This window comes from Mesoplodon bidens (assembly GCF_964165515.1).
Source record: "Mesoplodon bidens genome assembly, chromosome: 15".
Lineage (NCBI taxonomy): Eukaryota > Metazoa > Chordata > Mammalia > Artiodactyla > Ziphiidae > Mesoplodon > Mesoplodon bidens.
Window position 1 is genome coordinate 33,366,718 of NC_138171.1, and position 118,960 is coordinate 33,485,677.

At 49.0% G+C, this 118,960-nt stretch overlaps 3 protein-coding genes across 8 annotated transcripts; 2 read left to right on the forward strand and 1 right to left on the reverse strand.

Moving 5' to 3' along the window:
- Positions 1 to 2,874: 2,874 nt before the first annotated feature.
- On the forward strand, positions 2,875 to 82,484 carry LMTK2 (lemur tyrosine kinase 2). Of its 2 annotated transcripts, none has more exons than XM_081255498.1 (14): positions 2,875 to 3,250; positions 28,836 to 28,960; positions 31,974 to 32,118; positions 35,880 to 35,953; positions 39,674 to 39,792; positions 44,633 to 44,720; positions 54,429 to 54,565; positions 61,646 to 61,730; positions 62,662 to 62,783; positions 67,059 to 67,208; positions 68,489 to 71,450; positions 77,326 to 77,458; positions 77,702 to 77,944; positions 78,831 to 82,484. In XM_081255498.1, exons 1-14 carry the CDS (start codon positions 3,169 to 3,171, stop codon positions 78,857 to 78,859), a joined length of 4,494 nt encoding a protein of 1,497 aa, XP_081111624.1. In that variant the 5' UTR covers positions 2,875 to 3,168; the 3' UTR covers positions 78,860 to 82,484. The 2 variants fall into 2 exon arrangements, with proteins under 2 accessions (XP_081111624.1, XP_081111625.1); XM_081255499.1 differs by having other exon boundaries at positions 2,875 to 3,244.
- Positions 82,485 to 84,061: 1,577 nt separating this feature from the next.
- Positions 84,062 to 87,817, forward strand: BHLHA15 (basic helix-loop-helix family member a15). The gene is made up of 2 exons (XM_081257405.1): positions 84,062 to 84,124; positions 84,776 to 87,817. The coding sequence occupies exon 2, from the start codon at positions 84,831 to 84,833 to the stop codon at positions 85,386 to 85,388; it is 558 nt and encodes a 185-aa protein (XP_081113531.1). The 5' UTR covers positions 84,062 to 84,124; positions 84,776 to 84,830; the 3' UTR covers positions 85,389 to 87,817.
- A 117-nt stretch (positions 87,818 to 87,934) lies between these two features.
- Positions 87,935 to 115,357, reverse strand: TECPR1 (tectonin beta-propeller repeat containing 1). Of its 5 annotated transcripts, none has more exons than XM_081257400.1 (25): positions 114,119 to 114,205; positions 111,365 to 111,599; positions 110,763 to 110,945; positions 110,370 to 110,492; positions 109,347 to 109,472; positions 106,956 to 107,130; positions 106,748 to 106,848; positions 106,093 to 106,194; positions 104,433 to 104,578; positions 101,391 to 101,746; positions 100,899 to 101,044; positions 100,142 to 100,297; positions 99,346 to 99,495; positions 99,097 to 99,254; positions 98,347 to 98,474; positions 97,291 to 97,393; positions 93,539 to 93,635; positions 93,385 to 93,464; positions 92,774 to 92,830; positions 92,165 to 92,345; positions 91,724 to 91,859; positions 90,850 to 90,942; positions 89,966 to 90,072; positions 89,698 to 89,817; positions 87,935 to 89,544 (listed from the first exon to the last, which is right to left on the reverse strand). In XM_081257400.1, the coding sequence occupies exons 1-25, from the start codon at positions 114,127 to 114,129 to the stop codon at positions 89,383 to 89,385; spliced, it is 3,432 nt and encodes a 1,143-aa protein (XP_081113526.1). In that variant the 5' UTR covers positions 114,130 to 114,205; the 3' UTR covers positions 87,935 to 89,382. The 5 variants fall into 5 exon arrangements, with proteins under 5 accessions (XP_081113526.1, XP_081113527.1, XP_081113528.1 ...); XM_081257401.1 differs by having other exon boundaries at positions 106,748 to 106,785; positions 114,119 to 114,193; XM_081257402.1 differs by lacking the exon at positions 109,347 to 109,472 and having other exon boundaries at positions 114,119 to 114,193.
- Between the last annotated feature and the right edge of the window lie 3,603 nt (positions 115,358 to 118,960).

Below are 118,960 nucleotides of genomic sequence, written 5' to 3' on the forward strand. Positions count from 1 at the left end.
TCCATTTATCAGTTGATGGACATTGCATAGTTTCCACCTTTTGGCTATTATAAATAATGCTGCTATGAATGTCGGTGGACAATGTTTGATGTGGACATATGTCTTCAATTATATTAGGTGTATATCTAGGAGTAGAATTGTTGGGTCATATGGTGACTCTACGCTTAACATTTTGAGGAACTGTCAGACTATTTTCCAAATCAGCTGCCCATTGTCACCTCATTTCCTCAATTTTTCTTTTACATTTTCTATCAGCCATCTGGTGTCACTGGCTCAGGCAGCTGCGATGTTAAACAGTTGCCACTGATTGTTTTCAACAAACTGTGGGTAGTGCTGTTTGCACTAAGGGAGTTCTGAATCCTGTCAAATAAAGACAAATCCTGAGAATGATGCCTTTCTAGGGAGCTGCCTGACAGGTCAAATAGTGATAGTTTTCTGGGGATGCAGCTTTCGGGAGAGCTCCAAACCTGTTCTGCCCCCTCCAGTAGCTTAGCTAGGCTGTTTATTTTCACAGCTACCATGGTTGTGAGGCTGATGTTTTTCAAGACTACCACAGAGATGGGAGAGAAGAATGTGGCTACAGCAAGTGAAAACACCACAAAGCTCACAGTTCTTACTGAGGTCAGACATTTTTCTTTAATAAATGCTCCTTGTGTTGTTGCAAACCTTTGGCTAATTTCTAGAGTTCTGAAGAAGTTGATTTTGACAATTTTTGCTAGTCTTCTCATTGCTTTCCATTCTGAAAATGCTTCTCCTTATTACTTTTGTTTTTAATATAATTTATTTAATTGCAAGTTTATATAAATTAATTTTCAACAGTGGCTGTGTCTAACAACTGGCATGCAAAATTCCTGAAGATTTAACAATTGGCTTTCACAAGCTGGTACGAGCTGGCTCCAGTATACCACTGACAGGACCCTCACAGATGCACCCATTTGATCCAGCTCAGCCCTGCAAACATTTAGGGTACTCGCTGAGTGCCAGATCCTCAGAGATGCATGCTCATCCAGTACTAAACTGAATCCATATCCCTTGAATCCAGCCCTCAGCCAGAGCTTGCTGGCAGGACAGACAATGCCTGTAGAATCATCCAAGTGATGGCTTGGCATGCAAGAAAAATTGGAAAAGGCCGAGCACAGGTGAGAACAGCTATAGAAACACTGAAAGATATTGCTTCTCGTCTTAGGGATCTAATCCCAAATTGTGCCAAAGGTTGTTTTCTGATTCCTAGAGGAAACTAAACAAAGCAAACAGGTTCTTATTTGCTTTATAAATTCTCTAACTGGAAGTCTTCAAGAGAAGTACTGGGCAAAGATGTGAGCAGTGAGGTAGGTGGTAGGTTAAAGGTTTCCATTAGACACCGTCTGAGGAATGTGCACCTTAACCCTTGCTCTGTGAAGTGGAAAGGAAAGAAGTTTTTTAAAAAACTTTTCAGCTGGTCGAATAATAACAAAACCTGCTTTGGGATTGTGGTCTGACATGTGGTCGTTGGAGCTCACTTTAATTATGATTAACAGCCACAAGGATTATGAGTCAGGGCTTTGGTTGGGCCGGCACTGCTGCACACAAATCCAGTGACTCCCCACGGGAAACTGTGAGCATTCCCTGGCATTCTCAAACTCAAAGTCCGGAGCTTCCTGATCCAAGGAGAAGCACAACAGGGTGATTGTGGCTCTTTTCCAGACCTTTGCCTTCCTTTCCTTTCCCACACAGAGATCAGTAGACAGCCATATACACTTTAACCCAGCACTTCCACATTCCAGCTATTTGTTTACTTAGGTGTTTATTGGCTTGCCTTAATCATTCAACAAATATCCCCTGGGCATGGTCCATGTGTCCACACGGGGTTAGCCCCCCACAGAGAGCTGGCATTTGGGATGGACATTTGAGGAGTCAGGAGAATTGGGGAGGCTCCCCCGTGCTGCCCCACCTGATAAGATTCAAAACAGTCCCTCTCATGCACAAACTGGACTATGAGTGCATTCTCCGGAAGAGCCCAGCATTTTCCCAGCCTCCAGGCTTCTGATCATTGTCACTTCTACCTGGAAAGTATTTTTTTCTCTACCCTTTCTGCAGAAGGATGCTCTCCTCATGTGTTGGCTGAGTCTTGTCACTTGGTGGGAAGAGGCGGGCACCCAGGACCAGGCACCATTGCTTTGGAGAATTCCTACTGGAGCCACCCCCAGAGGACACATGCACAGTTCCTGTCCTTAGGGAGCTTATAGTCACAGGAACAATAAAAGATGGCAGCTGGGATAGCAGTCTGCCCAGGGCCAGGGAGGGGCACTAGGAGTTGCTAGTCATTTCTCCTGAGGTTGGGAGAGGCCATCTTAGATGACATCATTCTTCAGGTGAGTCTCAACGGTGGAAAGGGAGTGTGCCAGGTGGCCAAGAAAGGACAGGAAGGGCATTCTTGCCAAGAGGAACAGCTTGAGGTCAGGAACTGAATTAGTGGGTGCGAGGGCAGAGGTATTCTATTCTTGTTGAATTGAAATAAAAAAGCCCAAAGCTCCTTGGTGGCTGATAGGTCAACCTAAGAAGAGTCTTAAACGTCTGTTGCAAGTAAAAAAGGCAGAAGACAAAACAGGCCTATTGTTACACGTTTTGAAATACTGAGAAAAAAATTCAGAATGGATTCTGGATGCTTTTCATTGTCTTCTTTATACTTCCCTTTTTAAAAAATTGTAAAATAATTGCTGGCATCACCTGCTGCTCACGCACTTCTTGGTCTGCAGGGGGCGCACCGGCGGCCACCCTCCCTCAGCCAGGGTGATGGGCGGGGCCTCCCAGGCGGGTGTGGAGCTGGCGATTGGCGGGATGGGCTGTCTATCACGGCGTCCCGCCCCCCCCTCTACGTCACATGACGCAGCCCATCATGGCGGTGGGAGCGCGGCTGCACTGGCTCGCGGCTCCGCAGAGCTGCTGCCGTTGCTTCTGTTGAGAGGCGGCGGCGGCGGCGCAGGCGGGCGGGCAGGAAGGATGGTGTTTCTGTGGTTGGAGCGGTGGGTGCGGACCAGGATCTGGGCTGAGGTTTGGCCGAAACGACGTGTGCTCAGGAGCAGCCGGCGCGGGTGCCGCTGAGGCAGCGGAGGGAGGCAGAACCGACTGACGGACGGACGGACGGAAGGCAACCCGAGAGGCAGTCTCCGGGGCCGCGCCGTGGGCGAGATGCCGGGGCCCCCGCCGTTGCTGCTGCTGCTCCTGGCCGCCGGCAGTGCCGGGGCCGCGCCACTTCCGCAAACAGGTGCAGGTGAGCGGGCCCGAGGCAGGGACGGGGCTGAGGGGACCGGGCTGCGGGGCCGCTGCGACGGGGGGTGACTGGGAAGGAGGCTGCAGGCCCGGACCGGCCTCGGCGCCGAGGAATCGGAGGGCCTGCCGGGGCGGGAGGCCCGGGGAAGCGAGTGATTAGGGAGATTTTGCAGCAGGGACGTGTTGGGGGGCGGGGAGCGGGCTGCCTTTCGAGGGCCGAAGCGGGGGCGAGGCGATGCGGATGAGTCTGGGGAGGACTGCGAGCGGGGCGGCAGCGACCGACCCCTCCCGGGGTAGACTGCAGCACCGGCTCTGAACCTGTTGCCTGAAGGTCCTTAGCCTACATCCCTTGCTGGCAGTTCTGCTCCCTTTTCCAGATGTCACCTGCCTCCTGTGCTTTTCTCACATCTTATAATAAGAACCGTTTCTTAGCCCTAATCATACTTAAATGCAAATGACTTGGAGAGCTGTGCAGTTTCCTTCGCTCCCTGTAACTTGTTCTGAAGTTGTAAATTGATTTTAGACGCTGTGCGTTTTATTCAGATTGAATCTCTGGGGATGAGAAGGAAACCACTCTATAAATATCTCTACTTTAGGAAGCCAGTAATTAGAGTAGCAGCCTTTGAATAACTATTGACAAAATGGCCCAAGGGTGATTGAAGTTTCTATTTTAGCTACGTCAGTGTGTGATTTTCTTTTTTTCTCCCCATCGTTTTCGTTTGTGGTTTACTTTCTCAGATAAAACTTCAGTCCAGGAAAGCATCTCAAGTTGGATAATTTTTTTTTAAGGAAAAAAATAATCTAGGCTAATTTGCCATTATCATCTGTTGCTTATCTTTGAAATGAGGGGAGACTGAAGTTTCATAAAATCATAGAATTTTAGAGATGGGAAAGACCTTAAAGAAAATTTAGTCCAATTTCTTTCATTTTGCAGTTGAAGATAGTGAGGCCCTGGGGGTCAAATGACCTACCCAAGGTGACACAGCTAAATTTTAGGAGGAGCCACAACTTAAACCCAGGTCTTAGATTCCCCTAGCTGTGTGATTTTTCTGCTTTACCACTTCAGGTCTCTTATTAGCTGTTTAGAATACTCTTGAGGTCAAGAGTTATTTTAGAATGATGTTAGTTGGGTACAGAATGTGGAAGGTACTGTCCCTAGTAAAGACATATTTTTCAAACACATCTACAGTGGAAGCTAAATATAATTGTTTCCAGAGACACACCCGGTTATGTCATTGAGTGCCCTTTAGTTGGGTATAAACTGTTATCATTGTACCATGTAGTGTATCGCTAAATTTCTGCCACTGCCTTAGATCAAATATGTGTAAGGTGAATTCTGTTTTCTGACCTGATAGATAAGAAGAGTGAATATTATGAGGAATGTATAGGCAGCCCAGGTAAGAGTCACAGAAAGTACCTGGGAAATTATAAAAGACTGTAGGGAGAAGTGTCGATGTTGATATTGAAACATATTCATAGTGAAATTGAAAATTAACATTAGAATAGGATAGTGGATAAAGATTACATATGTGAAAGGGATTCAAGAAGTTTCCAGAATGACTTTGCTCTTAATCGAAGTTTTACATATTTTGTAAAACAGATTCTATTTAGGAAACTTTGGAAATGTGGCTGCTTATAAACCTTTTTTTTTTTTGGCTGAACCGTGAGGCATGCGGGATCTTAGTTCCCCGACCAGGGATTGAACCCGTGCCCCCTGCAGTGGAAGCGTGGAGTCTTAACCACTGGACCGCTGGGGAAGTCCCTATAAACCTCTTAATGTGTTTATTCCCTTCTTTTACTATTTCATGGAGGTATGAATCAAAAAATTGAAGTTTTTGTTGGAGTGTTGTATGTAAAACAAAGCAATCAAGAAAACGAATCCATAAATACAAATATTAAATCTTGGCATTAAAAAAATGTAAAGAACTATTCGGTGACTTGTAGCAGCTTTTGTAGATTTTCCCTCATGTTCTATTGCTTGGAGGGTGTATGGTGAGACTTGTGGCCTATGGATGACAAGTACCTGCTATGGTTAAATTATGTGGAAAAGATGCACAATCACACATAGATTGGGGAGTTTTTATTTCCATTCAGAAGAGATTGTTAATCCTGGTAATGGGGGTAGATTCTTGACCAAGAAGAGTAAAGAAACCTTTGAGCTAATCCTGATAAGTGAGTTCGCTGCTTAAGAAAGAGGAACCCCTCTGGAACATACATAGTAGATAAAAGAGCAGTTAAACATTGAAAACAACTATCAAAGCTTTTGATTATCTGGGGGCCTGTACTCCTTAACAAAGGGAGAGCTGGCCATTTTCAAATTCAGAGTAGATCCATTGTATATGGTCTTTGCCTCCTTGGCCTTATTCTGCTTAAAGTTCAAACTGGTTAATACTGCCTTGGAGAAAGCATGGCTTATCAACAGTAGGTTGGAAAAAATATTTGAATTGTATCCTTTGCCAGCCTGTTTGCATGAGGAAGTGAGACAGTTAACTGAAATTAAGCATTTAAATCGAAGTTCATTTATCCTACGTTTCTTTGTCATTCAAAATCATTTCTAGGTTCTAAAGTTGAAAAAAGATATTTACCCATTCAGTCATAATAAGCTTTGTAAATATGTGGATTGCCTTTGCCCATCAGGCAAGAAGGCATTTCTAGGTTGAATTTGGGGGGGGGAGAATCTCTTTATCACTCTGAGAGTCCCTTATGTCCTCCCTGGGTGGGGGGTATCTTTTCCTGAGAATCTGTATATCTGCAAGGGCCCTTGTTATATAGACTGAGATCCTGGTCCTCACTTAGGAAGCCTACGTAAAGGGAGGAAGTCCACTGTTTCACACACAGTTCAGTTACCAAACTAAGATTACAGTTAAGAAATTCTTTTTCTCCAGATCATAGTTATCAGACCTTTCTTCTCTTGGCAAATATTTATGTGCCTTTTGTAAGATTCTCAGAATTCACATCATAAAGAAAGATGTTGTATGCGTGAAGGCATTCGTCTAAGTCCACAACTTGTTATTAATATTAGGATAGTGGTGAGACAAGGAAACTCACTTCTATTGTTCTGTGGCATATTAGGTCACAGAGTACAGAGGAAGCTTTTAGCAGTTCCAGATAAAGGACCTCACGGAAGTCTGTGAAGCCGGTGGGACTCAGCTACTGATTAAACAGCAGCTTGTGAAACCGGGGCTTTTGTTTTAGATTAAGCAAACAGGCTTGTATCTTGAAAAAGATTTCTGAAGTAAAGGAAGTGCTTTCTAAAGTGTGAATTTTTGTGTTTATTTTAACAGCTTCTGAGAGCTTTCCATGCAAATTCTTGTCAGGATATATGGCTCTAAGGCCTGAGATCTGATTTAGACTGGGAATGCTGTTAATTGCTTTCAGTTGGTGATATTTTGGGGTTAACTAAATATGTTCATTTGCATAGTAATAGGAAATCTGTCCATCAACTTTGTAGCTGATCAGCATCGAAGTTATCAGATCTCTACAGTTTTGCTGATATCGATGTGCTGACTGTTCACACAATTCTCTTGAAATTTAGAGTCCTTGGGCCCTCTGTGCTCCTGTGGGCTGTGTCACTTAGAACAGCTGTACATATGATGAAAAACACTTTGTAATGTAAATGTCATGTAGGGGCTAGCCAGGGTTCTGAAACTGTTAAACAGACTAGTCCTCAAAAAAGTCCTTGTAGGTGGACATATAAAAAGAATCCACCTTTTCAGCTCAGTTGAGAGTAAAATTCATGAACCAGTCACAGGAGGAGCAGGCGTTGTGGCCAGAGCTTGGACTTTGGAGTTAGTCTGGGTGTGAGGCCTTCCTCTGCCACTTTAAAGTTTTTAAGACCTTGCCCAGTCACTTGACCTCTCCAAGCTTCTTAGAATTCAACTATTAAAAAAGGATGATGATAATATTTACCTAAGGGGTTGCTGTCACGTGATAGCCATGTCTGCTACGGGTTTGGCCCTTGGCAACATAGATTCCTTCGTTGCTTCTTTTACAAAGATTTCTTTGTAAATTTGGTGGGTTATCCTAGAATTGACTAATGGTGGCTGGTATGGCTTCAAAGAAGGAAGTCACCGTGGTAACTGCGTATCATGGAATGCCTAGAACTTATGGATGTAAAAAAATCTTTGTTTCTCAAAATAGCAAATTATATGATGGGTGAAGATCCTTTAGAGAGAAATCTGGCTTATTGAAGTATGATGTATATACTGGTAGTGTTACTTCTTTTTTTTTGCGGTATGCGGGCCTCTCACTATTGTGGCCTCTCCCGTTGCGGAGCACAGGCTCCGGACGCGTAGGCTCAGCGGCCATGGCTCACAGGCCCAGCCACTCCGTGGCATGTGGGATCCCCCGAGACCGGGGCACGAACCCGCGTCCCCTGCGTTGGCAGGCGGACCCTCAACCACTGCGCCACCAGGGAAGCCCTACTCCTTGAAATTCATAGTCTTGGGGAATTATGCTAGAAAATTTTAAGATGATCTGGATTAGTCTGCTTTTATATAATAAACCTGTTTCTGAACATCGAGATGACGAAAGCTCTTGCATGTGAACAATTGCTGATTTTAATTTACTTAAAGGAACCACAGGCAATCTAAGTTTGGTTGATCCCAAACAAAATTGTGTACTCGCAGAAAGCGTCCCTGAAGGCAGCCCGTTCACCCAGACTGTGGTAGGACCAGCACAGGGCTGAGGCTTCCCCTTAGAAAATGTCATTCGGAGAGACAAATGTGACAGACTTGCTTTCTCTCTCTCTCTCTCTTTTAAAATTATGTATTTTTGCAGTCCTCTAGCGGTGCTTCACTCTTTGAAATTTTTATTTATTACTCAGACACGAGGAAAAAATATTATAGAAAGGAGAAGCTGGAGAAACGTTCCTGGTCTAAAACAAACTACTGTATCTGGGGTGGTTTTTAGATTCGAATTCCTGCCTTTTCTGTGAATCCCCATATGAAGACACTGTAAGAAAGCTGAGGAGATGTGGCAAAACCTGTGTCAGAGCAAAATGTTGGAGTGAAGTATTTTTAAGTTGTAGTAAATGACTGATTTGGAATCATGCCTGGGCATTACAGTTATTTGCCACAAAGAACAGGCATATCAGAAAAATAACCTCAATATTTCAAAAGAAGGTTTTGTGCAAAGGTTAGCCCAGGGCAGAGATTCCAGATTTCATTGGACTTTATTGTGATTCAAGTGGGCAACATGAGAACAGCTGATGCCGAATGTCGCAGGTGCCTGAGACACAACACGGTGAGCGCCTTTACTTCTCTGAAAGCCTCTGCCCCCCACCCACTGCCCTCCACCCTGACTGCAAAAGAGCACTTTGTACTCTCTTCTGCCTTCCTGGGGCTTCAGAGGGGTGGTGGTAAACCTAACATTTTATTTTTAACAGCTTGGCAGATTTTGCATTTTACTACATTATATGTTTGTTTTAAAAGGCTTAAATTCCCATCACCTGAAACAGATGTGCCACACAGGTGCTATGGTGCAGCTGGAGTAGCTCTGGGCACCTGGCATCTGACCCCAGTTTGGGAAGCTTTGGGCAGGGAGGTCATGGCAACTGAGTTTCTGCTGTCCCAGCCTCCGCTCTCCCCCTCTCATGGCACTTTCTTAACAGCTAAATTGATCTGCTCATAGTTTGCAGAATACCCTGTGCAGAGTTCCATCTTCCAGTGCTTCGTATTCTGTTTGCAGTCGCCTGACTCTTCCCCTTGTATCTTTTAAGTGCTGTCATCTCCTTCTTTGTCTTTTTTTTTTTAGCCTCTTTGCAGCCCTAGTTTCCCTACTAAGACCTTTCTCCTTGCCCAGGCTTGGCGATTGCCACCCCTGATGAACTCTTAGAGTGTTTCCTTGTGGGACAAGACGTTCCAGGGGATGCAGCATGAAAACATGGGAACTTTCTAATTAATTTTCATTTCGCCCTTAAAAAATTTTGACTTATGTGACTTTTGAGGGATAGACTGTATTGGTACACTAATGCACTTGTATGACTTGTAAATAAATTTACATGAAATGGAAGGACTATGAAGAAAATTTACTGGTGGGTTGCGCCATCAAAAAAGGTTTGCATTTGTTGTACCGGCCTACCGCTTGCACTTAGCAAATACCACCTGTTGCTTTAAGTCCTGTCTCTTCACCTGGATTGTAAGCTCTGTGTCTCATCGCCTCGGTATTTCTCGTGTTTGCGTGGTTTTGAAGTTTGTGGGTGATGCTGAAGTATGAGAGAGGTGGTGCTGGAGAACTGAGTTCACCAGACCAGAACTCCAGAGCATGCGTGTGTTAAAAGGAGGGGGTGTCAGCTTAGACCCTGTCATTGTCCTGCGAACTTCACCTTCATCCAGCCCCAGCCCTTCACCTGGAATGAGGCCATGGATAGTTGTTTTATTTTTAGCCATCAACTTTTTCTTTTAGAACAAATGTAGATTTATGGGAAAGTTGCAAAGCTGGTACAAAGAGCTCCTATGTATCCTTTGCCCAGTTTTCCCTTTTGATGTTGGTAACGACCGATAGCCGGTACTCATACATTGTTACTAACCAACGTGCAGACTTCACTCACATTGTGTCAGTGTTTCCCTGACATCCTTTTTCTGGTTCAGGATCCCACAGTGTGTCTGGTTGACATGGCTCCTTGGGCCCCTCCAGTCTGTTCCCTGTTTTTGATGATCCTGACATCTTGAGGAGTCCTGGTCAGGAGTTTTGTAGAATATCCCTCAGCTGGTGCGTGTTTGATGTTTTTCTAGCTATTAGGCTGGGATTCTGTGTTTTGGGGAGGAAGACCACAGAGTTGAAATGCTGTTCTCATCACATCATGTCAAGGGTCCGTGCTTTCAAGACTACTAGTCCCTTGATCCTCTGGCCGAGGTGCGGTGTGTCAGCCTTCTCCACTGTCAGGTTACTCTTTCCTCCCTTCTCTGTGCTGCGCGTATGCACAGCCCGCACTTAGTGGTGATGAGTTCCGTGCCACCTCCTTGAGGTAGAAATTACCTGGGATTCTGTACAGGATATTTAACTGTTCTTCCCCACTTACTTCCTTACTCAATTATTTATATCAGTAGGGACACATGGATATTGATTTTACACTTTGGGTTATAATTCAATACTGTTATTTATTTTGCTGCTTAAATGGGCCCCTGGGAGCCCTTTCAGTTGGCTCCTGTGTCCTGTAGACATATGTCCATCTTTTTTTCTTTTTTTTTTTTTTTTAAGCACTTCCTTGTTTTCTGGTGCTATAAGATGCTATAGGCTCACCTTGTATATTCCCTGCTCCAGCCCTAGGATCAGCCATGTCTCACGCGGCTTCCTTTTATTGGAGAGTGATATTAGAAACCGATATCTGGGCACTGGATTTGCTTGCTGCTACTGGCACATTTATAATAGGGTTTTTCTTCTTTGTTTGTTTGTTTTTATTTTAACATCTTTATTGGAGTGTAATTGCTTTAAAATGGTGTGTTAGTTTCTGCTTTATAACAAAGTGAATCAGCTATACATATACATATATCCCCATATCTCCTCCCTCTTGCGTCTCCCTCCCACCCCTCTAGGTGGTCACAAAGCACGGAGCTGATCTCCCTGTGCTATGTGGCTGCTTCCCACTAGCTATTTTACATTTGGCAGTGTATATATGTCCATGCTACTCTCTCACTTCGTCCCAGCTTACGCTTCCCACTCCCCGTGTCCTCAAGTCCATTCTCTACGTCTGCGTCTTTATTCCTGTCCTGCCCCTAGGTTCTTCAGAACCATTTTTTTTTAGATTCATAAATATGTGTTAGCATACGGTATTTGTTTTTCTCTTTCTGACTTACTTCACTCTGTATGACAGACTCTAGGTCCATCCACCTCACTACAAATAACTCAATTTCGTTTCTTTTTTTGTCAGAGTAATATTCCATTGTATATGTGTGCCACATCTTCTTTATCCATTCACCTGTTGATGGACATTTAGGTTGCTTCCATGTCCTGGCTATTGTAAATAGTGTTGCAATGATCATTGTGGTACATGACTCCTTTTGAATTATAGTTTTCTCAGGGTATATGCCCAGTAGTGGGATTGCTGGGTCATATGGTAGTTCTATTTTTAGTTCTTTAAGGAACCTCCATACTGTTCTCCATAGTGGCTATATCAATTTACATTCCCACCAGCAGTGCAAGAGGGTTCCCTTTGCTGCACACCCTTTCCAGCATTTATTGTTTGTAGATTTTTTGATGATGGCCATTCTGACTGGTGTGAGGTGATACCTCATTGTGGTTTTGATTTACATTTCTCTAATGATTAATGATGTTGAGCATTCTTTCATGTGTTTGTTGGCAGTCTGTATATCTTTTTTGGAAAAATGTCTGTTTAGGTCTTCTGCCCATTTTTGGATTGGGTTGTTTGTATTTTTGATATTGAACTGCATGAACTGCTTGTAAATTTTGGAGATTAACTCTTTGTCAGTTGCTTCCTTTGCAAATATTTTCTCCCATTCTGAGGGTTGTCTTTTTGTCTTGTTTATGTTTTCCTTTGCTGTGCAAAAGCTTTTAAGTTTCATTAGGTCCCATATTATAGGGATTTGATCCTCTGCTTCCTGTATCTAATCCCAGGTGTTGGGAAAAGAGAGAGAACGAGTGAGAGATTTTGGAGGGACAAAGGGCCTCTAAGAGACAGACAACTTGGACGGACCCTGTGTGCATTTGACCCTGTCACTTGACCACCTTTTAACCGCCTATTAATACCATCGTAAATACTACACATCCCACACTTGTGGTAGAGTGGTATTGGCAAGATGTTATTTTTATTTTCAGAGTAATGGATGTTTGAAAGATTTTATTGACTCTCTCCAAGAGCAGCCTAATCTCTAAGAATAGGAGGGAAACCTTGTAAGCTTAAGGATCTAGTTAGAATTATTTCAGGGGGCCTATCAGCTTTGGAAATTGTTGAAAGGGATCATAGGCAACTCCTTTAATTGGTGAAAGTTCAGATAAAATGTCCAATGGCAAGTCTCTTGGAAAGTACAGGGGGCTGTAGACTTGCTGTGATTTTTTTACGGAGCTTTTTGTTTCTTTTAATTTTTTTTTTTTTTTTTTGCGGTACGTGGGCCTCTCACCGCTGTGGCCTCTCCCATTGCGGAGCACAGGCTCCGGACGTGCAGGCTCAGTGGCCATGGCTCACGGGCCCAGCCGCTCCGCGACATGTGGGATCCTCCCAGACCGGGGCACGAACCCTTGTCCCCTGCATCGGCAGGCAGACTCTCAACCACTGCGCCACCAGGGAAGCCCCTCTTTTCATTTTTTATTATGGAAAATTTCAAACATACACAAAAGTAGAATAATTAATATAATGAACCCTCATGTGCCCGTCACCCGGCATCAGCAATTTTGAATTTATGGTGAATCTTGTTCACGTGTACCTTTCCCACTGGCCCAGTGGCCCCCACTGTTTTGATATAAATCCGAGCCACGGTATCAAGTTCAGCTGAAATTGTTTCAGGAAAAATTAAAGATGTTTTTATAAAACAGGATCATTTGCATCAAGATCACTCAGGTACTTGTAGAAATGCAGGTTTGGGGGCCCCCAAACAAACCAGCTCAGTCGGAATTCTGGATGTTGGCCCAGAAATCTGCATTTGTAGTACTTTTCAGGCGATTTCTCCAATCCCGAGACACAAAATATTTTGTCTCCTACTAGAGACAAAATAATATCAGTTATTTAATAGAAATCTGTTGACTTGTGGAGCTAGTGAGACTCAAGGAAGGAAAGAACAATTTAAAATTAAAAGATTAATGTCAACACCTAAAATCTGAAGTGCTCTCTGCTCCTGACCACCATACGTGAGTATCATTCTGAAGAAACCTCCTGTGCAAAGTATGTGTGCTATAACCACAAAGGAATTTAAACAGGGTAGAACACACTTACAGCACTTAACCGCTCCAAAGACTATTTCTTTGTTTCATTTTGTTTTTTTTGTAACTTTAGCCCCTTCTCTGGGAGTCAGTATAAATAATAACCTCTTTACATTTTATATATCTCCTGTATAAATAATCAGTAAAAAAGAATTGTGAGCTGGTAGCCTGACAGTCAGATGCCAGTACTGTGAGCTGTGAACCTCATGGTGTAGATGTTCCTGCCCTGGCCTGCCAGGGTTCTGCCCACTGCAGCTCAGACCAGCAAGGAAACTAAACTTGAGCAGGTATAACTCATGACATTCTTAGTTCTCCAGGTGACAGAGGTGCATGCTTTGTGAGAGTCCCTGATTCTTGACCTGTACAAGAACTTGCAGGGTTATTTTTTTCTAGTATAATACCATGTTGTTAACATTTTGCTATAAAAAAGTTTTTCTAAACTGGTTTATTTTGGCATAGCCTTGGGTTTGTAGCCCATTTTGTATTTTTCAACAGGTACTTTTTTTAAAGCTAGTTGACGTAATTTGATGTATTTGCTGTGGGTGTATTGATGTGTACAAAATATTTTTATGACAAGTTAAAGAAAGCAAACTATCTCTCTCTGAAACTGCTACAATGTGATGATTATATAATCAGTTGGGTTTGATTAAGAACGTCATAGGCCTGGGACTTCCCTGGTGGCGCAGTGGTTAAGGATCCGCCTGCCAATGCAGGGGACACGGGTTTGAGCCCTGGTCCAGGAAGATCCCACATGCTGCGGAGCAACTAAGCCCGTGCGCCACAGCTACTGAGTCTGCGCTCTAGAGCCCGCGAGCCACAACTACTGAGCCCGCATGCCACAACTACTGAAGCCCTCACACCTAGAGCCCATGCTCTGCAACGAGAGAAGCCACCGCAATGAGAAGTCCGTGCACTGCAACGAAGAGTAGCCCCTAGTCGCTGCAACTGGAGAAAGCCCGCGTGCAGCACTGAAGACCCAACGCAACAATCAATCAATCAATAAATCAAACATCATAGGCCCACACACTAGTACAGATAATTCTGGACTCTGTTTTCGTTTTTTGTTGGGGTTTTTTGGGCAATACATATGCCTTGCATAGGAGAAAAGAATTTCATTCTAAGAATCTAGGATAGTGATTTTGGAGAGAGAAGTTGCTCTTATCCTAAAGTGAAACCACTAGAATTTAATTTTTATTTTTTATTTTTTTAAATTTTTAATAATTTATTTGGCTGCGTCGGGTCTTAGTTGCAGCACGCGGGATCTTTGTTGCAGCACGTGGGATCTTTCGTTGCAGTGCACTGGCTTCTCTAGTTTCAGTGCACGGGCTTCTCTCTAGTTGTGGTGTGTAAGCTCCAGAGCGCGTGGGCCCAGTAGTTGCTGCACGTGGGCTCTCTAGTTGTGGTGCACAGGCTTAGTTGCCCCACGGCATGTGGGATCTTAGTCCCCCAACCAGGGATCGAGTCTGCGTCACCTGCATTGGAAGGCAGATTTTTAACCACTGGACCACCAGGGAAGTCCAGAATTTAATTTTTAAGAACTCGTGTTTTTTTTTTTTTTCTCCTTGAGGTCCGTGTTCAAAGTCCATCCTGAAAGTGTCTTTTTCCCCTTTTTGATACACTGAACAGGAGGCTTGAGTTTGATATGATATAACTGCAGCCTTTAATTATGGCAAGTAAACCTCTAAGACATTTTGGACTTAGAAGACAGAGGAGGATGAGTTTGCAGTCATTTTGCACATTTAAAATATCTACTCTAACCAACCAGTAATTGTAAAATTCTGTAGTTTCAGCTTATTGCAAAACCGAAGGTTGTGATCCACTGGTTACCTCTCAGATTAGCCTCTGAATTTAAGTTTAGTGTGTTTTTCACGCTGCAGATTCTTCCTCAGAACCCTCAATAAGTTCAACCTGCGCTCCTTTCAGAAGGAAAAAAAATTCCTCTTCCTGGTGCTACCTGGCAGTGTGCCTCCCTAGAATGGTTCTGTGTCAGCAGCAAGCGTTACTTTCCAAGGATGCAGGCTGCAGGTTCCAGGCGCAGAGCCCCACTTGTCTCTGACTTCAGACTGTTATTAAAATGCAACACCCGGACACTGATTGCAGGTGAGGCACTGAAAAATAACAGACTTACCAAAATAGTCCCCTGGGAACACTCCACCAGAGGCCTGATGCTGCAGTGCAGTCCAGAAGTCTGTAACTTAACTTTGTTTGCTTTAAAAAAAATAATTTCAATAAAAGATCGATTACCAATTTTCACTGTAGAGGCACTTGGAGAACTCATGCAATTTTGGAATTATAATCCTTCTGTATAGAACTTTAGAGCTGGAATGCCAGTTTACAAGTGAGGGAACTGAGGCCCAGAGACGTGAAGCAGTAAATTCAATCCCGTACAGCCTGTCAGAGGCTGACTTCATTCTGGGTTGAGGGGACCTGACATCCAGTCCACCCTGTTCTCCGGTTCACTGCCTCATACTTTCAGGAAAACTTTTATTAATGTGATGCACACGCATAGACTGATTCCAGTTATTTTTCCTTTGGATATTTATTTCTATTTATTATCTGAAAGTCCTGAGTTAAATTTAAAAATATTTATGATATACTTGATTCTTGAAGTACTATAGATAATTCCTTATTGAATTAGGAAACGTGATAACTTCCATAATTAGGCTCACAAAACCACATTCATATTTATTTTTTTTAATTTGTAAGAACAACTTCCACCTATGAAGTGATTTGCACTATTTAATTAAAGGTGATTTAAAAATATTTCTGACCTGAAAGAAATGTAATCGTAAACTTGTAAACATTCGCTTGTGAACATGAAAAATACTTAAACACTGTGATTAAATAAATGCTTTTGTGGAGGCGTGGACCATGTCTAGAGTCTGCTGGACGCTGTGGATCCCAAGAAGAGTGCTCGCGAGCAGATAGTTTGTGTGTACTTTGAAGAGTCACAGGCAGGTGTCAAGAAAAATATGTGGTGTCGTAGACACGTCATTTTCCTCCTCTTTCTCTCAGCTCTTTTTTTTGTTTGTTTTTTGCGGTACGCGGGCCTCTCACTGCTGTGGCCTCTCCCGTTGCGGAGCACAGGCTCCGGACGCGCAGGCTCAGCAGCTGTGGCTCACGGGCCCAGCCGCTCTGCGGCATGTGGGATCTTCCCGGACCGGGGCACGAACCCGTGGGCCCTGCATCGGCAGGTGGACTCTCAACCACTGCGCCACCAGGGAAGCCCTCTCTCAGCTCTTTAAGACCACCTCCTTGATTGATGCCCTTCATCCCATCCTTCCTCATCTCTTGCTTCCCTCCAGGGCTCAGTCAGCAGCAGCAGTAGCTTCCATATTTTCTCCTGGACCCTCTCTGTCAGTTCACGTATAAAAGATGACAATTTAATGTATATATTTTCCCGCATAGCTTTATTCTACTTTTGAATAACTTTATTAGTATAAGTTCTCAGGAGTAGTTAAAAAAAAAAGTGAACCATTCTTATGGTTCTTTTGCTACTAATCACCATATTTCTTTCCAAGACACTTTAAAAAATGCTTTCCTCCTCTGCCATCCATACACCCTTGTCTCCATCTGCCTCTACAGCGTCCTGTTTCCTGTTTGACCCTGTTTCTTTGTCCCATCCCCATCCCTTAAATGTTGTTCCCACCCCCTTGGCCCTCTCTTTTCTATTCTCCTCCCCATCTCCTCTCTATTTGCATCAATTAGTACATGTAGATATTTTTTAAATTGAAAGTGTTCCAGGGCTTATAATAAAAATAGCTTAGGGAGCCCCTGTCCCATCCTGTTCTACTTCATCCCTACTCTCTGCTCCCCTGGGCATTGCCCGCCAGCTCTTTTAGCCATGTTGCTAAAGAACAGGGTGGAACCGCTATTTCTTGGTTTCAGTAGGTACTGAATTTCTGCTATGGAAGAAGAGGATTTATATACTTACACACGTACACACTTTCCCCCTCCTCAGCTTCGTTATTTACACTTTTTGGTTAAATCAGCATTCAGCGTTCATATTTTTATGACTACAAATACTGTTCGCAGCTGAGCCTATAGTGTTTCTGATGATTAAATTTCTTCGGCATCTTTTGTTTTCGCTAGATGTTATCATTTCCTTAGCTCTTCGTGAGTGTATCATTAATTTGTCCCACACTCCTTGGCAGGAGTTGAAATGTCCTCTCGGTGGGTTGGCTGCACCCTGTGTGGGGCTTGGGTGGCTCTCCCACTGCCCCCAGCACTCTGCTGCCAGGTCTGAGGCCACCTGATTTCCTCTCCCACGTGGCCTCTGTTCCCTGCCTTGGATAGAAGCTTTTGAGACTTTCTCTCTAAATTCCGGTAGGTTGCAAAGCGATGCCTTGTGTGAGTCTTTACCGTTCATCCCACTCATCAAGGTGGGTACGCAGTGGGCCTTTTGAATCTGGAAAGTGGCGTCCTTTAGTTGCAGAAGAGTTTCATACACATATTTTTTTAGGGAATAATTTTCTCTTCCTTTTCTTTGTTCTTTCCCTCCTGGAACGTCTGTTAGTTGAGTGTTGGGCTTTTTTGGAGTGAGCTTCGACTCTCCTTTTGTTCATGTTTTATCTCTTTGTTCTACTATGTGACGGCCTTTGTTTTTTCTACTACACTTTATTTCCAAGAGTTTTTCCTTCCTCCCCCACCCCCTTTCTAAATAGCATCTTCTCATGAGTGTAGTATCTCATGATACAGGAGGAAATTAATTAATTATAGTTTTGTAATAATTTTTAGGTTGTTTTTTTTTTAACCACTGTACGGTCTGCCTCCTTCAGATTCCTTTTTCTCTCTTTGGGTTGGTCACTTTCTTTCACTTTTTTTTTTTTTTTTTGCGGTACGCAGCCCTCTCACTGTTGTCGCCTCTCCCGTTGCGGAGCACAGGCTCCGGATGCGCAGGCTCAGCGGCCATGGCTCACGGGCCCAGCCGCTCTGCAGCATGTGGGATCCTCCCGGACCGGGGCATGAACCTGCGTCCCCTGCATTGGCAGGCAGACCCCCAACCACTGCGCCACCTGGGAAGCCCTCTTTCACCTTTTCTAAGGAGGGTTTTCTCAAATGTCAGGCGATCCTTGAAAGCCTGCCCATGTTTAAGAATGAGGGACACCGATGGGAGGTGTCCCCTGCAACCCTTTCCCCTCACACTCCTTGTCGCATCTGCCGCCAGGTCCCAGGCACTCCTGCCTCAGTGCCCTGGAGTAGGAGTGTGCCCCTGAGCATCACCACGTGGGAGCTGTGTGACCTGGGAGAAGCATCTTTGCCTCTCCCGGGTTCAGCTTCTTCACTTTAAAGTGGGGCTAATAATAGTACCCACCTCAAAGGGTCGTTATGGGGTTGGATGAGTTTAGAACAGTGCCTGGCACATAGTAAGCACCATTTATGTATTAGCTATTTTTATAACCACCTGGGGCCAAACCACCATCATTTTTTATGTGAATTATTCTAATATCAGAATGTGTTCCCTGCTTTATTTTTCCACATTGCTTATCACCATCCGAGGTACCATCTATTTATTAATTTGCCTGTGGTCTGTCTCCTGCACAAGAACGTAAGCTGTGAATGCAGGGGCTTTGTTCTCTCCACTTCTGTACTCCCTGAACCTGTGGCAGTGCCTGTTCTGTAGAAGATGCTTGGTAAACACTTGCTGAATGAATCGATGTGCAGGGTGGGGCTTACTGGTGGGTAGACTTCACAGTCTGGTGATGGAGCAGCTGTTTCCATAAGAGACACCTTGTCCCCAGAGCTCTTCTAATTATCTGTGGGTCTCTTGACTTGGGCTGGACACCTGAGTGTCTGGAAGCACCTAGTTATATTGGGTTTATTTTTCTGTATAATATAAAGACAGTATCAGAGGAGCATTATCAGATAGGAAGCCCTAGGTAATCTTGCCTTGATGTTCCGTAGACCCTTGTCCAGTTCAGTATTGTAAGCAGTTTCTGGCTTAGTTATGAAGGTAGTACTTTATTATGGAGAATTTTGAACATACACAAAGTAGACGGAAGAATGTAATGACTTCTCTGTACCCCTCCCCCAGTCCAACCATCCCTATGGCCAGTCCAACTGCACCTGTACCACCATCTGCTTCCTCTAAAGAGAGAACTTTTAAAGACATGGCTGGAGAATATGTGTCAATTATATTGGCAAGACTTTCAGTTAGACCTTAGGAAGCTGGAAAGGTTCTGAGACCATAGACTCTATCAAGGTGTTGTAGGAAATATTAAGAAACAGGTAGACATGTTTATCTAGGATGTTTGGGGTCTGCCCTGCCTGGGAAGTAAGGAGCACACACCTAGGTCATCTCTCCTTTCCTTTTTGGCCGTATTTTGCAGAAAGTGTACCAGCTAAGTGTTGTGAATACAATACTGCCATTGACTTGCCTACATGATGCTACAGATTTCAATGGAAAGTTGTATGGAAAGACAGAATGTCCTTTTCCCCAGACATTAGTGGTGCACTGAAGTGGCCAGGTGTGGGGGAAGAAGCCCTGGGAAACTGGCCCAGGGTTTCTACTTCTGAGACCAGATGCTGCCTGTTCATCAGCTGGCTTCCTGGACCACAGGGAGGTCCTGATTCAGAGCTGTTACAAACATCTGGCGCTGTGGATGACTCCACACCTTAACTATGCCATCAACCTAATTAAGATTCTAGTTCATAAAATATTATCCCTGCCGTCATTTTCCTGGGGTGTGGGCCCAGGGTAGTCTGGCAGAGGTCATCTAAATCTGACATTCCTTTGGCCAAGCTCACCTGAGATGAGCTCTTTTGTGGTAGTCTCCATCCTAGTTAGTGATTTTAAAATTGGAATAAAATGAGCCTCTGGTAACAGATTTTAATGGACACAGCTGAGAGAAACAGCGACTTCATCTAAAATGATCTCATTCACCGGTATTCAGTCAGTGCTCAAAGTATATAACCTTTCTGCAGGTGTGAGAGAACAGTGGGGTTGGCTGACCTTGGAAATTGTTTTTGAACAAGAAGAGCACTTCACTGGTTAGCACACAGCGTGGTTTGTTTTTCTAGGCTGTTGATGTCCTGGCTTAGGGGTCTTTGTGGAATCTCTGATTCATCAGCTAGATCATCAACACACTATTCCCTGCGGTTGGGTATATTTAGTGCTGTGCTTCATTTTCCCTTCCTAATATTAGAATTCATCAGGGAGAGTCTAAAGTGTTTAATGTTATTATAAATAGGTGTATTGTTAAATTAAGAGGCAAGGAAAACTCTTAGTGACTGAAGATTCTGTGCGCAGGAAACCTTTATGATAGATGGGTTTGTAATTTTGAAGTGTTAAATAAAAATGTGTGAGTTGCAATGATTGTCTGAATCTTTTTCCTTGAGTAGTATGATTCATTTGACTGGTCTCCCAGATGTAGAGCTGCTTGTCAGGATGTTGGAAAAGGAAGGTGGACTTGTTGGTCCTACCCTTAAAAAAAAAAAAAGACGGGGCTTGATGTCAGGTCCAGTTTGGAAGATTGCTGGTCCTTAGCTTCTCTGAGTTCTGCCAGGTTTCCTTTGTCTAGTCAGCCCAGTAGGCACCAGCTTTAATTGTCAAGTAGACACGTAAATCTCTCCTGTGCATTTCCTGAAGGTGAGGGTGGAGAACAGAAGGGTTAGGTACGTGTCTGACACTCGCTTTAACTGCTATAGAGTCCATTGCCATTTTCAAACCACTGCGTCCTGGGACGCCAGGGAGGAAGGCTGCGTATACTTGTCTCTGGTGCCAGCAAGAATGGATCCCCTACCAGTGGGGATGGTGTTCCTAAATTAATAGATTTACAGTGTTCAGGGCTGAACTCAATCCCCCTCCAACTTCAGAAGGTGACTGACTGTATTTGGAGATCAGGCCTTTGAAGATGTGAATATGTTAAAATAAGGCCATTAGCTCTTTAGTTGCTAATCCAATATGACTGTTGTCCTTACAAGAAGAGGAAATTTGAACACAAAGAGACATCAGGGATGCTCGCTCAGAGGAGGACACAGCGAGAAGATGGTCATCTGGGGGCTTCCCTGGTGGCTCAGTGGTTGAGAGTCTGCCTGCCAATGCAGGGGACACGGGTTCGAGCCCTAGTCTGGGAGGATTCCACATGCCGCGGAGCAACTGGGCCCATGAGCCACAACTACTGAGCCTGCGCGTCTGGAGCCTGTGCTCCGCAACAAGAGAAGCCGCGACAGTGAGAGGCCCGCACACCATGATGAAGAGTGGCCCCCGCTCGCCACAACTAGAGAAAGCCCTCGCACAGAAACGAAGACCCAACACAGCCAAAAATAAAAAAATTAATTAATTAAAAAAAAAAGAGGATGGTCATCTGCAAGATGGTCATCTGCAAGCCAAGGCCTCAGAAGGAACCAACTGTGCCGACCCCTGGATCTTGGACTTCCAGCCTCCAGATTGTGAGACAGATTTCTGTTGTTGAAGCTGCACAATGTCTGGTGTCTGGTTAGGTGGCCCAAGCAGACTAATACGCAGGTTTAGGCTCGTGTCTTAGAGGGCATCTGTTAAGATTCCCTGTTACTTGGGGTACCGACAATGGAGGCTCCTTGTCCAGCACCATCGGGGGCCCATGGAGGAGAGGGTGCCTTTGGATCCTCTCTGCCGGCCTGGGGTGAAACCACTCTGACAGCTTCCAGTGAGATGAGACTGTGCAAAGAGCATGGCGTGTGGAAGTAAATACCCACTATCACAGGAGAATATAAGTTGGGGGAAACCCACTCTTGAAGAAAACTTATTTTTTAAAGAAAACAACTTAAGAGTTACACTGCTAAACGTGAATTGCAAAATGGGCAAGTAAAGAGTGTTTGTGGGAGTTGTGTGCAGCCTGGGGAGCGAGTGATAAGCCATGACTGGAGCAAGGGAGGGACACCTCAGTGCCGTGGACATAGGGTGATTAGTGATGGGGGAGAAAATCTTTGCTGAGTAAGAGCATAAAATTACTGAAGGAATGCTACTTTTTGGTCTTATTTGTTTGACCCTGAAAGCATGAGTTTATCCTGTTAACCAGTAGATTAATGATGGATTTCTGGTGGGGGAGAAGGTGAACTTGAAGACTGAGGTCGCAGAGAATCCATCTGGAAGGACTGGGAGAGGTCCGTTGTCACTCCAGGTGGAGAGCTGGGGAGAGTGATGAGGGTGCAGGGCGAAGAGGTGAACGGGGGCTGGAGGACCAGGGACGCTGTAAGGCTTGTTAAGGGGTTTGGACTTTTGGCTGACAACCGTGGGAAGCCCCTGGTACAGAAGTCAAGACGTGAAAGGCTGGAGCACCTCCCCCTGTGTCCCCTCCTCCTGGTCTCCCTCCCTGTAGGTGCCCACTGTTGCCCGCTGGTGACGTTGTGTACACACTGTTCCGACCTGTTCTGTTTTTTTTTTTTTCTTTTTTTTTCTTGTTTTCATTTAAACATACATCCTGGAGATGGGTTAAATCGTATCCCCCTCCCGGATTCATATATTGAAGTCCTAACCTCTTATAACTCAGAGTGTGATCTTATTTGGAGACAGGGTCTTTACAGAGGTTATGAAGTTAAAATGAGGTCATTAGGAGGTCTGTGATTCAACATGACTGTGTCCTTACAAACAGGGTGAATTTGGACACAGAGATAGGCACAGAGGGAAGGTGATGTGAGGATTCCCAGGGAGAAGACAGACCTGGGACAGATCCGTCTCTCACAGCCCTCAGAGGAACCAATCCTGCTTTGTCTTGGACTTGTAGCCTCTAGAATTGTCCATACCAGTTCGTACTTTGTTACAGCATTTCTAGCAAACTATGACACACAGATTGTAAATTGTTATATCTACTTTTTTTCCTATTTAAACTTTTTATTTAATGGATGTGAAGAAATTATTTAATAAATGGAAAACTTCAAACATACACCAGACTAGACAGAGGCTATAATGAATTCCCACAAACGTACCTTTCACTCACATTGACTCGGCTCGGGGCCATCTTTTTTCATAATACCCCCATCACTTTCTCTACCCTCATACTATTCTGAACCAAATTCCAGTCATTGTTAAATAGGTCACTATCTCTGAGAGATAAAGACAACTTTTAAAAACAGAGCCATTATCACTCTCTCCTACGAGAACTAGATCATGCTTCCCTAATATGGTCAATTGTCAGTGTTCAGATTTCCAATTGTCTCAATGTCATAATTTTTTTAAGGTTTTTGAATCATGATTCAAATTAACACCTGTACATTGCAGTTGGTTGGTTTGTCTTTTAAAATCTCTTTTAGTTCCTTCTCCATCTCTCTTTCTCTCTCCTTGTAATTCATCAGGGTTTTCTCCTTGAGCGTATTTCGTAGCCTAAATTTTGCTGATTATGTTCTTGTTGTGAAATTTAATATGTTCCACTATTCTCTTTATTTCCTGTTAATTGGTATTTAGATCTAGAGGCTTGGAGAGATACAGGTTTGATATTTTGTTACTATTGGATTGTTTGTTTTGGGTAGTACTGTGTAGTGGGTGGTGGTGTGTTTTTCCATCTGGAGGCACGTAATGTCAGGTTGTCTGTCTTCTTGCATTATTAGCTATCGATACAAATGTCCTGTCACGAAGTATTTTTCTTTTGGGTTTTTTTTTAAACAGCTATTTAAGAATGTAAGCGCTATTCTTAGCCAGCACGCCATACCAAAGCTAACAGTGGGCAGTCTTTCCCCGCAGGCCATTGTTTCCTGAGCCCTGTTCTAGGGTCTATATATCTTGGACATAATAGGAAATATCTATTTGGTCTTTGTCCCCTCTTCTGGCACAGAGCTCCTGAAACCCTGGAATTTCCTGAGTGATGGGGTGACAGGAGCACCTCTTGTTATTAATAACAAGCGCCTTCCAACCACACCCGAATTTATGCTATTGAAGTGACTCTTGGCCCCTAAGTAGCTTCAGGATGGGTGCCGGTGACCAGAGGAACCAACCATGTGATTAAAGGGTTTGAAGTTTCAGTCTCACCCTTTACGACTTGAACCACTGGCTAACCACATAGTAAATATGGGGAAATTTTCTTTGTAAACTGATACAGTGTATCAGCTGGTAACCAAAGAGGGAATGACAAAATTAGAATATCAGCATTTTGCAATCCCTCATGGATCTAGACATTGATCATCATTTCTTTTTATCTGTGAACCTTTAAAATTTTTAATTTAATCTGAAAAAGGATTCACAGGTGACTCTTCAGTTAATTACGCATGTGCTCAAGTTCTAATCATGGTTCTAGGCAGGGATTTATAATGGTTGAATTAATAATCGGATAGTACTCCTCACTTACTCTGTGTCATTACTGAGAAATTGTGTTCCCCAGATTACCTGTTGATAAAACAGATAATATGCACCTACCTCTCAGAGTTTCTTAGGTTTTCTGCTTATTAAATCAAGTGCTAGGTATCTATTAAAATGGTTTGGAAACTAAAATGAAAACTCATAGACTGTACCTTGGAGATGCCATGTGTTTTTGCATCGGTGTCTTGGGGAGGTGTACGAAGTACCCCAAACCTCTAATTATCCTTGTTCTCAGTTTGTAATCTGCGAGGCAGCCTCAGTGTGCGGAGACACTCCTGTCATTATTGATGTTTTTCTGTAGGCGATGATTGGTTTGACTTAACACGTCTCTGAATGCTGCAGACTTGAGAATGTCAAAAGAAAACTGTCTTTCTTCATAGTTTCCAGCTGTCGCAACCAGGAACCTTCCAGGGGCCTGGGTTGTAGTTTGACCACTGGGGCCACGGGGATTTTAGTTGTAGTTCCTCAAGTCTAGAATTTACTTCCTCTCTGAGGTTTATGCAAACCCATCTCACCTTCCAGCATATAGAAGGCTGGTTTGATTTCTTCATTTTACACAAGTTTTTCTTTATTGTATGGAAGTTTTCCTCTGTTGGTATACAGTTTTTTTTTTTTTGAAGCGTAGGACTTTGGGCTGATCAAAAGAAAAATACAGTAAGTAAAATAGTTTCTAGAAGTGGTCAAACTGTAAAAATTTCTACTAGAGACTATCTAGTAAATTTCTCAGGTAGTGATTTAGAATCCTTTCAGTGGGCCTGGTAGACATTGAGGTGGAGTAGACTTGTATGCCTTGAGGAAATCTGAGTCCAGGAGAGCAGAGGCCCCTGCAGTGTCTTAACAGAAATAAATACGTTATCAAGGTCGGGCAAAACTCCGCATAACTAGTTATTTTTAACACGGGTATGACTTTTCATGCCTGCCTGATGACTCACAGAAGAGAGTTTTATGGATCAGATATTGCGCTGGCCCTCAGGCAGTTTTGATCAAATTTTATGATAGGGTGTGATGATAAATTATAGATGAAAAGAGGGGAAAAAGTTGTTTACTATTCATTCTCTGGAGTTTGGAGAAGTATGACCTGTCTTAATTACAGTGAGAGGCTTCGGTTCGAAGTACTTAGGCTGTTTTTAAATGTTAGAAACAATGAGGCAAATCAATGTGGTATCAAGGGACTTGCACCCAGCACCCCTGAACCCAGAGTCTGGCCCAGCCGCTTTCCTACCTGGTGTCCTTAGGCACATCAGTGTCCTCGTCTGTGACACAGAGCTGGCATTGTGACGATCAAATGAAATAATACTATATGTTATCAAATCTCAGATATGACCGATAATGATACACTCTTATTTTTGTGCCATTAAGAAAGAAGAAATGCTGCCAATGAAGACAGCTTTCTTTCGAGTGTAAGATAGCCCTGAAATTTAGAGATCTTAAAATGCAGTGGGCAAACCTCATCTTAAAAATCAGTAAAATAGGACTTCCCTGGTGGTGCAGTGGTTAAGAATCCGCCTGCCAATGCAGGGGACATGGGTTCGATCCCTGGTCCGGGAAGATCCCACATGCCGCGGAGCAACTAAGCCCGTGTGCCACAACTACTGAACCTGTGTTCTAGAGCTGGGAACCTAGCTACTGAGCTTGCGTGCCTTGAGCCCAGGCTCTGCAACAAAGAGAAGCCACTGCAACGAAGAGTAGCCCCCACTCACCGCAACTAGAGAAAGCCCGTACGCAGCAACAAAGACCCGACGTGGCCAAAAAGAAACAAATAAATAAGTAAATAAATTTATTTAAAAAATCAGTAAAATACAGTGTATATAAAAGTGCTTTGCCACATAAGCCTCAGGAGTCGTATTTAATCCTTATTATATGAGTCCAGGGGAGTGAAACAGAGTTATAAGAAAATACCAATGGGCAGCACAGGCCGAGCTGGGTATTGGTTCTAGAAGGTCGGCTTTCAGTGGCTCAGGCTCCTTGCTTCGCTTAGCTTTACAGATGGACACCAGTGTTCCTAGTTAGGGAATTCTGCGTTCTTCTGTGTTCATGTGTGGATTTCCCTCTGTGTTCGAATTTGTGGGTTTAGAGCTTGCAGGTGCTTGACAACCTTTGGTTAATGGCATTATTTTTAAGAAGGAAGGCTGCAGCGGAGTCCAAGCCCCCTTGTGACAAAGCAGGTTCCAGCAGTGCTCATTCTCAAATAGACTTTTGTTATTGGAAAGGAATTCATTCCTGCTTTGCACTTGATGTGCTGACTCCTTTAGGCTTCTCTGCTCTTCACTGAAGAAGAGCATTTTATGTTCAAGAATGTGTTTTACTCACATAAGAGTTTGGTTAGTTTTTGCTTTCTTTAGGTACTGTGATCTCATTTAAGAAAAATGGTGGCATCGTTCCTTAACTTGTCTCCAGGCCTCCTGCTTGGTGCCTCTGAGCACATAATTAGCCGTTGGTGGGGATTTTAAGGAAAAGTTTATTTCTGACTTTACTGTGATAATCATTTCACAATATATATGTATATGAAATTATCATGTCGTACACCTTAAACTTACACCGTATTATATGTTAGTTATATCTCAAAGCAGGAAAGAAAAGAAGAAAACTGTATTTCTTAGTAAAATGCTGGTAGGTAAGACTTAACAATTTGCTCTAACACAAAAAGGTTCAAACTAGCCCTAGTTGAATAAGATGCTTTCCAGATAACTAAGTCTTTGCTGAAAGTAAGCGGAGAGAATCTTTCTGCTCTAGACAGGGGTTGCAGACTTTTTCTGTCAATGGCTCACAAGCAGTATCTATTACAAATTCTTTTTTTTTTTTCCCTGAAACAGCCCTTTAAAGATGTAAAAATCATCCTTAGCTGCCCCCGCCCCCGCACGCAAAAACTGGTCACAGGCTGTAGTTTTCAGTTTCCTTATTGTGACAGGAGCTCCTTGGAGAAGTGGCTGATTCTATAGCCGGAGGAGGGAAAATATAAGAGGAGCCTGGAGCTTCCCATAGCATCAGAGAGTGAGGAAGTATAGGAGGAAAAAAGTAAAGGATGGGGCATGTCTGAAGGACCCAGGAGTCAACTTGAAACAGCTCCCAGGGGCCAAAGCTCAAACAATTTGAGCCACAAAGAAATGAGAAGAATGGATTATAACCCAAAGAATAAAATAAATATCTTATGAGTTCATAACTTTGTAAATGACTGAATAAATAAGTGTGGGGGGAGGGACAAATCTTCCTTACAGAAGAGTACCATGTAATAAATGTAGAAGGAATAAGGGAAATAGAAAAATCACCACTAGAACATCACAGTATTCATTGCTGCAGGGAAGACACATGACTCCGGGGAAAACTATGGTGTAAAGCTTCCCGGAGACCCAGGGTGTGTGAAGAGCCTCAAAGTGTATCCCCGGGTATCAGTTACTGTAGTCCTTTTAACCTGTGTCTACACATCCTGGGACACTCCTCCGGGAAGTACAGCTTAATTCCCTTACCTGTGCGTGTTCCCTGGACTTTGTGACCCGCTTCTGAAGAGAGGCGTATGCGAAGGGAAAAGGGTAACTTCACTGTGGTCAAACCTGGCAGAAACCCCCTGGGCCAAGGGATCCAGTTTCACGTCACTGGTAATGATTGTGCCAACATCACATGCCCCAGATACGATGTCATGAGAAGGACCTTTCACCATGTGGTGTTCTAGATTCTTCCCAGATATCTGTAACCTCAGTCCAGTCATGAGAAAACATCAGGCAACCCCATTTGAGGGACATTCTACAAAATAACTGACCAGTACTCTTCAGGAGTGTTGGAGTTATGAAACACGGACAGAGAGACATCAGAGATCGGAGGAGACTAAGGGGACGTGATGAGTAAATGCAACATTGGTGGCTGGATTGAATCCTGCAAAAGAAAAACAGTGTTGATGGAAAAACTGGTAAAATCCAAATAAAGTCAGAAGTTCAATTAGTATTGATAGTATTGTACCAGTGTTACTGTTTTAGCTTTGATAAATACACTATGTAAGATGCTAATGTTAGTGGAAGCGAGGTGAAGGGTATATAAGGACTGTCTGCATTGTCTCTGCAACTCTTCTCTAAATCTGAAATTGTTTCAAAATCAGAAATTTTTAAGATTTTTTTTTGATTTGTACCAATTTTAAAGTCTTTATTGAATTTGTTACAATATTGCTTCTGGTATTGAGGCATGCGGGACCTTAGCTCCCTGACTAGGGATTGAACCCACACCCCCTGCATTGGAAAGTGAAGTCTTAACCACTGGACTGCCAGGGAAGTCCCCAAATCAGAAGTTTAAAAAAAAAAACCCTCTAACTTCTTACCCTGGGTTGGTCATCAGCTTTATCTTGAGCATTATTTTATTAACTCTTGGTCCCATTTGTATCTGGCAGAAAATATATTGATTCACTTATTAAAGTTGATTTTGGAATGCGCATGTTAATATTGTTTATTTCTCTTTCCAGGGGAGGCACCTGCTGCAGAAATTTCCTCATCTTTTGTGATCCTGTCTGTGTGCAGTTTAATGATATTAATAGTGTTAATTGCAAACTGTGTATCCTGCTGTAAGGACCCAGAAATAGACTTTAAGGTGAGCACAGATGGTAGGAACATTTAAAGTCATCCTCTGATACATTTACCAACAGAATGGCTGTATATCACAGTCCCTTGGGTGCAGGGGTTGGCAAATTTTTTTCTGTAGGGGCCAGATAGTAAACATTAAAGTTAAATAAAGAGCTATTGTAAATAGTAAATACTGTGGGCCATACAGTCTCTGTCATGGCTACTCACCTCTCAACTCGGCCATTGTAGCCACGTGAGCCACAGACAGCATGAGAACAGGTGGTCACCGCTGTGTGCCAGTGAAATCTCGTGTACAGAATAAAGTGGGTGGTCTGGATTTGGCTCACTGGCTGCAGGTGCTGGCCCTGCCTCCGAGCATCATTGACAGTAGCCACTTGCCTGTTTTAATTTAAGTTTTGTCAAGTGAGGAATAAGGAATGATGATTGAATTCACTTGCTATAAGGCCTGTAAGGAGAAGCAGGCTGGTTTTGATTTTTTTCCAAACTATGTGCTGGTGAGTTTGTGGTTGTTGAGATCATTGAGGCCAGTGTGTTTTGTGCGTGAGGAAGAGCATCTTTCAGTTTACCTCGAGCCCTGAGTTCCCTAAGGAGGAGAAAAGAAGGGTGCCAGTTGTAAAGCTTGCCCAGGGTGGAGGGTGGAGGTGGGGGAGGTGATAATACAGAAGGACTGTTGTCGTAGCTGCTGAGGATGGGTGGAGTCTGCCAGAAACCAGCTAGGATATCCCCTCTAGAACTTACTGCTGGCATGTGTTAGGGCTCAGTGAAGACTTATTAAAAACGAGTACATAAAAGAAGGAAAAAAAAGGAATGTGCGCATGCAGAGGCAATGGTCTTTAATGTAGAGCTTTACCAACTGGACTAGGGCTGTCCCAGGAGTCCTGAGGACAAATCAGGGTGGTTCAAATCAGGGAAAAACGTTTTTCATGGACGTGTGGACCTTATTTCTCGAGCCTCACACCTGTTTCTGTCGTGTGTTCCCTTTACCTTGGGTCTGGTGGCAGCTCTGAGGAGAGAAGATGTGCTGTCCCTTTGGCTGGACACCAGTGTTATACACACAGAGGATGGGGGGTGGAGGACTGGGGTGGGCATCTGGGGGAAAAGGCTCATGAGCACAGGTCATTTTCTTTAGAAGATTTCATCCCAGACATGGAGGACCTGAACGCCTAGGCCCTCGGATCAGTGCAGACACTTCTGTGGGAACCCAGCGACTGCGCCGCACGGGGCCACAGAGATGGGCAGAGAATCCATGTCCCTTGACTGTCAGTCTTGCTGAGGGACTTTGCACAGTTCCCTGGCCCTTTGGGGACAAAGATAAAGCCTGATCAGTGTTTCTGAAAATGAAAGCCAGTTTCTGTCTCACATCACGATACCTCATTCTTGCCTTGAATTGTTCTAACCCCCCCTGATGTTTAGTGTGGACCCAGGGCATTTATGACGACTCAGATTCAGGGAGGGTGTGTTTTTATCGGGCTTCCCCAGGTGATTCTGATGCAGGCGGCTCAGGGACCACACCGTACAGAGGATCCTCTCCAGCTTCCAGACTGTAACTGAAGAAGAGTGTCACCATCTATCATTCGTGGGTTTCCTTTAGACTTAGAAGTGTGGCATTTCAGAACTAAATGGTCCCTGGGAAGTCATTTACAGGCCAAGAAGCTGCAGTCTTTTACAAGTGACCCGGTCTTCTCTCACGGCCCCATAGTTGTTATTATTGTTGTTATACTGTTGTTGTTGTTATTTTTATTGTTGTTGTTATACTGTATTACTTCTGTGAATCTTTAGAATCATCTGCTGCCTAATGGTATATCCTGCCGCTGCCAAGGTTAGGAGTGATGGATGAAGTCTTTTTTTAATGAGAGAACCTTTAGGAATGTCCGAAAGGGAAATTGGACAAAGCTGTTGTGTTTAGAGGTGACGTCACAGATTGAAGTGTCCTGCTCTCCCCTCCCCCGATACAAATAGTGATAGTGTCCTAATGCATTTGACAACGTTTATGACATATATAAGAATATGCCCTCTTGCATGCATGTGAGAGCATAAATGTTATATCAGAGAAATCCACCCTTGCAACTTTCAGCTTCTCCCTTGCATGGGGGCGGGTGGGGTAGAGGGAGGTCGTAGAGCTGTGTAGACGAGTGAAAACAGTCTCGTTCAGCTTCTGTCATGGCTCCTGGTGGGGTAATGCTCATTAATTATCTGAACGAAAGACCTTGATAATCATCTGTATCTGTGTTAAATTAACATGGACACCAAGGTAGGCCCAGCTCACTGGAATGATGATAGGAAGAGTCAGGATAGCTTTCTGCTGGACAGAGTCACTTAAAAGGTTTCCTTCCACAGCTTTATTGGTGCAGCCTCAATATTAAAGTCGCCATCTTTAGAAAGCTGGATGTTCTTAGAATGTTTACTGCACTTATGTGGTACAGAGTTTAGTACTGACCTTCCTGGTTCAGACCTTGATGATTTTTCTACCCAGTTTAATAATTTATCCATTATACTCTTTCCAGAGAAGTAGGACTCGCTTAAAGATATCTTTTCTGAGTCTTTTAACTATCTTTATTTTGATTGAAATCACACAGCAACTAGAAGTACATATACAATTGAAAAATAAATGTTTTGATTCAATATGCAGAGAGATTTGTGAAAGTGAATAATAGTAATAAAAAGAATACCTTAAACTATAGTAACTTAAACATAAAATTTTGAAACTGGAAGAGTATTTCCCTTTTAAGTTCCAGGGTCATTTTAGAAAACTTTGCATTTAACTTCAAGTTATCAGTTTAAAAATTACATAAAATATGTATAATTTATTTTCAGATCTTATTTATTCTGCTATTTTGAGCTGGAGAACACAATTACATATGCTTTTTACTTGAAGTCAGCACAAATTGGAAAAAAAAATTATGGCAGTGTGTTCCAAATGAGTGAATAAATGTTCATATCTTAAATGTTAGCAGATGTTTTTGGTATTTACTCTCAAGCTGATTTATATTAGATATAACATTGCTCGTCCTTTATTTTAGGAATTTGAAGATAATTTTGATGATGAGATTGATTTCACACCACCAGCAGAAGATACTCCCTCTGTTCAATCCCCAGCAGAAGTTTTCACACTTTCAGTACCAAATATTTCACTACCAGCTCCATCACAATTCCAGCCTTCTGTAGGTAAGACCTTCCATCCTGATGTCATGTTTCCATGAATAATTTCTGAGAAGTGAGAAAGGGAGCCTTGCTACTAATCATAAAAAAATTGGACTGCCTGTCTCCTCTGCTTGCTAACTTTTCTTCCTTCTGCTCTCTAGTGAAGCTGAATTCTAGTGGTCAGGCCCATTGCATTCCTGCAAAAGCTGAGTCCTTTCCTCTTGGACCTTGGCTCTGGCATAAGAGTAAATTGGTCTCCTCGATTCTTCAAAATGGAATACTCTGACAGAGGCTCCTGGCCTCTGTGTTGGTAGGCAGGCTTCTCTGCCAGTTCTCAACACTGCCTGTCTGGCTGAGTAGGACACTGCTGTTTTCTACTGGGATGTCCTGCGTTTGGGGAGGAGGGGTAATTTGGATATTACTTTTCATGCTAAAATAGAGGATAGAGGTTTGACTACATGTTAATTAATTTCTTATTATAAAATAGAGTATCACTAGTGGTTCAATAATTAAGGATTTCTAATACTGCTGAGAAGGTTCTTTAAGTCTTTGTAGGTACCAAGCCTGCCTTGCTACTGCACACACAGTGGTGTATGTTTAGGGCAGTATAAACTGAACAGTTGATTAATATTGCTATAGGCTATATTAAAAAAAAAGCTAGCTAAAACATGACACAGCTGGTGTGTTTCATACAAAATATTTGTATATGGTGTGAGGTAATGATCCAGGTTAATTCTACAGGTGGATAACTAGTTGTCCCAACAACAAGTTTTGAGGAGATGTTGCTTCCCTCCTTGAATTGTCTTGGCACCCTTGTTGAAAATCAGTTGACCATATTCGTTTAGGTTAATTTCTAGACTTTGAGTTGTATTCCATTGATCTATATGCCTATCCTTATGCCAGTACCACACTGTTTTGATTATTGTAGCATTGTAGTAAGATTTGAAATTGGGAAGTATGTGTCTTCCAACTTTTTTTTTTTTCTAGATTGTTTTGGCTATTCTGAGTCCCTTTCAATTCTATATGAATTTTAGGATCAGTTTTTCCATTTCTGCAAGACAGGCCACTGGAATGTGTGTGTGTGTGCGTGTGCGTGTGCGTGCCCATGCATGCATATCATTTGATTCCCTTCTCATTCCCTTTTATGTATATTTTTTTATATTTTTAAAAAGTGATTATAATGGGATTACAATTACCTTAAATTTATAACAACTGATTTTGAATTTATAACAACTGAATTTATATTCACCAGCATATTAAACCTGTTCCTTCCCTTTATGTTGCCACACATTACAGCTTTATACATTGTGTGCCCATTAATATAGATTTATTGTTGACCCTTGAACAATGAGGGGGTTAAGGGTGCTGACCCACACCCCACACAACCATGCCCCCCCAGCCCTGCACACAGTCGAAAATTTGTGTATAACTTTATAGTCGGCCTTCTGTATCCATGGTTCTGCATCCAACTGTGGATTGTGTAGTGCTATAGTATTTATTGAAAAAAATCTACATTTAAGTGGACCTGTGCAATTCAAACCTGTGTTGCTCAAGGGTCAACTATACAATTTTTTAATGTGTTTGTCTTTTAAGTCATATAAGAAATAAAAAGGAGCTACACACAAAAATACAATAATACTGGCTTTTATTTTACCTGTGTAGTTACCAGAAATCTTTATTTCCTCATATGACTTCTAGTTACTCTTTAATGTCCTTTTATTTTAGCCTGAAGGACTCCCTTTAGCATTTCTTACAGGGCAGGTGTACTGGCAGCAAACTCCCTAAACTTGTTTATCTGGGAATGTCTTAATTTCTCCTTCATTTTTGGAGGACGGTTTTGCTAGGTATAGAATTCTTGGTTGATGGTACTGTTCTTTAGCACTTTATATGTGCCATCCCACTGCTTTCTGGCCTCCATGGTTTCTGATGAGACATGGAATTGTTATTCTTATTGAAGATCCCTTGAATGTTATGACTTGTTCTCGCTTGCTGCTTTCAAAATTCTCTATCACTGGTTTTTGATAGTTTGATTATAATGTGTCTTGGTGTGGATCTCTGAGTTTATCTTACCTGGACTTTGTTGAACTTCTTAGATGTATAGATTCATGTTTCTCATAGATTTGAGACATTTTTTACCATTATAACTTCAAGTATTCTTTCTGCTCCCTTTTCTCCCTCATCCTCTGGGGCTCTCATTATATGTATGTTGGTCCACTTGATGGTATCCCACAAGTCCCTTAGACTTCATTCATTAATGTTTTCATTCTTTTTTCTTTCTGCTTCTCAGATTGGATAATTTCATTTGACCTCCCTTCAGGTTTACTGATTATTCTGTCTGCTCAAATCTGTTGTTGAAACCCTCTTGTGCTTTTTTTTTTTGGTTATTGCACTTTCAGCTCCAAAATTCTATTTGGCTCCTTTTAATAATTTCTGTCACTTTATTGGTCTTCTCTATTGGGATATCATTCTCTCAGTTTCCTTTGGTTCTTTGTCTGTGGTTTCCTTTAGCCCTTTCAGCGTGTTTAAGACAGTTGATTTAAGGTCTTGTCCAGTAAGGCCAATGTCTGTTTTCTCAGGGACACTTTCTTTTAAATATCTTTTGTACCAGTGCATGTAGCATTCTTTATTGTTTTTAATTTAGTTTGTAATTTTTTGTTGAAAACTGGACATTTTGAATAATATGCAAAAAAAGAAGAAAATAGAAAGGAAACAAATGACAGATGCTGTCTAGGTCCTGGCAGACTGGCTCTGTGTTGGGGCAAGTCCTCAGCCTGGCCACTGACAGCTCTGCCTTAGCCTTCACTTCCTGCTTTGCTGAGCATGAGACTTGCCAGAGGTGAAGCCTCTGTTCTTCTCGGGTCTTTTCTGAGTGTGTGTGCTTCCCTGGGCATGCACGTGGCTCTCTAAGTTTCCCTGTTTGTGTGATAATAGCTTTTTTTTAAAAAGCTCATATCCCCCCAAACCCCCCAAATTTCACTGGGCTTTTCTGCTAAAGCTCCAGCCTGTCTATTATTGCCTCAGTTGGGTTTTTTTATTTGCCCCGGGCAGCAGCGCCTTGTCCAGTTGGCTTTCATTGTTTTTGAGGCACGTGAAGCCTCTCCATCCTGATAGAGCCCAAGTTAGGTGGAACAAGGGGCACCACTGCAGCAGGCCTTCCGGGAAACCCCAGTCAGGTCAAAAAGAAGCACAGTTCCTGGGGAAGAAGGCCACTGTGCTCCCTCTGGAACCAGCCCCCTCTCTGGCACATGGGTCATCTTTAAGATGTGCTGCGATGGAGGTAGGACATGAGTAAATTAAAGGCCACAAAGCAAGTCTCCCTGTTTCAGTGGCCTTCCTCCTGGTTCTCTTCGGTTGCTATAAACCTTTACCACCCTCCAGAGTTCTGATAAGGTTGATGCTTACAGTTTTTTGACAAGATTTTCAGTGTTTCTAGGGAGGGACAGCCCCAGAGGTCCCTACTCTGCCATAAAAGTAAGGACTGAGTAAAGGCCAGTGAGGTGGTGGTGACTGATGGTGACTGGTGGTTATAGTAGGGTAGTTGGTCAGAGGATTCAGTGCAAGAGCTTAAAGTCAGGGCAGGATACTCATTCACAAATACTGTCAGTTTTAAAATTTGAGACCGTTTTGGCATTATTAGTTTGAGAGAGATGTTTTATGTATTTATTTCTACCTGTATTATCACGAACATTAAATTTATGTTAGTGTTTGTACTTTATAGGTTATATATTTAATATTTATTTCAGTTAAATACTTATCTTTAGTTTTCAATGTTCTTTTTCCTACAGAAGGTTTGAAGTCTCAAGTTGCCCGCCACAGTCTAAACTATATACAGGAAATTGGAAATGGCTGGTTTGGAAAGGTAAAGTTTGTTCACTTTCATTTTTTCCCCTCCTACTTATACTGTTTAGAATTTAAAGCTAATTAAGACTTGTGTTACGTGACATTCCACATACTGTCTACACACTATGGTACCAATTGAATTTCTCCATTGGCCCCTGAAACCATGTGGAAGTGTGAGTGTCAGCATTCCTGGGTGTGTGAGTTTTTCCAAGAAGGTCTTTTATTTCTATATCAGAGACTTTTCTAGTTGTTGGCAGACAACGGTAAGAAGGGAAAAGAGACGGGAATTTTAGAAGGTTTTTGTCCTCCTCAAATTATTTGTTTCTTCTTTCTTCTCCCCCTTCCCTTATGACACTTAAACCACTTTATAATAGATGGGTAGTATGGTTATAATGAAAACCATTGTGAAGAACTGTTGTGTTTCTCGTAGCCTGTCAAGTGACCTGTAATAACACACTTTGTTGATCTTTTTACCACAGAAGGAATGATCTTTTTATAACAACTGTTTCTATGATGGAGCAATCATTTCTTTGTAAAAGGGTGTAACTGAGTGATCATTGCATCATAAGCAGGGCGGTCACAACCAGAAGATGTATTTGCTCTGTAGTCAACCATCTCATGCTTCTGTCTTTCCGATAAGAGTTGTTTGTGCTGTATCTTTCATGTCGTCCAAACTTTATTAGTTACCAGATCTTCTAAGCCATTTAGCAAAACCTGTTATGTGTCAGACGTTGTTCTTGGTGCTGGGAGTACGATGTGGAGGAAGATGGTAAAGTCCTGGCCTGTGGAGTCCTGGGAATGTAGCAGCAAACAAGATGGAACCCTTGCCCTGACAAAGCTGAATTTTCTAGTTGGGGCTGGGGGGTGATCAGACAGTAAACAGTCAGTGGTAGGAGACAGGCTCAGAGAGGGGTAGGGGAGCCAGGGGACATGAGGTGTTTCCTACATTTAGAGACTTTGACTTTTCCTCAGAGGGGGCTAGGAAGGTGCTCCAGGATCTGGGGATGAGTGACATCACCTGGCTTACAGGTTGAGAGGATCGCCATGTTGTAGAGGGCCACGGGGAAGCAGGGAAATTGGTAAGAAGGCTGCCACAATTGTCTAGGGAGAGTTGCAGGCAGGCTTGGACCTGGATGATAGCATGGAGAGGTCGAGGTTCCAACAGGAGCACACAGGACTTGGGATGGAGCAGATAACGGAGTCTGGAGAGGGAAAGAAGTTAAGGATGATGGCTTATGGCCCGATTGGCAAGAAGCATGGAGTTGCTGTGATCTGAGATGGAAAAGACTAGGGAGAAGCAGACGTGGAGGAGGAAGATGGGTTCACTTTTGGATACATCAGGGGTGAGATGGCTCTCAGATGTGCAAATGGAGATACCATGTAGGCAGTTGGAAATGCAAATTGAGAGTTCAAGACAGAGATATAAACTTGGGAGAACTCAGTATAGAGGTGGTACTTGAGGCTAGATGAAATCACCGAGAATGCTAACACAGAGGAGAGGGGGAGCGCTGAGGCCCTGCAGCGGGGAGGCCAACACAGTCAGGGAGACCCTCTGAGGGAGACAGAAGAGTCAGCCAGTGAGTAGGAGAGGGCACAGGAGAGACGAGCATTATTCTGAAGGTCTGAGGAGGAGCTCCAGAAGATGAATTGCAGTAGGTGCTGCGGACACACTGAGCAAGATGGAGGCTGGGAGAATAGGACCCAGCAGCATGCAGTCCATGGTGTCCTCAAAAGATTCAGTCCTTGTGACCTCAGAAGGGCCATGTCACATCCTCACGTGTGGTGGGTTCCAGGGAGAAACTGGAGATAGCACATTTAGATAGCTCTGTTGAGGAGTTTTAATCTAAAAGGGAACAGAGAAATTATGAGCTGTTTGGGCCCATCCAAGGGCCAAGGGAAGGTTTTCTGATTGTTTTTTTTTATAGTATATGCTGCTATTTTAGCATGTATGTATGGGAGGGGGGACTGATACTGTGGGAGGGGGTGTAAGTGTAGAAGGGATCCATAGCATTTTTGTAGGACTTGGTCTTAGGCACAGGGACAGTTTTTCTCCTGAAATGGGAGCAGAAACAGGATGTGTACACAGGTGCAGGTGGATTTGGTGTTAAAATGAGCAGGTTCACTTCTGATCATTTTATTCAGTAAACAGGAGGCCCGTTTGAAATGCAGGAGTGAAAAGATGTACATGAAGTTTGAACAGGAGGAGAAGGTGGGAAAGTATATCAGCTGGGGGAATGGGGGTGGTGGTGAGCAGTGCTGAGGACCCTCACAGATTTAAAATGAGACCACTCATCATGGCTTTTGTCTACTTTTGATGCTTTTTATTGTAGGCAAGTAGATGGATTTAAGCAGCACTGAGGCTTGGCTGAGCTAATAGACCTCAGTGAGAGGGCGCAGGGGTGATGGGAGTGAAGGGTCGTGGGCTTTAAGCTGTCAGGGAGGGGAGCGGGGCCTGCAGTCAGGACAGGAGGGTGGAAAAGCGGGATCATTAGTGGATTGGGGGGCAAATTGTGCACTTGTTGGATTAGACTGTTGAAGTAAGTGAGCTGGAAATCGAAGGACGGGTAGAGAAGAAGTTACAATTCAAGGTTTTGGACATAACATAATTACTAGCTAGGTCTAGACCCCTGGGAGTGTTTGCTGAGATGGGGTCATAGGAAAGATGAGCGGGAGTGAGGTCAGAAAACTGAGAGATCCTGGTGTTGAGTGAATAGTCCCTGCATACGTTGCCCTCCAAGGATGACAACAGTGCTGGCGACAGAGAGAGAGAGACGGTGAGCCAGATCATTGCACTGGTCCCCTAGTCATTCTCCCCTCTTTGCAAATCGACGCCATGGATGTGTTAGGCTTGTTATATCTGTGCAAACTGGTTATTTGAAACAGAGAATATGGCTTAGTTAATTATCAGAGTTTCCTGTTCTATGCATTTTTCTGCCCTTATATTCCTAATATAACATTAAATTCTGTTCAGGTACTTATTCTCTATTTTCATTCTCTATTTTAATAAAATTAATCTATTTTATAAAAATATAAGAAACCTATTTTAAAAGGAAGCCTTTTAGTTTTGACCATTCTCAAATTAGATAAAAATCTTTACTTCATCATCATTTTCATCTTAAATATTGTATTTTGGAGTGCCTTTGTATTGTCCTATATTAATACTTAATATATCACTTGTAGCTTGTTCTTATTTTCATTCACATTTTGTGTTCTGTTAATTTCAGTGGAGTGTTTTTTCCCTGTGTTTTGACAGAAGCTTTAGTACAAGATAAAGGCCTGGAATAACTGGCATGCCATGGATTTTTAAAGCTATAATGCAATGATAGTTTGTACACTGGCTATTTGTCAGTTTACTTTGTCCTATGTGAAGTAGACATAACAAAATAACACAACTCAGTTGAAGTGTTTTTGAGAAATATTTGGGTTATATTTGAACCAAACTAATAAATTACTCTTCTGTAGTGTCATTGGCAATTTCTGTTAAAGTATAAAACATTTTTAAGTAAACAGAAAAGAAGTACATATAAATATATGAATGTTGTAAACATCTGATGAATGTTTTAAAACTTAAGGAAAATATTTTAGCTTTCCAAGCTTTTTGTGAGGTAGAATTTAAAATAATAGAAAGCCATCTGACTGTTGCTTAATTTGTTTTCTTGTATTCCATTTCCTGGTAAGTGTAACATACATCTTTATCATGTTGATGGAAGTGAAGTGAAAAACTATTCTTTGGTTTTAGGTGCTCCTTGGAGAGATCTACACGGGCACTAGTGTAGTGAGAGTAATAGTGAAGGAGTTAAAAGCAAGTGCGAGCCCAAAGGAACACGATACTTTTTTGAAAAATGGAGAACCATACTCGTAAGTAAACCATAATGAATGTTTTGTAAACATGGTCTGTGGTCTGTTGAAAATCAGGTGTTTAAAACGCCTTTGGGATTTCTGCTTGTAAAATACAAAATTTAAATAATATCCAGAGTCTCATAGCATAAGACCCAAAATGTCCAGGTTTCAGCTGAAATCACTCATCTTTGCAAGAACCAAGAGAACTCAACTAAGTAAGAAAAGACAACAGATGGTGGGAATGTAAATTGGTGCAGTCACTATGGAAAACAGTATGGAGATTCCTCAAAAAACTAAGTGTAGAGTTGCCAAATGGTCCAGCAATCCCACTCCTGGTCAGGTACCCAGACAAAATTCTAATTTCAAAGAGATACATGCACCCCTCTGTTCATAGTAGCACTATTCACAATAGCCAAGACATAGAAACAACCTAAATGTCCATCGACAGAGGAATGGATAAAGAAGATGTGGTACGTTACATATAACGGAATACTACTCAGCCATAAAAAAGAATGAAATAATGCCATTTGCAGCAACATGGATGAACCTAGAGATAATCAAACTAAGTGAAGTAAGTCAGACAGAGAAAGACAAATATCATACGATATCACTTATATGTGGAAGCTAAAATATGACACAAATGAACTTGTTTACAAAACAGAAACAGACTCACAGATATAGAGAATAGGCATGTGGTTACCAAGTGGGAGGGGGGCCAGAGTAGGGATAGACTGGGAGTTTGGGATTAGCAGATCCACGCTGTTATATATAGAATGGATGAACAAGGTCCTACTGTTACAGCACAGGGAACTATATTCAATATCCTATGATAAACCATAATGTAAAAGAATATGAAAAAGAATATATATACATTTACAACTGAATCACTTTGCTGTACAGTACAAATTAGCACAACACTGTAAATCAACTATACTTCAATAAAATAAACACACACACAAAAAAGAAAAGACAACAGATACCAACACCAAGATGACAGAGGTGTTAGGATTATCTGACAAGGATTTTAAAGCAGCTGTTGTAAAAATGCTTCAATGAGCAATAAATTATAGTACCCTGGGACTTCCCTTGTGGCACAGTTGTTAAGAATCTGCCTGCCAGTGCAGGGGACACGGGTTTGAGCCCTGGTCTGGGAAGATCCCACATGCCGTGGAGTAACTAAGCCTATGTGCCACAACTACTGAAGCCCACATGCCTAGAGCCCATGCTCTGCAAGAAGAGAAGCCACCGCAGTGAGAAGCCCATGCACTGCAACAAAGAGTAGCCCCCGTTCGCCGCAACTAGAGAAAGCCCGCCCACAGCAACGAAGACCCAACATAGCCAAAAATAAAATAAATAAATAAATTTATATTAAAAAAAATTATAGTACCCTTGAAACAAATGAAGAAAACAAAGTTTCAGCAAAGACATAGACTACATAAAGAAGACCAAAGTGGGCACTTTAGAACTGAAAAATATAATAATCAAAGTAAAAACTCAGTGGATGAGTTCAACAGCAGAATGGAGAGGACAGAGGAAAAAGTCAGTGAAGTTGAAGATAAAACAATAAATATCACCCAGTTCAAACGACAAAAATAAAATAGGTTTAAAAAAATGAAAAGTGCCTCAGGGACTTGGGGGACTTGAACAAAAGATCAAGACATCCCAGATTGTAAGGAGATAGAAAGTGGATAGAAAAAGTATTTGAAGAAATATTAACTGGAAAATGTTCCACATTTTGAAAAGACAGACCTACAGATTCATAAGTTGATCAAATCTCAAACAGGATAAACCCAAAGAAATTCATGCCAACACACATCATAATCAAAGTTCTGAAAATGAAAGACAGAAAAATCTCAAAAGCTGGGAGAAAGAAACACCACCTCACCTGTAGGGGGGTTACATTGAAAAGAGGACAAGTCTCAAATCAATAACCTAAGCTCATACTTTAAAGGACCAAAAAAAGAGGAGCAAGATGAGCTCAAAGCAAACAGAAGGAGTAGATATTAAAGATAAGAGCAGAGGTCGATAAAATTGAAAACAAAAACAGTAGATAAAAATCATTGAAACATAAAGTTGGCTGTTTGGAAAGTTAATAAAATTGACAAACCTCTAACAAGACTGACAGAATAAAAGAAGACACAGATTCCTAATATCAGGAATGAAAGAGACCCTACGGACATCAAAAGGATAATAAGGGACAAACAGCTCTACGTATATATATATATATTTGACAACGTAGATGAAATGAACCAATTACTCAAAAAGCACAAACCACCACAACTCACCCAATATGAAATAGGTTATTTGAATAGACCTATAATCATTGAAATGGAGTTTGCAACTTAAAAACTCTCAAAAAAATCCCCTAGAACTAGTAAGAGAATTCAGCAAGGTTGCAGGATGCATGATCAACATACAAAAGTCAGTTTTATTTCTGTGTACTATCAGTGACCATGTGGAAACCAACTTTTAAATAAAATAACTTTTATATTCACTCAAAAACAGAAAAGAAATACTTAAGTACATGTACAGGACTTGTATGCTGAAAACTATAGAAACTGGTGAAAGAAATCAAGGTCTAAATAAACGAAGAGACATACCATATTCATGGGTTGGAAGATTCGTGAAGATGTCCGTTCTTCCCAGTCAGATTCCTGCAGTTCCTATCAAAATCCCAGCAAGATCTTAAAAACCTATATACAAGATTATTCTAAAATTATATATAAAGGCAAAAGTAGAAAAGCCAAAACAATTATGAAAAATAAGAATAAAAATTGGAGGAATCATTTGACCCAATTTCAAGACCTCTTATATAGCTACATAAGTAGGACTGTGTTTTTGGCAGAGAGATAGACAAAACTCAACAGTAAAAAACAAAATAAACAATCCAAGAGACATCAAGTGACACCAGAGAGGATCTATGGATAGCAATGAAAAGATCAACATCATTAACTCTAAGGTAATTACAATCATGATGAGAGACCACTTCACAAGTATTAGGAAAGCTAAAATAAAATAGCAACAATACCAGATGCTGGTGAGGATGTGGAGAAACTGGATCTCTCACACATTGCTGGTGGGAATGTAAAATGGTGCAGCCACTTTGGAAAACAGTTTGACAGTTTGTTAAAAAACTAAACATATGCTTACCACTGTATGTATTAGTCAACGTTCTCCAGAGAAACAGAGCTGGTAGAATCTGTAGATAGATAGATAGGTAGATGGGTGGATGGATGGATAGATAGGTAGATAGATAGATAGATAGATAGATGAATGGATAGAGGGATGGATGGATGGATAGAGAGGTAGAGAGAGGGATGGATGGATGGATGGATGGATGGATGGATGGATGGATGGATAGTGAGAGAGAGATAGATGGATAGATAGGTAATTTATTTTAGGGAAATGGCTGATGCAGTTATGGAGACTGGCAAGTCTGCAGGGTGGACCAGCAGGCTGGAGACCCAGAGCAGAGCCACTGTTCAGTTCATGTCCAAAGGCCATCTGCTGGCAGAATTCCTTCTTCACTGGGTGAGGCTAGTCTTTGTTCTTTGGACAAAGCCCACCCACATTTTGGAGCACCATCTGCTTTTACTGAAAGTCCACTGATTTAAATGATGATCTCATCCAAAAACACCCTCACAGAAGTGTCCAGAATAATGTTTGAACAAATATCTGCACTGTGGCTCAGCCAAGTTGACAGAAAATTAACCATCACATCTTGTAACCCAGCTGTTGCACTCCTAGGCATTTATCGCATAGAAATGAAAACTTATTTCCATACAGAATCTCTTGTGTGATTATCTATAGCAGCTTTATTTATAGTAGCCTCAAACTGGAAAAACTAAAATGCCCTCCATAGGTGACCGGTTAAACAAACTATGGTCCATCCAGCCATGGAATCCTGCTAAGCAGTAGAAGGGAAGGGACTGCTGATGCAGGCAGTGACTCGGGTAATCTGGAGGGCATTGTGTTGAGTGAAAAAATCAATCTCAGAAGGCCACACACTGTGTGATTTCATTTACATAGTATTCTCAAAATGAGAACATTATAGAAAAGGAGACCAGATTCGTGGTTGCCAGGGCTGAGGAATGGTTGGGGGTGGCGGCGGTGTGACTATAGAGGGGTAGCAGAAAGGGGTAGCATGGGAGATCTTCGTGGTGGGGGGCAGTTCTGCATTTCTGTTGAGTGGTGGTTGCACAAATCCACACATGTTGATAACAGGACTTGCAAGCACACACACACCGCACCCTAGTGTCAGGGCTCTAGTTTTGGGATTGCACTGATCGTGTCAGGTGTCACCAGTGGGAAAAACTGGGTGAAGGGGACATGGGACCTCTTTGTACTATCTTTGCAACTTACTCTTAAATCATTATTGCTTCAAAATAAAGTTTTGAAGTTTAAAAAACCATTTTGGCATCTCTTTTTTTTTTAACTTTGTTTTAGACAAAATATTTTCCAAAAAGAGTTTGTGTGTACTGTGATTTATGAAAATAGTATATAAGCTAGATAGCCTAAGAGGTAACTGAGTATTTTATTATGTGGATTGAAATGCTCATTGAATATAGTTTGCCTTCTTTTAAACGATTCTTCAAAATGATATCTATAAAGTTAAATTACTAAAGTTAAAGATTCTTATGTTAGGAGATGTTTTAATTTGTGAAAATGTTCGCCTGATTGGCTTTGAATTACTTAATCATTACATAACTTAGAATACATCTGTTAAATAGAATCTTATTGTGCTCTTTTCAGTTGATCATGTTTAAATCGTTAAGAATGTTAAATTTGCGGTTACTGTTTGAACAATTTTACTAGCCTGCTCCCTCATGAACAATACTATGACTTTTATTTTTACCAGTATTCTTCAACATCCAAATATTCTTCAGTGTGTTGGACAGTGTATAGAAGCAATCCCCTATCTTCTGGTGTTTGAGTTCTGTGACTTGGTAAGTTTTCAGTAGAAATTCAAAGTCAAATATTCAGAAGTTTATACCAAAGTGTTTTTGACAGATAGAGATGCTGGATGAGGGACTGCTTTCACTTCTGTCCCAGCTAGTTAATTCCAAAGAAAAATTATTAATAAACTTGATATATTAGCTTTCAGTGGGTTATATTATAGTAACCCCCCCAAATCTCAGTGGCTGATAAGAGCAAAGTGATTCTCATTGGCTCTGGGTCAGCTTCAGCTCTGTTCCAGGCTATGTTCACCTCTACCCCAGGGTCAGTGTTTTAGTCTATCTGTAGATGCTGGGGAGAAAAACGTGTATTCTGGTGATCTGTACAGTATGTCTGTATGGATCTTTTGGGTCAAGTTTATGAGGCTGTTCAAATCTCCTGTGTCCTTCTGATTTGTGGGGTGGGGGCAGGGACAAAGGGAGCCTGGGTCAGTTTTCTATCAGTTATTGAGAGGCATGTTAAAACTTCCTGCTATGATTATGGATTTTCCTTATTTTTCCTTACAGTTCTAGTTGTTTTGCTTTGTACATTTTGATACCCTGCTGTGTCAGGGATCCAAATTTAGAGTTGATATAACTTCCCTTAATTTGAAACTTTTATCATTATGAATGTAATCTCTTTAAGATTAAAAGCGTTACTGAGGATTAAGTCTGTTTTTATTGATGTTAATGTAGTTATGCCAGCTTTCTTTTGGTTAGAATTTGCCTCGTTTATCTCTTGTCAATCCTCTTCTCTGGTTGACATCTCTTGTAAATAGCTTACGGTTAGAATTTTATTAACCTGTCAGTCTCGGTCACTTAACGTGGAACAGGTCATCCATTTATGTTTATTGTACCTATGAGATATTTGGAATGTTATGTGCCTGTTGTGTATTATGTTTCTTACCCGTTTCAACTTTTCTTTTTTGCTTTTTTTCTAGCTTCTTTTAGATTCTTGAATTTTTTTGTTTGTTTCAGTTTTCCCCATCTACTATTTTAGATACTGTTTCTTAATTTTGTGTATGGTTACACTAGAAGTTACAACATGCATATTTAGTGTAACAAGGTCTAAAATTAATCAATATTTTAACCCTTCTCCAGAGATGCTGGGACCTCATAAAGCTCTCTCTCCATGTAAAGAAACCAGAGTTAATCCTACTTTTCTGTGCCCTCCCCACGTTTTCCCCCGTCATGGAGGGTGCTTCCTGATTGAACACTTGGTGTAGAAAGGCAGCGTGCTGTTCTCAAGGGACCCAGAGAGAAAACTGGTCGTTGTCCTCTAGGTCTCCTACTTAGAGGGAGCAGACACATGATAATTGCCGTTTAGCCTGATTATTTAATAGAGGCACGAGAGCGAAGAGGAAGGAGTTCGCAGGGATGTTTCTCATAGTTTTATTGCGTAGCTGGTTTTGATGATCTCAGAATTATCAGAGCTATGGTATGTATGATCTTTACTTATCATAATATGAAAATAACTCCTTTTAGTCTAGCTCTTGGTGACCAGTATGATGGGTGACACAGCAGGTGAGGAAAGAAGACCAAAGATGCATTTTTATGTGACGAGACAAGTCTGCTTGTCAGAGTTCTGCTTTTCTGAGACATTTAATGGTATCTTCTTTGGGTCCCTAAGCTCCTGATATTGATTATAAATAACAATGGGAACGTTTTTCATGAGTGACTGTAACAGAAATAACAGCAGGAATCACCATCTTCTTGAAGTAGCATGTTTCCAGGCTAATCGAGGTGGTTTATAAAACTAGCTCGTGTACTTTGGCATTTTCTTATTCTTTACCCTGTTTGTCCATTCCTGAAAGTTTTACTAGACAATGTTGTTGTTTTTCCTGGAATAGTAAAAGCTTAGTGTTTTCTTCTAAGTGGGTTCAGGTAATGGGTTTAGTTTTAGTGCTGTTCTAATTTGTTTTTGCTTTTGTTTTTTTTTAATTTTTTATTTATTTATTTTTGGCTACGTTGGGTCTTGGTTGCTGCGCGTGGGTTTTCTCTAGTTGTGGCGAGCAGGGGCTACTCTCATTGCGGTGGCTTCTCTTGTTGTGGAGCATGGGCTCTAGGCGCGAGGGCTTCAGTAGTTGTGGCACATGGGCTCAGTAGTTGTGGCTCTAGAGCGCAGGCTCAGTAGTTGTGGCTCATGGGCTTAGTTGCTCCGCGGCATGTGGGATCTTCCTGGACCAGGGCTCGAACCCGTGTCCCCTGCCTTGGCAGGCGGATTCTTAACCACTGTGCCACCAGGGAAGCCCTCTAATTTGTTGTTTGTTTTTGTTTTTTTTTTTTTTTTTTGCTGTATGCGGGCCTCTCACTGCTGTGGCCTCTCCCGTTGCGGAGCACAGGCTCCGGACGCACAGGCTCAGCGGCCATGGCTCACGGGTCCAGCCGCTCCGCGGCATGTGGGATCTTCCCGGACCGGGGCACGAACCCGCGTCCCCTGCATCAGCAGGCGGACTCTCAACCACTGCGCCACCAGGGAAGCCCCTCTAATTTGTTTTTAAATGAAGCTGCCTTGTTTTCTTGGGAATAGTTTATACCTCATAAAGAAACACTAAGAGGGCTTCCCTGGCCCTGCAGTTAGGTCCTCGGGGCTCAGTGTGTGCAGAGACTAGGTAGCAGAAACAGTCAGCTCGTGTCAGGCCTGTGAGCCATAGAGGTGCCTTCCAGCCTGGACTGCAGGGACGTTCCCAGCACACCCCAAAGCCTGGCTTCACCTGAGCCCTGCTCCCAGCCTGGATGGCCCAGAACCCTCCCAGAAAGAGGCCAGACTGAGCAGAGGGGCGTCATTCAGGGCAAAAGCACCTTCTGGCCAGGGTCCAGAGGCCAGAGGCCTGTAGCCCAGGATTGGTAATCAGCAGCTGCAGCCACAGTGAAAGGAGCCACTATCTTCACATGTTCTTAGTAGGTCAGGAGCTATTGAGTGAATGTTGGCCTTTTCCGTCGTCACCAGGCAGTGATCATGCTCAGTGATAACATCTTTTAAGGAGAAAGGAGAGAATATTTTCACACTTACTTAAGTCATTCCTTGTGAGATGGAATTACCAGTCTCTGAAAAGCACTTTATCTTAGAATTTTTATGAAAGAAAATGAAAACTCTTCTGAGTTTGGTAGCTGGACCAGAGTCACCGCTGTGTACTGCCGATGGTGCAGTGTTCGTGAGGGGAGAGATCACTGCAGGGTGTGGTGTGTAACTTGTGGCCACCGTGCTCTCACATGTCTGTGCGGGCAAGATTGTTCGGGGGTAAGGGTCACTCAGCAGAAATGTGTGAGCACCTGTTGAGTACAAAGAGCTGTGCCCAGTGCTCTCAGGAACACGGGTGAGTCACCCTGATCCTGCCCTTTCTGCCTATAGAGCCGAGCGGGCCTGCCTTCAGGTGCTGGTCCTGCCACTTACTTGTGTATCACCTCGGAGAGTTACCTGACCTCTTTAAGCCTCAGTGTAGGCATCTGTAAAATGGGAGTGATACTGCCCACCCTGTAGGCATAGTAGGTGCTCAGGAAGTAGTAGTTATTTTTATTCATTTTTAGTTTCTTAATTGATCATAATTTAAAGCTTTGAGTAGTTCTGTGTAGCAATTCTAACTAGGCTCACTGGCTCCTTTGGGAAGGCTTCACAAAGGAAGTGGCATTTGGTCTGAGTGTGGACAGGTGGGTGGATGGACTTTCCTCCGCAGGAAAGGGTCACAGGAACAGCGTGAGCCAGGCAGGGAAGCTCAACTGTGCATGTGGACCGGGGCGGGGGGGGCGATAGATGGTCCCACAGTGGGTGGCGTGGGGACCAGGTGAGAGAGCACTGCGTTAGGAGAGGCTGGTTGGCATCCGCTGGGAAAGATCAGCTGGAAAGGTGACAAGCCGAGACCAACTACTTGGAGGCCAGACTGCAGGCCCAGGTGATAAAGACAAGGAAGTAGATCACCTCCACTCCGTCTTATCTCCCATGACAGTCAGCAGTTTCGTCAGTCACCAGACTCCGAAGCAAGAGATGATAGTCTTGGGCTTCCCTGGTGGCTCAGTGGTTGAGAGTCCACCTGCCGATGCAGGGGACACGGGTTCATGCCCCGGTCCGGGAAGATCCCACATGCCGCGGAGCGGCTGGGCCCGTGAGCCATGGCCGCTGGGCCTGCGCATCCGGAGCCTGTGCTCCGCAACGGGAGAGGCCACAACAGTGAGAGGCCCGCGTACCACAAAAAAAAAAAAAAAAAGATGATAGTCTTTTCTTTGCAAGGGAGCGATCCTGGTGTCGTGTGCAGATTTCCACAGTCCTCTGCGGGCCGGGCTTGCTTCAGCCGCTCAGGAAAGGCAGGGATGCAGGGTCCCGGGCTCCCAGGGGGGCTGTGGGAAGCTTGGCCGCTGCCCACACAGGGGTGGCGGTGTGAGGAGGGAGGGCTCCGACCTGTGCCAGGCCTTGTGCTGGGCCTGAGGTGTTTGCTTCTCCTTCACTGAGTCTTCTTGACTCAGTCTTCTTCGTTTTACAGATTAGAAAACCGGGCTGCAAAAGATGAAGGGCCTCTTGGGGCCACACCCATGCCCAACCTCAGGACCAGGCTTTCTGTCTTCTCTTCTTTGGTTAATTGACTTGCTTGATGTCACATGATTGCTTATGGCAAAGTGGGGATTTTAACTGATGACTTAATTTTATTCTATGTACTTCTATATCAGGTAGTTTAATGGCTGTACATTTGTCTTCCACCAGTGGGAAGCCTCCATTTTTGAATTGGCCTTTTGTACAGAAAATGCCTAGTCCATGTCCGTGTCTTATTTGTAAATGAGTTCGTTACATAAGCCCATGCACTGGGACCCTCCCAGGCATACAGAGATGGGTAATGTGTCCCTGCCACTCGGGAGCGGGAGTAGAAAAGAAAGGACATGGGCTTACCGTGGAACAGAGGTGCATGTAGACGGTGTCTCTCACTCGGAGCCAGCAAGAGGGACACGTGCAGAGCAATGACACGGCATCATCAGTCTTGGAAGGGGGGCGGCTGGTGGGGGCGGCACATCCCCGGTCCCCGGGCCGTGCCAGTGGCTCCCCTTCCCCACACGTGGCTGCTGCCCTGGGCCCCGAGGCCCTGACTCTTTGTGAAAATAGATCCGGGCCTTGATGATGGGTTGGATGTGGGCGTCTAGAGAGAGAGCAAACTCGAAGAATGAGGACTTTGGTTTTGGCCTGATCCACTGGGAAAGCAGTGACGCCATTTCCTGAGATGGAGCAGATCGTCAGAGCTTTGCACTGGGCGTGTTAGGTTTGAGGTGCCTCTCAGGGCATCTAGGGAAGGGTGTCGAGTCCGCAGCTGGACAGATGAGTCTGGGGCTCAGGAGGTGGAGGGGTCTGAGCCGGAGAAATGTATGAGAGGTGATTTTCAAAGCCACAGGGTGATAGAGTCACCCGGGAATGAGTGTCACGGTGAGGAGGGATGAGGACCACAGACAGAGCCCTGGACGTGCCGACGCCTACAGACCCGTAAGAGGGGGAAGGTCCAGCACAGGGGCCCCAGCAAGGAGTGGCCAGTGAGCTCGGAAGAAAGCCAGGAGACCGGTGGGGAAGGAAGGAACGGGCCCCTCACTTGGTCCTGCCCAGCAGGAGCAGCTAGAGCCCAGCCTATTGGGGGGCGAGGGGTTCGAGAGAGATTGGGGGGCCAGGAGGCAGGCCAGCCAGTGCAGACCCGGCTTTTGAGGCGTCTGTCCGTGAAGAGGGGAGGGAAGTGGGGTGGGAGCGGGAACCGGGTTTGGAGGCAGAGGGGCGCTTGCTGATTCTTTGTGGGATTCACCTGAGAGGTATTTGAGCAGAGAAGGGATGGGCTCAGGGAGAATAATCCGTGATAACAGAAGGTGCTGTGCAGGTGTGGATGTTGGGGGGCGGGGCGGGACTCGAGTGGTGGAGGGAAAAGTAGGCGCAGTCAGAGGGCTTGAAGGAGTTAAGAAACCCTCAGGCTGGGGGCGTTCCCAGGGCTCCCGCCCTACCTCCCTGTTTCATTTTGTCAGTGGACACCCAGCACGCGGCTGTGGCTGCCATTCTTTCCTCCTTTCACTCAGATTTTTTTTGTTTTAATCTTTAAAATTTTGGCTGCATTGGGTCTTCATTGCCGTGCGCGGGCTTCCTCTAGTTGCAGCGAGCGGGGGCTACTCTTTGTTGCGGAGTGCAGGCTTCTCACTGCGGTGGCTTCTCTTGCTGCAGAGCACGGGCTCTAGGTGTGCGGCCTTCAGTAGTTGCGGCACGCGGGCTCAGTAGTTGTGGCTCACGGGCTCTAGAGCACAGGTTCAGTAGTTGTGGAGCACAGGTTCAGTATTGTGGCTCACGGGCTTAGTTGCTCCACGGCATGTGGGAACTTCCCGGAACAGGGCTCGAACCCGTGTCCCCTGCATTGGCAGACAAATTCTTAACCACTGCGCCACCAGGGAAGTCCTCAGATTTTTGTTTAAAAACATAAAATTTCCTCCCAAATCCTTCTATTAAATGTGTAAACAACTAATTTTTCAGTTACAAAGCTATTTACTTGTTGGGTTTTTACATTGTGTTGGAATTAATTCATTGTTCTCAGTGTCCTGCGAAAAGCTGGACGAAGCCCTCATGGCAGCTGATGCTGGGATTTAAGAGGACCCTTGTGAGTAACCATCTAAAGGTCTTCGAGTGACTCATTCCAAGAAGTCGGCCAAGGGGCTGCTCTGGTATCTGAGATCTTAGTATAAGCACTTTGCTGCCATCTAGTGTCATACATTTTTCTTTTCGAGTATTTTGCAGAGGGGCGCAGTTTGGGGAGGATCTGAGAAATTTTTAAAACTTGGATAAAGGAAACTTTATTTTAGTTCAGAATACATTGCTGTTCTCAGTGTTTTTCTCTTCAAATAATGGACCAAAGTAATAATCCCTGTCTACTCACTAGGCATCATTAAAACATAAATAAAATAAGCCAGATATCTAAATACAGCTTTATCTGTTTTGGATAGAATGAGTCAATTTTTAGTACTTATATAATATAAAATTTTTTTCTGTACTTAAAGATTTTATGCTGATTTTTCTTTCAAATGGTGGTGCCAGGAGAGCTCTGAGGCTCTTTCTAGAACATAGAAAGACTCCCTCTCAACCCATCACAGGTCTCATCCTTGCGAAACAGTCATGGGCTCCTCAGTAATCGCTCATGTTTACTCCGCAGGTTAGAGACGTCTTTTCCGGGGTCGCGCTCACTTTGCGCGCCCCCAGTGCGGGTTGGGAGAGGCTTTTAGTTTTTGCCAAGTTGGAAACTTTCAGAGCGTTAGCAGTCTGAAGCAAAATCCCCTTCTGTTTATTATACTTTATCTTCTAGTGAGATCTGGGGAGTGGCCTGTTGTGGGGAGAAGATAACTTTAGAACAGTGAGTGGTAAGGAATATGCTTTAGGTAACCTTGAAAAATAGCTACACCCACTCTGCCATTCCTGCCTTCATGGCCAAAGTCACTTGGGAAGTACTTGCTGTTTGCCCGAAGCTTCTGTTTGTTTTGAGAAGTGGCCAGATGCAGCACAGCATAATCCTACTTTTGTGTGAGGGTAGTTTTTTCCTTAGATGGATATTGCAAGAAAGGGGTTAGACAGATGTTAAGTGGTCATTTCCTTGGTAATTTAAATAAGCTTCAGCTCTTTGTTTTCATATTTCGTTTCCATATGAGCTGCCTTATGAAAATCCCATTAGCCTGTAGCCTGGTGGTTTTTGCTGGAGTTTTCCTGGGTTAATTTAATTGTCGCCCAAAGCTGGGTTTATTCCCACCACTCCCATGCTGGATAGAGCCTAGCCTGGGTGAAGGTGGGGTTGGCACGGGGAGGGGCATGTATTTTTAAAGGGGAAGAAAAGGTTTCTGTTTCTCCGCTGGAGCAGCTTGTAATTGCTAGGGGAGCAAAAAGGGGAAGCACCACATTCGCAAAGAAATAGGAGGACAGCGACGTGGGCGAGCACACACCTTGGTCCCGAGGGGAGCAGCTGCTGCCCTGGCAGAGCAGTTCACTGAGTTTGGGAGACTCCTCCACAGCTGTGTGATTGACTTGAATTTGCTGGACACTTATTCTTACAGAATAATCGATTTGATCTACATACTAATTTGGTTCACTCACCAAATAGAATTTTCTTGACAAGTTGGTAAACTGTAGAAGTGCAGCCCCACTGTTTGTTAGCTCTGTGGCCTTGGGCAAAGTTCTTAACCTCCCGAAGCCTATTCCACATCTGGAAAGTGTTTTAAATTGTGAGAGTTATTTGAGGGTAGCAGGTGTGGAAACTCCCAGAACAGTGCTTGGCAAACGTTCGAAAGCTCCAGTGGTAACAGTTATTGATGTCAACATTATTGTTCATATCAAGATGATGGAAACTGGGAATGAAAACGAATTTAGATTCTTGGTGTGGACCTAGAAGTTTCATTAGAATGTATTTATTATTCAGTGTGGACAAATGCTAGTAAAGGAATATTGTGTTTTAAAGTTTAATTCTGGGAGGAATTTGCTATCTTCAGTAGCAGTTATAAGAAATGTATCAGGGCTTCCCTGGTGGCGCAGTGGTTGAGAGTCCGCCTGCTGATGCAGGGGACACGGGTTCGTGACCCGGTCCGGGAAGATCCCACATGCCGGAATGGCTGGGCCCGTGAGCCACAGCCGCTGAGCCTGCGCGTCCGGAGCCTGTGCTCTGCAATGGGAGAGGCCACAACAGTGAGAGGCCCGCGTACCACAAAAAAAAAAAAAAAGAAAGAAAAAAGAAATGTATCAGAATCTTTAATTAGTTGAGAAACATTTCCTTCCTCTGGAGTCTTTTTTGACTCAGATGTAAAGAAAAGTGAAAGCTGTTGGCTTGCTTTCTAAATTTTATTAACTGATTATATAAAGCTTAAACTTGGAGTTAAATCACATCAATAAATACTTAATCATGTGGTAAGCAGAATGTGGAAGATTGCCTCAAAGGTGTATTTCCCAAAAGAGATACACTATAATCCCCCAAGACATACAGCCCTAAAATTAAAGTCATGAAACAAAAACAGGATAAGATAGGGGAGTCCTGTGCGAATACGTGGGGTACTCGGCATTGAAACACGTGTGCTGGGTGTCTAAATGTGAATTTGCCCATTTTCCTGCCTGTGCTGCTGTCCTTTGGACAGGCTTATTTAAATTAACATAACGAATTTTTCTGGAGTGGCTAGAATGTACTTTCTCGCAGTGGTCTCTGGGCAACACAGGAAGCCGGCAGAGAACTGAAGCAGTTACCGGTGCTGAGTACTTTTTCTTCCTCTTCCACCCATGTTTCTTTCCTCATCTCCCTCTCTGTTGCTCATGAGTGCTTTGGTGGTGGCCTTTGTGATGTGATGTTCTCCTGGAATCCCTGAAGGTGGTGTGAATGGCACTTCTTTTACTCTCCATCTCATCTCTTAGTTACCTGGAAATTTCTGTACTTCTGCACTTAAATTGTGCATTATTGCCAATTTATCTTTTTTAACTGTTGTTGTCTGTGTGTTTATATAACAAAGGTAAACTAATGTTTAATTTAGAATGATCCTAAAAGGAGAATAGTGTTTTCTCTACCATTGAAGTATTTGGTTAGAATTGCTTTTTTGTAATTTCAAACTTGTTCAGGGTGAGATTATTCTTTATTAAGCTCAAATCGAAATAATTTCCAATAAGTAATCTTAGCCATCTCGGTCAGCTGAGGCGTGTGTGGAGATGCCCGTTTGTTCCCCCGGTCCTCTTTGGAAACTGACCTGGGCTGGTTTCCGCAGGGCGATCTGAAGGCTTACCTGCGCGGTGGCGAGCCCGAGCCGGCGCGGGGGGACGCGCAGACCATGCTGCTGCAGAGGCTGGCGTGCGAGATCGCGGCGGGGCTGGCGGCCATGCACAAGCGGCACTTCCTGCACAGGTGGGTCCCTCTGCTCACGTGCACCTCCGGCACTGCTGACCCCAAAAATGTGGGAAGAGGCCCTGCAGGAAGCTTAAGGAGGACCAGCTGTAACGTGAATTCTCGATGTATAAACAAGGTGTCCTCTCCTGCCCAGTGTCAGAATAAGGGTTGAGCTGGGCTCCATTTAAACCAATTCCCGGGGAACCGAGTGCCTTAATACAGCCTAAGGCCTAGAAATTAGTCCCAGAATTTCAAAGAATGCGAAAGAGTGCAGAGGGAACAGTTCCGGTCTTGCATCCTCCTCCTGTCAGCTTCAGGCTCCGACTCTACCCGCTGGGTTTCACGGTGTGGCCCACCTCCCGTTCCAGAGATGGGAAGAAGGGATCTGAAGGGCTGACATCATCTTCTCATAGAAGGTCACAGCATTGGTCTCCGACCAACGCCACCCAGGCCAGGCTGGGGGTGATCGGGGGTTGTGTGTGAGCAGCACAGTGGTCGGGATAACACGTTCCTGTCCAAGCCTTTCTGTTCCTACTTGAATAACTGCAGCTCTCTGGAGCGCATCGTATCTTGTTCAGATCGTCAATGTAATTTCCGTAATTAAAACAACAAAGGGCTTTGAGTCCTGTCTGAGATGATGATTCTGTGAATAGCCTTTTGAGCTCTGATTTATGTTTAAAATTATTTCTCAGGTCTCTGGACAAACCGGGCAGTGTCTCTTTAGTTGACTTTAAGTCATTTAACTCTTAACAATCCAAAGACCTGAAAAGGAGCACCTGTGTGTACTGATGTGGAGGATGTCTATGAAGTATTATATATTTTTTAAAGCAGGTTGCACAGGAATATATTTATAATATGACAACACTAAAAAAAACTCTTGTATTTGTAGGTGTGTGTGTGTGTGTGTGTGTGTGTGTGAACAGACATGGAAAAATACCTATCAAATTCTCAACATTACTTCAGGGTGGGAAGAAGGAAAATTAACATTTTTCTTACACATCTGTCTTGTCTGACTTGCATAGTGAGCAAATCATTCCGATAAAGTGCTTTAAGAGACCCAGAAGATCATGAGTTTCTTCAGGCCCAAGGCAGAAACCCTTACACAAAACTTCAAAATATAAAGATCTATTTGTTTTATAATGGAGAAATCTTATATTTTGTTTTTTAACTTCATGACAGGTTAATTCCCAGCATATTTGTATTGTTAATCTTTTGTGAAACACAGATAATTATTACCTAATACTTGGTGTAGGAATTTTTAGATTTTGGAGAATGGAGCATTTAAAAAGAATATCATATCAGAGTCAGCAACATAAAGTTATCAAAGACAGCTAGAAATTGTGTTTAAAGCCCAAGTCGGTTTCTACTCTTGTATTTTAAAAATTGGCAAAGATGTCAGAGTAAATGTTATCTTCCTGTGAATTTCTTTAGGTTAAAGTTTTACTTAATTTAGAATCTTGTGAACTTTAGAACAAATAAAGTTGATAAATTTACTCATGTGGTTTGGATTTAATTCAGGTGCATAAACTCAAGGTAAAGAAAATTCTTGAAACCATTGACAACTGTTTCATTTTATTTTAAAAAGTAGCCATATTTTATGTAAAATTTCCATTTGGGGCAAAATTTTGTGCTTTATTTTTTTGTTGGTAGCACATAGTAATAGCATCTTTTAAAAATTGAAGTATAGTTGATTTACAGCATTGTGTTAGTTTCACATGTACAGCATAGTGACTCAGTTATATATATATATTTCTTTCAGATTATTTGTCATTATATCAATAGGTTATTATAAGGTATTGAATACATAGTAGCGTATTTTTAAGTTGGACTTTAGAATATTTGTTTGCTAACTCAAAGTCGGACTTTCTGTGTTGGTTGAAAATAGAATATCCTACATGTCCAACTGGAAGCTGATCTAGTAAAGCACCTCCAATTAAATTTTATTTTTACTTATTGTCTAAGAGGAGACGTATGCCTGGGTCTTGGGTAGCCTGTGTTTCTGCAGTCAAACACGTGACATTCGTGAAGGCCGCATAAACAGCAGGAGCTGCCAGTGTGTTATGCTCCACACCATCCTGCCCTGCTGGCCAAGAGCCTGGGACTTCTTGTCCCCAGCCTGTCAGTCTTCCTGAAGGAGCAGCTCCCATGAGAAACCACCAGGTCACTGCAACGAGCTAAGTGCACAGGGCATCCAGCCCGCAGTGTGGGCCTTGTGGTGGCTCACATAGCTGGAGACCTGTGTGACGGTGGCCTTGAGGAGTACCCAGGTGGCAGCTGTGCATGAAAGGACCTCTGTAGGATTTGCCCAGTTTTAAAGTTAAAGTTACTCTCTGCTGAGAAACACCGAGGTGACTAAGTCATCCAGCCCTAAGAGTGTGGGTGTCCAGTGTTACAGGAGCCCAGTGTTCATATAACCCAGCTTACACAGAAGGTACGTGTAAGAGGGTTAGGAAGGACGGCTGTAGACCTGTGGGCTGGCTGTGCTGTGTGTCGGGGAAGAGAAGCATGATGGGCGCTGACTTGATAAGCAGGGGTGAAAGCTGTCCAGACCCTAAGCAGAGTTGCCTCTTTGTGCCATGTCGGAGTCCTCTTGCCTCAATCCTCTACCTGTATCTCTGTGAGCTGCACCCCACCTTCAAGTGGTAAGTGGCAGAGTCTCTTCACAACCCACGTAAGGATTTTTCTTTTTAAACCTTCGTGGCTGCCAACGGCAGGTTGGTGCTGTTAAGTGGCCTCTCCTCAGCTTTACCAGTGTGAGCCACGTTCCTTAATCCTTCTGAGCCTGTTTCTTCTATGAAATGGGAATAATCTTGCCCTGAAGTGCTCTGGTCAAGATTACATAAGGTAACATGGGCCAAGCCCTAGAAGAGTATTCTGTAACTTTCGGTTGTTTGTTGCTCTTTTTTTTGGTGGGGGGAAGTATGCGGGCCTCTCACTGTTGTGGCCTCTCCCGTTGCGGAGCACAGACTCCGGATGCGCAGGCCCAGCGGCCATGGCTCACGGGCCCAGCCGCTCCGCGGCATGTGGGATCTTCCCGGACCGTGGTACGAACCCGTGTGCCCTGCATCGGCAGGCGGACTCTCAACCACTGCGCCACCAGGGAAGCCCGTTTGTTGCTCTTTTGATCAGGAATTCAGGGTCTTTGGGAGACCCTAAGTGGTAACGTAAATAGAGGAGAGGATGGTTTTGGAAGTGGCTCCAGCCACACTGAGCCGTTTCCATGAGAGCAGTCCTCCTGGAGAGGGGTACACTCTCATTCCAGTGGAAGCAGAGAACAAGTGGTGATGCTTCCTTGTGACTCGGGATGGGAAGCTGTTTAGAACCCCTTTCCTCTGTGAACGCACGCTTCCTGTGTCTGGCGGCTCTGCTCACGTGGCTGGGTCCCACTGACAGCTGAGGCCACCTCGAGCGCTGCCAGCCAAGGGGGACGGGGCCAGAGCTTTAGAGCCTTTCAGGGCTGGATCCCTTGGCAGCTTTGCCACTAGACCTGTTTTTCAACTTGAAGGAAGAATATATTGGGTATGTTTGTATTTCCTGACCCAAACCAGCCATTGACGTCAAGAGTTACCTCTGCCATTAAAAAGTTACACTTTTGCGTTTTCCTATTCTTTAGCTTGGCATGTTATTGGCCTTCAGAGAATGTTTATTTTTACTAATTTTGAATTGAATTATATCATCCTTTAGAATCTGGATAACACTTCAATGTTTTGAAAACATTTCATATTTAAAAAAATTTTATTCTTATAAAAACCGTATGAGTTAACCCTTACAGGTTAGCCCCCCCCCCTTTTTCTGGCAAGGAAATATGAGGCTCTGATGTGGGAATTGACTTAGCCCGAAGTCACACAGTTCTTAGCAGTGGAGCCAAGACTCGTTCCCAGGTCTCTGACTTTGTGCAGTGCTTTTGCCACTGTACTCTGGTGACGGGATGTTTGGGGTAGAGGGAGGGAGCAGGTTTAGAAGAAATTCTCTCAGTCACACCATTGTTTTCCTTCTCATTACCCCTGGTTTTCAGGTAATGAGAAGCACTTCCTCCTTCTCTGAGAGCAACAGTTGAATTGTGTAAGAGTTTCACAGTGTCGTTTATAATGAGAGCCGCAGGTCTTTTGCAGGTGTAACTTTTCATCTTTTATCTAAGCTTCTCCTTTCCTGTATCTGAAGACCTGCAGGGAACATGTGCGAGGAGAGAGGCGAGGAGGGAGGCAGCTGGGTGGCCCTGGAGTGGCTCTAGTGGCCTGAGTGGAAGGTGCCAGGGGCTCTGCAGGTGCCCTGCTGGCCTCGCCCTGCTGCCCCGCCACAGATGACACGCGCACGCCCCGGCCAGAACGCTGGCACCTAGCTTTTAATTCTGGTCCTAGGACACAGGTGTTGGGGAGGTTGAGAATGATCTGTTGGGGCTTCCCTGGTGGCGCAGCGGTTAAGATCAGCCTGCCAATTCAGGGGACATGGGTTCGAGCCCTGGTCCGGGAGGATCCCACATGCCGCGGAGCCACTAAGCCCGTGCACCACAACTACTGAGCCCGTCTGCCATAACTACTGAAGCCCACGCACCTAGAGCCTGTGCTGTGCAACAAGAGAAGTCACTGCAGTAAGAAGCCTGTGCACAACGAAGAGTAGCCCCCGCTTGCCACAACTAGAGAAAAGCCCGCGTGCAGCAACGAAGACACAGCACAGCCATAAATAAATAAATTCATAAATAAATGGAAAGATCTGTTTGCAGGGGCTCCAGAAATCCTGGTTGGAGGTGCCCAGGGTGTCTGCGGCAGGACCCGCAGGGCTGTACTGGGGCAGCTCTTGGTCCAGAGGGTCAGGCTGCCTTAGAGCCTTGTATTCTCCTGCCCACATGTGGCCCCCCTCCATTTCTTCCTTCACTCCAAAAGACAGGGACCACTTCTCTCCTTGAGATGGGAAGTTTCTACAGGCACACCTTGTTTTATCACGCTTCGCAGATGCTGCAGTTTTTTATAAATCAAGGGCCTGTGGCAGCCCTTTGCTGAGCAGGTCTGTCAGCACATTTTTCTAACAGCGTTTGCTCACTTCCTGTCTCTGTGTCACACTGTGGTAATTCTCACAATATTTCAGACCTTTTGATTGTTATTATGTTTGTTATGATGATCTGTGATCAGTGATCTTTGATGTTACTTATTGTAATTATTTCGGCATTTTTTAAGCAATAAAGTATTTTTTAATTAAGGTTTATACATTGTTTTTTCTTTTTTGGACATAATGCTCTTGCACACTCAGTAGACTACAGTGTAGCCTAAACATCACTTTTCTATGCACTAGGAAAGCAAAAAAGTCATGTGACTCGTTTTATTGCGAGATATGCTTTATTGTGGTGGTCTGGAACCAAACCCGCAGCATCTCCCACGTGTGCCTGTGTACTGTCTATAACAGTAGGGGTGTCCCGAGGTTTCCCCAGATGCCTCCACAGGCCTGATGTCTTCTGGATGGTGCACCGTGAAAATACGGCTTGTAAGCATAGTGTAAAGTAGAATTGAACACATCTAACTGGAAGTTGAGATCAGGACATTTATTGAGCAGCAGCTGCATGCACGGCACTGTGCTCTGACTGGTAATAATGGATTGGTGGTGGTGGTTATTGATGGTGAAAGGCGGAAATACTGACCCTGGCAGAGTCACTTCAGTTCTCTGTGCCTCAGTTTCCTTTTCTATAAACGGGGAACATAATAGTGCCCACCTCAAAGGCTTGTCGTGAAGATTAAGTGAGTTAATATGTGTCAGGTGCTTAGAGAAACACCTTGTGTAAAGTGCTTGGCGCACATTAGCCATTATTGTATGATTGGATCAGTGTTGTTGTACACACCAGGCTGTCACTGAAGTGCATCAGCCTTAGCTGTTGCTGTCCTCATCCTCATTATTGTTATATTTCAGACATGTGAGCTTTGGAAATTAAAATCATCGGAAATAAGAATTTGATAAAGTTTTTGGTCTTCTACAGTCATATAAAGACAAACGTTTTAAATTTTGGACTATAGAAATTCAGCTTCTGATTACTTTTTTTTTTTTTTTTTTTTTTTTTTTCTTTTTGCGGTATGCGGGCCTCTCACTGTCGTGGCCTCTCCCGTTGCGGAGCACAGGCTCCGGACGCGCAGGCCCAGCGGCCATGGCTCACGGGCCCAGCGGCTCCGCGGCATATGGGATCCTCCCAGACCGGGGCACGAACCCGTATCCCCTGCATCCGCAGGCGGACTCTCAACCACTGCGCCACCAGGGAGGCCCAGCTTCTGATTACTTTTATTTGTGATTTAAAACTATAAATTACGTATCCGATTGTATTTTAATTTAGTGGCTTTTTAATTCATGTGCCAATTGATAATTAAAAAGATTCTAAGGGGTAAAGCTGAAATCTAAAAAATGTAATCTGCTGTTTTTATGGGGAAGTTCCTTTAGAAAAAGTAGTTTTTACTTTGCAAATTAGGTGTTTTTGAAAATTAACTTGTTCTTAAATAAACTATATAAGTAAGTTGTTTTAAGTGAGTCTTGAAAATATGCTCTTTGCCTCCCTCTTGGGGAGGTGGAGTTTGGAAGAGATGAGAGTGATTTGGAAAGAGTCTCCTTATAACGCTTGTTTGCATATCTTTGAAAAAGGAGTTAAAAACCAAACATTTTTAATAATGTAGATTATTTTCAGGTGCTTGAAATTGTAACTTTATTCTTCTTTACTTACATTAAAGAGACTACTGCTAGACTATTACTCAGGTAATGCAAGTTATTTTTAAAAATTCAGACAATTTAGCCAACTTAGAATTCTTTCTTGGTAACTCTAAAAATACTAGGAAATGAGCCATAAATCTGGTATTAATGCAGAACAAGGTACGGATATGGTCAGTGTTTAACCTTAGCAGTCAGAGTGATTTACAAAAAAATCTGATCATCTCCATTCTTTAAGTAATTAGGAATATGGTATTACCTTTTTCTGTGAAAAATGATTTTAAAACACAAATTATTAAGCAGGGAGCTCAGTACACTAACTGATTACTCAAGAAAGCCTTTAGCCATAGCAATTTCATGTCACGTCATCCTGGGTGTTGATTTTCCTTGCTCTCGTGTTCACTTCACTCTTTCTGTTTTCAGTGATTTAGCCCTGCGGAATTGTTTTCTTACCTCGGACTTAAATGTGAAAGTGGGAGATTATGGAATAGGATTCAACAGGTACAAGGTAAGCCAAAGGTTTAAGGGTCCTCTCCTTGACCTGATTTAATTTCATACTCATGAGGTGGTCATATCACAAAATGCCATGCCTTTTTGGAAAGCGGGGTAAATAATTATTGCTACCTGTATAATAAAATACACGTCATATAAATATTTCTCTGTTACATGTTCAGTAAAATTTCAGCTCAAATTCTGTAAGCTTGGGATTTGGATTTTTAAACTCTGTTACAACTGTATCCCCAAAGAAAATAAATGAAGTATGCGAGATTTTTATTTGTGTGTGTTTGCGTAGCCCAGCTGAGTGAGGTGCCATAATGTGGGGCAAAAAAATATCACTCAAATGTAAGTCAGTTCTTTGCATGGTAGCTCTAGCGTCTTGAGCGCTTGCTGTATACCACCCAGGCACTATGAAGTACTTGCCTGCACGATCTCATGTAATCCTCACTGTAAAGGGAGGTAGGTGTGTCTTCCTGATCTTACGGATCAGGAAGACGGCTCAGTATGTTTGTTGCTTGCCCAGAGTCACAGAGCTGGTAAATGGTTGAACGTGGACTCAGCCAGTCTGTCTGATTGGAAAGCCTGTGCTCTTACTCATTAACCACCCCACTCCCCTGTTCGGGGATACGGCCCAGCATATTTTACAAGATGTTTTGCTCAGAGTCTGTGTTCTGTGCATCAGACACGGCGTACCTTCCTTTTCCAGGAAGGATGACTGAGCAAACATTCATGGCTCAGAGACCAGCTCATGAGGCCCAGGAGGCTTCAGGGAAACCCTCACCCACCTTCTGCCCAGAAAGTCGGTCTCATGCCGCCTTCTTTTTCTGACATGTTTTTTTGGGGTGGAGTTTGTGTTTTCTGAGAATGACCTAGAATTAAATCATTGAGCTCACTAAAAGTGTTATAAAATTCAAAATTCTGTATGCTTTCTAACAAAACAGGAGGATTATATTGAAACAGATGATAAAAAGTTTTTCCCTCTGCGATGGACTGCTCCAGAATTAGTAACCAGCTTTCAAGACAGACTACTAACTGCAGATCAAACTAAGTATAGTAATATCTGGTATGTATTGATTTATCATTCTGTTAGGCTTTTGTTGTTAGCAAAGTCCTGACTTCTTTCTTCTCAAGTACTTTCTTAAGGGAAGGTAATTGAATAAGACGGAGGAACACCAGAGTGCCTGATGGTGTGAAAAAAAACAATTTATTGACATCATAGCAATTATCACAGTTGCCATGATGCAGTTAACTTTTCTCTTACCCATTTGACAGTAATAATCTCTATAAAAGCAGGAACCAAGGCTATTTTCTTTGCCTACTACAAGGCCTGGCTTATAATAGATGTTTAGTAAATATTTATTGAAGTGAATGAAAAAACAGAAAGGTTTGGACCATTATGTAATAGTGAGATGTATGTCAGTTTAATGGAAGTTGAAAAAATGTATCTGAGTCTTTAGCAATTTCTATTACAGCTTCCTTAATTTATGTTTACACTTTTTTGTGTTATTGTCCTGCTTTTTCTATTTTCTTTTTCTCTACTTGCCTTCTTTTAATTTTTTTTAAACTGTTTTTTCCTCTTAGCTTGGGAGCTGTATACTCTATTCCTGTACTTTTATTGGTTACCCTAGAAATTATAACATGTATACTTCACTTAACTTAGTCTAATAGTAGTTCTCATCTTGGCCCTGTTTCTGAGCAATACAAGGACCCCAGGCTACTTTAACATACTTTAACTTGGTTTAGTTTTACTCTACACACACACATGCAATTATATGTCATTATTGTTGGGTATGTTGATTTTTTCTTTTAACCCCACAAGACATTACTATTATTTTTTTTTAGCATCAGTGTTTGTTTAGGTTTATCCACGTAATCAAATCACTTTGCTGTTTTTTTTGTTTTTGTTTTTTTTAAATCTCAGACCTTCCATCTGGGATCACTCTCCTTTTGTCTGAAGTATGTCCTTCAGAATTCCCTTTAGTGAGGTTCAACTGGTAATAGATTCTCAGGTCTTTCTCCGTAGGTCTGAGTGTACCTTTATTTTGTCCTCGTTCTTGAAGTATATTTTTACTTGATGACAGTTATTTTCTCTCAGCATATTGAAGATCTCACTCCACTGTCTTCTGGCTTCCATTGTTGCTCTTGAGAAGTCAGCTGTAAATCTCCCTAAGCTCTTTGAAGGTAACGTGACTTTTTCCTCTCTGGCTACTTTTAAACTCTTCTCTTTGTCTTTTGATTTTTGTAGCTTCACTATAATGTGTATTGGTGTGGATTTTTTTGTTTTTCTGCTTGGGATTTATTTGGCTTTTCATATCTTAGGTTGGTGTTCACAGCCCTTATTTACCCTTCAAATACTGCCTCTGCCCCATTTTTTCTCCTTTTGGAAGTCTGATTTAGATATGTGTTATACCTTCTTTCTCTGTCTTCTGTCTCTTATTCTCTCTTTTATATATTCCATCTCTTTTACTCTCTGTGCCACACTCTAGATAATTTTTCAGACCTGTGCTCTATCCACTAATTCTCTCTCTCTTTAAAATTCCCTCTTCAGCTGTGTCTATTCTTCTATTAAATCTCTCTACTGAATTCTGTAGTTCAGATATTGGCTTTTTGGTTTTAGGAGGTCTATTTGATTATGATCTACATCAGATAATTCCAGTATCTGAAGTCTTTGTGGATTTGATCTTGCTGGCTCTTGATGGTGGTTTGTTTCCTTGGGGACTTTTTTATGGTGAGGATCTTGGAAACCTAGAATTGAGAAACATTTCTCCAGAGAGGGTCCACATTTGCTTTTGTCAGGTACTTGGATGTCCCATCATGTAAGGAACTACTCTAATTCAGGGCTTTATGTATCCAGCTCAAGATCTTTTAGAGCACTCAGATGGTGTGAGTTTGGGCTGTAAGTCCAAGTAAGGGCCAGCTCTGTGGTTACAACTTCTTTGGGACTACACTCCTCCGCCAACACACACACACGTACTCACGCTCCCATGTGTCCACTCATTCACAGGACCTCAGTGCCAAGGCAGCTTGCCTTCCAGGCCCCTGAGAGAGGCAGGGGGCAGGTTTATTCCCACTGTGAGGAGGTCTCTGTGAGACCCCTTACCTTGTGCAGGCCCAGCGCTTTGGCCTGTCCACCGCCACCATCACCCCCACTGAGCCTGGTACACCACAGACACAGAAGCCCAAGTTCTGTGCTTCAGCAGATGCTGCAGTCAAAGGTGGTTTTAGTGTTCTGCTTAGTTCACTAAGCTCTAGATTTTGTCCAGGTAATTCCCTGCTATCTTATCTGCTGTTTGTTGTGTTTAAGAAGTTGCTTTTCATGCTTCATTCATATTTTTACTATTGTTGCAGGGTGATTGACCTGAAAACTTAGCCTGCGTTCCCAGAGACAGAGCCTCCCCCTTGTTTCTGACAGGTTGAGCAGCCTCTGGTGGCAGGGCTGGCAGTGGTGCCAGCTTCCACGAGAGGAATGGACCAAACTGCCCTGTGCCAGGGGTGACTGAGAGGGTCCTCTCTCAGTGAGTTTGGTGGAAGAGGGGATAAGAGCTACAGGACATTTTTCTTCCCAGAAGAAAGAGGCTTGCTGGTCCCCAGGGAGACACAGGCCAGTGCGAGGCAAAGAGCTGGAGAGAAGGGAATGCTGGCGGTGGCCAATGGCACTTGTCCCCGAGGAGACTGGGCGGGAAAGACTAGGGAATAGAGAGCTGCAGGGCAGGGTGGGCACACGTCTCCTCTTTCTATGTGGCCTGTGCCAGGAGAAAGGGATGCTCAAGGAAGATGTTAGGAGTCAGGGGAGTGGGGAGTTAAGAAGAAAACCCATGCTTCACGGTCTCTGAAGAACTGGGGAGGGGATTGGTTTGGGAACAGGCCTTGCTGGGAGAGAGAAAGGTAGTTACATCGGGGATTTGGAGAAAATAAGGCAGGTAGAGGTAGAGGTACGCGCCCAGGGTCAAACCAGGCTTGGTGCTGATAACACTCATTTTGCCCCTAATCATAGGCCACCTTTGTGGTCTTCAGCATTTCATGTAAACTTCTTACTTTCCTCTGTCAAATACATTGTTAATTCCCTAAAGTCGTTGACAGTGTCTTAAACTTCTTTGTATCCAAAACAGCCCTCTGCCCCTAGCAGTTCTGTGCCAGGGAAACTTCTCCCTTCTTGAATTGGATTGGGAGATTTGGGTCCTTTTATTTCCTTTGGTTGAAATGCCCTCTCCACTTAGATACTGAATATGTTGATTTTTCTCACTGATTTGTGAGATTAGTATAAGAGAGTGTAACTCATACATTATATTGTACTCTACCACGTCAAATAATAAACTTATTTACTCAAGTACAGCTCATTATTCACACAAGCATTCTGGTGGGTATTGATCATAGTCACGGAAACCAATAGCCAAACCTGGCTGGACGTCAGAACCATGAGGGAGCTTTTTAAAGATGCAGCCACACCTGCATCCACCAACGAAGAATCCTCGGGGTGGGTGGGGCGGCGAGGGTCCTAAGTACCAGCATCCAGATGACACAGACGGTCAGCCGGGTTTGGGAGCCGTTGCAGAAAATAGACTGTAATATGCGGCAGAAGTGGAGGTGGTGGGAACGAGTGCAGGGATCACACAGAGGAAACGGAGAGGAAGTGTCCCTCTGGCTTCAGCCACAGAGGCCGTTCCCATGGGGACAGCACTGGGCGTGCGGGTGAGTGGGCCGGGTACTGCGAAGGTTGGCCCTGCCCGTGGTGATGGCTGTGCACCTGGAGGTGGTGAGGGGCTCGGGCAGGTGGCCGCTTCTGGCAGAGTAGTGGGGGGCATCCTTCCGAAGAGCATGAAGCCCCAGATACTCAGGAATAGCTACAGCAAGAAATACATGGGGCAAACGGGGAAGGATTGTTCATGTCAAGATTTCCGACGTTTACTGCTGTTGTGAATGGGATGTTTTTTCCCCACCCCAAATCTCAGAATTCAGTGTATTTACCTTGTACCTAGCTGTGTTGCTGAACTCTTAAAAGTCATCGTGATGATCTTTCTAATTTCTTGAGTTTTAAGGTTGACGGTCATATTCGCTTCTCCATGTAATTATGCCTCTTAGCTCCAACTCATATTTTTTTGCATTGGCCAAAATTCCTAAATTAATATTCCGTTAGTAAATCTGAGGAGGTATTCTTGTTGTGGTCCTCATTTTAATGGAAATGCTTGCTTTTAAAATCATGTTAAAGAGCTATCTTGAGTGACCTTTTCAGTAGACACCTTGTGCTTGAAATTACTAGTGACTGTACAAGTAAAAATGTAGGTGTTAAAACTTTGACATCCGAAGAGAGAAAGAAATAACCGTGTTCTTTTTTCCGCAGGTCCCTGGGTGTGACACTTTGGGAGCTTTTTGAGAATGCCGCTCAGCCTTATTCCAACCTTTCCAACTTAGAGGTTCTCAACCAGGTCATTCGAGAGAGAGACACAAAACTCCCAAAGCCCCAGCTGGAGCAGCCTTACTCTGACAGATGGTGGGTAACTTCACGTCACGTTCTTTTCAGAAGATAAGGAAATCCTGTCTGCATGGGTCTTAGTTATGTATTCTCTAATTTTGAACAGTAAACGTTATGAAAAGCAATCGTTTGTATATTATTCATGACTGATTTTAGAATTAACATCCATTTTTTTTAACGTAATGCTATTTTTAAAAAATGTGTAGAACAAGCAGGAATTTATGTATTACATGCAATAAGAAAAATGTTAAGTCTGAACTAATTAGAAAAGTCAATTCTAAGGGAGTTTCCTGTTGTGGAATTATTTTAAAATGAGGCTGTTTGTTTAAGTGGTACCCGACATGCAAGAAGAGAGATGGGTGGCATAGACATGATCATATTTAAATTGGCACGTGAGACTCATTTGCATAATGTATGCTGATGTTTGCAAAACATATTTACTTCTTATGATGCTCCAGACCAGTTCTTACTCGGATTCCAATTAGGATCGGGCTCACCTGTGTCAAGGCCTCTGTCTGCATCACCCTGTGCCCAGCTGATGTTGCCCCTGGAGCTCGGTGCCCCTCTGTGTGGGTGTTGCTCAGCCCCCCTACTTGCTAGAACTAACTCACCCAGAATAACTGGACATACACGCTGTAAATTTAATACCATGACATCGTCCTTGTCTTCCCTTCCACTCACGGCTACAGTTTAAGATGCTGGCTGTATTCAGCCAACCCTTTGAGGACCAGCTCCTGGTTGCCACTGTCTCTGGGCTTCTTTCTCTACTCTTTCCCTCCACCCTCAGCTCCTTGCATGATCTGAGGAAACCATGTGCTGCAGGAGATCATGGTGTCACTTTTTATTGGGGGAATAATTAGAGATTAGTCACAACAGCATCTGTCTGTGAATTCTTGCAAAATAAAGTGAGTAAATCGCAGAACATTAGATACGTGCATCTTTTACTAAGCAGAATACCTATGTCGGTTGTGTTAAGAGGAGAGCATTTTAGAACTGTTTCTAAATTCGGTGGCTAAGTCCCTGGAAAACGCCAGAAGAACAGATGACAAAGCAAAAGAATTGCAGTGACACTGTGCAGTGTCCTGAGGACACAGAAAATTAGCGGGCCAGATTTCCTCTGTCTCCGTTTTCCCTTTCACATTGATATCACCGTGAGCTGAACCCCTTCAGGTGGTCGGCAGTGATTAAAGTGTCGAGGCTTCTGGGGTGTTGAGTTGGCCCAGGGGCCCTTGTGAGGTCTTTCCTTATTTTAAAACAATTTATCATCCATCTGCTAATCACCTGTCTGTGTCGCTCAGGTATGAAGTCTTACAGTTCTGCTGGCTGTCACCAGACAAGAGGCCGGCGGCCGAGGATGTGCACAGACTGCTCACCTACCTGCGGATGCAAAGCCAGAGGGACCCGGAAGTCGACTTTGAGCAGCAGTGGAATGCACTCAAGCCAAACACAAACAACAGAGATGCTGCAAGTAACGCCGCCTTCCCCATCCTCGACCACTTTGCCAGGGACCGGCTCGGTCGTGAGATGGAGGAGGTCCTCACCGTGACCGAAACCAGCCAGGGCCTGAGCTTCGAGTACGTCTGGGAGGCGGCCAAGCACGACCACTTCGAGGAATGCGGCCGGGGCCCCCCAGACGAAGCCGTGTCCTACACCGGCATCTTCTTTGCCACCGAAGCGTTTGAGAGTCCTCTCTCAGATCCCGGACCCGGGAAGCAAGATGACAGTGGCCAGGACGTCCCCCTGCGGGCCCCCGGAGTAGTGCCTGTCTTTGATGCCCACAACCTTTCCGTCGGAAGCGACTATTACATCCAATTAGAAGAAAAAAGCGGTAGCAACTTGGAGCTAGATTACCCACCTGCACTGCTCACAACGGAAATGGATAATCCAGAAAGGGTCGGTGACACAGCATCCCAGCTTCTGACCCTCAGGAATGTCGAATTTGAGGAGTCCAGTACAGATGAGGATTTCTTCCAGAACACTACAGACCCCAAGGATGCCAGGGTACCCGAGGATGTGCATGTTACCAAGGGCCCCGAGAGCCCTTTCGACAGTATATTTAATGATCTTGACAAATCAGAGGCTTTGCCCAGTCACCAAAAAATATTTGACTTAATGGAACTAAATGGAGTCCAAGCTGACTTTAAGCCGACCACCTTAAGCTCAAGTTTGGATGACCCCAGAGAGTCAGTAATTACACGCCATTTGAAGAAAGAAAAGCCCCGTAAGCTTTTTGACTGTGAGCCTCTTTGCTCATCAGGAAACCTCGTGCACCAAGATGGTTTTGATCAGCTGGATGTTGAAGAATTGTCAGAAAACTTTTTATTTCTTCAAGAGAAGAACTTACTGAAAGACTCCTTGTCCAGCAAAGAACATATAAATGATCTTCAAACAGAACTTAGAAATGCTGGTTTTCCTGAAACCATATTAGAAAGTCCGAGTAGAAACTCTCTAGATGCTGAGCTTAAGTTTGCTGAAAATAAACCAGGCTCTTCTTTGCTGCAGGAAAACGTCAGCGCGCAGGGTAGGGGCCCGGGCGTGGCGCCCAAGGACGGCACTTGGGACACGGCCTCGCTGCCTTGCCCGCGGGTGCAGGTACCTCCTACCTCGCTCAAAACAGAGGGGCCGCCTCACGATGTCCCTCCAGGTGTGTCCTTGAAGCAGGGTGGAGCCAAGCCCATGTGTCTGGATGTCGGTGTCCGTGAAAACAGTGTCTGCCAAGAGGTAAACCCAGACTCCGCGCCCGCCCCAGTGGACACACCTCCCACTGGCGATAGGTCCCGAGACCTGACTCCCCAGAGGGAGGGGGCCTTGAGACTGACCCAGAGCGACTCAGGCCTTGTCCACAGCACTTTTGCCAGTAAGGTGAGTATAGAGAACAGCCTTCCAGAACTGAGGCAGAACTTACAGAGTCAACCACCTTTGGAAGACCACTGCCTTCGAGGCCTGCCTGAGAGAGCCTTGGAGGCCATGGATGCTCTGAGTCAGTTGGGCTGTAAAGATGCTGCTACAGAGGAGCGGGGCTTGGTGTCTGCCCTCTCCTTGGACTCTGCCAGTCAGGACAGCCTTCTAGAGGACAGCTTGTCGACGCCCATCCCGACTTCGGAGCAGTCCGTGGAGACCCCAGGCTCCCTGGACTCAGTGGACGTCTGTGAGGTTTTACTGGGCTCCTTAGGCCCTCACACGCCGCAGAGACTCTTGCCCCCCGACAAGCCTGCGGACAGCGGCTACGAGACGGAGAACCTGGAGTCCCCCGAGTGGACGCTGCACCCGGCCCCCGACGGCACCATAGCCCTTGACGCAGACTCGGTGGGCGACGGCGTTCGCGGAGGGCCACCTCCCACCCCTGTCATCGTCGTCTCAGACACAGCCGATGGCCACAGGGGTGCAGAGGTCACCTCTCAGACTTCCGCCCCCGGCTGCCAGGGCTCGTACCGAGACTCCGCTTACTTCTCAGACAATGACTCTGAGCCCGATAAGAAGTCGGAGGGGGTCCCGGGAGCCTCGGCATCGGCCTTGGGAGCAGACCAGCCCCTGCCTGAGCCAGGCGCCCCAGAGCAGAATCCCAGCTCCCCGGACGGCTGCCTGGAAACCAGCAGCAGCCAGCCTGGCCAAAGGTGTCCCCCTGCTCGGCAGAATGCCAGTCCCCTGGAATCAGGAGAAGCGGCAGAACCAGCACCCGCTGACGCTTCCAGACAGATGCATCCTCCCGAGGACAGTGAGGCCGGCAGCCCCTCAAGCCCACTGAACTCGGAGCTCAGCAGCGGGGATGACCTCGAGGCCCAGGAGGCGCCCCCCTGCACGCTGGCTTCCGCCGGAACCAACACCAACGAACTCCTGGCGTTTGCAGATGCCCCCCTCCGCTCCAGCGGCCCAGCAGCCCCGATGGTGGAGAAGGCCTTGCGCAGCCACTCCGAGGGCCCCAAGCTGAAGGAGCCAGACGTCGAAGGGAAGTACCTGGGGAAACTCAGCGTGCCAGGGGTGCTCGATCTCACTGAGGACGGAATCGACGCGGATGAGGAGGACGAAAACAGCGACGACTCGGACGAGGACCTGCGGGCCTTCACGCTGCACAGCCTCAGCTCCGAGTCGGAGGACGAGGCGGAGCAGCTAGTCCCTGTGGTCCTCAGCTGTGAGGACGGCCGCCACCTGCGGAGCCTGTTGAAAGCCCCAGCCTCCGCGGACCAGCCGCCCGACGACTGGAAGAGAGAGAAGAAGGCAGTGACGTTTTTCGATGATGTCACAGTCTATCTCTTTGACCAGGTATCTGTTGCCTGTCACCTCCAGGTTGTCCTGTTAGAGAATTCCAGAACGTGTTAGGGGGACGAGCGTGCTTGGTTTTTCCGATTGCCGTCTCAAGGCCACGATTGTTTTGTGGTTACTCAGAAAAAGGAATTTGGGGTTGGCTACAGTGTCAGTTCCAAGAACACGCAGAAATGGGGTTTGCACAGGAAACTCCCGTTACATTACGGGAAGAAGATCTGCGTGCTCTTCCTGGGTGTCCTGGCAGAGTCCTGCTGAAGTTGCTTACCCTTTCCAGACCAGATTTTTATACTCTAACAGTAGGCAGTAATGCCCAGCGTGCAGGTGCTGCTCGAACAGTCCGAGGCTCACATGTAGCCCTGGCGACACCGACCAGCGGCCCTGCCTGTGGAGTGGGGACGGGGACGGGGCAGCAGGACAGTCTGTGGCCCTCCCGGCCCGGGGCTGGCCCTGCCCTCCTCCCTGCGGTTGGGCAGGCTGCTGCTGTCACCACTCAGGGGGCCAGCCTTCGGCTTCTTTAAAAATGAAGCAGCCTACAATTCAAGCTTTTTTTTTTTTTTAATGTTCTTTGTTGACTAGTCTTTGTAGCCCTTGAATTTGCTTCTTGAATCACCTGGATTATAAGTGAAGCTCCCATTCTAGAAGGCATGGGAGTCCTTGTTGGTTTCTTCTTGGATCTGCTTGCCCTCCCTTTGTATTTAGTCCTTGGAACCGAGACCTTGGTATCTCAGCCTCTCGTTCAGCATTGGGCCTCTTGGGCCCCACACTTGAGGCTCTGCCCACACCCGTGGGGGTCCTGGGTGCTACCCCGCCTCTTCCCTGGGAGCTGGGTCTGCTTTCAGTTGCTTGTTACTTTACGCTTTGTCGCTTCTGTGTGTTCTCTTTCTACGGTGTCGCTCAAAAAAATTTGAACTGTGGCATGTGGGGCAGGGAAGGTAGAGGTAGTTAAGTGTTTGGGAAAAGAAAAAGTAGACTCCTGGCCCCAACCTCAGTTCATCAGATCTGTGAGAGGGGCCAGGAGGCTTATACACATCCCAGCTTCAGAACCTGAGGGCTCAGGGAGCCTAGGAAACTGGTTTGCCATTTTTTCACTGAGAGTGGAAGAGACAAGGGATCACCTGGCCCCAGATTTTGTGTTTTGTTATCAGTCTTTCGAATTCACGTATCCCTTTCTTCACCTTCTCTGTGAACTTGAATTGTACGAGACTTCACCACAGAGCAGATGATCTGTAGGTGGGATAGAAAGAGTTACAAAGTGTGTGCCGTGAGCAGTGTGGGTGAGGGCTGGGGAAGATGTCTGGGGGTCTAGTTGCAGCAGAGGGATGGACTCGGCTCCCGTGGAAGCCCCCGCCTGGGCTACAGAAGGGCTGCACTCGTGTGACGACTTTGGCTGGGGGGGAGGTGATGTTTTGGTGGCTTCAGAAGACAGGGCATGATGGCATGAGATGGAGATTCAAGGCATGAGAACGAAGGTACAGAAATCAAGTGTAAGACATGCTTAATAGATGTGAGATTTGAGAGGCTTAGTGTAGAGAAAGTTGGAAAGTGGGTGAAGTCCAGAATGAAGTCCTGAGAATCTTCCTTCTTGTGATCTCTAGTTAGTTTTCTCATGTGTTCCATGCAGTTTCCTTGGAGTAACAACTACCTGCTGGTTCAGGCAGGTGGCTGGTAGATTTTCTCCTGCTCTTACTGTGCAGCTTAATGAGCTGGTTTTGAAGTAGTTTGAATAGTTTCAGTACCTTAACTCCAGAGTTTTAACTGAGCACTCCTGGGTTTTGGCAGTTCTGTGTCTTGGTTATTTCACCATTGGTTCAGCAAATGCTTGGTGCACACTTAGTGTATGTAACGCAACTTTCTCGTGAAATCACGGCACAGTGAGTGAGTGGTCTGGGTGCTGGCACTTCACGCACAGAGTCTCCTTAGCTTCCCCACACATTGGTGGTCTCCCATATGCCTCTCGTGGGCCCTAAGTGAGCCTGGCGGGGTGTTTGACCCTCAGCTCTCACACTGCCCCTTCCGGATGCACAGTGTTCTCAAGGCCAAAACGGTGGACAGTGATGCTTACTTGCAATTAACGGGCCGCGTGGTTGCCCTCCAGCCTGTCACAGGGCAGATGAGCTCTGAGCTCAGTCCCATGCATCACAGCGCTGGTCATTGTAACGACGGGGCCGGGGCTCAGCAGTGTGGCCTTGGAGCCGTGTAGAACCACGCTTGGGACACCTGGGTCATAGTCTTACAGCCAGGAGCCCCCAGAGGTGTGAGGTGGACTGCCTGTCCTGGGGCAGATGGGGAGCCTGGGAGCCTGTGTGCTGCTTTTCTATATTCACAAAAATATTCTACTGGGATTTTGATGGGAGTTGCATAAAACCCATAGATCAGTTTGGGGAGAATTTTTACTATGTTGAGGCTTTCAACTCATGAGCACATTATGTCTCTCCATTTATTCAGTTCTTCTTAGTGTTTTGTAGTTTTCAGCAGACAGATCCTCTGCGTGTTTTGTTAGATTTATACCTAAGTATTTCATTTCTTGGGGAGCTAATTTAAAAGGTAATTTTAAAATTTTGGTTTCCATGTGCTCCTTGCCAGTATATAGAAACATGATTGACTTTTTTCTAAATTAATTAATTATTTTATTTTTGGCTGTGTTGGGTCTTCATTGCTGCACGCGGGCTTTCTCTAATTGCGGTGAGCAAGGGCTACTCTTAGATGCGGTGTGCCGTCTTCTCATTGTGCTGGCTTCTCTTGTTGCAGAGCACGGGTTCTAGGCACGCAGGCTTCAGTAGTTGTGGCTTGCGGGCTCTAGAGCGCAGGCTCAGTAGTTGTGGCACACGGGCTTAGTTGTTCCGCGGCATGTGGGATCTTCCCAGACCAGGGCTCGAACCTGTGTCCCCTGCATTGGCAGGCGGATTCTTAACCACTGAGCCACCAGGGAAGTCCGTCAACACATTTTCTGATTTTCCTTTGACCCACGGATTATTTATAAAAAATATTGTTTAATTTCCAAGGGTTGGAGATTTTTTTTTTTTTTACCTTTCTGCTACTGATTTCTAGTGTAATTCCATTTTGGTCAGAGAACATATTTTGTAGGGTTTCAACTCCTTTAAATGTGTTGTTTTGCTGTAGAGCCAGGATATGGTCTATCTTGGTGAATGTTCCATGTGCACCTGAAAGAGTGTGTATTTTGCTTCTGGTGGGTGGATTGCTCTATAAATGTCAGATGCAGTTGGTTGTTCATTTCTTCTGTATTGTTGCTGATTTTTCTGTTTACTTGTTCTGTCTATTACTGAGAGAGAAGTGTTGAAGTCTCCGGCTATAATTATGGATTTGTCTGTTTCTCTTTTCATTTCTGTCAGTTTTTGCTTCATCTGTTTTGTAGTTCTGTTGTTAGCTTCATACACATTTAAGATTATTATATCTTCTCAGTGAATTGACCTTTTGTCATTATATGATGTCATTCTTTATTCCTTTCTCTGATATTCATAAAGCTACTGTGGTTTTCTTTTGAGTAGTATTTGTATGATGTCTCTTTTTTCATCCTTATATGTACATGCATCCCTGTACTTGACAGTAGTTTCTTGTGGATAGCACATAGGTGGTTTTTAAAATCTATTCTGAAACTTTTTGTCTTTTAATTGGTATTTTATGCCACTTACATTTAATAGAATTATTTGTATTTGGATTTAGGTGCACCATTTTATTCAGTGTTTCTGTTTTTTGAACAATTTTTAGAATTACCTTTTATCTATTGCATTTCTTACTATATGTCTTCTCTTAGTGTAGTTTTTGGAGTGGTTCTTGGGATTACAATGTACATACTTAACTTTTCACAGCCTCCTTAGAATCAGTGTTTTACCATTTCAAGTGGAATATAAGAACCCCTGTACCCTGTGGGCCCTTCATCCACCCCTACCCCTTTTCTTCAGGTTGTCTGATGTGTCATATGTTTGTTTATTCATCAAAAACCCCATCACACAGTGCTCTATGCTTTACTTCTAGTCATCAAACATGTTTTAAGAAACTGAAGAGGAGAGGAATAGGATTATATTCACTCAGATAGTTACTACTGTTCTTTTTTCATTTCTGATGTTTCAGGTTCCTTTTTATTATCATTTCCCTTCTGTTTGAAGAAGTTTGTGTGGCCTTTTTTTTTTTTCTTTTTTCTTTTAACAAATTCTCTTAGTTTTTCTTCATCTTAGAGTGTCTTTATTTTACACTGATTTCTTAAGGATGTTTTCTCGGAACATAGATTTCTGAGGTGACAGTTCTTTTCTTTCATCATTGTCCCTGGCTGCTTTCAGGAGTTTTTTTCTTTGTGTTTGTCTTTCAGTAGTATGATTATGGATTTCTGGATTGCAGGCATGGATTTCTTTGTATTTATCTCATTTTAAGTTTGCAAAGCTTCCTGAACCTGTAGTTTTATGTCTTTCACCAGATTTGAGAAGTTTTCAGCCATTGTTTCTTCTTTTCTTCTTCACCACACTCTGTCTCTCTGTTTCTGGGACTCCAGCGTTACACCTTTTGGTAATATCCTTGTACATGGGCCCTGAGGCCCTGTTCTTTTCATTCCCTTCAGTGTTTGCTTTTGCTGTTGTTCAGATTGGATCATTTCTGTTGATCTACTTCACATTAACTTATTCTGTCCTCTCTCATGTCCATCCTGCTATTGAGCCCACCCAGTGAGTTTTAAAATTTTGTTTATTGTATTTTTCTGTTCCGAAATCCGCAATTCATTATTTTTATCTATTCTTTTGCTGAGACTTTTCCATTCATTTCCAGTGTGTTTTCCCAGACTTTGTAAGAGCATATTTATAATAGTCTTTCTCAGGTAATTCCAACATCTAAGGACATCTTGGCATTGGCATCTGCTGATTGTTTTTTCTCCTGGGAATTGAGGTTTTCCTTATTCTTTGTTTGCTGAGAAATTTTAGATTGTACCCTTATTATTTTATCCGATTCGGTGCCTTGTTTAGATTCTATGGATAATGTTGATATTTTCTTCTTAGAAGGCGTTGACCCAGTTGGGTTCAGGTCACAAGTTCCAACCAGCCTTCTGGGGATTGGGGTCCCCTTTCAAAGCCTTTGTTGTGCTATTTGAACCTGCCCTGTGCATGTGCTACCCCCTGGCCAGACTGGACCTTGGCAGTGGTCTCCCTGAAATTCAGTTCTCAATGCTTTGGTGTGCTGTTTAGGGTCAGATCTACCCTGAGCAGCTGGGGGTAAGCCGGGAGCTCATCAACAACTGATGGGATCCCTTTGCTGAGCTCCCCCCTCCCTGGGCTGTCCAGTGTCTTGGCCCCTCTCTTCTTGGTCCTCTGGCCAGAAGGCTGGGCTTTGGGTTACCACAGTACGCTGTGCAGCTGCGCAGCGGGAGGACGGACAGGGATAAGGCGTGTGGGTTCTCCAGGCAGAGAGGAAGCTCACCGCCCTCAGAATTACAGGTGCCTGCCACCCCGCCGCTGTCACCCAGGATTGCTTGGGCTGGGAGCAAGAGAACAGGGGGAAAAGAGCAAACCCCTGAATTTCCTCTCCTCTTTCTAAGCATCAGAAGACCCCCCTTCCTGCATCTGGAGCCAGGACCCAAGTGGCGGGGGTGGGGTGGAGGGGTGGGGTTGGTTCACCACTGGCTTGGTGTCCTTTGACTCCAGCTCTCTTCCCCAACCTGCCTGCTGCATCTCCTCCTCCGAGGTCTCCCGTGGCCGCTTTGTGTGTCTGCCCAGGATTTAGAGCCCGTTCCACGGGAGAGATGGGGCGTGGACTCCTGGCCCACCTTCCCCAGGGGTGGGAGGGACAGGTCACAAATGGTCAGCAAGGGCCCCTGCCCCAGGGCTCCTGAGAGCAGGCGCTGGCTGATGGGAACTTATGTTGGGCTTTTCAGGAGACCCCGACCAAAGAGCTGGGCCACTGCGGAGGAGAGGCGTGTGGGCCGGGGCTGAGCAGCCCCACACCGTCATCAGGCTCCCCCTACCCGAGCAGGTGCATGAATTCCGAAAGTTCCACTGATGAAGAAGGTATCTCATTGGCAGGTTTAAAAAGCAACTAAACATGAGTGGGATGTGAGCTGTTTCTGAGGATAACTTCACATGTCGCTTTCAAAGACCCCCTCTGACCCTGGGGGTGTGGGGTGGGCAGCCCTGCCGTCTGTGCCCAGGGTGGTCTGTGCCCCTCTGAGCCCACCTGGACGCCTGCACTGCCCTCTCTATTCCTTAAAACGAAGTCATGAAAGGAGAGTTACTTTTATTTCTTACTTCCAGGTGGAGGCTTTGAATGGGACGATGACTTCTCCCCGGACCCTTTTATGTCAAAGACAACGAGTCACCTCCTCCGCTCCAAACCTTCTCTTCAGACATCCAAGTACTTCTCCCCGCCGCCACCGCCCCGGAGCACGGAGCCCAGCTGGCCTCATGGGGCGCCCTACTCCAGGTTCTCCATCACGCCCGCCAGCATCGCCAGCTTCTCTCTCACGCACCTCACAGACTCGGACATGGAGCAGGGAGGTGAGGAGGGTGTGGAGCTAGGGGAGGGCCGGCTGCCCAGGAACGGGATGCTCTCCCGGTGTTGGCAGACAAGGTTGTACGAATCTTTACAAAGAGCTCACAGCCTTGACAGTGTGCTCCGGGGCCTCGTCCCCCACTTCCGGGCTCCGTCTCTGCCCTGCTGGGCCTGGTGGCCCTGGGGCTGCTCCGCCACCTTTCTTCTCCTTTTCCCCTTTGTTCTGTTAGCCCCCAACCCCCATCTCTCCTTCTTTCCCCCAGAGAGGAGCAGCTCTTCAGAAAGCTCATGCTCTGAAGAACACTTGGCCCTGACTTCGGGTTTGAACCCAAATGCACTCTGGCCCTACCCCGGGAATGTTGATTTTGCTATTAAGTCCTAGTCTTCGTGTGCCACCAGAAGGCCTGGGGGAGGTCATGGGCCGGGCACATTTGAAGTAGTGGTATCTGAACATATGGATCCTTTTTTCCCCACAACTAGATTGAAGATAAATGTTAATAGGTATACTTTTTTGATGTGAAGTTTGCAGATCAAATAATAACTGCAAAATATAAAGGCTTTTATTTGTGTTTGTCCTGGGTTTAATTGTGCCGATTAGATAACGCCCATGACCTAATGATCTGTCGGGGGCAGATGTGTGGGGCTCAGAGCCAGTTCTCTCCCGCGCCCAAAGCATTGGCGTTGAGCAGTGTGTGAGCCGCGCAGGTGTGTCTGTGAGAGAGCCTGGCAGGTGCCGCTGTCGCAGGAAGCGGCGAGCGGCCGGGCAGGTGGCTGAGAGCCACACTTCTAGCTTCAGTTCCTCTTTCTGCAGCGAAGCTCAGACGCCGTCCACACTGTTTTTATCTGTGACGATCGTTTTAAAACACAGCTTTGCTTGCTCTCTCCTAATAGGAAGCAGCGAAGACGGGGAGAAAGATTAGGTGATGCTGAGGCACCTCGGGCCCAGGCGGCTCCCCGGCTGTGGCGTTTCTGGCTGCCCAGTGGCGCCCACTCGACAGCTGCTGACACGGGAAGGGGAGGAGGACTCAGGGGGCCGAGGGAACGGCGCCGTGGGACGCCCGGCCCAGGCGTGGTCTCCCAGCTCATCCAGCTCGTCCAGAGCTATTTGCTGCCCTCGCCGCCCCGCCCGCTGGAAGGGCCTGCCGTCCGCGGGGAGCCTGAGCCTGGCCGGCGTGGGGGGCTGTCGTCTCCGGGTGGTTTCTGGTTCCCACGTGGGGTGTTCTCTGCGTCCGCACCTGTGCATCCCGTCCATGCACAGGTCCCCGAGGACCACGATGGGAATTGGCACCAGTGAGCCATATTTATTGTTTTTAAAGAAATCACTAATTGCTTTCTGTAATTGCACTGTGGATAACTGTCCTGAGAGTCCCTGATATTGTACAGAATCTTAAATTATTCAAGGAAAATAAGGCAGGTCAAGCTGGTGCTATCCACTAGTTTGATTTTTTTTTCTTCTGTTTTATAGTTTGTTTGCATGGTACTTGTAAAGCTTAAGTATTTTGAGTGTTATGCTGTCTTTAGAAATTGTTGGAATTGTACATATGGTACTCTTTCGTAAATGATAAATGATTCTGAATGTTAGTGTTTTATGTTCTTATAGGAAATATTTTTGATGAGTCCAAGAAGACTGCTCTGTTTTGCTGATTGAATGAAACACATTTCTGTCTCTTCTCTCTAAGGTGGTTTTTTCCCTGTTGCAGTTGAGGCTTCTCTGAGGGGCTGACGGGTCTTGCACCCTCTCTGTGTGATTCTCCCACCCACCCCTCCCTCAACTTAAAAAAAACCCTTTTGGTAAAAAATCGACAGGTGGTTCCCAGAGCTCGGCTTGGTTGGAACATCCAGGTCCCCCCTTTGTCCCCAGGGGCCACGAGGCTTCCTCCCAGCTGGGCCCCAAGTCACTTCCCCTCAGAGCCGGCTCTTCTGCTTGGTTTCTGGAAGCGCAGACGGAGGTGGCTTCAGGGCCCTTGTGTGGTCACTCCTTCCTTCAGGAGCATAGAAGCTGCTCCACAGAGGGCCCTGGGGGCTGAGGACAGTTTGAGTTCATTCTGTCTGTGCTCTTGAGGTGTTGAGCTTCTCATAGCCCCCAGAGCCAGTCCGGATCATGTCCCGTCCACGTGTGGCTGGTCTCTGTAACCGAGGCAATACACTACATCCCGCAGCCGTGAGGACAACAGAGGAGCCTCCACAGCCAGCACGTCCTCCTGGTTGGGCCCTCGGGCAGCCCGAGTGGCCATCACCCCCAGATGCCGCCCCGGGCTCATCTGCACTGACCCTCCCCTTCTGCATTAAGCTCCCAGTTCTCCCCTTGCTCTGAAAGGACCAAGTGTGTCCAGTGCAGCCTCATGGTGTTGGCAGGTGTCGGGTGTTGGTAATAAAAAGCTGACCTCACTCTGCGGCCCTCGAGTTCTGCTCTGCCAGCAGCGTGGCAGCCAGTGTATACGGGTGGGGCCTTGGGGCTGGGTCCCTGCACACTGGCCCCTCACCCTAGGGGTTTCCGGTGCTGACATGCTTTCCCGACTTGAGCGAGAGGCTGGGATGACCCTCCAGGCCCGCCTGGGGCTGCAGGACATCGGTCACGGGAACTTGGGGACCCGATGCAGGTGTGTGTGCTGGCTAGAGTTGACATAGTAAATTGTGACCTATGTTATCAATTCTGGCTCGCTCCCTTTTTATACTAGCAATGACTTTCCAGAGCGGCAGGGGCGCCCTTCCCCTCCCCCGGTGTGAGCACAGAGCACTGCCAGAGCCGGACCCTGGGACGTGCATGTTGAAATTGAAAACACAGTTAACAGGGCATTAGGAGGTGATTTTGCCAAAACTGTCATAACTCTCAACTTCTTGCTCTGGAGACTTCCAGAGTTTTCTGAATTTTTACATCTACCAGTCTTGGTTAAAGGAAAAATGAGAGGCAGTTATACTAGTTTTTTTTAAATTTACACGTTTAAGGAGTTCAAATCTAATGACTAAAATCAAGTAGATCCATAGACTAGATAGTCTTATACAGTCAGCCTGTGGTAAATTTATTGATGCTTTGGGGCTGTACATTTTTCACTATGATTAAGGAGATTTTTAACAACATAATTCCCATTTTAATTTATTTTAAGGTCTACATCACTCTGATAATGAATTGCCAAAAACATTTTATACAGGGAGCTAGGGGTGGGGCTGGGTTGGAGTAGTAGGTCTTGGTGTGGTGTTGCATGGTCGGGTAGATTTTATATTTATAATAAACATGGGAATTAACATGTTCTTTTGAAATCTCAAGCAATACACAGGAAATTATGTAGATGAAAATTTTCTGCCCATTTTTGAAATGTCAGCATGTGCTTTGTTGTTTGTTTCAGTTTTCTTTTCACTCGGTTACCAGTAGTGGGTTTTTAAACGGCTTTTGTTCTAATAAGTTACACAATGAAATAGTATCAGTGGAATTCTCTAGATAATGTGGGTGAGGTTTGTCATACCTGGTTCACAACGATATTTCCTGGCCTCCTTTGGGCTCTGTCTTACCTTGGTGGAGTTTACGTATCTTAAGTCCTACAATAAAAATAATCTAACCTTCATCTCCTTCCTAGCTAGATGTTAATTTGTGTTATCAAAGGACTTGGTCATAAGCCAGTAAGAACAATGTAGAAAAAGTGCTCCCCCAAAATCCTTCTGAAACTTGGACTGTGCGTCTGGGTAAGAAGCCATTCATCTTAAGGGTGAAGAAGCTCCAGGAAGCTGAATGGAGAACAGAGTATCTGTTCTATTTTTGAGTGTACAGGCGATTGTTTCTATGAAAATGGGTTTATCTAAGAAAGGTCTTGCTGCCCTGAAACCCCTTTCAAAGCCTCCTTCTTTTATTAACACTTTCCACAGGGTGTTCGTGGGGTTAATGACTTTCTGTACGTTTGTCCTGAGGGCCCAGGTGCAAGGGAGGCAGCTCCTGGTTTTACTCTACGCAGCCCGTCATCTGAAAATTTCAGAAGCGAACCAAGTGTGAGGCTGGAGATGCCGGGCTTCAGTTACGAGGGGCTTCAAAATATTAGCCTTAGGAGAAGTAGCCTTAAAATAAGAATGGGTGTACACAGTTACTTCAGGTGTAAGTCTCAAAAACAACGTTCCTAAGTAGTAATGGGGTTGGCCCAAGCTTTGGCTATCAAAAAGGAAAACACTCTTTAGTATGTAAATTAATTCTTAAAAGATGTGTGGACAGTATTGAATCGCCAACAACCTGTTATTTGAATGGCTGGAACATGGTTAAGTTCAAGTTGGCACGGGCGTAGATGGACGGTAACAGCGGCCCGCTGTGAGTACCCACTGCTTCATTCCAGCCGCAAATGAGGACGCATGGGGCCATCCCACCTCCGAGGTTTCCCTGTTGTGCTTTAACACAGTTGTAAGAGGTTCACGGCAATATAATAGTTAATGAACTTTCAGTTTAAATCGTGTACATTTTTAAATTGTAAGATTTTTACTGTATATTGATGCATAGTGTGATTCAATAAACTGCTTGTAATTTAAAAACTATTTAATATTCAAAATAAATATAGTTATATATTTATAGATTCTGTTACTGCATTGATTCTGTGTGTTTTCCACGGTGTAAGGCCCGGGGTGGGCGGTCTGGCACTGCCCCACTGTGGGTGCTTGGAGCCTACAGCCCTGGGTCACTCACTGCCCTGGTCTCTAGAGATGGGATGCCCTTTTCTGCGACAGACCTGAACCCCACGCTCCCGAGAACACGAAGATTTGCATAATCACCGGAAAACTAGCATAGGCTGTTTGCGCTGCCATAAAGTGTACCTGTAATTCAAACCTTTGGACTTATTGATGAATTTCAGAAGCATTTTGGGTTTTTTTTTTTTTTTTTTTTAGTATTTATTTACTTATTTGGCTGCACCGGGTCTTAGTTGTGGCACGCGGGATCTTCACTGCGGCACGAGGGCTTCGTAGTTGCGGCATGCATGTGGGATCTAGTTCCCCGACCAGGAATTGAGCTCCGGCCCCCTGCATTGGGAGCGCGGAGTCTTAGCCACTGGACCACCAGGGAAGTCCCAGAAGTGTTTTAATTTCTGAGATCCAGCCTCTAAGGAGCGCTAAGCCCAGAGGCTAATCAGCTCAAAACCAGCCTTCCTGTTCCCCGAGTGTCTCCTCCTTGCTGTCCTGGTCCCAGCTGTCACAAGCAGGGAAATGGGCCTCCTTGTACCAAAATAGGGGCCTGGCCCCAGCTCAGGTTACACCAACTGCAGAGTGACCCTCGGGGAGTAGGTGGAGGAGACCTGTGCGCTCCCATTCCCAGAGCCCAAGACAGGCAGCGAGAGGCAGTGTCCGGTGGAAGTGCGGGGGGCAGCGCAGACCCTGGGCCTGCAGGACCGGGGCCGGTGGGAGCCCAGGCCCGTGTGCCGCCGCGGGTCCTGCTGCGCTCCGGCGCCTCCCATCAGCCCCCAGGACCCCTGTGCAGTTGCTGCTTTTAACGCCTCACAGTGCTCCGGTCGAAGGTGAGGAAACTGAGGCAGGGGACGATGAAGTAAAACAGGTGGGCGGCAGCCGGTTTTGAGCTCGAGCTGCCTCTCGCCCCTGGAGACCTCCTAAAACCGATGACCAGCTATTTCTCGGTGAGCTGCCCACAGGCGGTCGGGCAGGTGCTCCCCGGGCAGGGCTCCGCCCACTCGCACCTGGCCCGGCGCCGCGGGCGTGGCGGGGTCGGGTCCTGAAGCCCCCGGTGCTGCAGGGTCCTCCCGAAGCGCGGGGTGAGGGCGCGGGCTGCCTGGGCTATTGCTCTTCGGGGCTGTGGCCGCCGCCCGTTTGAGAAACTCGTATTAACTGCAAAACGGCGTTTCCACGAATCTGACTTTGGCCCCGTGTGCTGAGCCTTAACCCCAAGGCCATGTGCGGCGGCCAGGAGCTTCCCCTCCGCGCCGGCCGGCTCGCAGCGAGGCCCGCGGAACTGGCTCCGGGAGCCTGCGCCGGGTGGGGAGGCGTCCCGGGAACCCTTCGCGGGCGGGCGGGGAGGGGCCCCAGGTCCCCAGCCGGCAGGTGCGCCCCGCCCCCGCCGCGGGGCGGGGACACGCGGACTCCGGCCCCGCCCCGCGCCCGCCCCACGGGCTCATTTACATGCGGCCGCCGCCCCGCCCGCGGCGCCTAAAGCGACGTGTCCTTGTCCCCCGTGGGCAGCCCCAGCGCGTGCGGCCACGGATCCCCAGGTAACGGGGGTGGGGTGCAGGTGGGGCGGCGGGGAGAGGACCCTGGGGCAGGGCCGGGTGGCGTCTGGAGGAAAACCTGGGTGGGGGGTCCGGGTCTCGAGCTCTGGCCTCGGCCATCCACGTGTTGGGCCTGGGGACTGCGGCGGGCTCTGGCCACCGTCCACATCTGACCTCCGACGGCCGCCTCACGTCCACAGCCATTCTGGCACCAGTGTTGTCCCTGCATGTGTGACGTCCAGTGGGGCAAGACGGTCCGTCCAGGAGGTAGTGCAGCCTCTGGCAGAGGGCCTGCCCTGGGCTAGGATGGGGCCGCGCCTCTGGGCGGTCTCAGCCAAGTGTCAACGGCCACCTAAGCCCAGGAGGCACTCAGGAGGCAGTGGGGGGCATGGGGCCGGAGAAAGGTCCAGGGGTCAATACGTGTCACCCAGGGGGAGAGGGGGCCACCAGACCAGGGGAAGGTCTGAGGGGTCAGTGTAAGGTCAAACAGGGGCATGGGGGGTGGGGGTGGGGTCAGCTCAGGGCCCTGCAAGTGACTGGGAAGGGCCCTGGGGTCACTGTGCACCAGCTGGGCAGCCGCCACTGGGGACCGCTGCCTTGAGCGTCCACTGGCCTGCCAAGTGACCGCGGGGTGGCCTGTGTTCTGGATTTCAGCTCCAAAGGCTCCCCCCTCAGAGCCCCCCCCCACCAGGACAACCAGTCTGGAGCCATGAAGACCAAGAGCCGGCCTCCCCGGCGCCGGGCGCCCCCGCAAGACCCAGAAGCCGCCCCAGGGGAGCGGACGCCCGACAGGCCACCGCCGGGCTCGGGGCCAGACGCGGCCAAGGCTCTGCGGAGCCGGAGGGCGCGCGCGCAGGGGGCGCGGGCAGAGGGCGGGCGCCGGCGGCCGGGGCCAGGGAGCCGGCGGGAGAGCAGCGTCCAGCGGCGGCTGGAGAGCAACGAGCGCGAGCGGCAGCGCATGCACAAGCTCAACAACGCCTTCCAGGCGCTGCGCGAGGTCATCCCGCACGTGCGCGCCGACAAGAAGCTCTCCAAGATCGAGACGCTCACGCTGGCCAAGAACTACATCAAGTCGCTGACCGCCACCATCCTGACCATGTCCAGCGGCCGCCTCCCGGGCCTGGACGGGCCAGTCCCCAAGCTCTACCAGCACTACCAGCAGCCACAGCAGGTGGCCCGGGGGGCGCTCGGGGCCTCCGAGGCCCCTCCCGAGGGCCACCTGCAGAAGTACTCCACGCAGATCCACAGCTTCCGCGAGGGCTCCTAGCGCGCCACCCCGCCCGGGTCAGCGGCCTGGCCCGCCCCTCCCAGCCCTGGGCCCTCCGCGCCCCGCGGCTCCGTTTCCCTGAACTCTCGGCGCAGCCCTGGGCACGTCCCAGGGCCCAGGGACAAGACCGGTGAGTGGCCTGGTGGAGGCCACGGCTCTGGGCAGCATGAGGCCCATACCTCCACAAGGTCCCAGGGCCTGCTTCGTCATCGTCTAGGCAGGAGCTGGCCGGCCCTTGTCACTCACTCCTCTTCACTCCCGCTCCCTCCTGAGGTGAGGGGAGATTCCACGCAAAGGTTTGCTTGGGTAAGTTCCCCAGTTACTGCTCAGGCCCAGGCCCAGGCCCAGGCCCAGGGCGGGGCCTCCCCCAACCTGCACCGTAGCCTCCTCGTTCGGGGTAAACTGAGGCACGGAGCAAACAAAGCCCACGGCCTCGAGGGGAGTGGGGCTGAGCAGAGGTGCTTGGAGTGTCTAATTCAGCATCTGTCAGGGAGAAGCCCCAGTCAGGTCCCCTCCCATTAATTCTGAAGGGACCTTGTCGGGGACAGGGGCTGGAGTCTTGGCTCCCTCCTCCGGGTGGGGCTCCTGACCGTGGAGGGTCTGCGGCCCGCCACCGAGGGTACCGGAGACGGGGCTGCGGGGTCGGGCAGAGAGGCTGCTAGGCCGTGGGTCCCCTGAGCAGTCAGGGGTCTCCTGCAGGGAGAGGGTCTGTCCCCAGGCCTCCCTCAGGGTCCCACCGAGGTTTGCCACTCATTGTCGTGTTTGTGGCCATGCAAGTGGCAGAGGGTGGTCTGACAGACTTCAGGGTGTTCTTGGGTCCTGGTTGCACTTGCGGGCCCTGCGGGGAGGAGCCTGGGGTGGCAGGGGTCCCCTCCCCCAGCGGGTGCTGCTCCTTAAAGACGGGACTGAAGCTTGGCAGGTCCCCACCGCCTTGGGCCACGCTTCCTTCTGTGGTGTTCCCGCCCCGCTGGCTCTGACAGGCTTGGCAACTTTGCTCTCAAGCCTGCTGGCAACTCCTCTCCCTTGTCCGGCTGCCCACGGCCAACATGGGGAGGGGACAGGGCCCTCTGCATCTCGGGCAGGAAGCCCAGCCACAGGGCTGCGGAGAGGCCGGAGTTGGCCTGGCACATGGGGCCGGGTTCCCCGTGCCCAGATCTGCAGAGCCGTCGGGGGCCAGGCGCCTCTGCACACTCTGCATGGGGCTGAGCCAGGCCAGGAGCGGGGCTGCCGCAGCTGAGGACCCAGCCTCCGTGTACAGCCTCACCCTCCCGCCCCGGCAGTCCTGGCCCCGGCCACTTAACGCCCCGCCCGGCTTGGCGTCAGCCCTGGCCTCATCAAGGACAGCAGGTGGCACCCCTGGAAAGAGCCATGAGGGGCTTCAGTCCCAACTTTCCAGGTCAGACACCAGCCGACACCCCCGGCCCCGCCACACCCCCAACACCCCAGTCGCTAGGCCCCAGTGCCTGGTGACCCCCGGAGGCCTGGTCTGGTCCTGGCCCCATCGCCCCAGCCGACCTTCAGCATGGGTCGGGGGGACCCCAGGTGTCCTGGCCTGTCCCCCAGGGTGGCCACGCAGGAAGGTCAGTGGTCGGGGGCCCACCAATGAGAGCCGAGATTGAGGGCAACTCTGAGCTCGGGACAGATGGGGCCCACATGGCCCGTGTTAGGAGAGGGAGGCCTGCAAGCCTGGCGCCTCTTGTTCTGGCTGAGCTGAGGCCAGAGCAGGGCTCAGCGCGTCCCTGAACTTGCCGAATGAGCCGACAAACTGAGCCGAAAGCCTGGGGTGGGGTGCGCCCAGCAGAGGCTCCGTCCAGCAGCCCATGCCTGGTGACTGGGGGCCTGTGGATCACCACCTTGCAGGACAACGGCCTTTGTGACTCTGTCCCTCTGTCCCAAACTGGCATCTGCCCCCACTCTGCTTCCCAGAGGGTTGCCTGGGCCCAGATGTGCAGTCTTTTCCACCCGAGGCTGGAGGGCACTTGCCTGCCCTGTGGCCACATCACGAAGGAGCCTTAAAGGTCCCAGTCCAGGTTTGGGGTGTTGAATATGGGGAAAGGGGTGGTGAGGGGACAGGTCTGGTGAGCCTGCTGCCAGGTCCACTCCGTCGACCCTCGTCTTGGACTCCAAGTCCAGGCTGGACGCTTCTGTCCTGCTAGAAGGCCCTGCCCTACCCTTCCAGGCTGTGCATTTCCTAAAGTCAGAGACTCACGCACTCTGAGCCCTGACCACCCGGCCGGCACCGGGGGCCACGGACCCACCTGCAGACCAGACCTGCATGAGCTCAGGGACGACAGAGAAACCAGAACTGCGACTTTTCTATAGAGAAAACCTACCTGGAACTGAACGGCCAGTGCCCCCGCTATAATTATGGTGAAAATGTTTCTTAAATGATCCCAATTTGCTTTTATTTTTCCTAACAACCTCTTCAGAGTACTAATGAAACCAAAATAAAAGGTTTCATGGCAATTGCTACTTTTGCCCCAAGCTCGAATGGGTGGGGAACTGTGCATTTTAATCATAGTGCAGCAATAAAAAATATCGCGTCCTTGACAGTCTGGCCTAAGTTTTTATTGAATGAAGCATCCGAGGAATCGAGATGGTTCGGTGGTGCTGAGCAGGTCAGCAGTTGGTGCTCCACAAGGAGGGGACACGGTCGCCCTGGAGAGAAGGCAGGGTGAGACCAGCGAGTCACAGCAGAACGCCAGGGCGCTGCCACAGAAGAAACAGTAATGCCCGTGCGGAGAAACCTGACAACCACGAGTGTAAACAGACAGGAGGGCGCCGCCCACCCGGCCCTTCACTTGCTTTGCCTGGGCACTGCCCCCAGACTCACGCCTCCCGGTCCCACCTCCAGGAGATGAGGCAGAGGCCAGCAGCCTCTCCAGTGCCCCTCAGGAGGGGACCCAAGGGAGACCTTCTTAGAGTCAGCTTCTGGGCGGCAAACACTGCACCACAAAACAGCGCACAGCCGAGCTCTCCTGACCGGAACGCCGGGGAAGCTGGTGGTCAGCTCGATCCATCTCAAAATGAGCAGAGACGGGACATGCGCTCTGATGAGCCCTGGGCAACGCGTCTGGCTGTGGGAAGCAAACTTGAGACCTCACCAAATGGGGCCTTTTTCTGATTAAAAAAAAACAAAAGCAGCTGAGAAGCTGCCCGCTGGGAGTGGGGCTGCTTGGGGGATGCCTCCCTAGGCCTCTGCTCCGGGCTGAGGCCTCCAGGCCCCTCTCGGCTGGTCTCCACCCGCCCCACCCCCTGCGACACGATCCGATGTAAAAGGAGCCCCCAGCCCCCAACCCCGTCAGAGGAAGGGCTGGCTGAGGACCGACGACGGTGACTCTGCACTTGGACAGCTTCTCGCAGCCACGGGCGGCCCCTCCGTCCTCCGACCACCCCAGGAGGGCCCGGCCCACCCGGGGAAGAAGACGCCCCTCCCCAGCACTTATTTCCAACCTTCCAACTCCTTCCTTAACTTTTGAAAGGAAACCCCGTTTGCGAATCCTGCTCTGAGAACTGATCAGGTCCAGGCGAAGCCACCCTGAGCCCCACAGCCATTTTTCTTTAGGGGGCAGGGCCGACACCGTCTGGGGATGCCCGGGGCTCAGGGGTCCTTCGTGGGCTCTCTTCCCCAGGGGCAGTGCTCCTGGAAGGCTCCAGGCTCCCGTCCTGGAAAGGGAGGAGGCAGAGAGGGGAGGGACGGGCAGGAGAGGCCAGGGCGAAGGGGTCTGCACCCCACACCCCACGTTCTCCTCGCAGCCGGGGGGACACAGCATCCACAGAGCTTCACATTTCTGGGTTGTTTCAGTGCCTCCAAGGTGGCCATGATCTCAGGCCAGGTTCCCTCCCTAGTCTCGAGTCTGGGCCTGGAGATACCACTCCTGGGATCCACGTTTCAGCACGTTCAGCGCGAGAACAGCTCCGGACAGGAAGGCTTGCATCAACCTTGGTCCTTCAAACCCAGCATCACGCCTGCTCCAGGTGAGGGGAAGCGGCCTCAGCAGCAGACGGGATTGGGGGTCTCCTGCAGGGCACCGGCCACCTGCGAGGGCTCACTGGGGAGGCCCTGCTCCCTTCTCCGCTCGCCGGCTGTCTCCTGGGATGAGCTCCTGGGGGCCCTGGTGGCACTGGCCCGGATGGACAGGTGATCCCAGCCCCCCTGAAAGGAGAGAGCGGAGTGACCCGGGGCTGCCAGGGTTCAAGGGGCAGAGACCCCCTTCTTGGGGGGCTCTGCCCGGGGCCTCCCACCCGAGAGCCCTCAGGGCTCGGAGCCCCAGGCCAGCACAGCCGCCCCGTCCCCAGCCCTGCTCACCCCGATGCCATAGTCCCAGCCCTGCCCCTTGGGCTCCAGGGGCTGCACACCCGTGCGGCGACACACAGTTCCCCGGCTCAGGCTGTGGCTCCCCTGGACTTTGTTGGCGATGACCCAGACCTGGAATGCAGACCCCCTGAAGGCCTGGCCCCACCGCTGCAGGGTGACTGTGGAGACGGCAGCGGGGAGACCAGAGCAGAAACCCGGATCCCTCCCAAGTCCCCGATCCCAGGGCAAGCACCCACCCCCCTGCCCTGTCGCCCCAGACCTGGTCCAGGGGCCCCACGGACACGTGGCGCACGTTGTTGGACACGTGTTCCCAGCTGGTGCCCTGCGGGTAGCTGGGTGTGACCCCCTGGCGGTACCACAGGTTCCCTAGGAGAGAAGCGCCAATACCGTGAGGCCCCGAGCGTCGGGATCCACTTTGGGGTCTGCAAGGCCGGGAGGTCTGACCACGAGACAGGCGGGGTCTCCCTCTGCACCCTTCCCCACTGCCCGGGACTCCTGCTGACCCACAGCCGGAGAGACCCTGGCCGGAGCCAGCCCTGCCCTTCCCATGTTTGCCTCCCCCTCACTTCATAACTGCCCTGCTGTGCTGGGCTGGCATCCTCGTCTGCTTTCTATGCATGAGAAATCGAGGACAAGGAATTCTTTAAACAATAAAGAGACCTGGTCTGGAATAAAATCCCTGGGTTCCAGTCCCGATTCCGCCCTTTCCTCGCCTTGCTCAGCTGTGACAACAACTACAGACCATTAAAGGGCATGGGCGGAGATGGCTGGAGGTGGCACGGGGGCGGGGCAGGGATGGCCTGGGCCGGGCAGGTGACCTCTGCCAGCCCCAGCTGCCGTGGGTCTCCCGAGTCGCGGGCCTGGGTGGCACCGTCTAGAAGATGCTCCCAGGCCTTGGCACTGGGTCCTCCTCCTGAGGTGCAGGCAGGCCTGAGCACCTGGGGGGACTGGTGGCCCCCGACCCTGCATGACTTGGGGGAGGGGCCTGCTTGGAGGCTGACCTCAGGCTGGTGGCCTCTCATGGGGCTTACGAAGGTCTTGTGTTGGGGCCTGGGGTAGGCGAGGGTCTGGTCTCATCCCATCGGGGCACTCAGGGAACCCCAAACCTCCCCTGGTGACCACTGGAGATCAGAAACAACTTGCCGTTTTCGTCCAAGGCGAACACCGCTGTGTGCCCCACGGACACCTGTTTCAATCTCTGTTTGGGAGGAGATGGGATGAGGTACCAGCAGTCGCCTGCGATGGGAGGTTGGATTTGGGATGCAGCCCCGAAACTGTCACCCCGGTGCTCCTGGAGCACATGGCCTCCTCTGCAGCTCACGGGGTCGAGCAGGTGCGGCCGGCCTCTGTCCCCAGGCTGGCCGGACCACAGGTGTGAGAGGGCCCAGCGCGAGCTGACCTGGGTCCTGCTGTCCCTTCGATGCCCCGGCCTGCCCAGGGCCCTCCCCAGGGCCCGCCCGAGGCTGTGGCAGCTTCCAGATGGTGGGGTCCGATGGGCCGCTGTCCCGAACAGGGACAGGAAGGTGCCCGGCCCAGCATGCGGTGGAGACACAGCCTCAGGGCCACTGTGCGAACCTGCTGCCCCTCGTGGAGGGTGGCGATGCGCCAGGCACCACCCACCCACCCACCCACCCGTCGGTCCATCCATCCCTGTGCCGGATACTGTCCAGAAGTCCAGCGAAGAACAAGCCTGCACGGCCTGCACTCCCGGAGGGCAGCCAGGGTGGACACTGTGGATGGGCTGTGCGGGGTGCCCAGGGCTGTCCCCGTGGGGCAGGAGGCCAAGGATGGTGACGGGCAGCCCTATTGCCAGGTGACCACCCGAGTCAGTCCCAGCAGAGGGGGGCGGCCCCCTGCGCCTGGTCCATAGGTGTGTTCGGTAAATGCTTGTTGAACTAAACGGAGACCCGTCAGCTGGCTTCCCCGGAAGCAGAAGCAGCTCCAGCCGCCCCCTGGCGCCCATTACAACATGGCAGCGTGGCGGCAGGTGGGGGTCCCCCCGAGGGGTGGCACTCACCAGCCGGCTTGGACGGGGACACGGAGCCACGGTAGAAGGCGGAACCGTCCCTGGCCACGGCCCACACCTGGTAGCAGCCCCCGATGGAGACGGAGGCGAAGGGCTGGTCGGTGCCCACGTGCAGCCAGGAGGAGCCCTGCAGGCGGGGAGGAGGGACACTCAGGGCGGCCGGGCCCCGCCTCTGTCACCCACCCGGGTTCCAGGAGCTGGCGGCTCCTCACGCCAACCTCGTCCTCAGCTCCAACCGCCCGCAGGGCTTGGCGACCCCTCGGGCCACAAGTGGTGTCCACCGGTCCCAGGGAACGTCCTGGGCAGAGGCCTGGGGAGGCCTGATCCCTGCCTGACTCCACCAAAGAGTCATCTCGGTAAGAATCCGCCAGAGCTTCCAGAGGGCCGGCAGATGGGCAGGTGGGCAGGCCCTGGGTCCCACAAGGTGCTCACCGCGGGGTTGAGCTCGGACACGCCCAGACGGCACAACACGTCCCCCTTGTCACTGACGGCCCAGAGCGCGATGCCGGGCCCGCTCCCGTGGGCACCCGGGCTCTCCGGAATGATGGACACGTCCCCCAGGGCGATGGGGGCCACCTCCAGCCAGGGCCCGCTGGTCACCAGCTTGCACTTTCTGTGCGGCAGAAAGAGAGCAAAGCCCCGGGCACCCTGATGCCGCTGTGAGCCTCCGGGCCGTCTGCTCTGGACAGAACGGAGCAGCCAGGCCCCTGGCCCTGGGGAGGGCTGGGGCCACAACCTCCGACCCCCCAGAGGAGCCGGTGGGCACCACCCTTCACGCCGTCCGCCCCTGCCTGGCCTCCAACCCCCAGCCAGGCCTTCCTCCCATCCTGCGTGTCCTGTAGAGCCTGCCAACGTTTCTCTTGTTTGTTCTTGAAAACAAACTCTTCAGAAACAGCACTGGGAGCCCGAGGGCACTTCCTGGGCTGACATTTACTTTGATCCTCTTTTCTCCTCCCCCCTCTAACCTCCCCTTTGCTTCCACAGGGACTGAGGCTGAGGCAGGGAGGGGCATGGCCGCACGCCCGTTACCTCCCTCCTTACCTGGTCCAGCACCTTCTCCTGACAAAATCCTTCATGGTTTTGTGCCCGTGGTACAAGCTGCAGAGGAAGAAGCTGACGTCGAGACCATGCCGTGGAAGTTTCTGGAAGGTGACGCTGCACGCACATCCCTTCCCCAGGAGTTACAGACCCAGACCTCAGTGTGAGCCGAGTGGGGGGCTTGGGAGCAGCAGGTAAGGGAGGACACCATCCTCCTGCTTCAGATGCCTCTGGCCCCGCCCGGGCCTCCCTGCGGGGTCTCCCTGGGGCTGGCAGCTGCCCAGCTGGGGGGTGGGTTCTAGCTAAGGGGCCTCTGAGCCCTCCCCACCCCCAGGCACCATCAGAGCCCTTCTGGGGAGCAGTCGAGCTCAGGGCCTGAGGCCAAAGCGGGGGGGATCAGTCCAGAATAAACCAGCCTGGGTTTGCTCAGAAGCCAGGCTCAGGCCCTGGCTCAGTCTCGCCCGGCTCCATCCTCCATCTGGACATGAACTGTGTACCGTGAAGGGCCTGCACTGCCGGGCAGGGGGCAGGGACTCTGCCTGGCTGACCAGGCCTGACACTCAGGGTCGCAGCCCCCTGAGGCCCCCTCCCCACGCAGAGAGAGACATGCTTACGCAGGGAAGTCACTGGCGTACTGCCACCCCTCCTGGTCCGTGCCCCCAGGGACGCTGAAATCCACGAACCAGTCAGAAACCTGGGGGATGGGCGGGTCAGTGCAGGCGGACACCCCCCACTGCAGCCCCTGCCCCGCCCCAGCCCGGAGCTTACCCAGGCCCACTGCAGGGACGGGGGCTTCGTGCTGGCCTTGGTGCACTCCTGCAGGCCCGTGGCGTCACTCCACATGTACCGGTCAGTGGGCAGACCCCTGTGCAGGACAACAGGGCTGAGGTGACGCCAGAGAGAGGGGAGAACGGCCCCCCTGCCCAGGGCCCTGGGACGGCTGCATCTCTGGAGGGGTGAGAGGGCGGAAACAGGATGGCCCCAGGGCCGGGACAGCAACAGGGGGACCCCACATCACCCGGGGGCCAGGCGCCAACCAACCACAGCCAGGCCACCCACCCGAGGGACTCCACACCTCGTTTTCCTGTGATGTGGGTCATCGTGTCCCGAAAAGACGTTGAAGCCCTAACCCCAGTGCCTAAGAGTGGGACCTCATTTGGAAATAGAGTCTTTGCAGAGAATCAAGTTGAGATGAGACGGTTACTTAGTGGGCCCCAGTCCACTAGGACAGCGTCCTTACCAAACGGGGACATCTGGACCCAAGTTTCCCAAATTGGGAAGATGACGTGAAGACATGGAGAAGGCCACGTGACAACTGAGTCACCAGACAAGGAACACCGGAAGCCCCTGGAAGCCAGGAGAGAGGCCGGAACAGATCCTCCCCAGGGCCCTCAGGAGGAAGCAAGCCTGCTGACACCTGATCTCAGACTCCGCGGCCTCCAGAACGGAGAGAATAAACGTCTGCTGTTTAAGCTGCTCAGCCTGTGGTGTTTTGTTACAGCAGCCCCGGCTGACTAATACACTCCCAGCAACACACAGCGCACGTTGGTCTCTGCGGGCGGCTGTGGCCCTGGCTTTGCACTCTCTATATGGGCTGGGGAGCCCGGCGCTGCTTTTCTTCTCCCGAGGACCAATCAGGGAGTAAGGAGGAAGGGGAGAGGCAAGCAGGTCAGCATCCCATGTGGACCCTACACACAGCTGGGGCAGAGGCTTCCAGAACACATGCAGGCAACGTGTATCAGCTCCCTTAGAAGGGCTCAACCCCTGAGTTACTGGGGTGAATGGAGAGACTCGCAAATATTTACACACGAGGAAATCCTTTAAACTGTCCAGACGACAGCAAAAGGTCACAAACAGTCTACATGTCCAAGACCGAGAAGGGGTGAGATAAGCCAGGTCCACCCTCAGGGATCAAATTGGGAGGCTGTCACAGGCCATCTGTACATGTACGACTGTCCCCCTGCCACCAGCAAATGCAGGCACACTGGGGACGGGCAGGGGGAAACACACCAAAATGCGGATAGTGGCTACTATTCTTGGTTGGTGGGATTAGAATTTATTCTTCATGTTATTTGAAATTTCTTCCTTTCATCAATTTTGAAAACACAAAGGAAATTTTAAAGTTTGTGCCATTTATCATAGACTCAAAAATATGAAATACCATTTACAAAAGATGTCAAGACCCCTTTATAGAAAATCACAAAACCTTATTAAGATGAAATTAAAGATCTACATAAATGGAGATATAAACTGCGTCCAGATTTTGGAGATTTAGGAATGTGAGATAACGTTTCTACCCAAACTGACCTATAAATCCAAGGCCATCCTGACCAAGACCCCAAGAGCTTTTGAGGACTGCTTCTAAAGTTCACCTAGAACTGATCCAGGAAGAGCCAAAGCTAGATGAAGAAGATGAGAGGCTTTGACAACTTCCCATAAAGGGACGGCAGCTGGAACAGTGTAGGGTTAGCACAAGGATGCCCAAAGCCACATGGAAGAGAAGGGCTTGGGAACAGCCACTGCCCCCATGGACACTGGAGTTAAGGCAAAGGTGGCCGCTGTGATGCAAGGGGGAAGGACAGTCTTTTCAATAAATGGTGTGGGTCACTGGAAAGTAAAAAACCAAAAACACTTTACCCCTATCTCACCTTATATACCAAGTAGTTCAGGCCAGGGGGTTCTAGACCTAAATGGACAAGAGAGAGGAAAAAGCTTCCAGAACAGGGTGGACAAAAACATGCCTCACAGGCCTAATCAGGACTGTTTCAGCACAGCCTACAGAGTACGGGTCGTTTTTACATTTTTAAATGGTTGAAAAAAATTCAAAGAAGGATAATGCTTTGTGACACGTGAAAATTCTACGCAATTCAAATCTGTGTCCAGGTATAACGTCTTATTGGGACACAGCAATGCTCACTCGTTTACGTGGCTGCTTTCAAGCGGCAGCTGCAGAGTCAGTCACTGTGACAGAGACCCTAAGGCCCACCACACCTGAACTATTTCCTATCTGGTCCTTTATAGAAAAAGTTTGCTGACTGCTGTTCCAGAGATAGAAGGATGTATTCATCCCCTTGGGGTTAATGAGATTTCTTAAGAGGTTTTTTTAAAGGCCCCATCTTTATGTAAAGAAAAGGATGATCAACAGGATTACATTTAATAATTAAGTCACCGCTAACAGGGTGAAAAGCAAGCTGCAGAACAGGAGAAATAACAGAGAAAGGGCTCACACCTTCATATGTAAAGAGAACTGGCAAATCAAGAAAAAGAGATCATCCAACCAAAACATGGGACAAGGACTTGAAGGGGCATTTCACAAAGGAGGGTATCCAAGTGCCAGCACATGTTTGAAAGGTGCTGTGTCCCATGAGCCCCCAGGAAACGGAAACTGGAAACAGGAGATATTACTACACGCTCATCAGTGTGGCTAAAACATAAGAAACCAGCAAAGATGTGGGGCATGCCCTGCCTGTGAGAGTGTGGACAGGTCCACCCACTGCAGAGAACTGGCTATTCCAACACCAACTGGGTGGACTGCAACACCACTCAGTCCCCACAGGGTAAAGGGCATGGTCCCTAGCAAGACCGCCCCCACTTCAGATACCAGCCATACTGCACTTCTGACCAACTGGCTACAAATTAGGGGCGGTTCTCATTACCTCCTCAGGTTTGATAATTTGCTAGAACGACTCAGGGAACTCAGGAAAGCTCTCTACTTAGGATCGTAGTTTTATTATACAGGATGTGAAATGGGACCAGTCGAAAGAGGCGACCCACAGGGCCAAGTCTCGGAGGGGCCCCAGCGCAGAGCTTGGATGAGGCTCAAGTTTGAGAACCGCTGTTCTGGCCAGCCAAAACCCCTGCAGCGGCTTTAAGAGCTAAGAAATACCACAACTCGCTTGCTTTCTGAAATGAACGAACCAAATACCCCAGGACAGGGTATGAGAAATATGTTTCTGTGCTGAGTGGGCAGGAAATAAATAGCTGCATACAATCTAGATTTTCTAGAGTGTCCCGCTTCTGCACCAAACACAACATATTAACTGTCTTGTCCCAAAGCCTCACATTGGGAGAATTAAAATAATGTTGGTGGACGCTGTGATGTTCTCAGCAGCTTCAATTAAGCAAAACTTTTTAAGAAAGTTAAGTAACCACCCCACTCAAAAAAAAAACACCAGAGGGGATGGGGAGGGAGGTGGCGATGTTCTATTTCGTGACCCGGGTAGTGATTTCGCTGGCATTTGATCTGTGAAAACTCCATGGTATATATGGACATATCAACATATTTAGATACATCTCACCGTATGTACGTATATGTGTATGTTTCACGCACTTTATGTATGTCGTGCTCTCAGTAAGAAGAGTTTTTAAAATACGCATTATACTTTAAGGGAGAAAATCCTGTTAAGGTAAGCAGTAAGATCCACTTAGTTCCACATCTGGGGCCAGACGCCAGCTCTCCGGCTACAGCAGACGCGCCCGTTCAGCTCGGTCCTATTTCCGCGGGTGCCCGACTGACTCACCTGCTGGTGTAGCCCGTGACGGGGTTCCAGCGCTGGTTCTCGTAGATGTAGACACACTTTACGTCCGACTGCGTGTAGATGTTGCTGGTACTGCTGGCCAGGCCTGGGGGTGGAGAGGATGATGCTGGACCCAGGCCACACTGCCCACCCAACCAGGTGAGAGCAGGCAGGAAGAGAGGGCCGAGAGGAGTTCACAGGCCGGCTGAGCTTATCTCCCAGGGGCTGGCCGGCTTGGGTTTCTCTCCTCTGGGATTATCCTGGGGTTGCCTGCCCTGGGTGGGAAGAATCTGACACTCCTCCACCTCACGCCCTATTCTCACCTGCTCCTCTTACCCCACTTTCCAGCCCACTCACCTGGCACTGGGCAGGTGTGAGGCCCACCCAGCTCATTCCTCACTAACAAAGGTAACTTGGACCCCTCATGTAACACCATGAGCCCCACTTTCCTCATATGTAAGACGGGGACAAAAGAAATTCCTGCCTCACAAACAGGGAAGCTGTTAAACCTGCACGGATGTGCATTCCTGGGGTCTCAGTGGACCACAGTTCTACAGGATTAGCCACCTCCACTGTGGGGCGTGTGGGCTGTGGCATGGAATGTCCCACTTCGGTGTTTGTTTCTGCCTCCGTTTACCAGTAGGAGACACAGGGACCCTACCTCTAGAACTCGGGGAGCCCCCAGGGGTTCAGCAAGCTCTCGTCCCCTGAGGCACAACCCATCTAAAGGGGAGCTGAAATCAGGGCCTGGGAATCAGGAGACTGGCCCTGGCGGCTGTCTTTCTAGAACCTTCATGGCCTCCAGCTCAGCAGTGGGTGCCCAGGAAGGCCCATTGGGGGCAAGGCCTGGTCTCTGGGCTCTCACGCTTTGTGCACTGGCCCCAGGATTTGGAGGTTGGCAGTGGTGAAGGTCACCTGTCAGCCAGCTGTCAGCTGAGCATCAGTAGTGGTGCAGCAGCTCTGGCGTGGGGCAGGGAAGCCAGCCAGGGATTAGAGGGGGGCCCGGCCCGTGTGGGAGGCTGGGGGCAGGGCTGGGGGAGCCGGTCCTGCCACCCTCACCTTGGAAGCAGCCTCCGCCGTAGCCACCCGTGTACACCCAGGCCGTATGGTCGTAGCCGATGCCCCACACCACGCCCCGGCTGTTGGCCTCCACCACCCGCAGGTGGCCTCCCATTTGCCGCCAGAACCTGGAGATGAGGAGGGAGGGAGGGGAGGGGAGAAACCATCCCGCAGGGCTTTCCAGCAGCTACCACTCTGCTCTGTGGCCTCCCGGGACGTCCTGCTTCACTCACCTTCGGCCTCCAATGACAGACTCTATCGAGCACAAGGGAACCCGCCTGGCTTCCCACTGGGAATTAACCAGCTAAGGCGAACCCTGAGCTGGTGCAGGAGCCGGTCAAGCCCCCAGCGAGCGGGGGCTTCAAGAGCCCCTGATCCCTGGAGTTATGCAGACGGGAGCGAGGTCAGCCGCCTGAGTCCCCCTTGCCCCCTGGGGTCTGGGACGGGCGTGTCACGCCAAACCAGGAGGGGCCACCACTCGGGCCAGCACGGCCTCCTGGAGTGCAGGGTGCAGCTGCCACCTGGGGCACGCTCCTGCGGGCGGAGGCCCTGCCACTGTCCAGAGGCAACTCGTCCGACTGGGCGCCGGGCACATAGGGCCGCCAAGAGCGGACGAGCGAAGGGTGGACAGGCATCCCCTCTCCCTCCTGTGCAGGGCCTCCCAGCCTCACCCACATCCCCCTGGTCCTCACGGGCTCTGGGTGACCTTCTGAGACAGGGCCCCGGCTCCGTCAGGCGCAGCCAACTCACATCTGGTCACAGGGCAGCCAGCGCTCGGGGGCCTCGAGGTCTGGGCTGGGCTCGCTCACGAAGACGTCCCCCTTGCAGGTGACGGACCAGATGGCCTGTGGGGAGGGGCGGCCGTGCACCCTGCGGCTCTCGCAGCAGGACAGGTCGAGCAGGGCGAGCTGCGGGGGTGGGGGGGTGGCTGGTCAGCGAGGCCGGGCGCCCAAGACCGAGGCTCCCTCACGCCCGCCCGCGGGACCCCCGCCCGCTCACCCAGTCGCTCATGTCCTGCTCGGTGGCAGCGGCCAGGCGCACAGGCCACCTCTGCCGTGTCCTCTCGGGGGTGTACACGGCGAAGGAGTGCTTGGCCTCACTGAGCACGGGGACCAGCGCTGTTACCTCGTTGAGGAACACGTGGATGTACTGTTGGCAGAGGACAGGCAGCAGGGCCGTCACCGGGGAACCCGTGGGGCTGGGGCCGCCTCGGGCCCCTGGGTGGAGCCCCCGTGTGGTGTGGCAACAGGGACGGCTGGGTCACCCCGATTCGAGAGCCGACCCCTGGGGGTCCCGGCCCCACGGGGTTTGGTGGTGGGTGGGCAGGTTCGAAGGGGGACGCCTTGCTCGTGAGCAACAGCCTCAGTGATGTTTTCGATGTGGACGAGGGCATTTAGAGCCAGACCGACTGGGTTCAAACCCCAGCCCCAGAGGGGGCGGCTCTGCTTCCAGAGACTGGTTGCTTATCTGGAACACGAGGGCCCCTCAGCAGCTGCTGGGGGTGAGGCCAGCACATGCCTGCCGGCCACTGCCCGGCTGCTGCCACCGCAGACGGGTGCTTTGCAGACGCCACACGCTGTCCTGGGCCACCTCGGGGCCCGTGTCCCATGCCCACTCCTGCACCCCGGCTCTGCAACCCCTCCCCTGGGACACCCCACCCCCCTGCACCTCCCCCCTCCCCTACACAGCCCACACCTGCACCTCCCCCCTCCCCTACACACAACCCTCCCCCCAGCACCTCCCCCCTCCCCTACACACCCCACCCCTGCACCTCCCCCCTGGCACCCCCACCCACCTTCTTCTCCTCGTGGACCATGTAGTAGATGAAAAGGATGCTGTCCCGAACCCCATCGTGGCCCGTGAACTGTTCCAGGGCCACACGGACATCCACCCACTTGTGGGGTTTCCAGTCGCACCACCACTGCAGGGCCCCCGTCTTCACCCACACCGACTGCAGCACAGCGGGACGGTGGGACAGGGTCACAGGCAGGCCCTGGGGCGCCACACTCCGGCCCAGTCCCCGGCACCCCGGGGCCACTCTGCTCCCTTCACTGCCACACTGGGGGCTCCTGCCCGGCCCTCCCGGCTCCCCCCCTTCACCCTAAGGACAGAAGTGACGCCATCAGACACCCGCCAGGTGCCAGGCCCCGAGCCAGCGAATTCTATGATTCTCAAGCAGTCTGTGGGATCGGCACCGTTACCCCATGCTCTGGATAGGGAAACTGAGGCCCGGGGGGTTCTGTGCCTGGCCCGATGTCAGAGTGAGTCAGCGGCAAAGCCAGGACCCACACCACCCGAGACGCAGCCAGGTCCTCTGTGCCTACAACGCAGTGGGGCCTGCACGGAGTTCTTGAGGGCAAGTGAATCAACAATGGACTTATCTCTTCATCTTTGATTCCACACGGGCCTGGAGGGGATGGCTTCACGTCCGAGATGGACAGACAGAAGGATGGCTGCATCCATCTGTGTCCCTCCCACCTCACCTCAGGGCTGGCATGCAGCAGGTGCTCAATGAATGTGTGCTGGCAAAAGTGCACCTGGGCACTGCCCACCTGCTCCACAGCCTGCTCGTAGTGTTGGAAGTTCTCCAGCTCCCGCTTGGTCCTTTCTGTGAGCTGCTGGAAGATCTGCTTCCGCCAGGCGGCAGTCTGGGCCGGCGTGATGGACAGTGAGAGCATCTGCATGGAGGCGGACAGGCCTGCGGGCCGGTTGGAGCCTCAGGGCTGGGCAGCAGGCCAGGCCTCTCTGCTCTGTTTTTCACCAGCCCTTTCTTTCTAGAAAGCTACCATCTCTGTAAAATGTCCCGTGAGCCCTCCCTCCCATCATTCACCCTGATGGGAAAGTTGATGTCCCCCAGGTCAGCCTAGAATGGCCACCACTGCTGGGACAGGGGGAAGGAAGGGGCTCCAGGCCCACGCCCTTCCTCCTGATGGCCTGGGCTGGTCTTGGAAGGCTCCAGAAAGATGGGCTGAGCACGGTGGGAGCATCAGGCCTGCCTCACCTCCCCTGGGGCACCCTCTGGGGCGCTGGGCCGCTGCCCTTACCCGCATGGACGGTGAACCACTTGAGTGTGGTGTGGGCCTCCACGGCACAGCCTCCTCCAGACACCCAGGCCCACAGCGCGTGGCAGTTGGCACTGTCGGCTTCCTCCAGGCCCAGCGGGAGAAGTGCCAGCGAGGAGAGGTTGGTGGCCTCAGGAAAGTTGGCGGCCGCACGGCTGGGCCCTTTCTTGGGCTCCTTCAGGTCGATGTTGGTCCAGGGCAGCTCGGCCGGGGCGGAGGCAGGGCCGGCGACCTCCACATCATGCTCAGGGTCAGGCCCGGGTCTCTTGGCTTCCGAGTCACTTGGCACACGGGACTCGCCACCACCCCTCACCTCGTCGCCAAAGAAGCAGCCAGCGCTGGAAGGAGAGGGGCAGACACGTGATTCCCTCGGGGAAAGACCATGCGCGGTGTGACCCCTGGCCAAGTCATGGCCTCTCTGTGCTACACATACCAGTACCTGCTCCCCAGGGAGCTGGAACCCCTGGGAACTCTTTTTTTTTTTTAATTTTTGGCTGTGTTGCGTCTTCGTTGCTGCGTGCGGGCTTTCTCTAGTTGCTGCGAGCGGGGGCTACTCTTCGTTGCGGCATGTGGGCTTCTCATTGCGGTGGCTTCTCTTGTTGCGGAGCATGGGCTCTAGGTGCGTGGGCTTCAGTAGCCGTGGCACGAGGGCTCAGTAGTTGTGGCTCTCAGGGTCTAGAGCATAGCTCAGTAGTTGTGGCGCACGGGCTTAGTTGCTCTGCGGCATGTGGGATCTTCCTGGACAAGGGCTCAAACCCATGTCCCCTGTGTTGGCAGGTGGATTCTTAACCACTGCGCCACCAGGGAAGTCCCACCCTCAGGAACTCTGAAAGGTCCCCAGGCCACACCCAGACCAACCAAATCAATGTTAGGTGGAGATCTGGCAGTATTATTAGTTTTTATCGTAAAATACGTGTGATGTAAAATGTACCATTTAAAATTGTAAAATGCAGTGGCGTTAAGTACATTCACAATGTTGTGCAACCACTACCAATTTCCAGAACCTTCTCATCACCCCAAAGAGAAACCCTGTACCCATTAAGGAGTCACTCTCTAGCCTCCTCTTTTCCCCCAACCTCCTGGCAACCACTAATTTGCTTTCTGTCTCCATGGCTTCGCCTATTCTGGACACTTCATATAAACGGCATCGTACAGTATGTGACCTTTTGTGACTCACTGCTGTCAATTAGTGTAAGATGTCAAGAGTCATCTGTGCTATAGCATGTGTCAACACTTCATTCCCTTGTATTGCTAAATAATATTCCATTGTACGGATACACTATGTTTTATTCATCCATTGATGGACATTTGAATTGTTTCCACGTTTCAGCTATTGTGAATAGTGCTTCTTTTAATATGCATGTACAAATTTTTGTTTGAACATGTTTTCGGTTCTTCTGCATATCTATCTAGGAGTGAAATTGCTGCGTCCTATGGTGACTCTATCTTTAACTTCTTGAGGAACTGCCAGACTATTTTCCAAAGTGGCTGCCCCATTTTACACCCCACCAGCAGTGCAGGGGAGTTCTAATTTCTCCACATCTTGTCAACACTTGTTACTGTCTCCCTTTTTGATTACAGCTATTCTGGTGGGTGTGAAGTGGTATCTCATGTGGATTTTTTTTTTTTTAATGTGGTTTTGTTTGCATTTCCCTCATGTCCCACGACGTTGAGCATCTTTTCCTGTGCTTGTTGGCCACTCGTATATCTACTTTGGAGAAATGTCTATTCAAGTCCTTTGCTCTTCTAAGTTGAGTTGTTTTATTTTTTTGTTTTTGAGTTGTAAGAGCCCTTTATATATTCTAGATAACAGACCTTGTTAAATATATGATTTGCCACTATTGTCTCCCATTCTGTGGACTGTCTTTTCATTTTCTTGATAGTGTCCGTTGATGCACAAAATTTTAAAATTTTGATGAAGTCTGATTTATCCATGTTTTCTTTAGTTTCTTGTGCTTTGGGTGTCATATTTAAGAAGCCACTGCCAGTATACGTACAGCTGATTCACTTTGTTATAAAGCAGAAACTAACACACCATTGTAAAGTGATTATACTCCAATAAAGATGTTAAAAAATATATATATTAAAAAAAAAAAGAAGCCACTGCCAAGCCTAAGGTCATGAAGATTTGGCGTCAGTGGTTCTGGAAATTCTCAGCTGATCCCAATGTGCTGCTCCCTTTGAGAACGACCAGCTGAAGAGCCTAAACCCTCAGGTGAATGTGAGCAAACCCTGCCTGGCCAGCCTCCGGGCATCTCTACGCTGACGGTGCAGCTGAGCGCGGACCACCAAGCTGGGGGAGCAGAGGGTGTGGACCAGGGTCTGACGAGGGCCCAAGCTGCAAACGGATGGCAGCTGGCTGCAGAGTGCTGTGCCGAGGGCCCTGGGCCCCATGACCAGGCAGGTGAGCGCTGGGGCGTCCCCAGCTGAGACGCTAAGTCACCTGCCTGCGTTCTAAGGGCCAGTGGGCAGGGCTGGGATGGGTCCACACGCTCTAACCCCAGGGATCTCAAGGCGTGGTCCCCAGAGCTGCAGCAGGAGCACACCTGGGACCTTGCAAGACATGCAAAATCTCAAAAAAGTAGCTCTGGGGGTGGGGCATGGAGATCCTCGGGAACGAGTTCTCCAGGTGATTCTGGGGCACGTCTTAATTCAGGGCCTCTTCTCCAGGCTAGAAACCCTCCATCTTCTTCTCTGCCTTCCTTTAACACAGGGGCCTGAGCATCCTTCCCGCAAAGAAGGCTTTTCTCTCCCAGACCTTGAGGCTTCAGGACCAACAGGCCAGTCCTGCTCAGGGACGGCCCCCAGCCCCGACATGGAAGGACATCCTGGCCTTGCCCGCGTGCTGCCCCCGACCTCGGGTCAAGCAGGACCCCAGGCACAGGAAGGGAGGAGGCCACACAGCCGCGGCTCTCGTGGGTCGGGACCTGCTTTTCTCCCGCCTGGGGTGAGGCCGGGCAGCAGCCTCCTCCAACACTGCCCCCCACCCCGGACCGACCTCGCGGAGCCCCACCGCCTGATCACCTGAGGAGGCTGGACAAGCTGCCTGAGTGTGAGCCGTCACACTCCCGGCTGGCGACGATGGCCTTCCACGTCTTCCCGCTGAGCTCGCTCTGGGTGACGCCATGACGGAAGTACAAGGTCCGGTCCGCCCAGCCAATGCCCCAGACCTGGGACAGAGAGAGGTGCTGCTGGGGAGGGGGGCGGGTGCAGACTGGAGCTCCCTTCCCCTGGGGGCATGGGGGGAGCCCCCCAGGTCTGGAGGACACGTCTGCAAATGCAGGCAGGGGGTAGGGGGTGCGCCTGTGTGGGTGGGCTGGGAAGGGGCTGGGGTGGTCGTGAGCTGAGTCCAGGACTCAGATGCAGGAAGCGGAGCCCCGAGGGGGCTGGGGGAGGGTGCGGCTCCAAGGTCAGGAGGAGCAGGGACCCCAGCCTGGCTCCCCGACCTCAGGCCGACTTGGGCCTTTGGGGCAACAGCGTCCAGAGGAGGTGCTGGTGCCGGTGGGCACTGTGCGGGACATGAAGTCCACCCATGTTCCCAGCTTCCCTGTGGCCTTGGTGGGAAGGGAGCTGCTCCCCAAGTGAACCCAGAGGATGGTCCTGGTCCTTTTAAAGATGCAAAATAACCTCCTTGATTCTGACCTCAGTCTTATGGGGAAGGTGGCCGGGCGGGCACTGAGGAAGGAAAGTGTGCTGGGCAGCTGAGGGCCCCAGGGGAGGGGCCTGGGAGCAGCCCCTTGGGAGCCCTGGCCTTGGGGATGCCTGAAGGTGGAGCCGTGGCCCCAGGTGGCCTTGCTGGGGGGCGGGGCTACGACGTCTCTGTCACCTGGTTAGCGCACGTGGCCTCTGTGCTCAGGCCCGTGGGCACCAGCTAGCACCCGCCTCACCCCTGCCCTTGCGTGCCCAGCTCACCTGGGCAGGTGAGGAGTGTGTGCGGACACAGGGAAGGCCAGCCCCCGCCCCGGCCCGCAGGAAGAGCTTTCAGAGCATCGGGAAAGGCATCACCTTCAAGCCCTAAGTCTTAAAACTAGCCAAACCACATTATCCACCAGAAAGAGGCTATGCTATAGGAACCATGCAGGTGATGTTTAAAAGATGCTGCTCTGGGCTTCCCTGGTGGTGCAGTGGTTGAGAGTCCGCCTGCCGATGCAGGGGACATGGGTTCGTGCCCCGGTCCGGGAAGATACCCCATGCCGCGGAGTGGCTGGGCCCGTGAGCCATGGCCGCTGAGCCTGCACGTCCGGAGCCTGTGCTCCACAACGGGAGAGGCCACAACAATGAGAGGCCCGCGTACAGCAAAAAAAAAAAAAGATGCTGCTCTTACAAAGTTGGAAGATGTTTTGTCCTTTACTCAGTGATCTGATTTCGCCCCGAAATTTCTCAACAAAACTTTCCAGTCTCCAGGATGAATGTCCCTCCCCAGATCTGTGCTCGCTACCACTGCTCTGAGGGTCCTCGGGGTTGTGACCCAGGACAGTAGGGGCTCCAGGACTCGGGGGAAAGCAGCCCCCTCAGGTGCCCTCGCGGGCCTGGAGTGGGCAGAGGTGCTGGGATGCCCTCCCGTGCCAGCCTCATGAGCATGCCCAGTGGAAAGGGACGGCGGGAAGCATGGGGGGCCCTATTCTGATTCCTCTGCCGCCCCCCACCCCCACCCCTGGGGACCAAGGCTCCAGACCACACACACCTGGTCGTTTAGCCCCACGTTCACCATCATCATTTCTCCAACCATCTCGATCCAGCTGGTGCCGCAGGGGTTGTGAGAGTTGACGCCTCTTCGGAACCAAACCTGGGAAAGTCAGAAATAAACACACCTCCCTGGAGGGCCACTGAAATAGAAGGGTTTTTTTTTCAAGGCTTGGGAAGAACAAATGAATAATTTGGTCCTTTGGTTCAGGCCACAGATGAGAACAGCACATTGTTGAGAAAGGATGCCCCTGACATGGGGTTCGAAAGAGATCACAGAAGCAACGTGAAATCAGCTTATTTCACTGGACTTGCCTCTGATAAAGTCGAAATGACAAGCTCTGGACAGGAGAGAGGGGAGGCATTCATTTAGCTGAGGGTTTCAGAAAATTAGCTTCTGATTATTTGAAATGTTACAGCCTGTTGTGCAATAAATACAGTCATTCTGCACTTTGTACAGGGGTGCAGGCAACGTTTGGGGGGTCACCAAACATCTTGGAGATCACCAGTGACATCAGCAACAGAATAAGCACGGTGCCTGGCTGCCGCTGGATTTGTTCCAAAGGGTGCAGACCACTCTCACGAGAACAAAAAACCACACGACCCTCAGTGTTAAACAGAGCCCTTGGACCCAGCCCCCAGGGACCCCGTCCTACCTTCCGGTCCTTGGTGACGGCCCAGACGACACCGACTCCTGCGGAGACATGCAGGATCCCGTTTTCAGACGTGGGAGGCTCCACCACGGACCACGAACTTCCTACCCGGCCCCAGAAGACAGTGCAGGTGGCCCCCATCACTGGGAGCTCCAGGGAGAAGGTGGGCACCCCCGCCCTCCTCTCCCCCGCAAGGTGCAGGGCTGCCCACCTTTGGGATTGTTCCTGTTGATTCCTTCCCGGACCAAGGCCTGTCCCTCCCAGAGCGACACCCATAGCAGGTCGTGGGGCCCACAGCTGATCTGAACTGCCTCCCCCGGGGTGTCCACCAGGGACCACGATGAGCCTTCGGGGTTGGGGTGGCTGACGTCCTCTCTGTACCACACCTGGGTGGAGAGAGAAACCCATGGGGAGGGTCAGGCAGGGTCAGGACGGGGCTCTGTGGCCGGGTTGGCTGCCCGAGCTTGGCTGCATTTGCATCAGTCCATGCACAGCCCAAGCATGGGGTCTCCAGGGGACCGAGGGTCTCCAAGGGACTGGGGACCAGGGTGCCGGGACTGTCCAGATCTCACTCACCCTGCCCCCACTGCCATCGGGATTCTTGACCAGATTAGATGACTCCCCCACCCCTGCTAAAAAATGCAACACTGACACCTGGATTTTGGTGGTCCTACGGGACAGACCTCTTCTGTCGTCTGCTTGACTTGTGAGAACTCCAGCCCAAGCCCGGGTGTCCTGCACCACCTAGTGGCACAATGCCCTCAGGACACCTGTCTCTAGGGGAAGCCGGGGCCCCAGCGGCTGGATGAGAAAACCCCCAAGCCCCCTTCATAGGAATGTCTAAAACGTCCACTTCTTTTTCTCCTTAACCTGAAGACAGGGAGCATAATCAAATATTTAAGACTGAGCCACCCGCTCCTATTGTCCAAACTGGCTGATTTCATCTGGAGGGGGCAGCACATTGCTGCGTGGTCCATGAGGTCTGGGGTCCACGGCCTCCCAGGCCTGTCACCTTGCCCTTTTTTTTCTTTTTAAAATTCTTTTATTAGTTAGTGGGATTTATTACTCATACTAATTTTATTTGTAAACTTTAAATTCTATGCTATCTGAACAGACTGCCTTAACACTTGTGAATTATGTGACATGATCTCACTTATAATAATGAATAAAACATTTTCAATGATTTAGTATAGACAGAATTTTCCAAGGAAGAAAGAGACAATAGATTGGTTATAAGCCTCCATCATGATCACCATCACTCACAAATGCGTGTGCTATGGGCCCTGTTTGCACGTGATGGTTTGCTGGGTGCTTCTTCGAACACCTTATCCAGTGAATAAATCAGCAGCTGGATCAGCTGCCTTCCTGCACTGCAGAACCTGGCCTTGGCAGCCCCGCTTCTGCTACCTGCTGGTTTGGGCCCAACTGTCTGCCCGGCTCCTCCAGGAGCCCTGGGTCCTGGTCTCACCTTTTACAGACCACAGGAGTGAGGCAGGGCGGCGCTGGCTCACACCTGGCGCTGCTCTCAAACCCATTCTCCCCTCTCTTTGCATCCAGGTGGCGTGGCCCCTCGATGGGGGCTCTGTCCCCGGCCAGCTCCCCACTACCCTTCAGTGTGGTTCAGAGAAAACAACTACGGGTTGACCTAAGCCCAGACCAAGCAGGACCTGAAGGTAAGCCTGATAAAAGCCTGCTGTGGCTGCTCCAAAGCCCATCAGAGAATTTTGGTCAATTTGTGTTAAGAGTACTGAACAGTCACGAAGTACGCTCTACAGCCACAGCCGAAGTGTTGGGTCACCTGCACCCAGGCCCATCTATGTCACTGTCACTGCTGCTGTCAGCAGTGGGTTTTATTCCTTTGCTTAGTTCACAAGCTCCCTGAGAAAAGAATCTCCTCTCCTCCCACCCACACAGCTACCTCCACCCACCCGTCCAAACAGCCATCCCTCCATCCACCCACCTGTCCACTCATCAACATGCTTATCCACCAAGCCACCTGCTCATCCATCCAACCAACCATCCATCCATCCATCCATCCCCCTATGCATTCATCCACATAACCGTCCATCCATTTATCCATCTACCCCCTGCCCACACACACATCTACACCCCTATCCATCCATCTACTTATTCATCCATCCTCCTACCCACCCACCCATCCATAATACTCCTGGAGACTACCATGTGGGAGGCACCACAAGGCAGCGGGCAGGGAGCTGAGATTCTATCTGAGGAGCCGGTATTGATGCTCTCTGAGCCCAGGGTGGACACTGATCGGTGCTCCAGGGGCTCAGAGGAGGGGCAGGCCAGGAGCAGCCATGCGGTGGGAGGTCAGAGGCTTCTGGGAGGAACAGGACCCCGTGGGTCCCCAGGAGAGCAGGATTCACAGGAGGGGGACTCTGTGGGGACCCCGGTAACAGGCTGACCGCTCAGGGCAGCCCCAGCTGCGGGGACAGGAGGCGAGGACAAGGTCCTGGGGAGAGCCCTCCTCCCTCCTCCACCTCTGGGAGGACAGTGGACGACAGCGTCTCTCCTGCCTGCTCCCTGCGGCTGGCCTCCTTCAGCCACCCCCCATGCCAGGCCAGGGGGGCACAGGCCTCACCTTCCCCTGCAGAGACACGGCCCACACTGACAGGCGGCCCACGGGCTCGTCTGTGATCTCCCAACCCCCCACAGAGATGTCGCTGAAGGGGTCAGGCAACCGCTGGGGGTCATCCTCCGATGGGATCTGAAACGAGGTGTGAGGCAGTTGCAGTTAGTGCCTGTGGGCACCCAGGCCAGGAGGTGGCCCTGCTCCCCGCCTGGTGGACACCTGGACGTGCACACTCTCACCCCCGGCTTCCCCTCCGGCCCTCAGCACGCTGCCTTCCGTCCTCCAGCTCGGCCCCAACTGACTTCGCAGGGCCGGCAGCATCAGGACAGAGCCCTGGGCCCCCTCTGCCTTGTCCTCCCCCTGTTGGCCGCCAGGCCTAGGCTGCTGTCCCCAAGGAGTCACTCCTGCCCCCGCTCTGCAGTGGCCTGACTGCTGTGGCTCCCTACCCCGATCACAGAACATGGCCCTGCAGTGAAGGCCTCCCGTGACACTGGCCGTCACCTTGCTCCCAGGCTGCTCCCAGTCCCAGGGCCAGGCAGGCTGGGCTGGCAGCCCCACCACGCGGCATGGACCCTGCAGAGGGGTCAGGCGAGGGCCTGAGGCCTTCCTCTCGTTTGAGGCCACGCAGGACCCCAATCCAGGCCTTGTGTCCCTAAGCTGGTTTTTGTGGGTCACTGGAAAAATACAAGAGCCGGAGCGGCTCCCACGCGGGGTGGGGGGCAGGGGAGGAAGACGTGCACAGACTGAGCCTGAGTCTGGGACAGGGCAGCCTGGAGACCAGGTCAAGACAATTCCGTGCTGTCCTGGGCCACGGCCTGGCCCGGCTCCCCGAGCAGCCATCTCCCAATCGAGGGCCCGCCCAGGGCCACAGCCTTCCGAACAGGAGAGCAGGAAAGGCCAGGCCCCGGGGCGGGCATGGCGTCCCCTGAGCAGGGCAGGGAGGGTGGGGCTGAGGGCCGCGTGACCCTCCCCACTACAGGACTGCGCTCTGGGCCCCGCCCCCCGCCCCCAGCCACACGCAGGCCCCCGGACCTTGGCCCAGGCGTCCCGGGACTTGTATCTCCTGTACCGGGTCCACCGCCGGCGCCGCACACACGAGTTCCACTTCTTGTCCCTCGTGTACGTGGCGGGGAAGTCAATGGCATATGTCCACCCCTGCAAAGATGTGGGGGTGTCCGTAAGGCTCTCGAGGAAGGACGTGAAAGAGCTGGGGAAGGGGGAGCAGGATGGAGGAGGGGTGGAGAAGCAGCAGCGTGGCCCGAAGCAGCATCCCCACGGATCCCGTCCGGCAAGCAGGGAGCACGCGGGGCCCAGGCTGAGGTCTGATGCCATGGGGCGCTGGGGATAGCACGGGGTGGGGGACGGGCCGAGCCCAAGGAGCTCCCTCCCCACAGGGGAGCCCCGGCGGGACCCGAATGCACCTACCCCTTTCTCTGTGGGTTCCCCTCCAAAATTCTCATCCACGTACCAGTCCGACTCCCACTCCCAATGCGGCGAGGGCAGCGCCACCCCATCCAGCGGCCGGTGCTGGAGCCCACTCACGTCGCTCCACGGCCAGCGGTCACTCGGCAGGAGCGTCTCACAGAAGCCGCCCACGGGGTTCCAGCGCTGGGGGCCGGAGGCAGATACCAGCCTTAGGCCTGGTGGCCAGGGCCTCTCCGAGCCCAGTGGGAACCTCCTCTTGTCTCCAGGGCGGGAAGGGAGCAGAGGGCCTGGCTCTGCACCGTGAGCCCGCAGCCCAGCCCAGTCCCAAAGGGCAGAGGACCTGCCGCGCCGAGCAGTGGAGGACACGGCCGTCCCGGGCTCCTGGAACCCGGCCGGAGCCCCGTGCCTGTGCGGGGAACCCGGCCAGCTGCCTGGAGAGGGACCCACAGGGGCTCTGGCCTCAATGACTCGGATGCCGCAGCACTCGGATCTCAGCAGAATGAAGGCAGTGAAGGCGGGAACAGGCCGGGAGCCTGGGGTGCGGGGGCCCTAATCTCCCGGCAGAGCGACCAGCCCAGCAAGCCCGCCGCCCGGGACCCCACCTGATTCTCATAGGCCTCCTCCCGGCAGCGGATGGGGACGTCGCTGGCACCCACGTGCACGTACACCTGGTTGTCGCAGGCGATGCCCCAGCAGCACGGCGCGGCCGCACTGACCCGCTTGAACTCCAGCTGGGCGTCCCTGCACAGCTCCCAGTGCTGCCCGGCCGTGGACAGCGTGAACACCCTCCCGAAGAGATCCACCGCCCACAGCTCCGAGCTGGGCATGGCCGCGGCGCTGCGGGAAAACAGTGGCGGGAGGGCGAGGGTCAGCACCCACAGCCGCCCCCGGCCCGGGGCCAGCCGGGCCACCAGGAAGCCCAGGCCATGACCATCTCCCGCCACAGGGGGCCGAGTGGCCCCCGGCAAAGCAGGGGCAGAGCCCAGCTGCAGTCCAGGGCCCTTTTCTCTTCTCTGCCTTTCGCCCTTCTCGTGATGGGGATTTTTTCTCAAACACACAAAAAAGTCCAGAGGACAAAACGTGTAACATCCGAATACCTACTGCCCCCAATTTAATGAATGTTATTATTATTTGGTCATAGTTCGTTCAGCTCTTTCTTGTCTAAAGAATGAGTGAAAAGTTGTAGATTTAATGAATCCCAAACCTACACGCGTCCTGCTGCCTCCCTGGGAGACCTCTGCCCCACAGTGGAGAGGGACCCCCTTGTGCTGGTCCCCTGTGACCTTCCTCTGTGCGTTCGTGGGGCGTCCCCACAGGCCCGGCACCGCCCCCCCACCCCGGGAGCCCTTTATGGTCGCGCAGGAGCTCTGTGGCTGTGTGCGTGGCAGCGATGGGAGGGGCCTGTCTCTGCCCTCCTTGTGCGACCACCTCCCTCTCTTCCCCGACCCTGCTCCTGCCACTCTCCACTCCTGTTCCTTCTTCTCTCCTCTTCCTTTCTTCTTTGCGGGGGGATGGGCAGAGTCACGGCTATGCTCTACCACTGACCCTCCCAACTCCAGGGCTGACAGTGCTGCTGGGAGGTAACTCCTTGAGGCGTGGCAGGGCCACGTGGCCAGGCCCATGGCAGCAAAACAGAGCAGCTGGACGAGGGCAGTGCAGGGAATCCCAGTGAGCAGCTCTGCTGGACAGGGCAGCTCCCACATCCAAGACCCATCACTGCCCCAGGGCGAGACACGGCTTGTCTGGTTTGGACACCAGAGCTACGGGGAGACACAGCCTGGGCACCTCGAGGCCGGGGCCAGGCTATTCTGCTCCCGAGACCCGCCAGGGGCACCAGGGCCCTTCAGAAAGCGTGTCGACTGGAATGACAACACGGACGATGGAACACGTCTGGAAACAGGAGCATCTGCTACGAGCAATTAGGCTCTTTCGGAAAAAAGTGTGTCTTACAAACACCGAGAAGAAAGAGAGTGGGCGGGGAAGGAAGTGACTGAAGGATAAAGAGCAGGAAGCAGGAAAGTGGAGCAGGTACCGAGCTTTCGGAAACACCCAGAACAGGAAGTGGAGGAAGATGACGGGGGTGGGGGTGGGGGAGCCTGACCAGCAGAGTGGAGGAGCTTGATCTCTCCTCCCGGGGCCCCAACGCCCAGGTCAAACACACGGGAAGTCAGGACGCTAGCCTTCTGAAGCCATTTGAAAACCGGCATCTGTATCCGGGTGCCTGAGATGGGACCCCTGGAAGAGCTGTGGTACCCCCAGATGCCCCTCCACTCCTCCCTGGGCAGGCCTGAGAGTCCACTCCCCCCCCCCCGTGGCATCTATGCCGTGACTAAGAGTGCCCAGAGCCACGCCAGCCCCACACCATCCCGGCCCCACCACTTTCTAGCATGAACAAAAGCCCACTACTGACTAACCTCTCTGTGCCTCGATTTCCTAATCTGTAAAAGGAAGAAAGGAAGACTAACCCAGTTATGTGGTTGTTGTGAGAACTGAATGAGATAACACAGGCACAGTTATAATAAAGTGCCCAGTACCCAGCAAGAACTCAATGAGTGTCACTGAAGTCATTTTATTACTTGCCATTTGCTTTTCACAAGCTGCCACTTATCTGTATCTCTTAAAAACAAAAAACTCAAAGCCCTTTCTGGTCAGCCTGAGTCTCCAGCCTCTTCATTTCCTCTGCATCTCCCACTGCTCTGCACAAAGTGGGTGTTTGTTCAAAGTTATGGAAAATCACCGCCACCTACATTCACCACACCACCACTCCCTGAGCTAAGAGACGGAAATATGGCTCCAGGGAAGCTGAATGTCACCGGTTACTTAAGGTTAAAATAAAAGTAAGGTACTAGGAGGTGGATAGATATGTGATAAAGCAAGTATGGTAAACTGTCAATAGTAGAATCTAGGTGGTGGGTGTGTGGGTGTTTACTGTATAATTCTTTCAACTTGGCTGTATGTTTGACAATCCTTATCATAAATTGTTGGGAAAAAAAGTAAGATTTTTACATGGGGGGAGGGGAGATGTCGGTTCCCATGGTGACATTTTAATATAAATACAGTCTTCAAAGATACTTCTTGGCTCACAGGTCACTGTACAAGTAGCCAGTTAAGTCAGGCTCAGTCTGCATGTTGAGCTCAATGAATGGTGATGTTGCACTTGGATACACTTTCCTCCAGAAAAATGACTAAGCAGATAGATGTACTTCAGCCTTCTGGGCAAATACCAGAAGACTCTACTGCAGAGAAAAGATGGGGGGTGGGGTTATGTTTGCAAATTTCCTTTGGTGTGGAAATCCCGGTACCCGTCACTTCCCACCTAAAGATGACACGAGGTGGACATCCTTGGTCAGCCTCACCTCCTTTCCATGCCAGCCAGGATGTAGTCCCAAGATCTCCCAAGCCACTTCCTGGCTGTGAGGTGATGGGGTAACCTGCCCAGGGACATGGGGTCACTGGATCAGAGGACTCTTGAACGGGAGGTTGGAGCATTAAGTTCCACGATTCTGGGATCCTGGGATCTCTTTGTTTTCTAGGGGTGGAGTGAGGGAGGCAACATCTTCCGAGAAAGCAACCTCCATTCACCAAGAACTTCTGCACAATGAATTCCAGGTGGACCTTCACTCATTCTGCTCAGTAGGCCTGCTCACCACCCGCACAGTCATCTACCTTTCTGCTCGGGTTAATTAACAGATCCCTTCAGAGATGTAAAGGTACCCAAGGGAAGGTGGGGGTCGAGGGAGTAGCGTGGGGTGCGGTACAGGGAGGGACACGGTCCCAAGGGAGTGCCTAAAGCATTTACTTCCCAGGCCACCTTAGGACTGCTTCCTGCCCAAGATTTCCTGCGGTTTTTTTTATTATTATTATTATTACACCCTATCACACCCACCCCCTGAACAGAGAAAACCCTGGCTACTAAAGCAGCTCACTGCCCGCCAGTTGTGGGAGCTGCTGGAAGGCGACATCAGGGTCTAAAGAGGTGGGAGAAAACAGCAGGACATGCACGCTAGTTGAGTCCTTCCATTCCCAAAGGGAAGGAGGTGCCCTGAGCCGGAAGCTCCGAAGATGAACCCCCGGCTCCCATCATCTGGGCGGTCGGCCTGGTTTCGTTCAGGTTCCGTGCCCTTGGGCGACAGGTGGGTCCCCTGCCCGGCTACCAGTAGTATCTCAGCGCCGGGCCCTGACCATCTGCCTGAGCTAATCCCACGCCAAGTAGCTTTGCTCGCACCACTGCCCAGAGGAGGGACAGACGGGCTGCTCGCAGCTCGATCCTCTACACCCGCCAATCACTTCCCAAGTCACTCCAGCGCAAAGGCTGGTGGGGGTGTCACTTTCAGGGGTCGGGGTAGGGGTCCGGGGACGGCGCCCCGCCGGGTGTGCAGGAAAGAGCACTGGCACAACCCCTTCCCACCTCGCCGCGCGTGGGGCAAACGCTGCTGCTGCCTCCGCCGCCCCAACCTGTCCGGAGAGGCGGGGGCGCCCGTCCCACCTCCCGGCCGCCGCTGCACTCACCTGGGCCGGCGCCCGGAGGGCGGGGTCGCGGCGATTGCGCCTCTGAGGCCGGGAGAGCGAGCCGGCTCTCCCCCGGGGCCGGCGAGCCTGTGGGCAGGAAGCGGCAGCCAGGCCCGCGCCCATTGGCCGACCTCGCAATAACGCAAACGCAGGAGGAGCGCGATTGGCTGCGGCACTCTGCGTCACCAGCCGGCTTTGGGGTCTCGGTGGGGTCGCGCGCCCGCCCACTTCCGGGGTCTCGAAGAAGTTGAGCTTCGGGGGTACGGTGGTGGGGCGAGGTGCCAGCGCTCCCGGGACCGAGGCGGGCCTGCAGACCGCCCGCCGCCCCCCAGGACCTGGCTGGTCGCCCCCTAAGACCGCCCGCCACCCCCAGGTCCACCTGCCGGAGCAGGCGGTGTGTTCTCTGGGCCGCAGGCGAGGAGAGGGGCCAGGTAGGGAGGTGCCTGGGTGCGCGGCTCTGCAGGGACCAGAGGAGGGGGGAGGGGAGCCGGCTTTTGGGCGCTTGGTCTCGGGCATCGAAACAGGTGTCTAGGTGGTTTCCATCTAACTGAAATGTCTGAGTACACATCAAGTTTTAACCTTCTTGGGAGGAATTGTGACTATGGCATGGTGTGGTAGCAATAACAGGTCACCGTTTTGTTCAGGCTCTTGTGTTGCCAATGACAGAAAACCTAATTCAAGGTAGCTTATATAGTAATACTGCCATGTGAGCGCTGGCTAGGTGCCAGGCTCTAGTGTAAGTGCTGTACGTGGATCTTGGGATGGAGAAAGAAAAATTAAAAAAAAGGAGATGTGACTGATGAAAGGCCAGGCACAGCCAGACAGAAAGGCTGAAGCAGTGTCACTTGGACCTAGTCTCCCTCCCTTCCTCTCTGGTTCTTGCTCTTCCTGAGGACGCCCTGGGGAAGCCCCCCATGGGTTGACTCCAGAGGGAGAAAAGGCAGAAGCCTCTGATTCACCCTGGATGGCATTATGGAGTCTTGTGTGTAATGAGGGAATGGCATTTGTGGACTGGCTTAGTCTGGAGATGTGGGTTGTTGTGGATGATATGTTTGTGTCCCCCCCGCCCCCAGAATTCATACCTTGAAACCCTAATCGCCAGTGGGATGGTTTTGGAGACAGGGCCTTTGGGAGGTAATTAGGTCATGAGGGTGGAGCCCTGATGAAGAGACGCAAAAGACCTCACGCCTCTTCCCCTTGTGAGGATACAGTAAGAGGGTGGCTGTGTCTTCAAGCCAGGAATCAGGCTGTCCCCAGATGCCATCTCTACTCATCTCTACTAGTGCCTTGATCTTGGACTTCCAGCTTCCAGAATTGTGAGAAATATTTGTTGTTTAAGTCCCCAGTCTGTGCTATTTTTGTTGTAGCAGCCTGAGCTAAGACCCTTAGCATAAGGGCTCAGCCAGACAGGGCGGGTGGTTCCTCAGAGGAAAATTAGGGTACTATTAGCAGGAGCATGAGTGGCCACTAGTCTGCAGAAACATTTTAGTCTCAAAGTCGAGACCACTGGACTCTGTTCTGTGTGTGACACTTTGTAGCCATTTCTTCTCTCTGGCCTTGATTTGTACTTTAGAAGAAGCGTGAATTCGGAACTCTCCAAGGTTTTTGCAGTGCTCATGGGCTGTGACAGAGTTCAGTGCCAGTTTTCCTGGATTCAGGGTCTGACCCAGTGGACTCTCTGGGGACCCATGTTCCTCCCCATCGGCCACCCCCACCCCCCAGTCCTTCCAGCCTTCGCAGAGCTGACTCTTCAGTTATTGTCAGGAGGTCTGCATTTTTCTGCCCTCACCACAACTGATTATCCTCATTCCTATTTCTGCTTTTTTATCTTAACTTTCATTTCCTGTTTCTTTTTTTAAAAAAATTATTTATTTTTGGCTGCATTGGGTTTTCGTTGCTGTGCGCGGGCTTTCTCTAGTTGTGGCGAGCGGGGGCTACTCTTCGTTGCGGTACGTGGGCTTCTCATTGCGGTGGCTTCTCTTGTTGTGGAGCACGGGCTCTAGGCTCTTGGGCTTCAGTAGTTGTGGCTTGCAGGCTCTAGAGCGCAGGCTCAGTAGTTGTGGCACGCGGGCTCACTAGTTGTGGCTCACGGGCTCTAGAGCGCAGGCTCAGTAGCTGTGGCACATGGGCATAGTTGCTCCGCGGCATGTAGGATCTTCCTGGACCAGGGCTTGAACCCGTGTCGCCTGCATTGGCAGGAGGATTCTTAACCACTGCGCCACCAGGGAAGTCCCCGTTTCCTGTTTCTTCTCCATCCTAACGCTGCCACTTCTCTCCTGGGCCAGACACAGTGGGTTCAGGTTCCAGGTCCATCACTTACTATGTGAGCCACTCACCCTCTGAGCCTGTGTCCTCCTCATCAGCAAAATGGGAATAACACCACCACCTGCCTCTTTGGGTTGAAGGGAGGATGAAGTGAGAAAGTGCATGTGGAGCATTTACAGCAGTGCTTGGCGCCCACAGAGCACTCACATATTCCTAGTATTATCCTTATCATCTCTGTGTAGCTGGGTTGGGGCACTTGCCATTTGCATCACTGCTTAGTGGAAGTTCCAGAAACACTTTAGAAACAACCCTGGATCCAGCACCCTCCCAAATGATTGATGGAGAGATGCTTTCAAGGTGACAGACATTACCGTGTATATTCTGGTATTTGGGACAGGGAGGGATGGCTGGACTGATGCCAGGATGGGCTGGCTAGACTTTCCCAGTGGTTGCCCATCAGCCACAGGCAAGAGCTCAGGCTCTTCCCAACAGCTTCCCCCCACCGGCTCCACGTTTTGTGGTAGCCTCGTCTCCCGTGAACCTATAAGCTTGAGCCTTGGCAGAGCTCCCTATGTGGGCCCTCCCCACTCCGTCAGACCCCTAGGCTTCCCCCACGCAGCTCCCACTGTGCCAACGTCCCACCCACCTTCCTTCTTCCACTGTCCATTCTCATTCAGGCTCAAGTCTGAGATCAAAGGTCAAGTCTTACTGAACCCAAGGGAAAGCAGATCTGCGTTATTGCGCCCTCATACTTTGTACTTTCTCCATTCTAGCCCCTCACATGTTGTATCGTAATTGTTTGTCTTCCCATCTGTCTACCTGACCACACTGTGAGATCTCCAAGGGAGTGCCTTTCTTACTGACATTGGAATTTCCAGGGCTTTATCATTGCCTAACACACAATAGGTACTCAATTTTTATTAAAGGAATGAATATCCCTCCCTCAGTCCCCCAGATAATGGGTAAGTCACGCACTGAAAAATGTTGGAAGAGCCCGAACAAAAGGGGTATAGATTAGCAGAACCGACCTGCACACATCTCAGCCCCCTGCGTCCACCCCCACCTCCACCAGCACTGTGCGTGGCTGTCTTCACCCTCTCATGACGCAGTAGGCTTTCCGCCATGTGCCAGATGGAGGAGGCCAGGTTGCTCCTAAACTCTCTGATGGCATATCTCTTTGTTAATCACTGTTTGAAGTGATGTCTGCCCTGAGCCTGGTACTCCTAGGGCGGGACCCTGGGCAGACTGCCTTCTCCAGGTCCCTTCTCACCGCTCAGCCGGTGGTGCCCAGCTCCCGGGGTGGCCCACACTGCACAGGTCCTTCCTTTACACTCTGCTAATGAAATTAATTTCAACACTTTCGTTTTTCCTTTGATACTTACGGTGCTAGATGAAGCAGCTAAAAATGTGCTGTCTCCCCCATC

Excerpts from the sequence above, each read along its gene's own strand:
- LMTK2 (XM_081255498.1), top strand. The coding sequence starts at position 3,169 with ATGCCGGGGCCCCCGCCGTTGCTGCTGCTGCTCCTGGCCGCCGGCAGT. Across the intron at positions 32,119-35,879 it reads ACAATTCCAGCCTTCTGTAG|AAGGTTTGAAGTCTCAAGTT; the intron begins GTAAGACCTTCC and ends TTTTTCCTACAG. Across the intron at positions 67,209-68,488 it reads CAGCCTTACTCTGACAGATG|GTATGAAGTCTTACAGTTCT; the intron begins GTGGGTAACTTC and ends TGTGTCGCTCAG.
- BHLHA15 (XM_081257405.1), top strand. The coding sequence starts at position 84,831 with ATGAAGACCAAGAGCCGGCCTCCCCGGCGCCGGGCGCCCCCGCAAGAC.
- TECPR1 (XM_081257400.1), bottom strand. Across the intron at positions 104,579-106,092 it reads ACGTGGGGCTAAACGACCAG|GTCTGGGGCATTGGCTGGGC; the intron begins GTGTGTGTGGTC and ends TCTCTGTCCCAG. Across the intron at positions 99,496-100,141 it reads TGGTCCACGAGGAGAAGAAG|TACATCCACGTGTTCCTCAA; the intron begins GTGGGTGGGGGT and ends CTCTGCCAACAG.